The sequence below is a fragment of the Lichenostomus cassidix genome, chromosome 2 (genome assembly GCF_008360975.1).
Source record: "Lichenostomus cassidix isolate B80296 chromosome 2, HeHo_3.0, whole genome shotgun sequence".
In the NCBI taxonomy this organism is placed as follows: Eukaryota; Metazoa; Chordata; class Aves; order Passeriformes; family Meliphagidae; genus Lichenostomus; species Lichenostomus cassidix.
In genome coordinates this window covers 110,134,357-110,278,535 of record NC_139482.1, presented here as the reverse complement: position 1 = coordinate 110,278,535, position 144,179 = coordinate 110,134,357, and the positions used below count along the sequence as shown (strand labels likewise).

General features: G+C 40.6%; 1 non-coding gene and 1 pseudogene across 1 annotated transcript; one reads left to right on the top strand and one right to left on the bottom strand.

Annotated features, from left to right (window-relative positions):
* Nucleotides 1-66,866: 66,866 nt before the first annotated feature.
* On the bottom strand, nucleotides 66,867-143,032 carry LOC146441980 (chloride channel protein B-like; annotated as a pseudogene).
* TRNAA-AGC (transfer RNA alanine (anticodon AGC)) lies at nucleotides 116,565-116,637 on the top strand. The gene has a single exon. It is a non-coding gene; the product is annotated as a tRNA-Ala (tRNA).
* Nucleotides 143,033-144,179: the final 1,147 nt, after the last annotated feature.

Here is a 144,179-nt window from a genome sequence, read left to right as displayed (position 1 = left end):
GAGTCATGTTTGAACTTGCTCAGAGAAGTGTCATTGTCTTGTCTTTAGAAAAGATATTCAAGATACCTCAGATAATGTTCACATGCATTTAGCCTCCCTGACTGGAAAATTAATGTCTGGCAGAAGTTGTTATGTAAGGGAGAGGGCAAATGACAACAGGTTATCCCATTATTAATGCAAAACTGGCAATTTTAATCAGCCTTCAAAAACTAATGTGTCATTTCTGAGTTGTGCTCACCACTGTGAATCAAGCTAGAAAGTTGCCTGTGACATAGATTTCTCCACTGTACATTTCCTATTGCTTAGAGCCCTCATAGATGCACAAACGTAGCATAGGCATAATCACCTCTTGGTCTTTTCTCTGTCAGATACATTTCACTTCTTTTATACTGTACTGTCAGATGAATCCCAGCTCCACCTACTGCAATTAGGAAAAAGGGCTTGTCAAGGCTTTAGGCAATCACTCAGCTCAAATCTGACCACCTGACTTGGGCTTTTGCTCTCAATCATACTCTGGAAGAACCTCCTAGATACACACCTGTCTGGTGACTCCAGAGGGAACCAAATCTAAAGGCCAGTCAGCTAACCCAGCCACCTAAGTCAGAAACTGGATTGTGAATGTTAAATAAACCTGGTCACAGTTTTAGGGGGGTAAAAAGTTAAAAGCAGAAAAAGTTCTGTGCTACATTTGTAAGAGTGAGTATTTTTGAGCTCTTTCCTCTCACTAAGGCTAGTTTTTTAAGTGGGAGGAGAAATTCATAAAAGGAATTGGTTTTGCACTATGATGCAAAGGTGCACTAGTCACAATCCAGACACTTGTTCCATTGAGCGTTGCGAGTTTGCTGTGTCTGCATTCACTGTATGAAGCAAGGAAGTCAGAAATAGGGATCCCCAGTTTGGTTCTTATCTACATCACTGATTCAGTTTGTAATATTAAGCAAGTCAAGTAAGTGGTGTCAGGTAGGCATCACAGGTTTTCCCACATCAGAGAAATGCTGTTTGGCTGAATTAATTTATGCTTATGAAGCACTTAAACTTTTCTTGAGAAGTCAGTGTAGTAGTATGAAAAGGAGTTTCTCACAGGTTCCAGGGGCGCTGGGATCCAGAGGAACTGTGGCAATTAATCAGCAGCCCTACAGAGTGAGAGCACTGTGCCTCTCTGAAAGACAAGCTTACACAAAAGTTAAGAAATTGTTTATTCCAGCCGTAATAGGAAACTTTTGTATATAATTTCCCTGCTTACTCAGAGGCACTTTAACATCTGTCAGGCTAGGCCTAGCACTTAGCACACAGATCTGAGGACAGAAACACATGCCCCATTTCCTGATAGCAGCTCGCCTGCCACTGCTGCCAGCCTCAGGGACCATGCAAAAGACACCAGGCTCAGTTCCACCAGTGTGTAGTTGGGCTTCGTGGACCAAATTTAATTTGTGCAGGTGTAAATGAGAGCCACACAATCTGTTGCATGCCTTTAATGAAATTTCAGTTCTGGTTACATGGCACTCTCTTCCTTTTTAACATTCAAGAAGGGATAAGGACTGAAGGCAAAAGGTAGTCACAGAGTTACTGTGGCCTCATGTTTGCATTCTGTGCCTCATCACCAGGAGCAGCTGAAGTACTTTAAATTCTCAAAAGCAATAAGAAATTCACTAGAGACAATAGAATTTCACTAGACAATGGAACAGAAATTCACTAGAGACAATGGCATTCACCTTCCATTCCCTGCTCCTTTGAAGCGTGCAGCATTTCAATCAGCATCCTTATCAACCGCTCTAAACATCATTCCTGTCCCCTTCCCATTCAGTGCCAGTCAGGTCAAACAGCAACCACCACAACATTAAGAGTCATTCAAGGAAAGAGTGTTTAAGGGGATCCACACTTTTCTTTTAGATGCCTGATTTCAGTCAAAATCTCTTCAAGCTCTGCAATAGAAAAACTGCATCTTTCACCCAAACACCACCAACTCACTCTTCTTTCTTGTATTTAATCATAATTCCTATTCATTGAGTTGTTCTTTCTCCTGGGTTTATACACCTGTGCTCCTCTCCACTTTTAGTCAAAATCTTTGAGCATCTGGTAACATCCAGTGCAGCCAAGTTTTCCTATGAGAGCAAGCACAGTCAGAGGCCAATAGTGACAGTAATCATTGTAACAGACTATTTAAAATACTGTATGTTTCTCTTACACAACAGGGACTGTTTTCCCAGCCCAAAGGGGGAAAAAATAAAAACTAAAGAAGCTTAGAACTATCCAAAAATATGTATTTTAAGCTAGTCAGGAAAGCTAATGCAGTGGTTTTAGTTTTTATTCTTTAAACCTACAAACACCTACACGCTTTCACACATCTATACTTCAGAGCACTTTATCACTTCAGTCATAATTTAGAATTTTTAAAAGGTGTGCAATGCAAGGCATTGCAACTGATTGCAGTCTGTTTCTATCACCCAAAGAGACTGGAAGCATAAGCAATGTTGTATTCCTTATCTGCTGTATTTCCTTGTCTCCTTTTGCACCCTGACAAAGGATTAATCACCTGATGGGAATACCACAGACTGCGGAGATCTGGTGGTAAATATATTTCTGAATGACTTCACACTAGTCAGAAGTTCATGTTGTCTATGATTTATTGTCTCTAGTGAATTTCTCATTGCTTTTGAGAATTTAAACTAGTTCAGCTGCTCCTAGTGATGAGGCACAGAATGCAAATACAAGGCCATAGTTACTCTGTGAAGCTTGTATTTGGAAAGCAGCTTTTCCAAAATAGGCAGAGAAATTATGACTTTAGACCTAAGTAGAAGAGCAACTTACTTTTCAGCTGTTTCCACATTCTTTTCTGGCTGTGCTGTAAGGACTTTTACATAGCAAAGGAAAAAAAAAAGAGAGAGAACAACTGTGGCCAAAATCTGAAGTCCTCTTTCAATTTTCATCACGTTTTTACATGGCAAACTAACTCTCAGCATACTTCCATGTAATAAGATACACACATGGAAGAGCAGAAAGAAAAACAAGGCCAAGATGTCAGGACTGGTCTTTGGCATGTTCAGGATGTACCAACTGGAAGCTGAAAATGAGAGCAGCTCAGGTAATAGAGACTGTTGGACAGATGGGGTTTATATACCCCAGGAGGGTAGAAATGCTCAGTAGGATCATTCAAAAGCAAAGGCAGATGGCAACATCATAAAAATTCTACCCTGAATAAGGATTTCAGGTACAGACCCCTGATCAGAAGGAGCAAATACAGCTTGGCTGATATCACTCAATGTTTCAACTAATTTTTAAAGCATTTTTATTTCTCAATATCTTGCTCAGTCTTCAGTTTTGGTATTCAGTACTATGCCTCCTCTTCAGCCTTTTATATGGTTAATAATTTCTTTGGGATCACAGAACTATAAAAGCAATGTTTATTCATACAAAAGAAACACTTAACATTTTGCAATCTCTAAACATACTTGTGAAAACATACAATATCTTCTTCAGCCCCAAAAAGAATTTAAAGGTTGACTTCACTGAGCAATGTGATAAAAAGGACTAAAAATATTCAAGATACTTGCAGTGTTTTAAGTGTTAAAAAGTAAAAGACATTTGAGCATACATGTGAGCAAGGATTTGACTCCTGACTGGTCTGCCCCTGTGTAAAGGGGCATAAAGTCCTACTGTTCTGATATGAACAACTGTAAGTGACAATGCCAAGCAAAAGTAGTGGTAAACTAAGGTTATCAAGAAGTCAGTAAGCTACAACCAAGCTAGTAAGTCCAGCAGCTATTTATCCATAGTCACATTTATATAAATACCAGAGACTTACAAGTTTGAGGGCACAAAAAAATAAAAAAACAACAGAGAATTGTCCTCAGGCTTTACTTAGGAGAAAAGAGACACTGTGAGATGAATAACTGGTTAGCCTTTCTTCCCTCTGTCATTCTCCTAACAGTCTGGATGTGCCTGCGCTCCGTTTTGAGAATCTGTGCTCTCTGCAATGAAGAGAGGTTTCATCTCCTTTCAGCTATCACATTCACCTCTTTCAGAAAGTTTGCTTTGCCCAAATTCTTTGACAAGGAGTGAGTGAAATCTCAACCCCACTGAAGTCAGTGGGAAATTTGCCATTCACTATAACAGAGCCAGGGTTTCAACAGAAAGTTTACATCCGTAGAAGACCAGACTGAATCTAGTCCAGTGTTTGTGAAGTGCTTTGAAGTAGAGAGTGTTGCAGCACTGAAAGTATTGGTATTATTACTATTGCTATTGAGTGCATGACAGAGAAGGTAGAAACCTCAGAGTGAACTGGAAGGAAACACTGATTCTGCAGATCTTTCTTAGAGGTCAGTACATGGCATTTTTCTAAACAGTTCCCTTTAAAAGTCTAGTGTCTAGTAAAATTCTCTTTCAACTTAAGTACTTTCTTGGCATGTTAATCAGAAGCAGATCTTCTTACCAAGTACAGCCATCCTGATGGAAGGCGGCCTATCTGTACCTTTGCATACTTTTCCTGGAATTTTATTACTGGTCTCTAAAGAATACTCTACAGAGAGTTTGATTTTTTTTTTTCCCAGAAACACTGGAAAAGCCCACGCTGGAAGGGAGAAACTATGTTTTGCTTTCAGCCTGTCTGTTCTTCCTCTGAACTACAGTGTGGCCTGTGCACTTCACTGTCCCATGGAAAAGAAAGCCTGGGATCCAGAACTGTTGGCAATGATAAACTCTTCCATTACTTGTGGTTGTCATGTATTTATTACCACCAGACAAGACAACGGTTGGTCATCAAGGAAAAAAAAGCCCTCTCCCATGATCTCATTAGCTAGTTTATTCTGCCACAGACTCATTCAGAATTCTTTTCAAGTTACATGGACGACACTGCAGTCAGGAAATGTGTTAGCTGCTACCAAAGGAACTAACATTTGGATCTTGGCTTTTGTTTCCCCCCAGTATTCTCAGATCACAGTCCCTGCAGTTCCCTCAAACATCTTGCTCATTAGAAAAGAACGCTCCCTGTAGGGTTCAGACACCCAGGGAATGATCTTCAACTGGTGCAGACTGTCAGGGCTCCGTTAACCTCAGGCAACCCAAGGTTTTAGGCTTCAGAGGATTTATCAGCCACTCAGCAGCTGTGAGAAGAGCACAGCGTTAGGTCAGAGAAGGAACAGGCCAGCAGTTGTGAATCAGCCATTGGCACTCTCAGCTCAGCTGAGAATTCCCAACCACAGCCTACAGAAGGGAGTTGTTACATCTTGATTAATTTCAAATCACACTGTCTTCTTTCAGTCTCTACCTTTTTTGGTTATCTCAGTGCACGGCAATGGTCCCAGTGGTTGAGATCTGTACAGTTGTGTCCTTGACTCTGATCTTAATCATGTGGCCTGCGCTGGAAACAGTGACAAATTACTTCTATCAGTCAACTAAAAAGAAAGGACAAGCTTGTATAGTCTTCTAAATTTAATCAACTACACTACAATCCAATTAAAGGTGGTGATACAAAATATGCTAATAAATACTTCACTATTTAGTTGGTATAATTGCAGCTACAAATAAATTTGAAATACCATAACCTAGGAATCTTCCAAAAACTGTTTCTTCTTCTGTTTTTAACCCAGATGTCACTTACTAAAAAGCTATTGCTGCTGAGACACAGCACATTAACACTGAATTAATGCACCTATACATTTTCTGAAATGGAATCTCGAATGGATCTGGTTTCTATATGAACAACTGTGATCAGATCTATCTACATGGAATTGTGTCAACACCTCACTTGATGCTCATACAATTATTTTTAAGAAGTCTCTTAGTCTCTCCGTACTTTGAAAAATGAGGCCACTTCTTTGTAAACTGATATATGGATCTAAATGCCCACGTTTACACAGATAGATCTTAAAACATTGGCAACAGTGCATAACTGCATTAACAAGACCAAAGCCAAATGTAATCATCTATTTAAGTACTTGCTACAAGTATATATGTATTCCCTATTTAAACTTACCAGTAAAAAATGGTATGTTCGGATGTAACATTTCAACCAATAAACACATTCCTAGGGGAAGATATGGCATGCTTTTCCACCACTTATCACAGTCAAGCACACCAGCTGCATCTGTTCAGGGCAGTTCATATCTCACTTGGTGCTACTTTTCATGGCCTGTGACATAAAAAAGAAGGTACCTGGGCTCACTGTCCGTTCTTAGGAAGATCCACAACACTCTGCAACTCAGTATTTCCTTCATGCTGCACTGCTCTTAAGTGTCCATGGGTGATTTCAACAACACAGATTGGTTTTTGACTCCAACAGAGCAGGCAAGGTGAGAATTTAGAAAAGGAGAAAGATGGACAATGAAGTATTGATCCTTTCTGTGCCTTCAAAAACCACACAGGCAGCTTGGGCTAGAGAGACATAGCAAAAAGGATAGATTAGTATTTTACCACTCCCTGAAATCAGCTGTAATATCCTTATGGATTGTAGGGGGTCAGGACTTCACTCACTCCACTTTTTCCTGACAGAGAAAGTCTAGTGCTTTGCTAAATTAACTTTTAATGGGGCTACTTCTTCCTTTTCTGGTGTTTGGGGCAGCAGAAGGCCTGGTGCTGCAAAAGCCCTTTGACGTGCCAGCCCTGTACAGCTTGTGGGGTCACACCTGTTCCCAGCCCCATGGCTGAGCAGTACCTGACAGCACATCTTCCCTGCCTTCCCTACGCCTGGAAACACACAGGCACCCCCTAGCACTGCATCTTGCCTTCTCAGCAGCTCTGTAGGCCTGTGGTGGGTCGGCTCCACTGATCAGCTGGAAATTTTGTTTAGAAGGCTTCTTTATGCTGTTTATGCTGCTGTCAACACCACAAACCTAACACTGCCACCTCGTTGTTTACATACCTCCACTCCAGGACACCCTCTGCTAACACTGCCCAGTGTGTGAGGGTGCAGCTTCTCCTTTTTTATTTTTATAAGGTTTGTTAACCACATCGCTATAAGATATTCATTCAGATTTCACCCAAACAGACCTCTTGCTGTCAGCATTTAATTATGCTTGCATTCCTATGTAAATAGAGTGTTAGCCAAAATAGAGCTTTTTATAGAAGATAAGGTCAGGCACATCTTTACAAGAAAAGGAGGCTTTGGAAGCTTCTTTACTTTTGACAAGAATAAATTTCTAAATGCAAGGGAAAAATGCAGAGAATTGAGTATGTTCTCTTGGTGATAAATCACACTATTGAAAGGAGTACGCTTTATATATCTTTCTTTGGAAGCTTAAGAGTGCGTATTTAATGTGCGTATATAAATTATGTCCTTGTAAAAATACAAAGTCTTTTCAGAGTTCCATTGAAAAATACTGTGCACTTAAGATCACTCTTTTTAAAGATTCACACTTCAGAAAATATTTCAACCAAGTTTTTCTCCCAAGCTGGGTATCAAATTATTTGACAATCTTTTTCTCAGTTTGGCTCATGTATGTAAACATCTGGAGAAACATTATGTTCTAAGCTTAACCACAGATTTTATATCATAAGTATACATTTTAAATACTAATTTAAAGCTTAAAATACTGAAATCTCCTAAATTCAAATAGGTCCCTAGTCTTCCAAGTATAAATGTCCATTACCCTTTCAAAAAGGTTTAGAAGAATAACACAATCTTTTGAACAAAAATACCAGATCCCACTGTGTTTAGATTGATGGGAACTGCAGCAAGCCTCATACAATTTTTCCTCACCAACACGAGTTTTAACTCAGTTGTCAGATTTGCTGTCACCTCCAATCTAGATTCCTGTGAAAGGTCATGCAGATCTAATGCATTGGCTCAACTTTTATTGTACCAGGACATTGTGGTTAACTTCAGATTCCCAGCTAGCATTCTCAGTAACCACACTGAGAGCTAGAACTGAAATCACACTGAACAGAGCTATTTCCATGCTAACAGCTTTAGAAGAACTTGTGCAAGTTTCTGGGTGATAAGAAACTGCATCAGCTATTTTGGCACTTGATTCAGTCACATTCGATGCAGCTGAACAGAAATTAAGTATCAGTTAACCTGCAGCTGCTCCAGAAATCTATATAGAACACAATCTAGTGTTCTCAAAATGAGACTTGACAAGTTATTTTCTTGTGGCACATTTGTCTCAGCAATACAATTCTGATTTGTACAAAGCTTCCTACATTTCTAGGAGTGCCAGAAGTAAGTGTAATAATTTGGGGGCTGATAGTTCATATGGATCACCTAAGTTCTTCTTTCTGAGACACCATTAGGAAATCAGAGCAGAATTTGGCTCACCATATTTTCACTTGCAAACCTTTAGGTACCCTAAAAATGCTTCATGAGGAAGTTAATAATGAAGCATTTGCAATTAACTTCTTTTATTACTGAGTACCTCCCCAGTACTGTGATGTAATTCACCTGTGCTGTTTGACCTAAAGGGGAATTTGGCAGCTGAAGTCGAGATGTTCTCACGGATCTGCCCTATTACCTAACTTTACCTACTGCTTCATTAGAGAAGTGTAAAATAATTTACATATAAATATAAAATCAATTTTATACAAAGCATTCTGAACAAATGTCTTCCACTATATGCATTCTAAAAAAAAAAGACATTTTATTTGGCGGGAAATGCTTTGATAAACAACAGGTCTCATTGACTACATCATTGAAATGCTCTAATGAATTTTTAATGCCTTTAGTTGTTTAACTGGATCTTATTACCAAGAAGCTGAAGACACAGGAGCATGATGTTTCCTCCACTGGCACATTTAAGAAATCAGTAAGAGGCATGCCAAGAAAATGTTCTGTTTTCAAAACAAGCCTCCAAAACTGAACTCAGGGGAAAAAATAAAAAGCATTTTGTCGTAGTTTCTAGAACTGAACTACTGCTGTTGATTTGGAATGTATATCACCATTTCCTCAAACTGACTACACCTGGTTCTGTCCTTTACCTCCCTACTGGTGTGATATTGCATCTGTGGCTGGCTGACAGGTGGCAGAAACTGATCACATTTGAAAACAAATTAAAGGTCAGAGATCTCTGACTGCACAGACAGTAGAAGTGAAATTCTGCTATTATAATCTATGTGCAATTTCCCCATGAAGTTAAAACATGATTTCCAAGATGATGACGTGCTTCACTTATAGCTACTATCGCACAGGCCTGCCAGCTGCAGAGATCCTCCCTCTCGGCTTAGTAACCCTGTACTGATTAACAAGATTGAACTGAGTAAGTTCACCTTACACATTTTTGTCAGGTCTTTCACTTACTACCAAAGTCCCCATGTCTGCTGCAGCTTTTAAATCTCACATGCAGTCCCAAGCCATAGGAACTCCACCACATTAATACAATAAATCACTATAGACTCCTCAAGCATTCTGCTGTTTGTCTGGTGAGTGACCCGCTGTGCCTTGAGAAGCCCCACAGCTTGCATGGAAGCTTTTTTTGCTGGAAAAACCTATATATTATCATCACCAACAGAACAATGGAGTTGGCTGCACATGCAGGGGTAACCCAGTGCAGCAGTGAAGAGAAGTGCCCCTTGCAGAGCTTGCAGAGCAGGGATCGTGAGGACTGTAACACAATGAGGCCGTGGAGTGCTAATGCACAGAGGGGTTGGTGTGCCAGGGCTCCACTCAACAGGCTGCATCTGCTGGCAAAGGGACAGGGTAGGATTAGTGCTGATCAGAAAGACAAGCTACTTGCTCAGTTTCCTCATGTAGGAAGGAGTAATACAGTTGGGACAGGAAGAGCTTCAAAGCCTGCAAGGACATAAGAACTGTTTCCACACTAGGAGAAAAAAAATAGAGGTGCATCTTCCAGCATTTTTTCTGAGCACAGTGAAGAAGGTCCCAAAGTTCACTTGCCCATAGATTTCCCTGAATGAGAAATAACATGTAGAAAGTGGGTGTCTTCTTCCCAGAACACACTCCAGAGTGTTTGAGTATGTACCTCATCCTCCCCCACATTTGTTTGTTTTATCCATCTGTTATTGCCCCATATTTGATTATGAATTGAAAGCATTCTCCTGGAGCTGCACTCTGAGCTTTTTAAACTGAAGTGTTTGAATAAGGCTTGTCACTACAGGAAGGATATAGAGGGCATCACATTCCCCAGCTGCCTCCCATCACCCTTTCCCCCTCCCTGCACCTCAGGGCCAGCAAGCAGCTTGGATGCAAAAGGGGAGAGCTCTAAGCAGCTGCTACCTTTTCCCTGTTTCTCCTGCTGAGCAGCTTCCATGCAGGAAAGTGGCTCTGTTGCTTGATTTCAAGTAACTTGAAGGAGCCTGAGGGCAAACAGAATGGTTCATTGGGCTGTCAAAGCCTGCAGTGGCACATTAGTAGAGGATGGATTCCCCCCATCCTACACAGCCACAAAGGACAGGCATATGAGAGAGAGGTCATGTGGCTCCCCAATTCTCCCTACCCCAACCACAATGCCTGATTAAAGAAATTATCCTAATTTTTCCCAGATGAGTGTCCCAAGGAAATGTACAGTCCTACAAAGCATTTCTTCTGGAAGAGACTTCAGAAATAGGGTGTTTTGGCAGTACTCTAAAGTTGGGAAGTTCCCCTGCCTTCCAGAGAGCTTTCCAAGAAGGAGCATTTGAGGGTGATTTTCACTCCCTCTGCACTGGCTGAACTGACATATGAAATAACCTGTTGAATTCTTGGGCTATGGAGAAATTTTTTGCTCCAGCAAAGTGTCCTGCAGAACAAGCTAAAAGTCTTCTACTCAGCCTATAGGAGATCTCTCTGACACTGTCTGAGTGTGACAAAAACCATGGCAGCCAGCAGAGCTGGGAACATCCATATTGCTTGTGCACTGTTCTTGAGTGAGAAGAATCTAAATCTTTTAAATGCATAGCCTGTTTCTTAAGAAGTCATTTGGGTTTTTTCCTGAATAAGCCATTTGCATTTGATAATTTAACTGATACAGGGACTGTTTCAGGTAGCAAATTTGCTGCTTTGTTCTTCACAACATGAGGAAATTTGTTTTAAAAACAAGTTTTCAACTTCAAAGCTTTATAACCTGACACAAAACACAGCATGCACACACCACCCATGCTTCACATTTCAGCCATTTGCAGAGCCTAAAAGCGGTGTGGAGACGGTGGGCAGTACGAGGATTGAAAGAGCTTTTCTGTGTGGGCTCCTGCTGCAGCCAGATTAGATGAGGGAATTAGAGACAGGGTGCGGTTCCCACCTCGAATGCCTCTCCTCAGTTCACAGACCTTCACACTGCCTTATTAACACGCACTTCCCTCTCTCCTTCCAAACATGCAAACTGCACCCTCTCCCAGGTCCCTCCTTAGCTTAAGGGCGCTGGCATGCTCGCTGCTGACTTTCTGGAACCCAGGGATTTCCAATTATTTCCACATCCTCCTCCTGTTTCTCTTCTGGCTGTGGTGCCTTTGGGCTGCCTGCTTAACTTCCCACTCCACAGGTCTGCAAGGCAAGGGCAGAAACGCCAAAATGAAGAGAGCAGAGTAATATTTGCACAAGGCAGAAGGGAAGAGGAACAAATATAAATTGCCTGGGGCCAAATCTGCTTATTCTTTCTATCTTGCCCCTTTCTAAAGAGGCAGTCTTTGCATCTCTTTGGGTTCTTGTTAAGCTTCCCAGAGCATCTGGCTTTGTCTCTCTCAGTTCTTAGGAAGCAATGAGGAGTGTCTTCTTTGCTTTTAGGCACGAAAGGCTGCATCAAGGTGACATACAGGCAGCATGTTTTATTAGAGCATGTGGCACCCCCCTGCAGCACATCTGAGAAGTCTTGAACATACTATTGCAGCATTTTAAATTCTTGCATTAGGTGACATCTTCCCAGAGCAAAAGTTGATCCCAATCTGATAAGCAGTTGTTGCAGAGCCAGCACCTAAGGCCTGTCCATCACTCAGTCTAGCAATACCCTCACTGAGGTACCAGTTTGGCTCATCTCACAACACACTCTCTTGGCTTTCCAGTGCTTGTTTAACTGCTTGTCTGCTTTGCTGTGGATCAGACACTCCTCACTCCATTCCTTCCAGACTAGCCCTTCCCTGGCCAAGGCTGCAAAGGGCCTCCACCCTGTTGCTTGCTGTGGGTACTACTACAAATAACCCCCTTCACCCCGTTCCCAGGCCAAGTATTGCAGGGAGGGAAGGAAGAAAAAGGAGATAGCAAATGGACTTATTGTTCACAAGAAGGGTGGGGGAAACATAGAGAAAAGCTGACCTGAGATGCAAGGCTCCTTTACTTTCCTCCTTCTCCTGTAAGGACTATTTCTGCTGTTCCCACTCTTCCCCCTCCACTCCCCCACTCTAATCCAACTCTTACCCCTAAAGGGAGAGGAAAAACTGCCTGTAGAAGTCCTGGCTTGATGCTCTTCTCTAGAAAGTCAGTCAGTCAAACCATCACTCCACACTGGGAGAGCTGGGTATGTGGTAAAGGCGTAGGGTCAAGTTATAAACAGCATTGCAGGTCTTCATATGCCCATCTGTTAGACTGCAAAAGTAAAACAGACAGCAAGCATTTATCTGGTTAATTACTCCTTTTATTTGCTACATTATTCCCATTTCAAAATCTGTATGCATGCACTTGCAGCGCCTAACAATAGCATGTTTGTGTGATTCCAGCTGACCAAACAACTGAAGTTATTTATAACTGATCGGACTCTGCTCTATTTTCATTTATGTGATTTTCCTTAGATCATCCATTGGAAAGGGGTCATACTTTCATGTTTCTCACACGCAGAGGCCCCGTAGGTTAGCTCACAGGAGATGAACCTTGGCAGCCTGCACTGCTGGACTGCCTGAAGAAGAATTCTCACTGCAGCTGCCTGAACCAAGAACCCACAGGGGCTGAGTGTGAGGTAGTTGTTCTCAGTGCCACACCAGGCAGCAGGTGGCTGAAATGGCAGGACCGGTGATTCTCAGATACAAAGCTTTGTAAAACTGCAACTCATTTGTGGTTTTTTTTTTTTTGTCAAGGCTCACTGGCATTTCAGAGGAACAGTCAATGCATGAGGAATTCCAAAATGAGTGAGTGGAATATTGAGAAGTGGCATGAAGTAAACAGGATAAATTACCATAAGGTGAAACCTCTTATTCTTTGATGGGAAGCAGAGCCACAGCATGTCCACCCATGCTAACAGAGCATAATTCCCAATTCACATCAATGCACTGAATTAAAAAAACACTTTTAATATTTTAGGTGCTTCTCTCTGTACAAGCTTAAGTGGGGACAGTCTTGAATCTACTTTGGTAGTTGGGACATCAAAGGCTACCTCTTTGAGGCCCTTCTGACTACAACCTTTTCTCATTATTTGGAAGGCTTACAGTAGATCAAGCACTTTTTGTAGTCCCATCACCATGCAATAATACTATCCATGACTAATCAATTCAAACAAACCTACTATAACCAAAAAGCCACAATTTGCAAACTCCCTTGTTTGTGTCTAGTATGTAGGGCAGCTCTCCACAAGGCTTCTAGAGGGTGACTGAAGTTCAGAAGAGGCAAGAGACACAAAGGGAACTGTTATGTCCAAGGTCTCCTTTTAGGGTTGCACATCAAGATTCAGAGCAGCCAGATGGAGACAGCAGCATATTTTACAATATACTGATGTATGAATAGGCCTCACAACTAATCCTAGCAGATACATATCCAGCCAGAGCATATCTACAAAATAAAGCCACAAAATCTTTCCCTTAAAATAGAGAGTCATAAGGAATTTGGTGTTTGAAAGTACACAATAAAACTCATAGATGGCTGTAAACAGAACAGAAATTACTCACTGGGGTTTCATTCCTTTACATTAAAGCACCATAGGCCTTTTTTATTTGTCCAGCCCAAATAACAAAGAAAAATGTATCCAAAGAAAAAGCAGGGGTCTTCTTTGGTATCCTTAAATATTGACCTACACTGAGGAGGCTGTGTCCACACAACTGAATAGTGGTGCTGTTCTTTAGTACAAAAACTTTTCCTACTTATGAGGGTTATCTTTCCCATTTGGTTTTCTTCTTTATCTGTGGGAAATTTAGGCATTTGCTGAAGATTTCGGAAAAGGGAAGTCACCTGGTATTGGGAATTCTGATATCACAGCCATGGAATGCCACACACTTATTAGCCAAGTGTTTCCATCTCTCTGTATACATGACTCCTTCCTCAAGCCAATAATTTTCATAACCTTTTGCCCTTTCCATGGCATCGTAGCTATTTAGTAATATTTACTTTTTTCCCATCTTGTAAAATGTATGACGCCATTGCCTTGCTAGTTCGTGACTGATCCCCACATAGATCAACTCAAACTCAATGAGTAGTTCACAGAGTTTGTGTTCCCAAGTATGTTAGTCAATAACCCCTAATTTATCTCAGGAAAAAGACATACAAATGATTAAGGAGGAGGTACCATAGCTTTTTTTAAGCTGCTGTCTGGTGCCATTAGTCTCAGGCACCAGTCTCGCAACTGAATTTACTGGAAGAGCTTTTATCTTTTGGAAACCAGTGCCTTCTGGGCTAATACTGAGAATATGTACTTGGCACTATATCCAACATAGGGTTGTAATTAGCAGACAGTATAGCACTTCTGTTCAGCAAATAACCAGTTTATTACTAAGGACCTATTTGTAATATTACTATCTACTAAAACTAGACATTATCATAATTGCTACATGGTGTAGGCCATATAAAGTTCAGTTCTCATCCTTATGCCCCCTTGAAAGACCATGAACACTAGCCAAAGTGCCAGTTTGTCAGCAAGTTGCAGGCTTTCTTTAGAGAAAAGCAGGAAAGATCCAACTGGTGAATTTACATCAGAAAGAAGACTGAAGTTGCTTTTATCTTAATCCCCAATGTAGAATGGATTGTGAGTGGTTTTTCTCAACGTGTGTATTAAAATGGATGAGTGTCCTGAAGGACATTCAATTAATCAAATTAGGTGGCTACATTTTCAGTAAAAGAAAACTCTGTCACCCACTGGCTGTTGAGAAATCATCTAGAGAACAGTGAGAATTTAAGAATATAGTTGTAGATCTTTGCATCCTGGCAAGTCTGTACTGAAAGAAAAAAAATATTTTAAATATGCACACCTAATTTTTACAGAGTCCAGAACATGTCTGTAATAATGTGCTTCAAAATGTTTAATTTGCTAGGAAACTCCAGGAATATAGACCTTCTATATTGCAAATCAAAACAGAAGTGTCACAAACCTGCCAAGTTCCACGTGGTGTCCCATGGGTACCTCAGAGCTTTGTGCTTTGCATCCTGTCTCCTGCATGAGGTCATCTGCAATCTCTGCCTCTGAGAAAGGTCTTTTCCTCTTACTGCCTCTAGCAGTCTCTTATAAGGACCTGAAATACAAAAGCACAGTGTGTGAATAGAGTAAACCAGAAGTAGAACTATTATCTCTCTGGTGTACTGGTTGTTCAAAGGTGTGAAAACTTTCTTAGAAATCTTACAAACTAAAAAAAATATATAGAATGAAGTGTAAGACTGACCCTTAGTCCTTCTTTTAACCTTGAGCAAAAAAAAATAAAGCAACAGTCATCTATGGGGAGGAAGCTGTAGAGAGCAGGACCTGCGTTTTCCGCCAGGATGCTCACACTGGGTGACACATTGCCTACAGACATTGCTGCTAGAGACATTCCTGAGAAGCCTGAAAGAACACAGCAGTGTCTGGTGAAATATGCAGGGATCTCTGCAAGATTCAGGCCAAGCACTGACCATTTTCTTCCTGCAACATTGCTGCCCTTTTTTTAATTTGCTTGATAAAAACTGTAGTCACTCTTCTCTGTATGGTCAAACAATAGAATCATAAAATCATAGAACCATTTAGATTTGAAATGACCTATAAGATCATTGAGTCCAACTGTTAACCCAGCACTGCCAAGTCCACCACTAAACCAACAAAGACTTTTAGGCTGCCCATCACATATGGGAAGCCTTGGGTAGGAAATCTGTCATACAGGTTTGTGTAGCACCTCTCCCCCAGCTCCAGATGTTGGAGGGGAAGCTATACAAGACAGAGTTACAAACCTCAGAAGTATGCTTGGTCTTGTCTATCCCTCATCCACCACCAGTACTAACACTGCAGATCTGTCCAGTGTGGAAATATGAGTTCAAAAGCCTTTCCACTCTCTCTGCTGACTTCTATACAGCTGCTAAGCTTATGCATGATATGTTTATGTTAAGGGTTTGGTGTAAACGGGGCTTATTTTGCATAGCTGTCTGAAAATGTCCCATCCCCTCCTTTTCAAAAATGGGCAAAAGACCAAGTATTTCTGTAAAGCTTTTAAAATCCTATAGTCTACAGAAGACTTAATCTTCTAAAGCAAAATTGAACATTTGCAGAGAGAGCGGACATTTTTTTCTGGGAGCATATTACATTGTAAAAAATGCTGAGTTTAAAAGCTTTCAGATAGTCCTAATCACCAAACTACCCTGAAAAATAGAGAGGGCAATTCTGCATGAATTCTGCACATTCAAAGTGGTTATAGATTCCTTTAAAGATTTGACTAACACAGGCAGCATAGTGTAAATTCTTAGTAAAAATGAGGAATGCTAACAGCATTTCACATAGTGATGGGTTTGTAATGTACCTCCTATTTATTTTGGTCTCAGACTCATCATGAGAAGAGAAAGAGCTTGTAATTTCTTGATGAAGTAATTTAGTGAATGGGGGGCAAAGAAAGTAATTTAATTACTGGCTTAAATAATTTATGTGACAGCCATGCAGTTCTTTTATCTTCTCTTAGGCAATGTGTTCATTTTTTTATGTCTAAAGCTTTAACACAGTGTCACAGTGCTAAACTCAGAATGTGTGGAAAGCCCAGGGTCTCTGGGACAGAGGATCTGACTGCAAATTAATTAATTCCTCTTCGCTGCTTGGAATCAAGACTGGAAGGAACAGCTTTTCCAAAGTTTGTTTCACCCTGAACTATATAAGTGTACTTAAGACATTTTCCAGTGGGCAATGCAGTATCACAGCAACTTTGCACTGAACAGTGCTGAGGAACTGCAGAGACACAGTGAGAGCTGGGCTCAGCACAACACTCTCGTGCCTTTCTCTGGGCCAGTGAAAAGTCTGATGAAGAAGAGCCACATGCACAGCTCAATGAGACCTCATAAAAGGAAGCTAGATCACTGTAAGAAAATACCACAGGCTAATCCAAGACCACAGGTGCCTGGAATCTCAGTTGGACTATACCCATTGATGTCATTAGGAATACTCATCTCCAGCATCAGTGAATCTGATTGCTTTAGCTCCAAGACTTGCAGACCCCTCTGCAGAAACAACTAATACCAATTTAGGTAGCTCTGGCCCATGGTTACTCTTACTCTGAAGTACAGATTGTATTCAGGAGGTCTTGTTTCTCAGGTGTTGCAAATCAAGGACGAATATTCCAGTTTTTTACCTCTGTATTTATCTTCTAGGCAGAAAAAAATGAAGCATGAGACATCCGTGAACCAAGCCCCGTTACCTCTCAGAAAAGATTACATGGGAATTCAAATGTCCTGGTATAATTCACAGATTCCTGAGTTCACATGAACAGCAGCAAAAGAGGAAAATTGCTCCATATCCTGTAGAGAGGAAATGAAAGGTATCTGGAAGGGAAGAATGTGCTGTGTGGTGCAAAAATGCTGTTTTGATTCCTGATGCTAAACATCTGCCATTTTTTGTGTGGAATCACTTGACTTGGTGAGAGAATAGCATCTTCAGGATTGTGCAAAGTCTATTCCAGACTCGAGCTGTCTGAATTGGCAGCTGTGAGAACACCCACAGGAAGCATGGGACCCTGGAAGAAAAAGTGTAGGAGTACATCCTGTGGGGATAGATAAAAGTCAGAGCCAGGCTATGGGAACCTCTTCAGAACAAACATGCAAATACAGTTTCGCAAGTCAAAGTCCCAACTGTTTATTTAGGGATTTTTCAGTTATTTGTTGCTTTTATTTGGCTTTCACAGAACAGAAACAGAGAAAGGATCTCAGGAATAAAAAAAAATAAGAAAGAAAAAAAAAAAAGATGAATGAAATCAAAACCTTACATGTTTCAATGTTTTCTTTATTGTTTGGTGTGAGTTCATGTGCTTCATGTGCAGCACCACAGCTTGCTTCTTTTGCATTGTGATAAGAGATTGCTATAATATACCTGTTTCTGGTCCACTGAGTTTGGTAGTTTGTCTGCACAAAAAGCCAGTAAGAGCACTGCTAGTGCAGAGCTGCCTGTAATTCCTCATTGTCGCTGTTTCATGGACAAATGCCTCTTCTTATCCTCATGAAATCTTACAGCTCGAGTGGAATAGTAAAAATGGGAAATAATTTAATCCATTTCTTGATTAGTAAGTGCTCCCAGTCATCAAAATCAAATAGCAATCAGTGTCATGGAAACAGACAGCGTCCCATGAATACCAACAGGTGACAGAGAGACTCCCTGACCTAAGAACCCTCCCTGCCATAAGCTCCTTGTGCTCCCATCATTGTGGTAATGTGCTCATTTTCTTCATACCTTTATATACCCTCCTGAATAAAGCTAGATGGATTTGGGTTTATCTTGCCTACATGACATTTTGATTTAATGTTTGTACACAGTATTTTTCTCAGTCTTTCAGGCAACTTTCTGCTGTTTGTACAAATGATACCCTGCAAAATTGATGCCCACAATCGATGCCTATTGATTGGACATTGTATCAATTAATATTTCCTTTTGTTTCTGAACATTCCTAATTCCTATATCACTGAGAAAGTTGAGAAGGAGGTTTAAATTGCCTTTCTGCATACTATCTATAATTCTTTTGTAACACATGCTATATGTTCTCTTGTTCTTTTTATTTACCTGCATAAATAAAATCTTAATCTTTTCCATTTCTTCCTGGAAGGAATATGTTCTCTGTAGTTCTCTACTACAGAGAGAGTTCTCTCTACACCTAGAAGAGATATTGCCTGTGTTGTCCATGCTAACTCCTTAAGCCTTCTTGTTTCCCAGGAGGTTACTTCTACATTCAGAACCCATTCATATGAAAAATAATTTAAAGTGTATTTTCATGTCCTTCTGTTATTAGTTTCTTAAAAAAAAAAAAAAAAAAAAAAAAGGAAAGAAACAACCACCAGCTCAGAAGTTGAAAGAAGTAAACATTTTACAAGTTATCATGCAGTGTAGAGAATTGGTGACCATCTCTCAAAGTGCCTTTTGATTCCCCAAATGCTGATGGGAAATATTCTGGAGGCACAAATAGACTGCAGATGTTGGAGAATACATCTTAGAATTCTGCTGAACATATTACCCTACTGGGAGGCTGTTTCAAGTCTCCAGGGACATTCCTCTGAGAGCCCAGCTGATTGTCTCATATTGAAACAACATGTCCAAGATACATTCCAAGTAAAAGAAAATAGAACAGGGGTACTCTGACCAAATATAAATCATGGGGCTAAAGGGCAGTTTATCTTCCGCCCTTCTACCATTTCTTTTCTCCCCCAATGAATATTCCCCCCAGGGAAACAGACCAGTGGGTAAAGGACTGCCAAACATGATGACTCAGACATTAGGCACTGTCCCCAAGTGCTTCACAGATGGTGTCTGGATGGGAAACCCAGATCTTTCGGCACCATGAGCCTTGCTACTTTTTTTTTCTTTTTTTTTTTTTTAAATTCACTGCAGTTTTACTTCTGATCTCATGTCAAGCCCTTATAGCACTGTTGCCCCCCACAATGAATCCTGATCCTGACCTTGTAACAACCAATGTCATTGGCACATGAAAAAGATAGCAGAGAAATCCTAGCAGACCTTTGGGAGTGGGAAAAACAAAGCTAAAATAAACACATTACTTAAAAGATTATCCTGTGTCCAATGGAAAAAAAAAAAAAGCAAAGAGTCTGCTGCAAAATACAGGCATATTTTGAAGTACAGTGCATTAGCACAATTGCATAATTGTAGGTACTATGAAAGAAGATGTTCTTTGAACAGATTTTATTGGTCTGTTTCTTTTTGTAGAATCCTGCTTGTTTCAGTAAAATCCTGTTCCTTTCAGTTTGCTTTTTGTTCCCCAAAGCTAGCACATCTTGGGATGCACATCTGGTCATGGGCAAGCCTGAAAGCAATGGCATATTTCTGTGCTTCTCCAGTACTCTATGTTCACACTAGACACTGGAAAAGTCCTCTGTGAGGAAAAAAAGAAAGCACCAGCAATTTTTCGTCCCATGAAGACAAGCTCAAGAAATGCTCTGTAAAGCCTTGTAGATTATGCACAATGAATCCAGCTATCACAACCCCAAACAAAACATTTCATGGGAAATGTGAAATACCCCTTCCTCTCTGTGTCCCCCTGTCTCTCTCTCTCTCTTTCACACACACACACATGCACAAACACAGTTGCTAAGGATAAAAGAGGAGGAATTGCACATTGAGAAGAACCAGGTCCATCAAGTATTTTTTTCTTCCTCTTCTTCCTCTCCTTTTGTTTTTAAGGTTTACCACCAGTATCATCCATAAGAAGCAAAAGAATTGTTCACTCCAACTGGAGGAGATAACTAATTAGGCACTTTTGTGGGCTTCATTATGTTCCAAAGGTTATGTAGTGATTCACTGGACTTATCCAATTTACACAAATTCAGGCGAGCAGTAATTCTGTTTAAATCAATGGAGTTATTTTAGCATGTATTAAAAAAAATTAAATGCAGACATTTTGTTTCTAGATTCAAATTAAAAAGTCCCAGAATTGAAAGCAGCAACTCTTAGATCAGTTGATTTCTCTGCTTTTTGAAAAGCAGCATCTGATAAAAGTTGATAGCACTCTGCAGAGCCAATGTCCCTGAACCACGGGTTTTACAAGCAGCAGGAACAGGGTCACAGACACTGACCACCATGGGATTCTTTGCTTGGAGACAGTCACTTCAGAGTTGCACCTGGAAAGACACACTTCTTAACAGCCAGTTAGTGAACTGCTAAGGAACCAACAGCATAAATCAGCATAAAACCAGCCAGGTTTCCAAAATGTGCCTAGCAGGCAGTTTTCAAGCCCTGCCTGGTTTTGGAAGCAACTTTGTCAAAATTGGACCCTCTCCACAAAGTGCTTTGATGTTGATGAATCGGTAAATTCCAACAAAAACTTGTTTAGTCAGAATTTTTCTGACCAGCTCTACTTCCTCCTTCTGCCAAGCCTATTTACTCATTCTCAAACGTTCTGTGTGGCTTCAGGCAAAGGTTTTCTGCCATGGCCATCGCAGCTGCAGAGTTCAGGCACAGCTGAACACAAGCTCTTGCCCGCTGGGGTCCTCCTCTTCCATGTCCCTGTGGGAGAGAAGCTCCATGCAGCAGCACAGTTCCCAGCCTCCCTCTCCATTTATAGCACAGCTCCATCCAGGCCCGTGTAGCTCAGGGGGTTTTGTTGTGGAGACTAAAGCACCATCACCCCCATTTTACCCCATCATCACCCTAGAGAAAGTGAAGCACAGAGAAATAACCTGTTCACAGCAGCATTAAAACTATGGCCTGGCCAATATGATGCCTGGCTTCACATTGAGCCCAGTGGTCCAGAACATCTATTTGCATGTGTAAAGTCACACGGGGACTTGAGTCACTTGTGAACTTGAGTCTGCCATGGATGTGGATGAACCTGTGTGTGAAAGGGGGTGGGAGGCTGAGAGAGAATAGGCCAAGATTATATTAAAGCATTTCTGTCCTGGGCTTGCAAAAACAATGCACTGCATTGAGACGAGGTGTTATTGTCTGTTTTTAAGTGTACCCTCCCTTTCAAGTTTTTCTTTTTTAATAAAGTATCTGAGGTCATGCTATTGTCATTAGAGTTTGGCGAGAGCTCAGCAGCTGTCACCGTGGCAGCAGGAGTGTGCCTGGTGCCAGTCCCCTTTGTCACGACAGCCACAGCAATGTAAGGAGAAGGGCCTTGCAGGATGCAGGACAATACTGGGAAGGAAAAGGAGGGAATCCTCGACCTTGGGCCAGGGCCTGGTGGCAGACTATTGAACCCCGCACATCTCAGCAAACCACAAGGAGTCAAAATTCTTGGAAGCTGCAAAGGTTGCAAGTGAAAACAAAAGATTCTATCATGTAGGAAATAGAACAAAACACAGAGAAATTTGTTTTGTTTTCAGAGATAAAATAAGCAAATGGCACTCTGCAAGGGTCAGGAGCACTGCACCCTGCATGCAGCACTCACGGAAGGGAGGAGGACAGAAAAGCTGGAGGGAATCTGGAAGCAGGTAGGAAAGTGTTCTCTCTGGAACTTTCCAAATCTTGTGCTGTAAGCAAGGGACTCCCTCATGAAAAAAACACTGATGATGCTCTCCCCTAGAATCTAAAATATAAAATCATCTATCCGAACAAAACCCTGATTATGTAATACAATCAAATAATTGTCTTTTGAGCCCATAGCTGAAGCAAGTGATAGAAGCAAATAAATTACCACTACTGAGTTTTGCCTGTTGGGTGATTGGAAAAGACAAGAGCAGGATAACTAGCACCAACTTCCTCATGCTTCTGTTAAACCAAGACTAAAGCCTGTGCCCATAAGTGGCTGCAGGAACAGACAGCGAGGATGGTGTTATTGGTCCTTGTAGACTTGTTAACTTAATAAATGTTTCAGAACTGACATGTTGGAGCATTTTGTCCTCTTTTCTATTTGTGCTTGCATATCAGCAACACCCTAGGACTAGGAGCTGCTTGGCTATTTCTTTCCTGCTTACTTCTGCTTTGAAGAACCACTCCAGAAATGCCAGCAATTACTAAGCCAACCCTCACCTAGCAATCAGTGCAGCCTCCTTTGCACTGTGTATACTGTGCACAATTTCCACAACTTGGTGGGTGTTCCTTTAGGACAGGAAGTGAAGAAATAAATCACATCCCAGTGGAATCACCGGTGTAGCTCTGAACTGGTGGGATGCTACCCAAGCTGCAATTTGGCTGGGATGCCTAGGCCAGCACCCCTGTATTTTGAAAAATACCTTGGCATTCTGAATGACCACAAGTGGTCAGAACCTCAGCTTTATTCCTTATCCAAAAGAAAAACACCTTTTGAAGCAGAAAAGCCCCACAGTGGGTGAGCAGGACTCACAGTGCCACCTGCTGAAGCACCCGGGCTGCTCAGAGCCACAGCCAATGTCCCTCCAAGAGGCCGAGGAAGGCCTGGCCCCATGGCCATTGCAGTCAGCCTGGTCTTAGCACCAGCTCGTCCTGCGCAATTTCCTCCATGTATAAATCTCCTCTTGGAAACAAAAAAAATGCACCTCAACACATGAAGGGGCCAGAGGGGTGGCACACACAGGGTGCTGTGGCACTGTGGGAAGGCAGCAAAGGTCTGGGTTTTGTGACATGAGAAAGATGCTCGCCTTTGGGTCGCTGCAGTCTCTGTGCCAGCAGCCAGGCTCGTCATTACCCTGAGACAATACAAGTTGTTCTTTCTCAGTAATTTCACAGCTTCCAGCCCCTGCTGGAGTCCTTCACTCCCATGCTCCCTGCACTCTGCTCTGTGGATCCATTGAAAAAAGATGATGGTAAAACTCCCTCAGACTTAAAAAGGGACAGTTAATTTAAACAGACTAAGGACATATCTTTTAACCAGATCCTTCTGCGTTTTTCCCGTCCTCGCTCTTGTCAGTATGGGACTGCAAGTAGCTAAGACCTGAAACAAGGGCACTTGATAGAGTGCTCTCCCTCTCCCAACAGTGTTGTGTAGCCAATCACCAGCTCCTCGGAGCTCACATCCAGCAGCAGCAGTAGGACTGACCCATATATTCCCCAACAGCAGGTGCATTATTCCCCTGAGCTATTTACTCCTAACAGCCCTCATGTAGACTGTCCCTCTCCAGTGTGATACCACTATCTGAAATGATACAAAGCATCTGAAGAAGGGGAGAATGTCCTTGGTGCAGTCAATAACAGAGAGGAATGGATACCAGGACATGAATAAACAGGGTAGGTTTTGTCTAGACTCAGGTATTGTCAGCCTCTCAAGACAGCATGATAAAACTTCAAAAATGAAGCAGGAAAGTAAACACACAGTATCTTCCCTTTGAGGGTAAGCAAATTGCATGGATGATCTACAGAATTAAATGGTGCAGGGAAAAGGGGGTCCAGTTGGTGGGTGATACAGACAATGTGCTGTCTGCAAATGACACAGGAAACATGAGTGTGGCATGTATTTTTCCAGGCATGCTTACAGCAAAAAAGTTCACATGATACTCACAAATCAGCTATCATTCCCCTTGCACCCTGCTTAACCTTGTTTTTGCTCACCATCTTTTCCACTTTTTTTTAACATTGCTAGTAAAAACAAAAAGAAAAAAATTCAATTTCTTGGCAGCTCATAAACTCTTCTACAACCTTTCTGTAGAGAAGAAACAGAAGGGGGAAGGGACGAGCAAATGTGGCATGGGCTCTGTGACTGTGGTTTTTGTTTCCATAAACCTTAGAGCACAAGAATGCATGAGATATTTACACAAATCTTTCCACAATTCCTGTGGCCTTTGGTAGCATTGCATTTGCATGACTTCACCACTGTGGCTGGTTTGTGCTTTCTCAGCAGCATTGCCTGCAACAGGGAGAAATCCTGCTATTCCCAGTAGTTCTCTGTCTCCCACCCTCAGATACAGTCACACCAGTGCATGTTTAATACAAGCTGTGTTAATGCAGCAGTTCCTGTCCTGCTTGTCCAGTTTCCCAGGGATGGTACAGGAAGTTTCCCAATTCATCTCATAAATGCAAAAAGAAAAAAATGTTACACTTGAAGAAAATATTGGTCATTTAAACCTTGAGGGAATATTAAGGGATATGACATGGAAGAGGATGCTTCTGAAAGGTTACTGAAGTTAGGCAAACACATAAGGAAAAGTGCAAAACAAAGCCTTTGCATCAAGAACGCATTTTATACTTGCCTGCCCTGCTGCCATCACAGGATGGTGGGAAGCTGAGTGAATGGAGAGAGTGTCTCCAAGTGAATAGGCTTCTGAACAAGAACTTGGCTACTGGGGCTCCGTCCTCTGCTGCCCTCACTGGGGACTTCCAGCAATCACTCTGGTCTGGCTGTACCTCATTTTCTCAATCTAATAAAGGGATGTTGCTCAACCTTTGCAAAATGCTTTGAGTCAGTGCACAAAGAGTGTTGTGTTAGGACCAAGGAATTTTTTCACTGAATGGGAGTATCAGGTCACTTAACACACAGGCTGCCAGTTGAGGAGACAAAGCCTCGATGTCTTACAAGGCAAGGTGGTCTTGTCCCTTCTCACTGTTGCAGCTGTGGCAGCCCTGGCTTCTCCAGTGTTAAAAGATGTCTTTAAAAGGGAGGTTGCATCCTGGATGTTTGTTATATATAATTTGAGGAGGAAGTCTAGTGAAGGAGAGCACAATGTATAAGTCTCAGCTCTGTTGCTGTGGACTTTGCAGGGCAGGTAGAGATTGCTTTAAATTTTATTCAAAGCTATGCCACATCTCTCTTCCCTACTCTGGCTGAGCCTGAGGGAGATACAGCCCAGAGGCAGAACAGCAGATTCATTTGCAGGAGTTTAACACGATATCAGAACCAGTGTGCAATGACATAAGGCAGAAGCATAACCACAGACGGCTTGTAAAAATTCAGCTTTGTCCCTCACAAGTGAATCCACAATTAAAACTGCAACCCTAGTCTGTAGTATTTACCCAGCAGAAGGACTCACCCCCACTACCACTTGAGTCAGCAAGTTTCTCTATTTGCAGTAATCCTTTACTTTGACTTTCCTTCATTATTAATAAAACTATTTTAAACTCTTTAATGTCAGCCAAATGTTGTTTCAAATTATATTTTCCAGGGGAAAAAAATAAAAAGATAGTTGAGTGTTCAGGTGGGAACACTTAGTTATGTTATAGTTCAGTCTGAGAGACTCTGGTGACTCTTGGAAAGTGTTGAAATTACAGGTTCATGACGTACACAGTGTTGAAACACCATGTTTCTGCAACACTTGGTCCAAAGTGAACTTGCAATTTCAACACTTCCTAGGTCTTTTGTAAAACCTCGTAACTGACCAGAACAAATGTAAATTCCCAAAAAGTCTAAAGCAATGTGCTGCACAATAGACAGACTGGAAAACCCATTTAATTTCCAGTGCTTCTACCCTTACACAGGATAATCATTCTCAAAGTATGTTTCATTTGTAAAAAACCTGTCATCCAGGATTAGCTACTCTCACAGCAAAATAGTGGTTTCAAGGCACAACTGGTCTGATCTGAAATGGTAATATCTGTATTCCTCCAACTTGTTAACTTTTCCCTTGGTGTCACAAAAGAAATCCATCAGGAAAGTACCTGTCTCAGCTTAAGCAAAGGATATTCACCAGCGACCTCCAAAATGTGCTGTCCTGGAGCTTAGTAGAGACCATAATAACAAAATGTTAAACACAGGGATAAAACCTTCTCAGCCAAAGGGAATCTGCAATTTCAAAACACAGCAAAATTTGATATTTAAAAATACACTATGGCATTATTTCAAAATACCATTTGTTAAACAAGCAGGAGGCAGGAGAGCAGGCAGAATCAGGGCTCACATGGTGCTTGTTTGGAAGATGAGAAGAGTACAGGATTTGTCCTCAACCGGTTACACTTAGCTCATTAGATTTCATTTAAAAAAGGAAAAGAATTGTCACTCAGGGGAGACACTGAGAAACAGCTTTATGCCCCAGTTCCTGTAAGCAGCTCAGATCAGGAGACTGCTGCACCTGAAGCCATCAGAGATGAAGCCACCTGGAGTGCTTGGCAGGATGGGGACACCCCAGTTCCTGCTCCTGTAAGCAGACAGGGGACCATCCATGTGTGTCACCACTCAGGCATGGGAAAGAGGTCAAGTAAAATAAACCCTCAGGCTGAAAGTCCACACAAAAGCCAGGTCTCATGTGGAAGCCAAGTGGGGCTGGATGTGATGTGTGCCTGCTGGAGGAGCCCAGGAGGAGTCCCAACACCAGCACATACCCTCTTGAGGACTTATGCAAAGCACCCTCCAATAATGAAGATTAAATGGGAGTTTAACAATACACTTCTTTTTGTTCATCTGGCTGTGTTTTGAATATTTAATGCTAATTTTAATACTCGGGCACTTGAAAAAGGGTAACACAGAATAAATATATTGTGTATATTGGGTTGTAAATATAAAGCCCCTTACATACCAGGTTGGGTGTTTCTGCATCAATCAAAGCTGGAATGACAACAGAAACAGCAGTTTTGATGTTATATGCAACTAAAGTTCTCATTTATTTTTAGAGAACATAATTTCTCAAGATAGCAGAGAGCTTACTTGGAAAATCATGATAAATGATTACAACAGTCTCTCTTCTCCACAACTTCTTACAGAAGCTGCTCTTTTTTTGGACCATTGCAGTGTGCTGCATACTACGAAGAAGGTACTTACGACAGGATTTATTTGTAGCTGTGAGCCAAAATACATATTGCCTTAGACGAGAGTCAGTATTATCACAAAGAACCATGCCGACTGGGGTTTAATGAAATTGGACCTGGGTGTCAGATTTTAGCTTGGTGAAGTTAGCAGCTGGGATGAATTGGACCAGAAATGTGCTGTGTAATGGGATTTTGCTGGAATTCTTGTGAAAAAGAAAAAAAAAAGACAAAAAAAAGTATGTGGAATATGTCATGCAAACAGTTGACAGTGTAGCTGCAACACCAAACATTAAATAAATAAATTCCATACGTAACACAGGCACAGAAAAACTTTTCAGGAAAGCGCCTCAGAGCTGCATAGCCTCGCGTCTATAAATCTCCATTAAATCAGTTTGAGTGGGGCGAGTGTTAGAGACAGAACTGCCAGAAATAGCTCTTTTCCTGCAAGATGTAGAAAAGATTACAGCTGAGATTGAGACGGTGGGGTGGGGAGGGAAAGCAGGGGAGGGGTGGGGGAGAAAAGAGGCAAATGAGTTGAGCTGGAGGAGGCGGGGGAGCTGTGAAAGGCATCTCATAAAAGTCCCATTTGTTGGAAGGCTGCAGGAAGTGGAGGCAGCTTTGGCACACGTGTCCATGGTGCTAAATTAACTGTTAACACAAATAATCAAAGTGCAAGGCCCATCAAGCCGCTGGCGCCAGCGAAATGAGGGAGCGGCCAGGTCAGCGCTGCCTCTGGAGTGAGCCGGCTAGCAGGTGGAGACCAACCAGGGACCCGACAGGATGGAAGTGCTTACAGAACACACTGACCCACTGACAGAGGAAAACATGGCTGCACTCCTGCTTTCCAGCTATTGTGTGCACTGTGTCCTCTTTGTGTATTTTTATTTTGTATCTATTTATTATATTTTATGTCATTTTTTTCCCTATTTAAAAAAAAAAAAAAAAAAAAAACGAAAATTCTTTCTTTCACAGCATTTTAGTGCTTGGACACCCCAGGCTGAGTTGTAGTACAGTTCAGCCTTTATTTGGAAGAGCTGAACAGGACAAAGGAAGACTTCAGGCACAAAAGCACTGATTGCCCTCCAGCACTACCCTTCAGAAGGAAAAACTGCTCTTTAGAAAAAGATGCTGAAAAACAACGTGGGCAGGGGTATTTCTACCTGGTTTGTTCTCTCTCACTGTAAGAGAGTCCACAGCCGTATTCTGTGCTGCAAGTATGATGCAGATACTTCAAGAGATGTCATGGCATTCAGCCACCCCAGCAGTGAAGCACACAAACCCACCACAGCCCATGCTGCTCTATGCAGAGCAGAGAGACACAGTGTGGTGGTACTTGCTCCCTCTAGGTAGGATTAGACTTCTAAGCAAGCAGGACTTCTCCCACAATCAAATTTGGACATGCTGAGGCTCACAGAAAGTCTCAGAGGATCTCACTGTTTTGTGCTGTGAAAACACAAGTTGTTCCAACTATCACCAGTGAGATGCTCTCTGGAAAGGATGCTTGGGCAGCAGCTTCCACCACACTGAAACAGCAGGAATTCTGTGCTGAATTCATTGGCTGCTTCATTCAGCTCCCCGACACAAGACAGCTGTAAACCCACTTTAACTGCCCAGTAGAGCCAGGTTTACAATTACTTTGCACGACCAAAGTAATCACAGTGTGGTGGTGAATCAGGCCCTGGAATTACTGGGATCTTTTGCCTCCTTGCCCAGGTACAATGCACACAGCTACACACTATAATGAACCACATGTGTATCACATACATGTGCTATGTACATACATTTTTACATCACACACTTTGGTTTGGTGTGGCTTTTGTTGCATATACATGTATTTTTTACAGATACAGTTGTGGGCACTTATATTTACCAAAAAAAAAACCAAAACAAAACTATTTGCAGTTATAAGGTGTTACAACAGAAAACATGGATCATTGCTTAGCATAAAATTTGCTCCAGAAAACAAAACACAGAAATGAATACTCATGCTGAATCAAATTACTTGTAATTATAATTATTTATGACACATAATAAATAATATGATACAAAAAAGGTACCATTTCATAGAATCATAGAATGGTTTGGTTTTGGCTTAAAGATCATTTTGTTCCAACCCCACCACCATGGACAAGAGCACTTTCCACTTGACCAGGTTACTCAAAGGCCCATCCATCCTGACCTTGAACACTCCCAGGGATGAGGCATCCACAGCTTCTCTGGCCTGTTCCAGAGTTGGAACTTCACCCTCACAGTGAAGAATTTTTTCTTACTATCCAATCTAAATTGATCCTCTTTCAGTTTAAAGCCATTCTCCCTTGTTGTATCACTTGTAAAAGTCCCACTCCAGCTCTCTTGAAAGGCTCCTTTAGGTACTGAAAGACCTCAATAAGGTCTCCCAGGCATCTTCTCTTCTTCAGGCTGATCAACCCCAATTCTTTCAGCCTTTTCTCATAGCAAAGGTGCTTTAGCCCTCTGATCATCTTCATGGCCTTCCTCTGGACTCACTTTTTAAAAATCTCATTAATTTTATCTCAGCCAACAGAGAGCAAAATGCCCAATGAAAATATGGAGAAGGTGGGTATATAATAATCATAGGGTATAGTCACTGCTTTTAGTGAAGAATTTGCTAATAACTAAAATTAAAAACAAAAATCATCATTAAGTGTGGCAGAAATATTCACACATCTCATAGACACAATGTTTTAATGAAGTCTAACTCTAAAGAAATGATATGTAATCTTCCCTGTATTCCATAGGGTCACTTTGACATCAGATATGAATTCTCTGGTAAATCCAAAGATGTATCATAGCTCTAAAAGTAATTTAGACCAGCACCTTCAAATAGGAACTCATTCTTAGTTAATGCTGTAAACTTTAATTGATCCATGGCCAGCTGCATGAGCTGCATGAAGACATTGTGGAACGTTAGCAGCAGATGTTTGATATGATCCAAGGAGCAGGTATAAAGATAATTTGCTCATAAGTCAGATTTGAGTAGACTTTTACAGGACAGGAAAATGTAAGATCTCTCAGGAGAAGAACTGGTTAGAGACACAGAGACAGCAAAACAGACACAGAGAAAGAAATAAAGCAAGAAGAAATAATACTGTCATAGGCCAAAATTACTTATTACCCTCTGGCGCCTTCTTGATAAGGGTTAAACCAACTTCACTGAAACCTTCCATGTGTAAAAGTCAACTTGACACAGAAGTTTTCTGCAAGGGGAATGGACAAAGTTACAAAAACCTGAGAGCTGTGAATTACCCCAGAGGTTAGGTGGCCTCTGTTGTAAGTGGTTTATCAGATTTACCTCTATGGACACACTATGGGCCCCTTAAAGATCCCATCATAAGTGAGTGGGGGTTGACAGTTGGGCGGGTGAGTGTGTCATGGCAGATGGCAAGTGCTATCACAGCTACCAAATTAATGGAAAAGTTAAAATTGCTTTAAAAAATGGAAGCCAAGTACTTCCTGAGTAGGCAGGGAAAGGGTAATTGAAAATTTTAAAGATTAGAGAATCTCTGTTGATTGAATAAGAAATTAAAAGAAAAGGCCATTAAACAAAACATGTACGTTTAAGAGCCCCTTTTCTGACCCTAAGCCAAATTAGAGAAAGAATGTCATTGTTACAGTTTGATAAAAACTATTGGAGATATGATGAAACCAAGTCAGAAAAACAAAGTTGCAGACATATAAAGATGAGATCGCTCCAAACACATCGAGACTGAGTAAGAGCTAACTTGGCTCCTGTCCTACAACTCATAAATCCAGTCAAAATTTGGTTTTGGAGTTTTCAGGGTATATTATAGATAGTGCTAGCTGTATAATGTTAGACATTGCCAGCTGAATGGTTATCTCTTTTCCAGTACTTCCATTTGTAAGACACCACGGCCTTTTTCCCAGTGGTCAAACCTCAGGGCAGGGCTCTCCACAGCACTTGTCTCTCTTCTATGTCTCCTGCTGCTTGTGCGACCTGCTGAAGCATGACACTGCTTCACTTTGGCCCAGGTTTTCTTCCAAAGAATGCTCTGACATGAGAAGACCAGTCCAGCAAGAATTTGGGACATAACTGGGCTAAAATCCTGTGAGAAGAGATGGGCATGGAGGCAAGTAGATTTCCCATTAAGTAATGTGATGTATATTCCTTTGATCCTGCTGCTGATTTACACCAGTGTGGAATAAGAATGACACCCCTTCCCTCCTTTAATGTTTATATTTCTGAATGATTTGTCCTTTCAACTGTCAGGAAGGAATTCTTCCTCCCCACTGCTCAAAGCAAAGACAACAACAAGAACTAGACCTTCACTTTCTATGTGAGAGAAGGGGAACAAAAATTCTTGTTTCTCTTTACAAGGACCTTAGACAAAATAACTCAGGAGATTGCTGTATATTCAGACTGGGAAGAAAACAAATCATTCCTTAACACACAGGAAAGAATGTCTTCTAGTCTGAAAGAATAAAGGTTGGATAGAAGGGGAAGGTGAGCCTGGGCCCATTTGAAAACCTTAGCCTGGGATGCAGAGGGTGTTTTAATAACTATTAAAGATCAGGAACCCTCCACCAACATCTGTACAGGAAATAATCAAAATTGTCATTCAACCATTTCTTCTGGTCTTAATAAGACTCAAAATATCCAGAATAGGAAATATCAATGCAGAAAGGCAAGCAAAACTATAACAAACAAGGAAGAAAGAAGCAGTAAGAGTTTCCCAGACATAAAGATGTGGGTGGGAAGGCACAAAGTATTCTGGGCAGAAGTACATTCTTCCCATCTATTCCTTGTTGATTTAAATAATTTCTGTGTACCTTTTGCAAGATCAGCTCCAAATTCTCAAGAACCCAGAGCTGTAACTGGAGAACACACAGTGTAATGTGGCCAGTTCATTTGGGAATGAGCTGTGATTTGGCCCTTATCTTGTAATGAATACCTGGTCTGTGCCAGAAGAGTGTCACAAGTCCCATATGATACCAACACTGTGTAATGTCCATCCCTTATGAAAGCTCTTAGGTCACTGGCAACCAAGTTCCTGAAGCACAAGGGTGCATGGGCTGCAGAACTAGCACAATTTGGGATGAAGGCCATTTACTAACACACTTGCTGTAGAATAAACAAAAAGTGGTAGTTTTCTCCTGATTATTTCTGTGTTTAATTTCCTTTAGTTATTCTCCAGACAGTATCACTGAAGTTTCTTCCTCTACAGGGTACTACAAGACCTCTGGCCTCCTATTACAAATGAGTGGATTCACTACCACACCTCCCAGAATTGATGTATGTTGAAATTGGAAGGTCTCACACTTACATTAAATCCTTTCACTCAATTCCTCCAAACAAATGTCAGTTCATGCAACACACCGTCCAAGGCAAGGAGATTTCTAGATCTAGTTCCAAGCAAATTTTTGCCAGCACTTCAGAACTGTGAAGCACAGCAGTCAGAACCTTTAGCTGATACAGAGAGAAGCAAAAGCCAAAGTGAGATGGCTGCTCAAAAGGCAGCTCCTGTCCCAGCACAGAGAGAGATGGATACACCACACAGTACACTCACTTGAGTTCTTACTTTCCCAGGTTCTGACAGACTGTGAATTGCATTTCCCAGCTAAGGCTTGAAAACTGTTTACATTTGACTCACAGGAAAACACTGCAGAATGGATTTGATGAAGAAAGCTTTCCCCTTGTTCTGAAAAGGGTTGACAAGGACAGGCTACAGCTTTCAAAAAATTACCATTTCCAGCTCAGCCCCATATCAGTACACATATGAATAGTGAACTTGATTTAACTTTGACTTCTTGTATCTTCACCAGAAATCCAAATAAAAAAAGATCACTGAGAATGGTCACTAAGACTGTTTTTGGAGTTGAGTAACATAGCTATTCCTCTGGGAATTTCAGAAAGGCTGACTGCAAACCACCATTTTTTAAATTTCTTTCTTCAGAACTGGCAATTCACTAACTACTGACAAGCAAATCCAAGAACTGCCTGTTTCATAACCTAGGTGTCCACCTACACTAACCTAATGTGGTTTGCTGTCTTTGGTTTCCAGGCTACATGTGATCCTAGACTAACACAATAGGCAGTACTTAATATTGCCCAAGTGGCCTTAAATAATCCTTTCATTTTCAGTTGCCATTAATCCATGAAAGAAAAGAAGAGGCTGCCTGAACTAGCACTTTCTCAGTTTGTTCTGTCATGAACTGGTTTTCCTCAATGGAATTGTACACAAGCAGTAAAGATAACTATGCCAGGAGACGAGGAGGGGGAAAAGAAACAGGCTTTTTTCTCTAGAGGGCTTTTCCTCTTTCCTCATCATTTTCTGCATGATATAGCTCCCCTTTTCATTGCCCAGCAGGGAATCCCAGAGGCCAGAGACAAATTTTCCCTTTGGTCTTGGAGCATTCATGATGAATTCTTGTTTTAAGAAGAGGTTATTAGTTGTTTGCTCTTGAGTATTATATCATCACCATTACAGCAAAGCTGGTCTCATTCTAAATTTCGTTTATTCTTTGGCACTCACAAGATATCTTGGGTTACACAGCTAACATCCCTTTATGTGCCAAAGTCAATGAAACCCTTTCCATTGGCTCCAATGGTGGCAGATGAAAAGTTGCGAAGGTGCTGAAAAAATGATCTCTTTGGGGCTTAATTCTGTTTCCACTGGTAAAATTCCCTGAATTTGACAGGAGTAACTTTAAGTCCACTGACTTACACAGCTTTTTATAAATCATTAAACTATTCAGCTATCATATAAACTTCTGCTTGATAAGGAATGCTCATACACCTTGAAGTTCTGTTTATGTTGTATCTTGTTAATAGAAGCTGTCACTTAAAAATGTCTTGGCTACTGTTTATGTTTTCACTATTTATACCATAGTTCATGTAAGTTTCTGTAGAAATAGCTAAAGATGTAATATTTAAAAGAGGTCTCCAGTTAGGAACAATATCTAGTTCAATTTTTTTTTTCCATGTTCTTCATAAATAATGGAACATTGTTAATCCTGATCAGAAATTTAATCAGTGAGGGTTTGTACCTATATATCGTATTCTATAGCCATCTTTAGCCCCATTTTTATCTGTTTCACCATTTGGGAAAGTATAACCTAGTCTCCTCTAAGTACTTAACTTCCCAAGGCTCATACAGCAAGCAGAATATTCCTTTGATGCTTCTCCAGCTTTGTAATAACATTGATGTTCAGAAAAAGATCCATTATTCGAAAAGACAGTGTAGTAGCCATATGCATGGATTGACATCATTTTCCATTTTTCAGTAAGTCTTTGCCTGATAAATTATGACATTTAATCACACACACAGAAAATCAATCTTTGATATACTTAAGGTCTGGAGAGGAGGAGCTTTCCTCTTTGTTTTGTTTTTTTGTTGTTGTTGTTGTTGTGCCTAAAGGATTATTCTCCCCATCCCAAAATAGTTTGTGTTATCTTGTATTAACTTCAACAAGTTCAAGAAACTATAACCAGAAAACGCTGCATGTTCAAAGAAGAAAGGCACATTTTATCTTATCTGTTCTACACATACTTTTAATTCTGAGTCTGACATCATTGCTAAACCTTCATAGCTGCCAGAGAACTAGCAAGTTCACTACGATAATGAGCTTCAAAAAGTAAGTTAACACATCTCTGCTTACAGATGTCAGTATTGAAGAGTTTGAAAATACAGTGTTACCTGATGTTTCTCAGAATACCAGCTTTAACATTTTCACTCTCCATTGCTTTGTCATCTCTATTAGCTCTTAAAATGGACTGTAAGAACTCCTATTCAAATGATCAGGTTTAATTTGTGAAGAGTTTCAGATCCAAACACAGTTAAAACCAACCTATCTGATTTCAAATTGTTTCAAAATTGCTCTGTATACCTGATAAAATTAACCTCCCTTCAGTTCTGGTCCCACCACCACCCTCTGGGACTGGAGATTCTCACATTCCAATACTTTAATTCATAGTTCAAAAAAGAAGAGAAATTTAAAATATAACTTTACACAAATATTTCAACAGCTATTTTTAAGATGTTCTACACATCTCTAGTTTGACCACTTGCAGCATGGATGACCTAGCTATGCCAGTTACTTTGATAGATTGTCTAAATTTATTAACCACCTAATTTTGCAGGGAATGTCAAGTGTTGATGCCTGATAGTTGGGAATAAGTGCTTCCACTGAGATAGGGTTTGCAGTACCTTTGAATTTTCTTTTCAAGGTTAGCAGGATGAGGTCATTAAGGGAAATCTGTGTCCCGTTATGCATAACAGAGCAGTCCCATCTGCTTTCTCTGCTTTTGCACAGTATTCCTGTTCTTACATAGGTAATGCATACTGCAGGAGCCACCAGCCAAATATGCCTTGTGTGTTCATATCCCAGAGGATCTCTGGACAAAATTTTAAAATGTGAGCACCTGCCATTACACACACATACACACCAAAAAAAAAAAAAAATCAGCTTTTGAACACCTACTGAAGTGCTGGGATCATCAGAGCTGCCAGCAAGCAATCACAAGGTTGCATCTTACACTCCTCCTTGGGGTGTGAAACAACCCCATGCTCCTGTGCTGTCTTCTACCAAGTGCTAAGGCAAAGCAGAAACTCTGGCACAAAGGCCTGCAAAGGCAGAACTAACAGCAGCCTCCAGGGCAATTGGGATGGCACCACAGCAGAACAGCAGGTGTTCAGCTTTTCTTCTCCCAGCCCACCACAAAAGCTCAATTTCTGTCTCCATTAAGTTTTTTTTTTTTTTTTCTGAGTTAGCCATGCTACATCTTGACTTTGTGTTTGTTTGTTTTGAGGAAGAACAAGGCAATAGCCTAGTCAGGGCTTCACATGCTGCTGTTATATGCCACAAGTGGGAAGGATTTGGTTAGCCAGTTGGAGAGGGAGCCGCCTGGGAGGAGGGGAGGCAAGAGGGAATACAGACAGGAGGGAGAAGCAGGATGGTTGCCTCTGGGCCCCTCGAGGCTATTACACAAGCTCCTCTGCTCTCTCTAAGCACCATGACCTTCTCTGGGTATTAAATAGGGTTGTTTTGTTTTCTTCGAGCTAGGATGATTCCTGCCACGTATTTGATATTAGAATTTCTCTCTAGTGGTTTGCAAGTATTTGATCCCCTAGGGCTTGTGATGCTGGATCCACTAATGATTCACACAATGGCATTAATGTCATTCATGGATGAAACCACATTTCCTTACCCTACAGGGTGAGAGCAAGATGGGAAGACTGTGGCTAACATTAGGAAGGGACTGGGTGGGAAAGAAAACTTGAAGTATTCAGGTCAAAAGACAGTGGGTGGCTAAGTAAAAATCCATGATTTCTGATCATTCTGGAGGTGGGGTGAACAATAGGGATTTCACCCTCGAATGCCTGAGGACCCAGCACTAAAAAAAAAAAGTAGACAATAAATGACCCCCCAAGTGAGCAATTTAAAACCATTCTCTTTGAAAACAGTTCTTGAAAACAAGTTGGCAGAACAGTTAGATCTCCCCACAGCAATGCATCATGAGATCACGTACAAGGAAACAGCAGAAGTATCAAAGCATGCTTTACTCGAGCATGCCCTTAGTTGCTCTGCTCTCTTGAGCTGGGCAGCCCAGACTAGTGCCTAACAGCAGAGGCTGCATGAGGAGCTGGGTAAGCACTGCCAGCTAAATGGTGGCCTAAATCCTTCTTTCCTTTGAGTGGGAAATGGGGCTTTTAATTTTTATTTATTTAAAATTATCACTGCAGACTGAAGGTAGGAACTTATATTTCATTGTTAATGTGCATGCATAATTTCAAAGGAACATTTCTCACACTCCTTTCCAGTGGAGCTTCCACCAATAAATGGTAAGGGAAGGTGAGAAATAACACAGGAATGTAGGAAACAACTTCCAGGAGGACAGAGGGACTGAGCCAGTCAATTGAGGCTGGCATGCCAAATCACCTTCACCCAAAACAGAAAAAGAAAGTTTAAACAAAAGCAGAAGGCAGGAAAAAAAGGGTCCCTGAATAAGAAGTACGTCAATTATCTGCGTGTGGATGGATGCTGAGAGCACCAGAGGGATCAGCTTGGAAAAACATGGCAGAGAAATTTCCATCAGAAAGGCCCATTCCAAGGCTGGGACAGAACTAGGTGACTCAGAGAGCTTTCCCAGCTCCAGGGTGGAAGAAAGAGGAAAGATTTCCAGTTCTTCACAAGAGGAGAAACAACACTTGGATCAGATACTAGCCTAATAACCAAGGTGCACTTTTCATAATCTCAAAACCTCCAGACTAAGAAAATGTACATTGTTCACTGGTTAACAAAACACAGTAACTGTCAGAAAAGAGGTTTGCATCTTGACTTGTGGATATAATTTATATGCAGGAGAGACTCAGCTCTAGCTTCAGTTTTGTTGGTGCCAACCCTACCATTTAAGGATTTGATCTTGGAGACAGCTACTCCTCCAAGCCACGTCACTGACGTCATTTCCCAGTGAAGTCCCCTTACACCCACAAATCAGGTGCTGAAATCCCTTTGTGGGATAGTAAAAATGCTGGCACAACTAGCTGCCAATGTAAAATTATTTCTGAAAATGAGAGGGACAGGTCAAAGCCCCTTAAAAAAAACAAGCCTTGGTGGCTATGCAGAAAAGGATTATATTATGCTTAGCTAGTGCGTGGGTGTGGAGAACAAGGGACAGAGACAGTGTTCCTCAGTACACTCTCTCCGCAGCCCCTTGCGAGGCAAAATATATAGGCAACATTTCAACCTCAAATCCACAAACAGATCAGGATACACTTGGAGGAGAGAGAGACGGATTTCTTGTTTTTTAATAAAAGGTAGGATTAGGAAAAGACGTAGGTGGGGAAGGTGTAAAACAAGCAGGCAAGCAGTCCTTACTCAGCTTCCCTCTTACATTCATTACTCTGAGAAGTGGACAAGCTTTAGGAAGAAATAAGACACATGGCTGTGGGTAAAGGGGGGGAGGAATTAGAAACTGTAATTCAATCTAATATTTGAGGCTTGGCAAATGCACCTATGGGATTTCATGAAAACCCCCGAATCTTTTTCATTTCGGAGCAATTAACCAGATCCCAGCATCCCTGGCTCCAGTGAGCCGCTTAGCTCTCTGTTTTATTACCCATTTCCTTTCCCCCTCGCCAGCACTAGCTCCCATCCTCACACTTGGGAAAAAAAAAAGGGGGGGGTGGGTAAAAACTCCACACACTGTTACAATGCCACAAAGGGGCCACCACAAACAAGTGCCAGCCAGTGCATTTCAGAGCAAACACAGAACACACATAAATGAGGCTCACATTTGGATTAAAACGCTGTTGTGTTCAGGCATTTATGTGTGGCATAATTAAAAACATCCAGCTGTAATTTAATAGTTCCCACCAAGCACAGACATAAAGTCTAGCAATTTTTTCCCTCTGCATATTTAACCCTTAGAGACAGAAGGAAGAGGAGGCAGGGGGCAGGGGGAGGGAGCAGGAAGCTGGGGAGAGACAGAGGTCTTTTGAACACATTTTTTTCCCCTTCCTTTGTGTTACTCTAGTTTGCTTTTTACCTCCTCTGATCTTTTGCTTCTACAAAGAGAAAGCAACTATCTTCTGGATGTCGTAGAAACAGGAATCACATTCAGAGAGCATTTCTGTAGTTCAGCAGCAGTATGGCTGGGTACAGGATCCTCAGTTTCCAGAGGATAACATCTGTAGCTGGATGCACTGATTCACAGTTTGTGAATATGCCAGATTTTTCAGGCTTAAAAATCAACTACTAAAAAGACGAATTTCACCACCATTACTCACCCTGAGTACAGTCTTTCTATTCAGAGGAGCCCTTCTAAATCAAAGGCAGCAGTGACAGGACTAAGCACAGCATTAGGACAGGAAGGATAAGCCAGCATTTGCTGCTCTAGCAAAGCATCTGGGACACCAGGGCGGGTTCAGTCCCTGCTCTGCCACGTCGCTCATTTTCAGAAAGACATCTCTAGGGGCATTTTTTAAGATGCTCAGTTACCTGAGTAAGGGCCCAACTGTACCACCAAAAACCTGAATGTTTTAAAGTTTTTCAGTTCTCCCCATGTCAAGTCCCTATAGGCAGACTTGGGCAGATAACACTTTCTTCCATCCAAACGTATGTTACAAAGAGAGATGTATTCAAGATTGGGATGTGCTGAAATCCCACAGCAAGGAAGAAAGCTAATAAAGAAAAGAAAATCTGCTTGGCCCTCTATTTCTAAATGAATTCAGGCAACTGTCCATTACACTGACTCAGCTGAACAGCAGGACTTTACTACAGCAAGGAACACAGAATTCCACCCTAATTCTGGAAGAGTGAAAATTGAAGTAAATGCACTGCATTAAGTTCATAGTCATGGCCAACTGTGTCCTAATTTTCCAACAGTTGTGTATATAACAATTAGCCTAGGACTTTATCAGTCTCCAGAGACAGAAGACTACCTTTGCATATTAAAAACCTATAGGATTTCTATTGCTAGCTGTTCAGCTCTACCCTTTAAACATGTTCCTGCCCCACAGAAGATATGTGCAAAACTACAGAGAGAGGAAATGGAAAGGACTTTCAGAGAAGTACTAGAAGTTCCTAGGAGGGTCAGTTAACCCGGTACAATGTGGCAGTGATGGAAATGCATTGCTCCTGGCTACTGAGTCATTACTGCTGTCTCTGTACTCCATATCTGCAGTACCCATATACCCTTACCTCTCTGCACTTACCCTTCCCAACAATGAAGTCTTCCAGACTGCTCTAAGAACTAAATTTAACCTTTTGACAGCCTCAAGCCCTCCAAAGAGACGACTCCTGTAGGTGCCTAAGACAGATAGATGTGTGGGAGAGGGTTAGGTAAATAAGTTCCAAATGAAATCCCACAAACTGTGGCTCAGGACTACTGAAGCATTGTTTTTGATTGCCACTTTATTACCTCCTTTATTGCCTCTCAAATAGATTGCAGAGAGCATGGCATGCCAAGAGAGAAGAATGAGCCTCCCTGTCCTAGTAAAACTGTGGGTTTCTTCCAACTAGAAATCCTAACCTTGATCTCTTTTTATATAAATAATAGTCAGAGCAGGTCTTGCACTGTAGCAATTTCTTACAATGTCATTTTGAAAGTGCTCTGCTGCAAACTTGCCTGCAAATGAAAACAATCCATCTTCCCAAGGCATCCTGCAGAGTATGTGACTTTTCAGGCAAGGTGGGAGTGGGTGATGTTGAAATGAAGATGGAACAGGGTGACACAGAACACCACGACTTCATGAGATCTGTTTTCTGCATACAGACCCTTACAAATGAGAAAAAAGCTCCACTGTGTCTTAAACATCATGAAATCACAGACAAAAACAACTAGCTGGTGATGGTTGCCAACAGCACTTCTGTTTCTGTAGCTCAACACTTAGCAGTGAGTGCTGGGCTTCAGCAGCACATGTAACAGGGACTAATGACATGGAGCACCCAGGAAGCTCAGCAGCCTATCAGCCAACCTGCTGCTTTTGGTGTTCTGCTATCATGGTAAATCCCAAGCACACAGCATAGGACAATAATGTTTTATGTTGCAAGATATTGCTGTCATAAAGTTTCCTAGGTAAAAAATACTTGAAGGGCACTAAAAGTGGGGAGAGTCACAGGATGAACAGTTTTCATGCTTGCCTGAGTCAGAGCTGATACCAAGGCTCTAGTCAGTCCTAGTGAAAAAAAAAAAAAATTTCCTGGTTTTAATAATACAGACAAACTGGAAAGCTGCTACCTTTGCACCATAGCTATTCTGCTTTATATTTCACCCACCTTCACCATTCACCATCATTTTAATGCAATATATTGAATTCATATATAGTACTATAAAGGTGCCAAGAATGTTACAAACAAAATAAAGTTTTAAAAAACACACCAAACCCATCATCTTATACATCTTATGTCACCTCCACATGACAGTGATGAGAAGCATTTCTATCACACAAGCTGAACCAGTGAGCCCTAATGACATCAGTGTCAGGGCTTCACTATGTAACTCACCCAGTGCCCCAGAAATGTCCATGACCACCAAAACACAACCACCGCTACACTGGAAGTCAAAGACTGACTCTTGTCAGTCATAATGGACATATTTACATATTTGTATATACATTTTTTTATTATTGTATGTGTTTGTATGTATGTATTGTATGTAATATATTGTATGTAAATTTTGTATGAAAAAATTGTATGTAAAAAAATAATTACGTATTACAGGGCATAATTACAGCCATGAACTCTGCAACTACTCCTAGGAAAGAGCATAGTGGTATCTTCACACTTAACTTGGAAGGCCCCATCCCTTTGCCAAACTGGTAACAGTATAAATAGGACTCAGGATACAGGGCTTGAAAGAATGAACCATTGTTTTTCCTAAGGCCATGTTAAAAAAAAAAAATCCCCCTAAGTTTTTCTTCTGCACTTTGCATGCTAGTCAGAATGCACTTTCCTGGGAAATGCATTATAATAACAGGCAATGTTTAGCATCATATTTGAAGTGAGCACATCCCAGTGATTAAAATCCAGGCAACGGAAATAAACACATCAGCAGGACATGCTGCATAGTACTGAATTGGGACTTCTTTGTTTTATTACTTTCTTGAGCGTTAAATACTGTGTGAGAAAAACATTGTTCAAACTTAACCATCTGTATTTCGTTTCTTCTGAGTGCATTACAATCATCAATAAACATTTTAAGCCTAAAATCAGAAAACCTGCTTGTACTTGTGGGAGAATAATTGTGACAGTAAGAGGTGTCTTTGTAGCAATAAAATTGTTTTATTTCTTTTTAAGTGAATTTATTAGAAATTTGTTGTTTTAAAATGAGGCTACTTCATGTTAAAGTGGCACAGTCCATTATGTTAAGCTGAGAGAGAAGCAATTTCCCTGTAAACAATTTTCTTCATATCAATATCCTACTTCAAAGAGGGAAGAAAGTTTTAAATTATTGCAATTTTCAAAGCTAAAGACCTGGAGTGAAGAAAAAAAACCCCTGGAGTTCAAGGTCAGCATTTTGCTTTGACAATTTCAAAACATATCTTTTCAATGCAACTTCTTAAATACGTTATTAGTTTTAATTTTCAAAACAAAAACTATTTTTAAATGAGAAAGCCATTCAGTTAGAAACAACCAAAACATTCTGACAGTTCCAAAGTTTTATTTCCACAAGAGTTTTCAAGTCAAGATATTTGTGAAAGCCAATCCTTTCCCACAAACAGTCTCAAATTCTGTGAATCAGCATGTTCTGTCTCTGAAGACTTTATTACCAGCATGACACAAAGGCTCCCACCTCACAAGACCTCTTCTCCAAGAGCCTGTTACTCTCCACCCTCCTGGGAGCTGCCACTGCAGCAAGAGCGCTGGGTTTGGCTTCTGCCCCTCGCTGAGAGACAACATCCTGCTGCCAGCTGTGGTTCTCAGCACAAGTCTTATGTCTCTGCTGAAGTCTGCTATGTCTCCAGCCAAATGCCAGAAGGTAACTGGAAGAACACAGGGTAAGAGAAACACTGCACCTGCAAGCATCTCCTCATACCTACCTCTTGGATAAAGCTTTAGATCCTTAAAAGGTCACTTGGAAAAGATGAGCATGAAGAGGAGAAGCTGGCCACCCCACTCACAGCTCCTTGAAATCTCTCAGCCCCCTCTACAGAAGTACAACAGTAGCCATCAGGACACGGGGTATTATCAGACATTTTATGTATCAGTGTATTTTAATGATCCATGTTGGAAAGCACTGAAATGTTCTCACTCATTATTTGCTCCACCTCACAGGAAAATGCAGCTCCGGTTCCAACTCATCCTCTGGGCCACTCTGGCCAAGCCCATGGTCACACAATGTCTGTCACCCCAGATACATCAGCTCAAGGCTCCCCAGCCTCAGCCTCAGCACAGGCCCCTCAGCAGTCCAGCTTACAACATCTCAGGGATCCTCTCATTCCCCCAGTTCCTTGTTCTCCATACCAGAGTTAGCAGCTGCTCTCATTGCTCTTGAGCTCTACTCATATGGAAATCCCAGCCCAGGCACAGGGGCTGGAAAAAACTGCCTTGATCCAGGGTAAAATTTTCTGCTCCACTCATCAGATGTACTCATTAGATGTTGAACTAGCTGGTTGGATGTGCCAGCATCATTCCGCAGTCTTAGTAGGTTAACCAGTTGAGGCTGCAAAAGGCATGCAGGAGATACAGACAATTCCATACCGAAACAGGATAAAATCAAACTTGGTTTCTAAACTGCAGAAAGACTGTCCACATGATCCCACTCTTCCTTTCTCTAGCACTGTCAGCATCAGGGGCTTTCTGTGCCTCTTGGATGATTAAAGCCATCCAACCTTTGGCCTCATGCCTTTTAACTCCACCCAAGGCATGCTGTAATTCCCTAGAAACGCACTGTTTGTCATGTTTTATTATTTAATTACACTCTGGCTTTATTTGATTTGATGCATGTCTGTTTCTTGACTAGCTACATGTGAATTTTAAGCCCTTGAAGGCCAGACTGTGAGCACAGATGCCCTGCAAACCTTGCTGATACCAGAACTGCTGTGCTCAGCACCTGCCCTCTTCCATTTGCCAGCCTTGTTCACATTCCCACTAGAAGCACAGCCCTCCCAACTAGCACAGTGCCAGCAGCAAAGTCTACATTGTTCATATTTCAGAATAGATGATGCCGTCATGTCACATTTTACATCCCCAGACTTCCAGTTAGGAGTTATCCTTTACAACACCTTGGTAATTCCTTAAACAAACAGAAGTGAGCGAAGGGAGCAAATGATCGCTTATGGGGAAAAGTATCAGGTAGGGAGGTTATTTTTCTTCATAGATATTTATCCCAAGAAGTGACACCAGCAGATGCCAAAAAGAACTAATGAACACACCTAGGACGTTAATCAGAAAACGAAGAGGTGAAAAAAAGAAGAAGAAAGGTGACTGATTTGGTCATTCCCAGGTCTAAGCACAAATTCTGTGCTTTGTAGAAGTATACAGTCCTTAGGATGGAGGAAAAGTGAAGCACCTTGATATAGCTTCATTTCTCAAGGCTTGGCCTAGCTTAGCACATGCAGAAATTTGTGTCAATCTGATAGCTGACAAGCTATCCATTACAACAATAATTATTTCCATATAATGAAACTCCAGGTCATTATTCATATGAATTCCCATGAAAGTTAGTTGAGCAAAAGTTCGGAGAATTTCCCCCAACATATGAAAATACCATAAGGGTATTTACAGTAAATTGCAAAATATAATTAAAGTTGGAAGGTATGTTCTAGAATCCCTCATTCTCACTAGCCACACTTATCTTATTCCTCTCTTTTTTTTCTTCTGCTTTAAACACTTGCTAGAAATATAAGTCCTACCTAGCTAAGAAATCCTTCCAAATAGGAAACTGCATATTTAGAAGTGCGTAAGGAAGAAGGAATAACAAGCACTGTCTGTAAACATCCCTTACCTCCTTTCATTTTGCCCTTTCAGAGAAGGGAATTTGCTATTTGGAAAGAGCAAAGTCTTTCTGATGCCTGTTTCTGGGTCCCAGTTGTTCACTATTTCCCAAAACACAGTACTGCTGTTTGAGAGCTGCATGTTAGGCATCTAGAGTTCAACAATAACAGAATTCTTTCTTTTCTGGCACAGCTTGTCTCAGCTTGGAAACTTTCTGCCTGAGTTTGATGTCAGTTAGAGAAGTCAATATGGCCATCCAAAAAAGTAATGCTAAGTAAATAGAGTTACTGCAACTTCTGCTAAGGCAACAGACACCATTATGTGTTTCCAAATTTTTTTGTAGTCCAGAGTTAACAAACAAGAGGTACAGATTTCATTATATCTATGTGCATATATAGCTGTATTATATATTTTATTTCATTTAATTTATGGATACTCCTAAATTTGTGTAACAGTCAGATCAGAAGCACAAGGCAGGCCAATTTTCCTTATCATTTCTGCCAGAGCCGATGGAATCTATGCTGACCTTAAGGAAGTGGTAATAATATCCTAATCCTTCTGGCTAACTCAAATCCATCAGGTCTGAAACAGCCAAATATCAATCAGGATACTTTTGTGAGTCTGCAGAAGGAGATGATGAAGCAATAATTGACACAACGTCCCTCCTATGCTAATTGTTAACTCAAAGGACTGCCCCAGGATACTGAAAATGCCCATGTTCTTAACTCTTTATTGCACAGGAAGGAGGGGGAGACATGACCCTCCATCTTCAAATCACAAAAAGCATGGGAATGAGAAAGAAAACTAAGGTAACTGTTAACAAAATTCTGGCCAATATGCATGACATTTGCATGACTATATGCCTCTGATCCCTCACAAGAAAACCTTACTGCCGTTTTTCACCTTGCATCTTCTTTATCTTTCATCCCTAATAAAAATTAACATTGAAATTCACTCTTTAAGCTAATGATTTGCACATGAGGTGTCATTTGTCACAAACTGATTTCAAGAATTAGCTTGTAACCTGCAACATAAACCATTATTAAATATCACTCCATACATGTCAAAAAATCCAAGGATGTTTGCCTGTGTGGTGGATCACAGACAATTTTACATGCTAAGAGATATTGAAATGGCTCTGTCAGATTGTGGGCTCTACAATCTCTCTGTGTGTCACTAGACTATTTTCCCAAAAGCTTGATGTTTCTTCGTAATTATGGTATGACACATCAATAACAATTCTTTTGAAGTAGGACGCCATGAATCCCACAGCTGCAAGGGCTTGGAGAAGCAACTTGCAATGTGACTTCAAAAAGCTTAATTTTTGAGGGGGAAAAGTTCCATTTAGACATTTTGACATTTTTGTCATTCTTTGGGTCTATTGTTTTTAAATTGGATTGGCTTCCTGTGAAATCAGTCAATACTTAACTATATAGTAACACTTCCTACACTTGTTAGGAATACTAACATCTATTTACTTGCCCTATTAACAAAGAACAAGAACTCTGCCCTGTATCTAAGCAAAGTCAGGGTGGTTTTCTGTTTAATTGTCTGCCCCCTTTCTATTCATTCCTAAAATTTACTTTGTTTTTTGACTAGCTGTGAGCTAAGGTCTGCATAGACCTGCCTGCAACTATTTCAAGGTATCTTCCCTGAACAGCAACTGCTTAGGTGGAGTCTAGCACTGCATTACAGTCACAGCTGGCTTTCTTCCCTAAATGGATTATTTTGCATTTATTAACATAGAATTTCATCTGCCACTTTATAGTTCAGTCTTTGAGTGTTTTTTTTCTTTTTTTTTAAGAGGTTTTTTTTTTCTGCTGACCTGTAAAGGACCTTCCTTCTTGAACAGGCATACCTTGTACTTCATCCTCTCATAAAATATAGCAATAGGCCCATGTATGCAGACTAAACTAGTAAGACTTCAGTGGAAAAATTCCTTTACTCTGCAAAGTTAAATTTTTACTTCACACATCATCCTGAGAAGGGAGCTTTCCCACTTACTAAACAACACCATAATTTTATAAGACAAATGGTGATGACTTTGGATCATGTTTCTTGGAGCAGCACAGAGCATCCAACCACCCTATATTAACTCCTTCAGAAAAACTGGTAGAATAGTAAGGCAGGGCTACAAAACCACAATGTCCATTTTTCATAATGCATATCCCTGTTCCTTCTCACCTAATCTTTATTACTTAGCTTCTAAAAGTCTGTCTACCACAAAGCCAAAGACTCTAGACTGGCAGCACAACAGCCACTTTTCACCCCTAAACAGCTAGGATGCATATTCCAGTTAACAACTTGGCAATTTCATATTTGTGTTATTTAAGCTACTCAGTAAGCAGTGCTTTTCCTTAGAATTACATAAAAATTATGCTATACTTAGCCTAAAACTCTTCTGCCTCAATTTGAATATATTTTCTTCCCTCCTGAAAAGAAACATTAACAATAGCTGTAAGCTCCTCCATAGTATATAACAGTACACTGCTATCACACTTTTATCATATTCTATAGATTTAGCAGTAGAGTTTCAACTTCTAATGTGTTTGAGATTGACAAGTTTTCTTTACTTTTCTATCTTCCATCATTTTCTTCAAAACCTTTTTGGTGTACCTTACTGTGTTTTGGCATGTATCTTCTGAAAGTTAATTCTCCTTTGTACGTTCCTGATTTGTAATGACTGCCACATATTCAATTATGTCTTTTCATTTCTTTTGTTCTATTTTGGTCTATTTAGAAACTCATTTTCAGGAAAAAAAGCACATTACATCTCAAAAAGACCCTAAACCTACACCTTATACTTCATGACATTTCAAGGAATTTAATATTTTGGCTGTTTCAATTTCCTTTCAGAGAGATTTCCTCAGTTTTACCTAACATCTCTATGGCTCTTTCACTCCCACAAGAATGTTAAGCTTCAGTACATGACAATCACTATTGCGTTGAGTGTTTGATAGTTACCTTTTGAGCCATGTCTGGCACAGGAACTCAGGCATAAATTGCAAGTAGTTCCTCTTCTTGCTTCTTCTGTGGCCATTTATCCTAAAATTTCATTCACAGTGTAACAAAAAAAAAAGTTCTGTGTTATACACCCATATGATGTTTGCACTCCCTATACAGAAACAAAGTTTTCATTATTATTGTAATTTTTTACCCTCTCTTATCATGTCACATTCGTTATTAGTTGTCCAAGTGATCAATATTGTAACCACAATACTATAATATTTCTTTTAACTGGAATTCCCACCGCAGGCACATTTGGGTACTGTTAATTTATTTTGTTTGTTTGAACATGAATTTTAATGTATCAAGCCACTTATCCACCAGCAAGCTATTTTGTCACTCCTGTAAATTTTCTATTCTAATATTATAGCTATTTTTGTTCCTTGGACCTATTGACATACATCTATTAATAAAATTTCTGAGCTTCTAAGTATGCCCAACACTAACAGGATGCTTCCAGAGGGCTAAATAAATTTAGGGCACTTCACTGTAGCTGATGAAAGCCAGTGTGTCTGCTAAGTAGCCCATTTTAACAACTGGAAGTCATTAAAATGGCTGTTTTTCCTGAAGAGAGCCTACTCTTCAGTTAAGAAAGAATTACAGCAAAAAAAAACCATAGAATTTAAACATTTCTTATTCTTGTCAAGTTACAACCCATATTTGGCCTATTTGACAGAAAAGTCAGGATGTATTTGTCACTTAAAAAGGAAGCAACTTCCCTTTTTTCCTTACTGCTTTCCTGTGGTACAACCTAGAATTTCGACAGAAATCACTACCTCTGTTTGGACCAGCCTCCTGATCACACAGACTGTAATTTCTGGTTGATTTACTCCTCATATCTTTTAGATACCTTGTTTTAACAGCATCCTTATAGACAGTCTACTACCTTAGCAATTTTCCACTTACTATCGCATAACTTTTTTCAGTTTATTACCAGGTCAAACCTGATTACCTTTAAACGTCCAGTACTTAGATTTCGTAGAACCACTTTGCCAAAGACCCCTAAAGTATCACCTATTTTTGCTCAGATGCATATTTTAAAAATTGAGGTCATTCTAATTGTTTCTTTTTTTCTGCACATACTGAATTACCATGGTCTCCTGCTGTTGCATTAAGGAAAAGAAGTGAGAAGCTAAAAGAAACCAGAGCAGAATCGAAGTGGGAATGAAGATGAACATTGATGATTCCAGTGATGATTTTCTCTTGCTTCCCTGAAGCAACTACTGTCCCAGGGTCCCACGACACTGTGAGATGTGGAACACAACCAAACCCTCAAGCTGCTTCACTAAGTCCTTTAGGTATCAAAGCCAAAAACAACATCATGGGTGTGTCAACTTCATTAGCGATGATTAAAATGATCACACAATTGAAGCGTTTTGCATGGCTCAGCAAAGGACTCTTTGACGACTTAAATTCAAATCAAAAACATCTTGTTTTACTGTTAACTGTTTGGCTATTAATAATTGCTTATGTGATTGCACCAGTGAATGTAGGATTTTAAAAATACAAACAGGATAAGACCTGTTCTTTACATAATTTTAGCAAAATACCTGCAAAACAGAAATGCTTCTACATTCAAGGAAACTGCAAATGTACCTGGCAACTTAGCTAGCAGATTCTGGATATAAAAGCAAACACAGGATCTCACTTCCCCCAACCCTACAGCACATGCATTATGTGTACATGTGAAAAGGACATCTCCACATTCCATCATTTGAATAAAAAAGGCACCATTCATGTGCTGAAGCAACACAAAGGGAAAAAACCAATAGTGGACTTTTTTGACTCTGTCCCAAATTACTTTCCTATGCCTCCTTCTTAGGGCTCTGAAAGGAGGGCATGGACTTCGCAGTCTCCCTTTACTGCTCTTCTCATCATGCAAGTAGTTCAATAAGACTTCAGCAGAAGAACAAACTCAAAAGAGCAGTTCTTGGGGTCCTGATTAAAAAATAAAGTGGGAGAAAGTGTTGAAAAGATAAGCAAAATGACAGAAATGTACCACAATAAACAAAACAACCTTACACATGTTCCCAGTAGCAAAAGCGTGTTTCCTTCTCTTTCAGTCATGCTACTGGAACCAAGAAAACAAAGCAGATAAAATGTCATATTAGATCTGCATTGATTTACTTCTCTGATTTGTTGTTTTTTAGAAAATAGGCATCCACAAATAAACCCAAATCAAGTCTGTTATTGCTCTTCAGCAGCAGGAGGGCAGACTGTAGGATTGGGAACTTTTCAGATGTTATTTCCCTGCAATGCCGGTGGTCTTAGGTTCCTGGCTTTTTAAACTCTTTGCGCAAGCCAGACCAGCAAAACAGAGACTGGGAAGAATTAACACCATTACAATAGTAAGAGTCCAGAGCATTATTAGCTACACTTCAAGAAATGGATCATATTTCCAAGTTACATTGACATATAAGAATATTTCAAAACAATGTGTAGAATAAGTTTAAAAAAAATCACCAATTACCATAAAGCATGCTGGTGTTTTCAAAAACTATAAACTCAGTTAAAAAAAATAACATAAGAACATGAAATTTGGCTACGCCAGAAAAAAAAAAAAAAAAAAAAAAGACCAGGGCTTCTGAAACCACTCTAATAACAACATCTAATATTTACAGAGTACAGAGGTGATACGTTTATCTGTTAATTATCTACTCATGAAAGCTTAATTCTGCTTGACCTCTGCACATACAATTCCCAACAACAACAGTAGAGAGCTGTGAAAATCTATTGGGAGGACAGTATTGTAAATAAAATATTGAAACAAATGCTCAGATTTCTACTAATTTCTGCCTTCTAGAAACTAAGTTTTATGCAATTCTTTAATTGACTATATTCATTCTTGGATATATGGCAGATTTTAAGGACTGCAAAAATATAAAACCAAGGAAAATAAATTCTTGAGCATAAACCATGTGTGCCAAGGTTGTAAGAATGATATAAATGATAACCTCGATATGCCACTGACTCACAATATCACCATAACTTCAGGGCTGTCATTTGCTTTCTAAGTACATACCACTTTCTAACAATACATGCAAGTTGTGCTGAAGCAGCGCTGCTTATCTTGTTATGCGCACTCTGCGACTTTAAAACTGTCATTTTATCCTTATTAAAATGCGACATAAGAAAAATTTATTTTCACACACTGCACTCCTAGACCTAAAACGATGTGCACTGAAATAAGGACATATCATATTACTTCTACATGCACCAATGTCTTTGAAAAAAATGAACAAATATTGAAATTATATCTCAAATTCCTGGTGCCTTACACTGTAGTTTCCTTCTCTGCACTGAACAGGTTTATGTTTTAGGCAGATGGGATTCTGGCTTTTCTATTTTACTTCATGAAAACGGCATATTTCACCAGATCTTCGGGTCTTAGGCAAAGATTTGATAAAATTACAGTGATTTAGTTTTATGAATTATTCAAAAGTACTTTAATGAAGTTTCGTATAGGTGGTTACTGTAAAGAACTAATAATCTGACATTTCTTTCATTTAAGATGTAGTTCAAAAAACTACGATTCACTAAATACCAGTTCACTAATAATAACCATAATTTACCTCGTGCTCATGTTTTCAAAGGCTGTTTAGAGCATATGGCCCAAACAGATATGATTTGGTTTTCCCACCTTCTTCAGAGAGTACCATTAACTGATTCACATTTGGGGTTGGACCACTCAGAAGTGTACCAGCAAGCCTTCTCAGAATTTTTCTGCTATCTTTATCCTACATAAACATCCTAATCATGATATATTACCACTAAAAGCTAGACAATACTGAATTATTTTCTGCTCAACATGCAAAAAATAGATGACAGACTAATCGTTAAGGCACTCTTAAGTCCTCTCTAAATCAATGCCTGTTTTAAACACAGATTTCCAAAGTCAAACTGGGGATCATTTTTTATGTCTGTGGAAAGCTTCTGTCCATCCACTGTAGGGAGAGTCCAGACAACTGAGATAAAATAGAAAATAGTGAACTCCCCTGTGGAAGCTGGGAGAATAAAAACTGTGTTTTGCCATATTGGCCAGAAAACATTGCTGAATCTGGATCTGTGTACGCTACTTTCTCCAAATAAGGTAGTTTCCTCAAAAGGGAGGTTAAGCAGCAAATGCAGAAAGTTGATAGAGGAATTGGAATCCTCTGGTCTTCTCTGACATCATCAGTGCAAGAAAAAGGGCTTCACAATTGTCCAGTCAGGAATACGAATGAACTGTATCTATACAGTCACTAGAAGTGAGACTAGCCACAAAAGTGTCAGCATAGTAAGACAGATTCAGTGCAAAGCTTTATTTTCATCATTTTCCTCAAAAGATTTGGGTTTTTTTGAAGTTTCTTGGGTTTTGCTTCTTTTAAATACAAAGAGAAACATGCATCTCTTAGAACTGCCTGTTTCTCTGATAATAAGAAACCACTGAATTCAGACAACTTCAAATACATTATTTTAGTGATCACCTGCATCTAAGCAGGTAGTATCACAGAATCATAGAATATCCTGAGTTGGGGGGGTCATGGAAGTTCAATTCCTGCCCTTGCACAGGACAAGCCCAAGAATCCCATCATGCGCCTAAGGGTGTTTCCCAAATGCTTCTTGAACTGTCAGGCTTGGTGCTGAGACCACTTCCCTGGGGAGCCTGTTCCAGTGCCCAGCCCTCCTCTGGCTGAAAAACCTTTTCCTGATACCCAGCCTAAATCTCCCTGACTCAGCTTAATGCCATCTCCTCAACTCCTGTCACTGGTCACAAGTGTGAAGAGATCAGCGTCTGCCCCTCTGCTTCCTCTCATGAGGAAGTTGCAGACTGCAATGAGGTCTCCCCTCCTCAAGGCTGAGCTTAAGTGACCTCAGCTGCTCCTTATACAGCTCCCTCTCCAGACCCTTCACCATCATGATAGCCCTCCTATAGATGTCTCAAATAACTTTAAATCTTTTCTTCTATTGTGGTGCCCAAAACTGCCCCCAGCACTTGAAGTGAGTCCTCTGCCCCAGTGCAGAGCAGAGCAGGACAATCCCCTCCCTTGTCTGGCTGGCAATGCTGTGCCTGATGCACCCCAGGGCAGGTTTGGCCCTCCTGGCTGCCAGGGCACTGCTGACTCATGTTCAACTTGCCATTGACCAGGACCCCCAGGTCCCTTTCCATGGCTCTGCTCTCCAGCATCTCATTTCCCAGTCTGTGTGTACATCCAGGGTTGCCCTGTCCCAGGTACATAATCTGGCACTTGTCTTTGTTAAACTTCATACAGTTGTTACTCTTATCTTGTCCTCATTTCTTGGTCACATGACTAACACCAGACTCCAGTCCCACAAGGGATGGGACTGCCTTTGAGTTTTTCCTTCAGTCAGTGTTTACAGCACAGAAAATTCACTAGAACTGTCAATAAAAATTTCATTAAAATCATCTTCTGTACTTCTAAGACACCTCAAGGGGGAAAATACTAAAAATATTGAAATTCACCATCAGACAAATGGCATGCTTTCTTGTTCACATGCAAAGGCTCTCTAGCTCTCTAAAATAAAGTGCATCTGCCAGAGGTCCTAAGCAACAGCAGAACCACCAAAAAACACACCAGTCTTCCAAAGTCCTTGTAGAAGACATGAAAGCAAGAATCTCCCTGTTCTGCTTTTCATAGTCAAACTTTCTCCTCCTCTCTCGTCTGGATACCCAGAGCTTTTTTCCTGCATTACATCTGGTGAGACAGAGCAGATCTCCCTGGGCTGCCCTGCTCACTGCAGCTGGGGAGCAGCCCTGTGACTCCGTGGTGGGCTGGTGGAGGGCTCACCCAGGGACCAAGGTCTCCTGGGCTGCTGGCCCTGCCAGTTCTCCAGACAGGCTGCTAAGGCCAGCAGGGCAGACCACACAGGCTGCTGCAAGAACTGCCACAGAAAACGTCGCCACTCTTGCAACACACAAGATTCCCATGCCTGGGGAGTTGCTGGTGTAAACAGGCAGTTGCTTTTCATCCCTAGACCCTACCTCAGCGAAACATTTATTATACATAAAGAAATGCACACTTAAATGCACTGCTATGCTGCGAAGCAACACATTAAAGACTTGCTCAATCAAAGATTTACTTAGAAGTAGGTTAAATGTTCAAGCTTTTTGATTTTTATTTTTTTCTGGAAAGATTAAAACTCAGCAAACAGTGAAAACACCACAGGGAAAAAAATCCATAAAACTACACAGCCAGAATCCTGCAGTAATGATTTCAATACTGATTGAAATATTTCACTGGATACTGGGAATTGGTGTGACTATGCAGTTGGTCCCAGAAGCATGTCCACCTAAACTAAGCTTTAATTTGTGAAAAATTTGGCCTTTAGGATAAATATACTAAAAAGCTCTGTTTGGTTTGCAGTTTCAAAATAAATTAGCTCTTCATCTGCCCCAAGTACTCCTTCAACACCTTGGGTGAGCTGAAGGCATGCCTGTTACTTGTTTTTTACTCTGGCAATTATGAAAGGATGCAAAAATCAAAGTACTGATATAACTTAGCACTTCATGGTTTTAGTTATCAGGGACTTGAAAGTATCTCATATTCGCTATGTGAACTCTTTCATTCTCATATATTTGTCTTATCATACACCACACATTATTTCATGCCTACAACTGCACATGGAATCCACAAGTATCATAAACCATTGTTTTTTGTCTGCAAACTGATGTGTGCCAACTACAGTGTATAAGATAATGAAACACTTCACATATTATTGGCAAAGTATATGAGCTGTTAAATATGGGACCTCACAGTCTTACAGCCAAACACCTGGCAAAGTTGAAATTAATTCCACAGGTTTGGTAAAACCTCATTTTTTGTCACTTATTCCGTGTCTACTCAGAGGAATTTTGGTTGTATAAAAGTCAAATATTTATGGTTCGGTGCCTGGGGAGGAGCATCTTTCCCATCAGCCTCCCCAAATAAAAAGCAGTCCAAAAAGCATTGCTTAACATTCTGCCAAAATAAGCCTTCCTAGGAGGCTGAAAAGGTTTGGCAAGAATGGCATCCCACAACCAGCATTTTCTCTCCTGTTTTTGCTCAGTCATTGAACTCAACTTGGACCAGCAGAAAATTAAAAAAGGTCTTTCTAAACTCCTTCTGTTTGAGGCAAGACAGGAAGCTCTGTCATATTTAAACCTGCTCATTGCTTCCTTTCTTCAGTCTGAGAAGTTCAGACAGCCTGGATGAGTCACAGAGAAGTTAATGATGCCTTCTGGGGTATAAAGCCAAATAAATCCCAAATTTCAAGTCCTGAAGCCTAACCATCTGCATGAGCATCTCTTCAATGAGGCTGTTTCTCTAACTTCAGAGTGAACATTCCTAGCCTCCTTCATATTACATGGAGAGCCTGATTTGCAGGATCAAGTGTTTTGAAATTCTCGCTTAATTTCAGAAGGCCTGGTGAGTGCTGAAAGTATACTAAGTTTGTGAAAAGCACTCTTTTCCAAATGAAACATTTCTAAGTCTATAGCAAATTTTATTGCACAGGTATTCTCACTCATACTCTACTGTCACCTTGAAAGCAACACACATGTCCATGCTGACAGAACGTAATTCTCAGCGATCTCAGCTCATCTGCTACTACAGTTGTCTGTACTGCCATCCTGAAAATCCCCTTTTCACAGTTTTATGGTTTTCAGACATAACTTTGAACAGCATAATGTCTCCTCTCAAAACTAATATCACAAAGTCTCCTGGACACTAACGGTTAGAAGACGCCTAGACGAACTGAGTGGATCCATAGCGATCCAATGAACTCAATGCTCCTGTCTAATCTACTTGAGCTCTGCAGGAGGATGACATCCAGCACATTCTTGGGGATTATTTAAAGGCCTACTATGCAGCTGAAAACATACAACTCAGAAGGATCCAGTCAAAAAACAGGTAAGTCAGGGAAGGATAAAGGCATTCAGAACCTCTTGAATCTAGAATGTTGGTTAAGACATATGATAACCCACGTTATTCCCGTCTGACAGCTGTTCAGTAGCCCACACAAAATGAAACAGTGGCTTCAGTCAGTTGGCAGACAGATGTTTACAGTATAGCTGGAACTACGTGACAAGCTCAGCCAAGAAGCCAAGCAGTTTTGCTAGGTTAACACACCAGCAATAATGGAAGAAAGCATCCAAGTCCAATACGGTTCACCGCGACTTGCCGTTCATGGGGTCAGTCCAGGTCGCAGCCAAGAAGCTGTGCAGGAAGTGCTTGTGCTTCTGCTATCTGGGCTGATTGCAAATACAGCAGTCCAGACAATACAGCATTCCACGCACATGCTAAATTAGCAATTGTAAGCAATTTTTAAGTAATACAAACCTCTCTCATAAAAAAATCCCCAACAACTACACGTGACAATTGTTTACATTCCTTTAGCCCCTAAACAATTTTGTATTGCAAACTGGCTTTGAAAGATGAATAATCCCAAAATCTCAGTGTCCTTGGCCTCCTTGAGAGCCAGTCTGGAAGTACGGTCTAACTGCTCTCGACTTATTCCCCAGTGAATATACACAGTCAGCCGGCTGTTACAGCACAGGCTGTGTTCTTCAGATGGTTTTGCTCCCAAAAATCATACAGTCAATGTATTTGCTCTTTTAAGGAGAATGCTCAGTGAGGGAAAACCAAAACACACAAGGTTCAAAAGGGCAACACGGTCAATTGCTACTGAAATTCAACATCCAAATTATTTGCTGTTTGGTTTTGGTTTGTCTTTAAGACAGATCGTTTAGGAACACCTGTAATGAACAGAGTGCTTGCTTTCAGTCACGGGCACCTATCCCTCTGTCACCATAAGACAGCCCCAGTGCTGGTGGCTCTGCTCTCCCTGAAGAAGTTTGATGAACACTGACCAATGCCAGGGCCCTGAGTGCTTGAATTTAGTGGCTCACCCAGCCTCGCTAGCAGCCACCCCCAACCCTGCCTATAGCCCAGGAGACCGAGCTCATAAGATGATGAGGGGTCTGGAGCATCTCTCTTACGAGGCAAGACTGTGGGAGCTGAGATTGTTCAGTCTAGAGAAGACTGCGAGTGAATCTCATTAATGCATACAAATATCTCAAAGGCAAGTGTCAAGAGGATTGTGCCAGATTCTTTTTGGCGGTGCCCAGTGACAGGATGAGGAACAATAACCATAAACTGCAACAGTGAGGTTGGGCATTGGAATAGGCTCCCCAGGGATGTGGTCACAGGACCAGCTTGACAGAGTTCATGGAGCATTTGGATAACACTTTCAGGTACATGGTGTGACTCTTGGGGATAGTGCTGTGCAACGCCAAGGGTTAGACTCGATGGTCCTTGTGGGTCTCTTCCAATTCAGCTTATTCTGTGATTCTGTGAACTTCTTTCCACTGAGGGTGGCAGAGCACTGGAGCAGGCTGCCCAGGGAGGTCATGGAGTCTCCATTTCTGGAGACATTCCAAACCCACCTGGACGCCATCCCGTGTCACTTACTCTACGGGACACTGCCTTGGCAAGGGGGATAGGACTGGATGCTGTCCAGAGACCCCTTCCAACCCTAACAACTCTGAGGTTCTGTGAGAGGAGCCGGCCGCGGTGCCTCCTCCGGAAAGCAGCGGGAGGCCGCGCGGCCCGCTGCGCTGCGCGCCGGGAAGGCGGCACGGCGGCGGGGCCCGGCCAGGCGGCGGGGAGGGCGCTCGGCGGGCGGCCGCGCAGGGCTCGGGGCGGCAGCCGCGGCCGCCAAGGCGTTGGGCAGGGCGGCATCTTGCGGCCGCTGCCGGCGCTGCCGCTGCCGCCCCCGCCGGAGGGGCCCGCCCGGCGCCGCCGCGGGCGGCCGGCGGCAGCTCCGGGCCCGGCGGGGGCCGCGGCCCAGGCGCCGGGAGGCGGCGGGCGGGCGTCTGCCGGGAGCGGGGGCGGGAGCAGGTGGCGCCTTTCCGCCCCGGCGGCGCGCTTCGCTCGGGGGTCTCCCGCCGGCCCGGCTGCTATCAGGCTCCTCGGGGCCGTAATTCGGCACAAAGCGTAACCCCGTCCTGTCAGTTAACAGCGGCGAGTTAAGCGGTGCGAGTGCGGCTCGCGTTCCAGCTGAGGTGCCTGTTCGCAGCTGTGATCTGACCGGCAGCCTCAGCCTTGCTGCTGCCTGCCCGCCCAGTCACAGCATCACAGTCACAGATCCACAGAATCACAGCATGGATCAAGTCGGATGGAGCCACAGCAGGTCCAAACTCCCTGCTCAAGCAGAGTCATCCTAGAACCAATGGCACAGAGTTATATCCGGATGGTTCTGGAGGATCTCCAGTGAAGGAAACTCCACAACCTGTCTGTGTAATCTGTTCCAGGGCTGGGTGACTGCACATTAAAGATATTAGTCCTCACATTCAGAGGGAACTTTTCTGTGCCTCAGTTTCTGTCCCTTATGTCTTGTCTTACTGCTTGGCACCACCGAAAAGAGCCTGGCTGCATCTTCTTGGCACCCCCTCTGTAGATACTTACAGCCACTGACTAAGGAAATTACCTATGTATCCTCCTAGTGAGCATCCCTGCAACCACCAAATACTGCCATTGGCTCCCTAACAGATCACTCTTCTGCTTCTGGTAAGCCAGTCAAGCATTACAGAGTAATGTGTATTTGACAGGAAAATACAGCTATTTAGCAGCCGTGCAAGATACCTCTGGGTCACCAACCATGCAGTGAATGTGATGAGAAGCAAGGTGGGTGCATAACAGGGCTCACAGCACCAGGGTGGAGAGCCCAGCCAGGAGGGAGGCCTGGAACATCTGCCACTGCAGAGAGGGGCAGCTACAGAGAACAGGCAGCCACCCCCACTAGGGATCAGAGCAGATGCAGGATTTGAAATCCATGCTCTCAAGGAGAAACTGCACGTAACTAACACTTGACAACATCAAATGGTCACGACCCACGTTTGAAATCTCTTCTGAAGGAACAGCATCTCTACTGATCCAATTCCCACTCTGAGCATACCAGGGCAGTGGTTCAAGGATGACTCGGAGGGAAGGCTGCCATTTCCTGACTCACCATCCCCATTTCCTGTAGCCTGGCCTTTCAAGTCTCTGTCCCGTTACCAGCTCCTGAAGTGAACCCTCTTATCGTGTGAAGTGTGATGAAGTCACATCCCCCCCCAGACTATGTCTATACATACTCTCCCTCCTCCATGTTTTTGTCTGGAAATTTGTTGCTCATACTGTTAATAAGAACATTTTTCTCACCAAGATCCAAGTAAAATTATTCATAAAATGAATCAGGTTTGCCAGTAACTGCATGGACCGTGAGAGCTGATTAAATTATTTTGTACCTATTGATGCACTGATGCTGTGAAAAGGCTTCCTATTAGGCTTTAATCATAAAAAGTTGAAAAGTCACCTGATAGTGCTTCTCCTGTCAAAAATACAAGTAGAATGAAGACAGAGGTATTCAGTAAAGAAACTTCCCATTAACAGTGGATTTGAGATAGGGATGATACTCCCCAAAGTATTCCTCACTATCTCAGTGATACGGTGCATGCTTTATCTGCCTCCTCCAAAAAAAACACAGAAGAACAGACCTAAACAAGAACATACAATAAGAGATTTCACAGTGAGAGGTCACAGTCTTATAGCTATAATCTTAACCAATTAGATGTGCCTGTTTTGGTCTGTTCAGGCAAATCTAATTAACAACTTAAAATAGCATTTTGCAAAATGCCAGACCTAATCTTAAAATATATAAATCACATGGGAAAACTGCACTTAGCCCCTGATCTGCTCTGTTTATTTCTGCAGAGACCTTTTATGCAGCTCTACTCAACTTCATTCAAGTCTGCAAAACTCTAATAAAAGAGGTGACATTCGCTGAGGTACATCTCACCCCCAGGAAGCTTGAGTTTGTCTTGGGTAGCCTTAAGGAGGTGTATTCTGAGCCCAGTGTAAGGAAAGGCAACCACTCTGACCATATCTGAAGTGTCAGGCAATGGAAATTGAGAGCCGTCTGCTTCAAAAACAAAAACAGGAGCACTCAAAGCTTTGCACAAGTCTGGAAAAATTATCTTGGGACAAATCAGAACAAGGGGAGATAAAAAGGAATTAATTTTCAATGCCAATATTCTGGCTGTGAAGTAAAGCAAGGAAAATTTCCTGAATTTCTGCAAAGGTGTTCTTATGCAAAACAGTCAGCAGCAAAGGTGAAGAAATAATGTCCAACAGAAAACAAAATAGAAGGGGAAGGGAAGGGAAGGGAAGGGAAGGGAAGGGAAGGGAAGGGAAGGGAAGGGAAGGGAAGGGAAGGGAAGGGAAGGGAAGGGAAGGGAAGGGAAGGGAAGGGAAGGGAAGGGAAGGGAAGGGAAGGGAAGGAAAGGGAAGGAAAGGGAAGGAAAGGGAAGGAAAGGGAAGGAAAGGGAAGGGAAGGGAATATGGAGAGGAAAATAACACAGGGAAATTCATTGTGGAAAAATGCTGCTAATACAACTGCATTACAACTAATACACAACTAACAGAAAATAAAAAGGTGCTGTGTGAATGAGAAAGTGCAAATGCTCTCAATACTGAAGAGAGAGCCACAAAGGAATTATGAACTGATGGGACATTAAAGGCGTCTGGCTTGCAGTACGAAAGAATAGTTTTAGCAGCCTGATCCATACACCTATCTTAGCAATATCCCAAATCCATGCCATAGGAAACTTTAGTGGCCACAAACTCTACATAATAATTTGGATTCATAGGAAGGAAATGCAGATGCAGGGACCAAAAAGACCCCTTGACTTGGCCTCCATCTATGCCAATAGCTTGCTTTTCAGGGAAAGGGCCTTACAAAATGCAGATGGAGCCATAGGTCTGCTTCCTCTTGAAGTGCTCTGTAAACTCTTTTTCTGGCTTGCAGTGCTGTGGTCACCCCACTGGAGATCTCCCTAGTGGTGCTTGCAGCCTTATTTTTTATGCCGCACACTGGATGGACCCCATTTTCAACATTTGCTGTGGATCTCTGCTTTATTTTCTTTGGTCTTCCATCTTTGTTGCCACCAACATGCAAACAATTTAAGAAGAATTCTTTCTGGGTGAGGGAAGCAACATAACAAAGCCGAGAATAATAGATACAAAATGAGCTTCTGTGGCTGAGAAGGGTTCCATGTTGGGCAGACATAATAACAGCAGCAAGCAAATACAAAATCAATTAACCCATACCAAAAAAATTACCAGGGACTGCATGAGAAACAAGTTGCCGAGGTACAAAGCTCAGTCTGTCCTAAAAAAGCCAGAAAGGCTGTTGACAAGTAAGTTTATCATTCTGTGTCCTGCCAACCTCCTATTACAGCATCCAGCAACCATTGGCCCACCCAAGTCCTACTGTCAAAAGGGCTGTATGTTCTCGCTGACAAATGTACAGAGTTGTGGAAAAATATGTCCAAACCCCAAAGCCTCACACACAGCACCTTAAGGTTTTTAACTGTTATAAAACCACCCTGAGTAATTTCCAAAATCACAGCCAGACCCTAATGAATAACTTTTCATAACAATGTTGTGGATGTTTCTGTTAACATGTTGAGTGTATAATTTTTAATTTCTTCGTTTGGAGCTACTCTGTGCTAGTAGACATTATGTTCCTTTCAGGAGACAGCAGACAACAATGTGGCTACAGGGGGCATCTTCTGGAAGGAGGAGGAAATTGTGCTTTTCCAAGAGCCATTGAGCAACTTTTCGGGGAAAAAGTTTCTGGAGTGCAGAACAAATCTTGACAGAGTTGTGAAACGCACAAGGAGTAGGAGCCTGCAGCAGAAGCAGAAAGAAGAGCTCTGAGAGGCAGAGAAGACATCACAACCAAAGGCCCAAGCTGATGTAAATACTTCTCTCATGATGCTGAGAGGGGATTGGGAAGATTTCCTTACAGTGCAGGAAACCACTGAAAATTGTGGGCTGAGAAAAAGACCAGAACATAAGGACACATTGCTTAATAGATGGGGAAGGTAGAAATGGGTTAAAAGTTTAAATTTCCATTGTCTCCAAGTTTCTCCCTTTAAAAAAATAAATGTTCATCTTCTAATGAAATCATGTTTTTGTTGGCAGCATGTATGCTAAAACTTAAGTGGTAGAGTAGATTAGTATGATGCATGCACAAATAGGTTTGGGGATGAAGAGAAATCTCCACAGTGCAGCAAAAATACTGACATGCTAGAGCAAATCCAGGAGCAGGCCACCAGACTGGTCAGGGGGCTGGAGCACAGGCATATGAGAAGATGCTTAGAGAGATAAATCCATTCAGCTTGGAGAAGAGGAAGCTCAGAGAAGATCTGACTGCTGAAACTACCTGTCCTTAGGCTACAGATAAGACAGAGCCAGATTCTCTTGTATGTGTCCAATGATAGGCAATGGACTTAAGATGGAGCATGGGAAACTCTAATTAAGAAAAATGTTTTACCCTAAAGGTAAAATACTGGAGTAGGGGGATGCAGGCTTTCCGTCTTTGAGGGTGTGAAGGGCTTGACTAGGCACGGCACTGAGCTGTCTGATCTAGTCGGACTTCCTTGGAGCAGGGGGATGGACTAGATGACCTCCAGAGGACCCTTCTAATGTAAATTCTTCTGTGAAACTCAGCTTTCTAGGTTCAAAGAGCTGATGTTTTCAATGTTCTTCACCTTAAAAACAATATGCAAAAAAGATCCCTGTCAGAGATACAACCTGCCTAGGCTGATTAAAAAAAATCATGTCATTTTTCTGAACAATATTTACATTCTGTGTTGTGGTTGTCATATTAGAAAAGCAATACTTCTTATTTGTATGTCCTGCAAGGCACAGCTGTCTTGAGCACTTGATTCTGTCTGTTTTACCTCTGTGCCTTAACTTGCAGCAACACTAATCCCTATCCTATTGCTTGCCCCCTAAGGATTAAAAAGATTTCCATAGGTAGTAGTCTGTATGATTGTAGGGTAAGGAAGGTCCAGATACACACAATTTGTTTCCCCCTCCATTTTTTGTTCCTCAAAGGAAATATGTATCCTCATCCAGTGCTTTGCCAGTCTTATAAATTACAATGGATAGTTACAAAAGAGTTAGGTTTCTTGCTTGCATATATGTACATGTTTATGTCTATATGTATGCACACAAACCAGAGAGATCAAGCCTTGATTTTTTTTTTTTTTCCATTTCATGCTTTCACAGAAAGCCATACCTTCTGCATGTACAATACAATGACAGCAATGGTCCCATCCTTCACTGTGCTGGCCCAATGAATCTCAAAGGAGGCTTCCAGGATGTGTTGTCAATGAGAGAGAGAGCACTTATACAGGACCAGAGTGCCTCCTCCACAGGTGCAGTCCTTACAGTCTTCCCTCTTGCATGGCTGGCTTTGCTCTGTATAGCAGGGACAGCCCTATCACACTAGAAACAATTCTGTGTGGCTAAACTGACAAAATGTGAGAGGACATGCGAGTCATACAGCTTGCCATGCCTTCCCTTGGTGTTAGCTTTTGGGTTCACTTTGCAAGAAAGGGATTGAGAAGGAAAGAAGTCAGGAGTCTGAAATTCTTGCAGCTCTGCCACAGACTCACTTTCCAATCCTCACTAGGCTATTTCATGTCCACATCTCAGCTCCAGCACAGATGAGAAGGACACTTACAGCAGCACCATGGCAGAAGCTGTGGGACTTCACATCTACAGACCTCTTTGCTAATATAAACTGCACAAAAATACAAATTCCTTTCTATGACCCTTCAAAATAAAATATGCAGAAGCTGGTAATTCCTCACCATTTCTGGGCTGGCATGGAGTAAGGAGTAACTTCAGTGGCAGAATGTTGAGTCTATGATCTGTGATCTCAGACAAGCAAAATTCACCAGTTTAATGAGATACTGCAAGTTAGTGAACCATTTCATTGCTTTGGCTCCTCAGAACTGTCTAGGCATTGATTACAATCACAGAGTGTAAATAATTCTGGTTTGTTCAGTACCTCAAGTAAGCAGCAGTAACTCCTCGAGTGTTTGAACTCTGATGCTGGCATTCCCATGGCATAGCATGTTAGACATTCAGACAACTGTGTTGATCACATATTTCCTCTTACTTTAATAGGCCTTTCAGGAATGAACAAGCATGCCCTTGTATACTACTATGGTTCCCATCACTTGATGGTCACACTTAATTAAGCACTATTTTAGTAGAAAGCTGGTTACACTTCATTTCGTTAAGTGATTTCATGATCACCAGAGGTACACTGACAGCTCTGTTAGCTGAAGCTATGTGAAAAGGGGCAGCAGAGACAACTAACATTTTGCAGCACTTCCTCATCAGTGATTTTCCAGGCACTGCTCTTGCAGAGCACAGCTACATTTCCATTAGCATTTAGATTTTTGGCTCAAGGCTATCTGAGCCTTGAGGTATGATAGACCATATCGTATTACCAGTGCCTTTTGCAATGTTGGTCCCTGAATGCTTAAAGTCATCATTTTTATATAAAGTAGATACAAAGAATTTCTTCATCTGTCTTCTCTCCTTTAGGTTTTTCTGTTCATAGTCAGCAAATAAATGTGATTAAAGGACAAGACCCCATTTAAAAAATGTAAGAAGGAATCAATTGTGAAGCAATATTGAAAGGTTCTCCAGTGTGATAAACCAGGCAGTTTAAAAACACTGGGCAATTAACTCTTCAGTCTGTAAGTATCACATGACAGGAACAACACGACCAATGTTACATAATGGACATTGCAAGATACTTGTAAAACCACATATTAAAGCTGCATGCTACAAAAAATTCCTCACAACAGTTTATGTTCACTCATATGGATATGTAATGCATATATGGTTTAGTGTTTCTAATGTGAAGGCAATTTTCCTAATTCAATTGGGAATTTTGCACAACTGTACTTCAATCCTACATCTAAAGTTCAGTCCACCTGTGCTTTAAGACACATTTCAGTTTGAGAGAAAAGTGCTAGGAAAACATCATCATAAAGGAGGGCTAGATGAAAGAGGTATAGATATGTAGTAAAAGCCAAAAATAATGCCAAAGACTTGAATATTGTTGGAAAGCCCTTTGTCACTTAGGTTTGTGTTCAAAAATTGTGAAAATTGATAAACTGTATCTCATAAAAATAGCATCTTTGTTCTATCTAGCCTTTAGTTCAAATTATATTAAGAAATAGCAGACCATTTACCATACACTAAAGCAGACAATAAGAAAAACAAAAGTATCTTGTGCCTAAGAGTCAAATGATATGACTACTTGTTACTGGCATTCCTTAGAGACCTGTTCTATATAAAGACCATGAGAATGACATATTAATGAAAAACTTCCTACAAATTTCATCTGTTTTCACTTCCCTGTATGAATTAGGGTATTATCGTTTGTGATGAGATGTGTTTGTCACTGGAGTCCAGAATATAAAGAAGCCGATCCTTTCCATCTTGGGAGGAATTCTCTTTAGTGTGTCTTCACAAACACAAATACATTACAAAAGACAAAACAAAACACAAAACCCACCCAAGCAAACAATGAAACTAGATACATAATAATGTGTGGGAAAATGCAGCATGTCATGCCCCAGCCATTTCACAACACAGTTATGAGAAGTTCCATGTAAATTGTGTGAACTTTTGCTTAGAAATTACACTTATACTAAAGTGGGGGGGAGAGGGGGAAGGCAACCCCGCATTGATTTTTACAACCAGACAGTACAAAATATTCTTATAAATAGTTTATATTCCTATAATATCTTTCACATGTATACTCTTCACAGTAGCTATCAGGGATTCATACCACTGTTCCAAATTTAAAGGCAGAGTAAATGATATGCCAAACATTTAAGTGACCAGTTCAGAGTTGTGTAATGAGTTACTGTTATCCTGGCTGTCTCAGGCTCTCATACTCTGCAAACTACACCCCAACTACAGTTTGTACTGAGTCATTTAGCCACAGACAGTGTAAGCAAAAAAAAATTACATTACTCAGGTCTTAGAAAGGTGATACTCTGTGTACTCAATAAATCAAGGAAAAGGAAATCAGTAATGGGCTTTGAACCAAAAATGGAAATTCATGGCAAGGTTATTCAGATTTCAGAATCATGGAATAACACAGAAAAAGCTGAGTTGGAAGGGAAGCAAAAGGACCATCAAGTCCAGCTCCCAGCCCTGCACAACACCATCCCCAAGGGCCACACCATGTTCCAAAGAGTAGATTTGGTTATCAAGAGAAGAGATTCTCAGTGCCCTAGGAGAAAATCACTAGGGGTTTCTAGATAGTTCTGCTATCACGCAAATCCTAATTCCTTCAAGAAAAACTTGGCATTTTTCAGGTGGGTGAGGCATAGCTCAGTAGTGACAATGACCCTACCAGTGTACTAATGAGCAAAAGATTATGAGCTGTATCAGGATCTAAAACATCCACCTCCATATCTCTGGGATGGATGATTTGCAGAGCATTTCTCACCCTGCATATGATATATTTTAACTGACCATTTAAAGAGCCTGTCTCATGTACCTTTGAGCATTTCTGGACTGCCAGTTATATGCATTGACAAGACTCTTCAGTTTTAAAATGCTGTGCATTCACTGTGGTGCTACAAAAACAACATTATTAATAATAAAGACAAATTCCAAAAGGGAAAACCAGATAACATCCAACAAGTCTTTGATTTATAGGAGAGTCAGAGCTGCATGATTCAAATACCAGAAATTCACTTTCAGGAATTTTGGCAAGTTTTTATAACCAATAAATTACTACTAGTTTTCCTTGGTATTCATTATAACATTAATAGTGGTGGATTCTTTCATACATGTTTGATTTTAATGTCCAAATCTGTGGGAATTCCTCTGGTATTTAACAGAACAAAATTAAACAATTACAATGTCATAGAAGGAAATCTAAAACATTTGCATTTTTAATAGTCAGATTTAGTCTCACTGAAAGTCTTTGCCAACATAACTGCTACTGATGGCTATGATATTTTTTCTTTGAGAGGCACAGATACAGCATGACAAAAGCATTCTTGACATCCATCTTTCACATCTGATTTTATATGTCTTCCATAAGCACGTGAATTCTTATTTTGTCTCACAAGCATTTAAATTATTACTTTTTCAATCACCAAGCAGCTGAAGGGACACAGCTCTGGGCTACAATTCCACATGTCAAGATACCACACCTTTTAAGCATCTCTTCTCTGGAAGGACCAAGTGGAAAAGTTCTTATTATTTTTTCCAGAAGAAGAACATGAGCTCAAAAAGGAGTGACAAAGCCTAAAAATGCATGCACGGCCTTGAATCCATCGGCATCAGGGCTTTGTGGAACCAGCTAGAGCCTGAGCCTCTCCTCTAGTGGGAAAGGCATCAGGTCCCTCTTGGTGATCAACTCAAACACTTTGTTTTGCAGGTTCTACAGGAGCCAGTAAGAACATGGATTCTTCTCTCCCTGCTCCCCAATCCCAATTATACCTAAAACCAACAGGAAATACCATAGTAAAAGAAAAACACTTTATTTTTTGGTAAACCATCAGGTTCAATCTAAATAAACTATTATGACTGGAATGTACTCAAATTTCACAGACTGGAAAAGCAAAGTTGAGGTCCACTTTCTAAGTCTAAGACTTTTCTGGTCTAAGATTTTACTTGAGAATAGTCAGTGACCCCAATGTCTATTAAGTTTTTATTTTTTTTTTATTGCTGCTATCTCATTACACAATCATTTATGACATTCTATAATATTTTGTAGTACACGATTATAAAAATCAATAGAAACATAGGCTGCAAGGAAGAGGAACAATCATGGGGGTGTGAAGAGGGCCTACCAGTACTAAACTCTGGTCACTGAAAACTATGAGGGCTTTAATGGTTTCTTGATAGGAACAGAGCTAAAGACCATTTTATTGTCAACCAAGCTGGTCTTTAAAGAGCATGTAATTGTTCACCAAGATTTTATTTTTCCCATAATTTAACAGTATTTTTCCTGTGACTTGGCCAGTTCTGTCAAAGAAGGTGTATTATTCTTCCCAACTGTATGCTTCCCCAGACAGAGAAAGATTGAAACAAAGACATGATAAAATAATATAAATAAATGCTCAGCATGGAAGGGCAAATCTCTTCTCCCTCCTTCGTCTACAGGATAGATGAGGCATTTAAAGACAAAAGGAGGAAAACAAACTAAAGGTAAAGAGGTTTCCTCTTTCTATACCACATGTAATTTTGCTGTGAAACTCACTGCCACAGGAAAAAATTGCACCCAGGAAATTCACAATGGATATTTATGTGGTTGTCAGAAACAGAACTTTCATGAGTGATAACAGCAAGTTGTTGAAAGGGACACTAAACTTTGTGCTTCAGGGATCACATCAGGTACCAGTAAGAAACGTAATTAGGTTTCCCATAATAAAAAAGTTGTGTTGCCCAATGGCGCAAGCACTGGACTGGACCTCAGCTTTAGCTGGCTTCTACTTCCATGTAGGACCTCCTCTTGAACTTTGGAAGGCCATGTGTCCTCTCTCCACCTCAGTTTCCCCATCTATTAAAAAGAAACTCTTAAACCAAACTAGATTATGCATATTAGGAGCATTGTAGGTTTCGTAAATTTTCTCTCCTTCTAGCTATTCTCAAAGCAAGGAATTTAGACCAGATGGCTCTCAAATGCAATCTCATCATCTTTACACATGAATAAACAGGAGCAGATTTTATATCTTTTTAAAGAAAACCCATCTGAATTAGGCCTCTGACCTGGATTTCTCAGTGTCTGCCATCTCAGTTTCAATGACTGCAAATTCACTGAGGCAGAAACTGCATTTATTTTGTTTATAATATATTTATTTTAAGCCTTAGTATACCAAACTTATTATTGCTTTTGGACCCAGTATTTTAGTACAGTATTTAGGAAATAAATGTGGCAATGTCATAGCAAGGATTTAAAAAAAAAAAAGGAAAGGAAAAAGAAATATAGTTTTATTTATAAGTTGATGTATAGGCACTGTACTGTAATGGAGTCTAAATCTCAAAAGCGTTGCTTTATATTTGCTTTATAGGACTATAAGAGCCAAATAATGACATTTAAATGATCTATTCCATTAACATTGTATCATTTTGTCAATCTGGAATGTATTTTAATCAAAAGCCCCCTTGAAATGGTCTCCTTTGTTGTATTTTCTTTTTGGCTCATTTTATCAACATCTGTTATGTTTATACAATATGAATTAAAACTTTGGAATGCTGTTTGTACTCAGCTACTTTTTTTGAGAATGTAACGTCCCAGGATTGGCAGTGTTTATGTAAATCAGTGCGGCTGACACAGCCATCATAAACAAATGAGAAAATATAACAAACACATTGTTCATGGAGGAAATGTTTGTTTTTAGAGTTGGCCTCAGTCTTACCAGATTGATGAAGAGTTGCTGATACCAGGGATCTGTAGTGTAGTGATTCAGCAGCATGGCTGGGCACGACAGATTGGGCAGCTTCTCCACGGTTATCTGGAACAGGCAAGAACTCATTTCTCTTTCCTTCTGTGCAGCACATCAGAACCCAAGGTTCAAAAGATTCCCAGTCTGACTCCTAATAAAAAGATTTCTAGCAGAGCTACACCAGCAGATCTTGTCCAAACTTTATAAATTCTTTTGCCAATAAGACTTAAATTAGCAATTTAAATTAAAACACTCTTTCACTACATTTTTTTTCCTTTTTTACAACTGTATCTCTATTAAGACAATGTAAGTTGTATGGCTTAGGGGTGAGAATTTTCGTGCTGTTAAAATTCACGCACTAAATGGTAATTACATGATAGCATAGTGCAGAAAAATGCAGCAAAACTGGTATCAGCCATCAGCTGAATTTGAACCATTTTCCATGGGAATGCCTATTTGTGTTCTTGCACCTCATCATATATAACTGCCCTGCTCCTTGTTAACATTATTTTGCCAGCCACATGCCCATGTGCAGACCAAGTTTCAGTAATATTTGGTGACTTTCCAGTTGGGCCTCTGTAAATTCCCAAAACTACATTACTACTCTTGCCTTAGTAACACATGATTTTCTTCCTATTCGCTTCATGTTTACTATTCCTAAAAATCTTTTGGTCATCTATCAAAGGGAAGAGTGCTACATGCTTTTCAAGTTTGAAAGCTTTTATAAGCACTCATCATTCAGAGAGGTGCTATACCATACCGAATTAAATATTATAACTATTCTGCGATCCATAGAGAAGTTGAGAAAGAGAAGGCTGGAATGGCCTATCTGAGCAAAGAAATTCTTTATCAGCAGTCTTGCACAACTTCCAGACTGAGTGGCATTATAGTTTATGAGGTCTGTCCCTGGAAGGCCTCTGGTCATTCTTAAATTTAAATTGTACCTGATCACTTCCTTATCTCCATCACATATATTACATAACTTCTTCACTCATGGAGTACTAATCCTAAATCACCCAAATATGCATGTTTATTAAACAAGGAAGGAACTGAAATAAAAGAGGTTACCTTCTCATAGGAGAGAGGATGAGAGTGGGAGAAAGACTCAGTATTTGTCTCCAATTTGGAGATGTGCTTATTCTCCAGCAGTGTGCACAGCCCTAACCTAGAGAAGACAAGTACATTCATTATAATGGGCAAATTTTAAACAGCAAGTACACAATACTTAAGCATCAGAGATACAATAAAACCATGAGTACTGTGTGTAGTTTTGGGTTCTTGATATAAGAAGGACATCAAATTATTATAATGTGTCCATGGGAGAGCAACGAATATGGTAAAATGCCTCAAGGACAAGAGGTAGGAGCAGCGGTTGAGGCTGCTTGTTTTGTTCATCTTGGAGAAGAGAAGGCTGAGGGGGGGACCATCACAGTCTACAACTTCCCAAAGGATGGGAGCAGAGGCAGAGGTGCTGATCTGCTCTCTGGTGACCAGCAGTAGGGCACGAGGAAATAGAATGAAGCTGTGTCAGGAGAGTTCAGGTTGGATGTTGGGAAAAGATTCTTCACTGAGAGAAGTTGGTCAATGGAACAGGCCCCCAAGGGAAGTGGTCATGGCAGAGTTCAAGAGCATCTGGATGATGAACTTAGCCGTATGGTTTCGTTTTAGGCAGTCCTGTGAGGAGCAGGGAGTTGGACTTGATAATCCCTTTGAGCGCCTTCCAACTTGAGATATTCTCTTATTCTAAAGTATTAGTGGGCTGACCACACATTTGACTTTCCTAAACATCTATCGGCAATAGCCCTGTCACACAGGTGTTTTCTGATTTACGTTTGGTTTATTAGATTAAAAAACATCACCTGTCCTACATGTTCTTCTTGACCTCTCCTTGACCTCAGCAGGACCAGCTCATGCACTGTCTATTTTGCACCCAAAAAGACCATACCTGTAATAAGCAAGTACAGTTCTCTGCATATAAGTAGGTAGACTGGTTTTGTTTCCCTCATCCTTCTTAAGTAACATCTACATTAAAACAAGATCTGCCAAAAAGTCCCATTTTAAATCATCAGTGAAACCTTCCTGCACAGTACTGCACTCCAGAGCTCATTGACTACTAATATTGTTGCTGACATAGTAATGTTAAAATGGGTATTTTTGTAAATTATTGCATAATTTCAAACCTTTCTTCAGAGTTCTACCCCTCTGCATTACATATATGAAGCCTTGATGAGCAATATACTTAAAATTATCATTTTTATCTTAGTATTTGTTTGCTACACTGACACACATATACACGCATTCCATTCATACTATCCACTTCTCAACTTTTAACGAACATTTTGATAACAGACACCTTGGGAACCACCACAAATCTGTTTAGCTTGTAACATACTTAACATCGTGTTAGCCCTATTCCGTGATAACAACTAGGAGCTAGGAGCTATTACAGTAGTACAAAGCTGTGCAACACACTGCTAAATTATGTGCTTGATGAAGTCAGAGGAGAGCAGACACCTAATCTACATTAGGGCATCAGAAAAAATATAAACGGCATGCCAAGTGGCTTTTGTGACTGGAACACCAAGTATAAGTTGGGAATTTTTCAACTCAATATTCCTGTATCCAAAAATATTGCTTTATTTAAACCAAATCATGTTATAGGAATTTACTAGTTGTAACATAAATGTCTCCTAGAAAAGATTAGTCTGCTTCAAGGTGTTATTAGCACTTCACACCACTCACACTGAGGTCTTCAGCAATTTTAATGATTCTGTGACTCTGTGATTCTAAGACAACATGCTTGCCTGATCCAAAATATCCTAGGCACTGGATATGGAAGAACTAGGTTCAAGTCCTTCATTATGAAATACCATTTAAAGCAAGATATTCTGCTTGAATCTACCCCCAGCATTTTAGTACAGATCCTGGAACACACATTTGAAGAAAACTATCCTATCACCTCCACCTCCCACAAGTTAATATTGGAGAGAAGTCCCCTTTCTCCTGAAATGGTCAGTATGTAGTCTTGAAATCTGCATTTTTTTTCAATGGTTTTGGTCTGTCATCTAAGGCTCTTGATGGGATTTTTATAAATAAGTCTGCCTGTGCGAGTGTAACTTGTGGAAAACATCAGTTCTGAAGGAAATTAGTGGCACAGCCAGAAATACTAGGAGTCTGTCACTCTCTCCCACCTTTAAAGCACATCCCATTCACAGTACAAAGAAGGAATTGGGTATTCTTCCTAACGATTTAAACTTTATTTGTCTCAATTTAATATCTGACTAGCTTTGGTTTTCTTAAAACCTCTTTCAGATTACTAAAGTGAGTGCAACACTGCAGCAGAGCTAATGGCTGAGGAAACACTTTGCCCTGGGCTCACATCTCCCCTCCCAGGAAAGTCGCTGATCTTCCCCTAAGCCACATGCATGCCAGCATATGTACATGTGGCATAGACAATTAATGGACTTGATTTTGAGGACAGTGATGAGAACACATTAAAAAGGCATGCTACAACAGGCAAAACCTATTCCTCTCAGGCTACATTTGGAGGAGGAAATGGAGGAAAACACAGTATACTCACAATATATTCAGTGCAGCAGAGGATATAAAGAAACTAATCGAGTCATTCCCTATGAATTACCTTTTGTGCATTACACACTTTGTTCTGCAGGACCCTCGAAAGGTTCACATTCTACAGTCTTTCACAAAAAGGGTCTGTAGTCATTCCAAGTGAGACATAAATACACAGATCTAAATTCTGCTCCGAGACCATCATGCACAGCTCCAAGAAGTCTACTTCAAGAATGATCGCTGGACCAGGAATATTCCCAAGACTTTAATCCTAACATATATAGACATCTAGTGTGAAAGTTATGATCCACCCTGATCCTCAGCCAGCTTCTGTATGCTCGGGTCCAAAATACTGTTCAGGTCTGTCTGTAGTCCAGACTGCACCATTTTCCACTTGAACATGACGCTGAAATTAAGAAAACAGCAACATTCACCATGAGCTGAAAGAGCAGAAACATTTGCTCATCACCAGTGGTTTGTTGGCTGGTTTTTGGCAGCTTGCAATTTGCTCGGCACCGCTCTTAACTAAACCCAGCAGGGAGTCACTTAACAGAACTTTGAAAAGTGTGAGAGAAATTTGGATAGTCAAAAAAAGCACACACAAACACAATGAAGGAAATCGTTGGAACATTTCTGATAAGAATCCAAGCCTATTAAAAACTGCTATATTCAGGAGAAAAATGAGCATACATTATTTCACTTGGACTTCCAGAAGTCAGGCTTCAGAGGTATAACAACATCATTCTTTGATGTTACATACAACATCCTTCCTATCACATCATCAAGCCTTAGAAAGCAGACCAAACATGTTTCTTGCACTATTTTGTGAGGTTTAACAGGAAGTGCTAGGATTCAGACTTGGACTCTGCAATTGTTCGTTTACTCTTTATTTATTTAAGAAGGAAGAAAACTCTTAAGTAGGGAATCTCATTTCAAAGATACCCTGGCAAAGCATTGCAGTAGTTTCATATGCTCTATCTGTTATAAAGCATGTATCATGAAGATACACCTAATTAAGATAACACATTATTATCCCAATATCCACATGTCAGTTTTGGCATGGAAGTCAGGAATGAAAAGTATCTGACAGCTGATTGTGTCACTCTTCTTGTCAAGATGGCCAATTATCTGAGGAAACTACAAATTCTAAATATTGGGTGAGTGACATAAAAGGAACTGCAGCTCCAAAGTAGCTGCAAATGAACAGAAGGAAGATTGAAAGGTGATGCAACTGGCAAAAGCATTCAGGGCAAGACTTTCCTAAACTGAATGGATAAAATTGCTAGAAAATGGGACAGGGGGAGGAGGCAGGATTAAAGAACCTGAAGTATCATTTTTATAATACCTTAGAAAGCTTCTCTTTTTTTCCTCTTTTTTTATCTATTTATTTAGCTGTTTATATCTGTTGCTTTGGCCAATATGCAATCATTTCCTTGACTTCAAATAGTGTTGTGCTTTTTAAACATGTAAAGAAGTGTTCTGCATATGGTGAGCTAGACAGTAGATAAGGACTAGGTCAGGACATATCAGGAACTGTTTTAAATCAACCAAGTCTTCATCTTACACAATAAAATTTCAGGGTTACAGGGTTGCTTCAGGTTAGGCAGACTAAATCATTACTGTTTACTTAATATTTCATTCTTCAAATGAAGAGGGAGCGTTGCATGAATTTTTGGCATTTTACCTAAAAGATGATAAAAAGGTCACTATCAAGTACTAGGCTGAGGTTTTCCAGAGCAAAGATCAAATCCTGTCTATGCCACAGCTTTTCCAAGGACACTGAGTAAATATTTAATCTCTGTACCTCAGTTTTCAAATCTACAAAACAGGGATTTCTTCTACCTCAGAGCTATGTTTTGAAGTTAATATTCATTATTTAAGTTGCCAGCTGTCAGGTTTTGTAGGCAACACCATCAAGGTGAATGAGCAGACAGCAAGTCTGCAGCTTCAACATGAAAATGCAAAGGCAGCTGTTAATAAATTGCAAATGCAAACTTCATTTTTCAAACCTGCAGAAAGGCTAGATTTTAGAAAAGGATGAAGACTTAAAGTCAGATTTCAATTTCCCTACAAGCTGGCTTGCTACTAGGCAAGCTTTCAATTTCAGAGGAGCCTACCACACATTTAAACGGCAGGACAAGTATGCGATCAGTCTTTCCATTCACACAGTTTTCCCCATGCCTATATTTGATTTCGACATTTAACAACACTCTGCACTTGCCTAGAAGCCACCCACATGCTGCAGTGTGGCTGCATACGTTTTTAATTTGGCTTTTTGGGTTAGCACACAGCCTCTGCAACACTCCAGTTCTCCCTGCAAAGGGCTCCATCACAAAGTCCTACAGCACAGCACCTGCACAATTATTTGCAAGGCCAAACAGGCCTACTTATTTTAAAAGTATCATGTAATGTTGTTCTTTGGAAGGAACTTTTCGCACTTCGGATATGAAATAAAACCACTGCCACAGACTCTATAAACCTTCTTCCATCTGTGTTACTCATGTGCTGCAGTTCCCCAGGACCCTGACAATGCATGGGAGGATCATAATGTCCAGAGCTTTTGTTGAAAGTACTGAATTCCATTTATTTTAATAGGCAAGATTACTGTGTAGTGTATCATTGAAATTAACTAGAGCAGCTCTTCAAAAGCAGGAGGCCGGACAGTAAAAACAATCAGCGTGCTGACAGGCTCTACCCTCTAACATGAAAACCAAGTAATCACAAAGGCCCTTTGGTATTGCCATCAGATATTGCTGTCAGCTCCCTAGTCTGCACACCTAAAAAAAGTTTTCAAGTCCTTAATGTGCTTCCCCTCCCCTTTTTTCTTCTTTGCTGGCTGAGTTCACATGAAGCCTTCAAACCACTGCCAAAGGTGTTTCTAGCTTTGATCAGACCTGGCAGAATCACCATTGCCCAGAACTTTGAGCAAAGGTATGGTAAGAAGGAAGGGACAAAGATGACCATGATCCTCTGGTAAGAAACAAAACCCCATTTTTTATCTCCATTTATTGCATGAACTTTGCAGACTTCTGTATTTGATTGAGTAACTTTGCATTCTTGTGATCTAAACTTAGCAATCTCTCCACAACAGTGCCAGAAGGAAAAGGCTCTCCAAGAATCTTTCAAACCTGTATCAGTTATTTTGAGAGTGCCAGCAGCAAGGCTGTCACAATATTAAGGTAGATATCAGTAGCTCAGTAATTAATTTATGAATTAAATGTTTCAGGTCTCCATTCATCTTTAACTTCCTGTAAGATGTTGCACCATATCACTACTGAAGGTGTCTCTCCCCTTAAGGAAAATAGAAGTATTACCTTATTGAAACAGTGTGTGAGGACTCTCTGAACACATGCACGTGCACACGCCTTGAGAGCAGTGTTTCATTAGTCCCAACTGGGAGTGCAGATTAAAGAAAAATGCCAGAAACCATACCTACAGTCTGACATATCTATGATATGCTGCAATGCCTGATATGTTCTGTGGGAAAGGAGATCTATATGCTTTGCTCAGTTTCACTGAAGTGCTTGGCAGAAAGCATTCCTGACTCACAACAGTGTCTGTTCACTGGACTGACCAGAGGCAAGTCATACCTAATAAACTGCCATAAAATACACATACACACACCACTCTGGATCATTGATTTCACTGCTAAAGGATGTTACTGTGTATTACAGCTTTAAGTTTTCAACTTTGTCATATTTTCTAAACTCTGATCTCTTCAATTTACTTTCAGTTATGTGACATTCCCCTTCAGCAGAGTGAAAGCATGCATTAGCTAAACAATGTGGTTTGGATTTAGCCTTCCCATGCATCATTGTGAAAATGTTTGTCTCAGCAATAGTGTCATTATTTTTACTGGGAACAGCTGCTCTACTATGTCTTCTGACTGAAGGGAGCAGAGTATCTCCCTTCCCATACCCACTCACAAGCGGGGAATCCAAAGCAGGACCATTGAGTAGAAGTAGCTCATGAGCACACACTGTTCTGTACCTGGCTTCCTCCTGCCACAAAGGAAGCAAGAAAGTACAGGAGAAGAGCAAAGAATAGCAGCAAAATAAATATTGCAAACAGAAATGAAGTTTGGCTCCCTCCTCTGGCAGTTCTTCTGGATCTGGACCCGGGACTAACCTGAGGCAGAAATCCTCCTCACTCAGGTGCGGCTTTCTGGCAGTTCAGCTTCATTAGACATGACATCCTTTGAGTGAGAATTGGAGCAGGGAATTTGCTGCTGATCAAGCGGATGTTTAATAGCTCCCTTGAGTTTCTGAAGTGGAAAGATGTAACTCTCCGCGTTCTTGCCAGCACTCCCAGCCCCACTGAAGTCAGTTTCCACATCCAGCTCGACGAGAGCGCTGGAGTCCCGCCGGGTTTGCTGGGAGCATCCCAGCAGCAATGCCGTGCTCTGCAGGCCTGTGCAGCTTGGCTCAGGACAGCTGGACATTTTTTTAAAAAGCTTGCAAAACACATTTGTGTGATTACACAGAGCAGCAAGCTTTAACTCACCTTTCAGAACAATATCTTCAGAAGTAATGAGGTTTTATTAGATCTTTTGGAATGTCTTTGGATGAGAAGCCATGCTTTCAGTCAGTAGGTGTTTCTGCAAGTCCAGCCTCTAGTAACATTTCAGCTACATGAAGACCACAGATTTTGGATATATTTTATCTTTTGAAAGGATCTTAAATTCCCAACTTTGTTCTGAAAATGCAAATTAAGTACTATGAACACTTCACTTGTATCACACAAACTTGACTAAGACAATTACATAGTCACTACACTCTCACGTAGCATATCCATCATGAGCAATCGTAAAACCGTAGAATGGTTTGGATTGGAAGGAACCTTAAAGACAATCTAATTCCAACCCTGCTCGTATAGGCATTGACATCTTCCATAGACCAAGTTTCTCAAAGCCCCATCCAGCCTGGCTTTAAATGCTTCCAGGGATGGGGCATCCACAGCCTCTTCGGGCAACCTGTTCCAACTGTAATAAAACTGCGCTAACAAACATGGTAAACTACAAGGATTTTTGAAAACTTTACCTAAAGTATTTTTATTTAAATTTCTTTTTGGCCTCAAAGTACCAATTTCAGTCAACCACAAATGCTGAAGTTTCAGTAAACTTGATGGGTGGGAAGAGATGGGGTTTCCTAGGTGAAAAAATACACACAAAAATGAAGGCATAATGCCAAAACTGTCACATCCCTTACAGAAGTAGCATAAAACCAAGTTTTACCCATTTCTGCTTAGATAGTTACATTCTGTACAGTCTGCTTACCATCAGAGATATCGTGGCTTCTGCATAATTACTTTATCCCAGTCAAATTAAATAAAGCAAAAAAAAAAAATTTCCCTCAGCTAAAAGACAAACAGAATGCAGAGTAATGGCTAACAGCTGTGTAGGTAAAAGTAGAGAGACAAACACAGGGAATCCAGTCCTCAGCCTTACGTATTGTACAGATCTGAGAGTCTCCAGCATGAACAAAATGGCTTATTTGTTATAGTAAAATTCCCAAACAGGCTACTCAGTGGTATTTGTCAACCTAGTAGTTTCTCCAGGAAAGTTGTCTCACATCTGTGTTCAAGGCAGAAATTAAGATTGCTGGGCAGTACTCCAGCTTTTGACACTCTGCACCATTTTTTCTCAAAGGACAACAAGGGGACAGATCCTGGTCTAACAAGACACCAGCATGCACCTGCTTGTCTTTGATGAACACCAGGAGGATTCAACCACAGCACAGAAAAGCCGTTCCTTAATTTTCCTTGGGAAAACTGAAGGGAAAGGCAAAAAAAGCCACCAACACCAGAACAGTCCCTGAGAGGAACATGGTATTCATCAATCACAAATAAGCAGGAAACCTACATAAAACAAGGAATAAACAGCATCTCAGAAAAAAAAGCACTTTGGTGGAGAGCACATTGTCATCCATTACACATGCCTGGGGAGGGAAGCAATCAGAGGATGCAAAGCATGGCAGCAAAGGTACTGCTGCTGACCGTGGAGTATCATCACCCTCAATGTTATATCCCCGACGTGTCCACAGACAGGCAAAAGAAATTAATTCATTACCTACAGCTTTTCTCCTCAAATCCGCCATGTCTTCTGGTTTTATTGTGCTTTACATTATAAAGTAACCTCTGGTAAAGAAGATGGAGCAGCAAAACACAAGTGATGATATGTCTGATCTCTTCATCATGTCACAGAACCACTTCATTGCCCCACAATGGCCCTGCACCAGTACATTGTAACATATGTAGAAATTAAAATATAGCTCTTTTTCAGATTTGGTCACACACAAATTAGGCAGAAGCATAACTCTGTCTTTTCCCACTGGAGGAGGATCTGGAGTCACAGTCTAGAGCAGCCAAGAAAAAAGAGAGCCAAGGGACCTCCCAACAACTCCTCAATATGCATTTACAGCCTCATGCTGTTTCTCTGGCAGAAACATCCTGGGAAGGAAGGCAGTGGTCCTATCCTCAGGTCACTCTGAAGAATGAATTCCACCTAGCCAGGAGGGCATGTCATTCAGGGCATGACATTTATAGCTCTCAGTGGACTCAGGGCTAACACATTCATAGCAGCCCAGCTCTCTTCTGCAGTCACTGGGGGGCAACAAGGGAGGCATTTCAGCTGCAGTGCAAAAGAATAGCCTGTTTTATTCTGATGTGCAAGTATCATCACTACTGTGGGATAAATGAAGGGGGCCAGCCAGTCCCTCAGCCCTCTGCACTAAGTTATTGACAGTAAGTCCATCACCCCCATCAATTCATCAGGTTCACCAGCCTCACGTTCCTCAAACTGAACCCTGCGAGGATTTCCCAGGCATGCACAGAGCTCCGACTATGGCAAAGTGTCAAATGTGTTTCTCTAAGGAGATCTTTGTTTTGGAAACTTGCTTCTCAGCTACAGCTTGCTTCCTCTTTAACAATTTTAAAGCCAAGAAGTTTTCTTTAGTAGTTGCTTTTGTTTTTATTTTCTACTGCTTGCTCAGCTGGGGAAGATAACAACTTCAGATTTAGGTCACCCATGGAAAAATGTGTTTGGTGATCTCATCTTGATCCCCAGTGGGTAACCATCCAGATCACAAATAGAAGAAAAATCTATCCCCGCTAAGCAGATCTGGAAGATTTGGGGGAGTGGGGGAGAGGGGGAGGCATGTCTGTGTTCTTCTTTAATAAAATTTGAATATCTATGTGTTTGGTACAGGCCAACACTTAGGTGTGTTTGTAGGCCCATGCAAGTTCCAGCCAACATTGCTTGGCCACAGTCCTTGCTTTTTTAAGAACTGGCATTGACCTTTTCTCTTCAAAGGGTCAAAATTTTTCGTATGTGTTGTGAAACATAACAACACTTCATCCGTGTACAGCAACTCTCATTGCTACAGTTTCCAAGTGTGGGCAGGTACTGAATAACTTTTACATTTGGACCAAATTTACAGTGTTTAATCCATGCTTATTTCATGAGAAAAAAAATGGTACAAAAAACATATAAATGAGAAACAGTATTAAAAAATTATGAGCTGCTGCTGCTGCCTTCATGCAAGCTTAGCAAATTGTTTGTTTCTTTCCCTTCATTAGCTTGTTACTCCATTCTTTTTAATCTAATAACAACATTTTTTCCCTGGGCGGGGTGGGGGGGGGGGAACAACCACATTTGAGAATCAATAATTACATCCAAGGCAACTCTCAAAAAAAAATCATGGCAATTATTTTTTACATCTTCCCCAAACCACCTTTTGAAGATACGTAAGGCAAGCTACATATCCTCCACTTCAACATTATTGATGTACAATATGGATAAATAACTTATAATTTTCCTGCCTGTGGCCATGTTACCTCCATATGGGATTTCATTGGATCTCATAGGGTAAGAGGTTGAACAGCACCCTTCTCTTTTAAGGAGTTCACAGCATCTGTCATCTTGGTCTTAAGAGTTACGTGCTGCAAGGGCTGTAATTTTATGAGTAAGACGGAAAACCTAAACCCTAACTGCTTCTGGTTATGAATACACTAATTCCATGACACATCACATTTCTGGAAGTTGTTTCAGAGGATGACTGCAGAGCATTCCCTCCCCAGTGTTGGTGAGAACAGCAAACCAGCAAAGTCACCTGTGGTCCCTGCTGGGGACAAGGCACTCAGAATTCATCATGCAGGTGCTGAAGCCACTGGACACATGCTGGGGCAATAAGGGGTGTTCTCAGAGCACCCCAGAAGACAGTGCTTGCCCCCAGGCAACCTCTCGGTATGGATTTCACTGGAGTGAGCTACCGAACAGCCAAAAAAGCTGTTTGATGCTTCTTTGTCAACCATTTTTAATGTTATCTTGGTTTTATTCAAAACAGTCTAACAGCTCATTTATGCTGAAAGTGACAGGGAAACAAACTTCTTCCTTCATCCCTTTTAAAAGGCTCTAACAGAATGTATCATGAAAGAGCTCTGAGGATTAAGAAAAACACAAGCCTACCAGACTTTTCAGGGAGCATCAGCTTTTCTTCACAGGCACCTCTCTTTGGGGTGTCCTAGTGATCAGCCTTCCTTTCCCCCTTTTTGCTTCCTCCAAAACCACTTTGCCCTGCATTATAAACCATGACAATATTTACATGAACTCTGCATATGCCTCAGCAGCCTGGGCCTGTAAACTGAATTTTAAAGGAACTTTGGCTATAGCTGTTGTTAGCATGCTTTCTAGTTTTATTGCCATGCACAGCTGAGAACTAAAAAAGCAAAAAGCACAGTAGTTCATGCTCTATAATATCTTCAGATTGGTACACACTGCAGACAATCACTCAGAAATTTAGGTTTTAGGGCCTTAGCACATTTTGTATTAATTATGTTTATGATAGCATCACCATGAGGAAACCAGTATATATATCATATACAAGTATACGATACTGCACTTATTGATGTCATTACTCCTGCAGGCTACTGAAACCCAAACAATTCCCACTGTACAATTCTCATCAAGCAGATATTTTTCTTCCTAAAAGGTTTAAACAAACTGTTTCGCTTGTCACTGAAGCAATTTCACAATTTTTATTAAAAATTCACTCAGCTGACAGTAGTTCATCCTTGAAAATTTGTTATAAAGCAGTCAAGCGGGCAAGTCCTAACCAAATATCCACCAATGGTGCACAGATAATTTTTCCACCATCTAGATTAACAGAAGAAAATACTTTTATCCTTGTTTGTTCACAGAATAAGCTCCAGCTTCCATGCACTTAAGGTATTAAAGCAGAAGCAAATGAAATCATCTACATCAAGATGTAGAATTCCACAGCCATTCAGGACAAAAGACACCATGAAAATTATGAAAAATTATAATATTACAAAACAAAACTGGCCATGTGGTTTTTTATTACATGTGTCCAGTTTTATTGTTCTTGGAAGCAGAAATCATAGGGCATTGCTGTGTGAACTCCAATGCAGTAGGAGGTGCATATGCATCTTCTCCTCTCCTCTAGGATACTCAAGGTGGAAATTAAGTCATTGCCTCTCCCACTCATGACCCATTATTCAAAGGACAGTCTTAATATCCCTTCCTAAAAGGATGAATTCACTCTTGCTGTCATATGAAATACAGTACCATAAATACTTCATTTATCAGGAGATTTTATATGCCTTTTGAGAGTGCCCCATATGGCAAGGATTCCTTTAGTCTGATTCTTGTTTACCCTAGCATGTTACTTTCAGTGACTTTGTTGCTTATCTTGTCTGTGATATGATTTATGTTAACTCATTTCCTGTAAAAGCATACAGTAATAAAATGAAAAAAAATATGGAGAGCTGGCCAGCTTTGAATTGGCATGGGAAATGTCATGAGTAACTGGATTCAAATCCTTTTAAATTACTGTTTCAGTGAACCTTTAAGGCTCCAAAGGGCATTTTTCCCTTTTTCTGCTGTTCCCATAAGATCATTTCATTGTTGCTGTTTCCATAAATTCCTGATGCAATAGATGGCTTTGTACTAGAATGGATCTGGGTCCTTTCTTTCAAGGACACCTGCTGTTCCTGCTAAAGTCAGAACAAGTTTCATATGCATCCCAAATAATCTTCACAAACAGATGCTTAAACAAAAAAAATCTGATAAATAGCCAGAAACATTGCATGACATCAGTTTGATAGCATTTTTACCTTTTAATAGTTCCCTGGAACACCTCTGCATGCTCTGGCTTGTGCCTGCACACCACTGGGAATCCGCCATGGCTTGCATTTGCAAGAAGTCAAGCCAAGGAGGCAATGCTTTCCTTCAGGTGGAGGGCTCTGACGCCAGGCTCCATGACGTCCCTGGCAGAGAACAGCTCCAGGTTCAACCTGAAAGACACAAAGCAGGCAGCCAAAGGATTACTTAGTAAACAGGAAATGGCGTACTGTACCACGTTAGCGTTTGACGAGTTTATAATGTGTTAGTAAATTACTTCAAGATGGAAATCAATCTGCTTTATTTGCAAATGCAAAAAAAAAAAAAAAAAAAGAATGTAATTACCCAATAAAAGTGCTTATCAAGCATTGCCTTGCTTTGTGTGAGATACGTGATAAACTCTACCATATGCATGACTTGGTCATCCTAAGCAGGATGTCATAAGACCCATTTATCAATCTGCATGACTTTTCACGTTAAAAAAAGATTTTTAATCTGAGCTGAAATCCTCTGGAATTCTGGATGATATCAAATAGATGAAAGTTAAGCACTTTGGAGGAATTCAGGCTTATGCTTATCATTGCAATAAGGGTTGGGTTTTGCAGTGGTAGCAGCTAGAAAAATTGCCCTTTTAAAGATAGCTCACAAATCATACGCAGATTCTTCCAGTATTTTCTAACACTTTTCAGGTTTTAGGCAAAGTTTCAGGAAATATGAACATACAGCGTTGAAAAACATGTGTACCCACTGTTTCTGACATTTGAGTGAAATGAAAAATAAAGATACTTTCTACAAAATTCAAGAGTAATTTCTATGGAATTATAGTAGGCCAGAATCTTACAACTGAAATCAATGAACTGCTCTGGTTATAAGCTTGTTTTATGGTTTCTATTTTCAAAAAAACCCATTAGTTATTCTGACTATCATCTGGACACACCGTAAGCCAGAACCTCCTGGTCAGACACAGGCTGACACAAACCACAGGCAGAGACAACTGGAGCATACATTTGCCCACATCCTGTTTTACCATGGTACCTTTCATCCCTGTGGTAAAAGCAACTCTTTCCATATGTTGTTAATTACTGTCCTCCCTCCTGACAGACACGAGGTTGTTTTTTCAAGCCAATTACTCTGATGGTTTGTTATGTGACCACCTGCCGGAAAGTAAATGAGCTGAGAAGACAATGTGCTTCATGCATGTCACCTACAAAGCTGTGAGACAAGTTTCTTCTAAACTGGGATGGATTTAAATGAATCCCAAAAAAGAATAGTCTTATGTGCATCAAAACACGTCATACCCATCCCCAATTATATGAAACAGACTGCAGGCAATGAAAATTTGGAACATCTTTGTATTACAGATGCACATTTCAAGGGACCAAGAACACCAATTCATGGAAAAATGAAACTCTCTGAACTGCATTTTGTTTCTGAATTAAAATGAGCAGTAATCTACCTTGCAAATCAAAGTGGCTAGGTGCAGAATTCAGTATCAACTAGTGAAAACAATATTTAAAAATCCCTAAGAGATGGGGGTTTTTCATTCTTAATCTCACTGAGTGCTACCGATTAATGAAGTACAAGCGATGGAAGTCAAAGGGAGCCATAGATGCTGCTCAGGACAAGTTGCTGTCAGAACTGTGCCACTGTGGCTGTTTGTTTTGTAAAACACACTACCAAAGGAATTTCATTGTTCCTAAATTAGTAGATTCCTCCTCATCTTCTGCCTCTTTTCCATTTCCATAGACCAGATAAAAATCTGTATTTGCCTACCTTAAGCTTTGTCTAGAAATACAATAAACTGTATTACTATTAAAAGTACTGCACCTCACACAGTGAGCACAATGTGAAAACATGATTAATGATAATAGCTACATCCTTATACATGTGAAATGTGTACAAAGCCCAAATGGTTTTTAAATAAGAGTAATGTGAATACTGTTTCGTACCAGCAATTTCTAGAGTGTATTTCTTAGCAGTATGTGGATTTTCAGTCTTCACAATTTCAAAGTTTTGCTCTGTTGCACAGAAAGCAAATATTCCACATTATTGCAGAAACCTATGAAATATCCTTATGTTTTGCGAAATCAGCCATTTGTAAAAATGTGAGGGATAGGTCATTATATGCCTCTGTGATCTTGGTTTTGTCTGGGATTATGAAGTGTGTGTACTGCCTGCATCCAGTATGCACCTTGAATTATCATCAGTGGGCTTTTTCTGAGGTAAGAACACACTAAGGACTGTGCTGATTCCCTGCTCATCATCAGTGATGTTTCTTTCATTAGGTCTTCTGTCTGTTGCTGTAAAGAATAACCTTGCTTTGGGGGTGTAGGAGACAACCAGGGAAAAGAGCTGTTTTACGAAAAATTGTTACAAGGCCAAGGCATCTTTAAAAAGAATTGGCTAAAGAAAGCCTTTACCAGTATATTGCTTCTCAGGAAAACACCAAGCCAAACTGTAGTCACACCTATAGGATCATATCCAGGATTTTTCAACCCAGAAGGGATCTCAGCAGTTCTCTGGACCAGCCTCCTGCTGAAGGTGGACTCGGCCATGAGCTCCAACCATGTGCTTGGGCATTTCTCCTGTCAGGTCTTAAAAACTTCTGAGGGATGGAGGCTGTGCAACCACCCTGGGAAGTCTGTGCCATGTAGCAAAGGTCTTGGTTTCAAAATGTAATTTCAAGCAAGGACATTTCATTTACCATGCTGAAAATGCCTTTTGTTGTGGATAACATAGGGTACTTATATTTAAATTTTATCAAATAGATCTTTCTACTTTAATAAAATTACCTCAACACAGAGCTGTAGCCACACTACAGAAATAGCTCTAGTGTAAATTTTTCTTTCATAGGACATTTGAGAACAATTGCTCCCAAACATAATTCACTATGGTGGCATAATGTGTCACAGTATTAAGGCTATTTCACCAAAGTTATGATATCCAAGTTTCAGGTTGCTTTCAAGACCACATCCACGAGACTGAATATAACACAGAACAAAGACAATCTGCCTTATGATCTAACTAAGAAAGTCATTTGGTAAGAAGCCAATATCCCTGAATGGCAAGCTGTCTTGAAATGATTCACGAAAATGTAGCTCAGGCCCTGTTACTATTAAATCCAGTGGAAGTTTTCCCACTGAAATAAATTGTTACGGATCTAACCATAACAGATCTAATCATAACATGGAGGTTTCCTCAGAAAACATGCAGTACAGGAGGACTTTTCTTCAAATAGATTTATCCCATATTTTATGTAAGTTTCAAATTATTAAAAGGACTTAGAGGTGGGTGGGAGAGAAGCATAATCCTAATTCAAACACATGACAAGGATTAACGTGTGTGAGAACTCAGGCAATGCTGCTTGCTTGGATTTATTCACAGATTTGCCATCATCTGTTTTAGGCTGTTGCTCCCATTTTTCTCTTTCTGCACTGAGAATGTTTACCCATTGACTTGCCACAGGCCATCCTGCTCAGGACAGCCCTAGGGTTTATTTGGGCTTCTTGTAAACCACTGTTTTACTGCCCCGACTGACCACTGCATTTTGTGTAAATAGTTCTCAGGAAGATGTTTTGGGGGTTGCTTAATGCTTGTGGTGGTTTTTTTGTCTGAGCATAGTCAGAAGTCTGAGCCATAGAGAGGAATGGGCTCGTTAGCTAAGGAGAATATCTCAGCTTGGAGGATGTAAAAATTACTTACCTGTGTTATAAACATTGGCAAGTATTTGAGTTATTCAGTTCAAGTCTCTACTATCCACGCATTTTCTGAGACTAGAATGTTTTTTATCTTTTTTAATACATTTCATTTTGCTGGAAAAACTGAACAGATTTATTTCATAATAGTCATTCTAATACTAAACAAACCACACTGCTATGGTAACCTGTAGCTGCTAATACATTATAAATACAGTTTATTTATATTAGCTTTCTTGCTATCTATCACATTTAAGGTTAGTACATTGCGAACAAACTCACAACATCACAGGAAGTTGCTTACATTTAAATAACAATATTTTTTTCCCCTTGCCTTAAAACATCATAAAAAAGATTTCTACATACTTGTCACAGGCCCACCAATTTTCTTTTCAACAAGACATTTAGTGAAAACAAACTATGAAAAAGCTTATCCAAAAATTACATGCCAATATGGATCTCACTATGTAACAGAATAGTCCATATGTACTGCAGAAATGTTAATCATGTGCAGATGACTGAATTCAGTAGTTTTGCAAGTAAGTTCTGTGAAGAAAAGGGGTTTTTTAGTATATTCATAGAATACCATTGAGATCAATAAAGGGAAACAGAGAGGCCTGTAAGACGTCCTTAGACTGGTAAAGAACACCACTTAAATTAAATTTAAAATTTATTTGCTCCACTCTGTGCCAGCCCATGAAATAGACACATTTAAACTGATTTAAAGTTAAATTAAACCTATAAAATCACTGTGTGCTTTGATGTAAGCACATGCATGCTAGTGATGTGCTTTTGTTTAATTAGGTCTATTGAAAATCACTCTTCAGTGGAACTTTGCACGGCAGACCAGGACTACAACTTCTTGCTGTCTCTATTTTAGTTGAACACTAAACTGAGTGAGAAATCCTTATGGTTAATTCAGGAGCCAGAAGTTTTGCAGGGTTCAGACTCCCTTCAGAATATCTACAAATATTTACATTCACTGTAAGACAACAAGCTTCCCAGCATCCCCCATTATGGTTCCCTCAAAATCCTTAAACCAGGGGACATTAAGCTATTCAGTCTAAAGGCCTTTTGGTAGAAGAGTACTTACTGTGAAATGTGTTGTTTGGGTTAGCTGAATGTCTCCCTGTCACTTACTGTCCAGAGAGGATTTGAAAGTTACATGTGTTTAGAAACTACTGAACACTAAAGAAAAATGGATTTCCACAAGGTTTCGAAATCTGCTGGTAAATTCTCTCTCTCTAATATTTGAAAAATTGCAGAACAAAAAAGAAATAAAGGTCAGAGATAAGAAATCCTTTATGTTTTGGAAAATAGATGGATTGGGACAAGGTGGGCAAGGGGCAGGAAAGATAGGCAAAATGTTGAATGTTTGGGGGTTTTCTTCCAACAGTTTTGCTTTTCTGTCCTTTACCTTTCTTTTCCTTTGTTCTTATGCAGTTTTTCCCACCAGCACTATCAGTATAAAATATTACTAAGTTATGAAAACAGCAGGTTCTACCCACTTTGTATAGATGCAGTTGTTTATGCAAGGTCATTTAGCTAGAAATAAATGAATTAGATTGTGCATGTGACCTTGGGATAAAGAAGTAAAGGGTTGTGGAAGTGGATCCACATGCTTGAACTATACAAACAGCAACTTCAATACTATAGCCTCAACTCACCACATGCAAAGCCATAGGTAAAAACATAAAAGTCATAGTTCTTGACTTAGTTTTCACACTGCAAATACAAAAACAAATTACAAATCGTAATTAGCAGCCTTTGTTAGCCCTGTCAGTATTAAGGGGACTACAGGCATCTAAATATTGAAAACTATTGAAAACCCTCTCACTGCTTCCACCCAAACCCAAAGGCATCTAAACTCAGGTGGTGTTTCTGTCCAGAACTGTGCATTTCCCCACATGATTAGCAGCAGGTGTGGAAATGTCTCATTTCCAGCAAGCAGCTGGCTGGCACACACCTGCTCTCAGCCCTTACTCATGTATCTCCAGCACTGCAAGTCCAACACAGGGTGCTGCACCATGGCTGTTGAAGAGTGGCATCCAGCAGACATGACCTGTAAAAGCCCACATGTGGTAGAAACATGAGAGAATCCAAAATGGGTTCTCACCTCAGATGTGGGGATTATGAGCCATCACCTGGGATCTCCCAGACCTGGGGGGTGCTGCAGCACCCAGGCTCTCAGGGGGCCAGGAGAAAACACCTTCCTGCCAAGGCTGCTGAGTGAATGGTCAGGAGAGAAGGAATGCTGCAAGCAATGCAGAGCCAGCTCTAGAGAGAGCATATATGAATGTGTGTAAATGTACACAGAGAGAAGGATCCAATGTCAGATTAGCTATCTCAATGTCTGATGAGCTAATCCTGGAACACATTACTGATTATTACTGTATTAAGAATGGCAATGATTAAGCTATCCTTATATCTTCCAAATTGTTATCTAAGCCTTTACTAATCTTTTCCAAAAACAAAAGGGTTAAGCTTGTGTGAAATCCATCTGCCCTGGCATTATAACCAGCCAGAGGCAAAGAAAGACATTGCTCAAAATGACACCAGTACAAGCTATCTAAATTCAAGGAAACATTTCAAACAAACTTCCATAGGAATGGAGAAGAGAGGAGCAAGAGAAGTGAGTAAATTGAGCACTAAAATTAATGCCTCATGATCTTGCTTATAACCAAACAAACAGGGAAATGCATCTTCTCTGGATGGAGAATTGCAGAGCAATTTCCAAGGGAAATTCACAAAGTACTAAGCTGGCTCTTGCAGTTTGAATGCAATGACATGATGAGTTTCTTGCAAAAGTATGCCAGAAAACCTAATCCAAACTGGAAAGAAGAGAGGAAATCTCCTGTGAGACAGTTTTTATAAAAGCTTCATTCAGGGCCTCCACCCTCATGTACTGCACAAGCCACCTTAGCTTTTCCACTCTCCCTGGTCCAAGAAAGCACAGACTAGTATATTAAAAATTGTGGCTTTAAAATGTTTGGGAATGAACAGATACAGCTGTATATGTTTTAATAATCAGGCACAGATTATCAGATGATGTTTTAGTCAAAATGTGTATCAAGATTTACATCTAATAGATTACAAAACAAGTAAACTAAAGTAATACAGATGGAAAAAAAATATGACAAATATTTCGAATTTCTCAGCCCCTCCAAGAATCAGGCACTTTATAGTGGAAAAGTGTGGTCAGGTTATTAAAACACAACATTAGTTACCTAGAGATACAGATCACACCCTGTTCCTAGTTCAGTAAATGAGGATTTTGACATTTTTAACAAGAATTTCAAGCAAAAGCACTTCTCCTTCCAGCCGTACAATCAACTTCCTTGGGAAAGGCATTTAACCCCTCAAACTTCAGCATTCCACTTTCTAAAACAAATATATCATGCTTCCTGTACTGCAGGCACATTTGGAACCATAATTAATTTTTCATAACCATACTTTCAGCTACAAATTTCTACAAACTTTCATAATTTTTGTTTTAAATTCTTTAACTAACCCCCTGGCTTTCTACATACCATTCATGTGCAGCACATGTTTCTTCCTCAGTTATGACTTCTGGCAAAGAGCCTCCACTACAAGTGCAGAATGTGTTAAAAATAAGACTCTGGATGCTGGTGTTACTTTCTGCTCTTCCAGGAAATAAGTGGCTGTCTCTCTGCACCTGACAGTGTATTTATAGTGAAATGTGGTCAATATATGCACCCAATTTTCTGGGAACACATTTTCTCTGTGTGTGACTTGCTTTCTCTTTCTCCTTTCTTCTTTCTCCCCAACACCAGGACTCAGCTTCCCCAGGCTTTTTCTGTCTGACGTGGCTTTCATGTCCCATTTGCCTACTGTCAGAACTCCATGCATTGAATGGCTGCAGCTAATAAAACTGTGCTCATCTCTTTATGACTTTTCATAAAACTACTCCACTCTGTGCCTTTTTTCTTTTTTTTTTTTGCCTGACTTCTGCTGTGGCTCTGTGTACACACAGTGTACTGAATAAAAAACCTTCCTTGTGATTGTGTGAAATAGCATTTAGCAGCTTCATAAAACTGATATTTCTAAAAAAGGTATTTCATTTCTCAAACATGGTGAAATTCATTGAAGTATTTTGTGCCATCTGTTTCTCCATTTTAAATAAATAACTCTTTTCATTGTGGCAACCATTATGACAAGCTACCAATATTTATGAGGACATAGCAACACCCATAGGAACAGAAAAAGTGACATGTATGTGAACAGCAAAGAGAATCCATTTCACCTTAAGGTGAACTTGGAAGGAGTCCCCAGTGCCAGAGTGAAGATGATATCCTTACATGTAACTCAGGAACACTGAGGTGTAGCTATTACGTCAATGGCTGTCTATATTCCCACATCCAGCAAAGACCCCCAGGGGATTCCAGCCTGCTTTGAGTCAGACCCACCATTTCTTGAATGAGTTCAAACAGTTGTTCAATGACATCTTCATGAGATCAGCCGCACAGCTGGCTCTCTGGTGAGGTTGGCTGGCTTTAAGTGGAAACTGTCAGTATCTGCCAAATGGTGGCCAGACACCAGAACAGACTTTCCAATTAGTGGAATACCCCATTTGATGGCTGGATGTGATTTTCCTCTGTGTGTACGGGCAGGCTCCACCTGCGTGCGACCACATCTGAAGGCTGTGGTGATGCCCTTGCAGGGCGCCTGTCGTCCCAGGTGGACCAAAAGGGAGTCAGGCAGTCTCCTCCTCGCTGGGCCAGCAGAAGCTGTTTCAAGTTTCCCACAGCTGAAAATCACTGTGTGCAGGTTTTACGTAAGGGCCTGTCGGAGCCGGAGCGGCTCCCTTGCTGCCCACCAGTGAGCTGTGAAACACAGGTTATTAGTTCCAGATGCTGCTTCAGCGCCTTTCCTTCTGCACAAAGTGTGCAGAAGTCACTTCTTTTGGTTTCACAGGACTCCCCAGAAATAGAAAACACCACCAAAAGTCACTGTGGATTTTTTATCCCTCGCTCAACATCAGACAGAAAGCCTTGTCCACGAGCCAAAAGGGATCTGTGTTACACTCACTGTGGACCTTACAGCCAATTCACAATGGACCTCACAGCAAGAACCAGAGCCTCATATTAAGTACCAATTCATTGTCACTGCATGTCTAATACATGCAGCAGGTGTGCCAGCTCCATGACAGTGCCATTCACACTCTAACAGCAACCTTGTTCTGGACAGAAAAGAGAAGCGCCTTGTGACAGAAACCAGAGGAGCACGTCAGCTGCTTCAAAAGTCATTATACTTGATCTATGTCTTCATGCCTCCAAACTTTCACCCTAAGGTTTTAAAGGACTGCATCAAACCTTTCAAACGTCTCATTGGTTTGGTTTCTCTCAAAAATCTCAGTACAGGAAAGTCATTTTTCTTATAATTTCCTAATTATAATAGAAGCAAATCCTGTAGATACATCTTTTTACCAATTTATGTACACATGTACAACATCCCTTGTAAATTCAAACCATTTTCTTCTTACCACCCTGGGATCATGATAAAATACATAAGTTTGGTATAACTCACCATTTACATTATGCATATTTGGGGGTAAAAAGGAATCCAGCTTTAATTGTTCGTGAGAAAAAATGGGCCAATAGAGAAGCTGAGCCTGCAGTTTTCAGACACATCAGAAAATATAACTTCTTAAAGCCTGAAAACATTCCAGTGTAAAACATTTTGGGCTCATGGAAAGGTAATTGTGAAAATATACAGGCCCTGTGTAAACATTAAAGTATTTACGAGGTCCTTCAAGGATTTCAATCCGACAGATTGTTGGCTCGTCTTCACTGTCCCTGTATTCGTAACTTCCATTGTTCATCCTTGGTAATGAGGACTGCAATAACTCCCAATGCACTTCCATTGGGGAATTAGGGCAACAGTGTGCTATTGCTCAGCCTTCAGCCCTTCCTATTAAAGGAGGATGCTGCCAGCGAGGGCACTGGAGAGCACAGTGCCAGCTCTCATCCTGGGCATTTTAGGAAAGGGAATGGCTAAGATTGGGAAAGGTTTTTAGGCTGTAGGAAGGGTTATGTCTGTTGGTATTTACTGTAGCATGGGAAAGGCAATTTGTTTTATTTGTTCAGAGTCTACTCTAAAAATAAACAGTAATGCAATTGGAATCTTGGGCTTCTTTTTATGGTTTCACCAATCTAAATAAATAAAATCCTTTTGATTCATGTAGTACTTTTAGGTAGTAACTTCATTAAATAGTCAAAATGAGACAGGTAAAAAAATCATCTTCTAGGGCTCACAAGAAATTTTGCCTTTACATAAGGCCTTTTGTTTAAGAAATTCATAGTACTTGGCAAAGACAACAGACACTGACAGCTACATGAGGTATGGATGCACTGTTTTCCCCTCTGTAGCTGGGAAGATTGGAAAATGAATTGGTTTGGCCAAAGCAATGTGAGGAAATGGGGCAGGCCTGAAAGCAGGACTCCTCCTGCTTCCCTCCATATAGCCTTCTTCTTCCGGTCTCCTCCGAATATTCACAATAATATGATTATCACTGTTTGCATGTGACTTTTTTCTAATAGATTTGGACACTGAAATCGCTTCATGCTATATTTGAAATTTTGGGTGAAATTTACCAGTAGAAAGCAGGGTCTCTGCTCTCTGAGGATTAAGGTTGAAAAGGCCCATTAGTTCCTCTTTGTAGATCATTCAGTGTCACTGAGTATTTTTTTTCCAAAATATGCTATAAAGAGAGAATCAAGTCTCCTGAAAACTACAAAGCTGGAATAGCCTTGTTTACCACCTGTCAGAAAAGCATGCCTCCATAATATAAATATTTGGATTAGTGTACAGCAGTAACTCTGCCTAGCTGGATATTTGCCTTCCATTCATGTTCGGATTAACTTTCTTCACACAGATTCATGTGCACCAACCCTTCACTTTGTTTTGTTGTGTTCAGGAGCAGATCTGGATAACCTGGTTGCAAGTACAGTCTGAAAGCTGGCATATAGTGAAGCAAGCTGGCATCAGTCCCTGGCCAGGTTAAGAGGATCATGAAGGGAGACATGCTGGGCTGTCCCACAGAGAGCTGCAGGAGCTGCTGTAGGGCCAGGAGGGAGCAAAGGATCCTTTCACCCATCCCACATGGGCACCACCAACACCACACTGAAACAGAGGCAAGGCTCTGCTGCTGCTCTTCCATGCACATAAAGCAGCACCTGGCTCTGCCGCAGTATTTTTGTCAGGGCATCAATTCCACTGTTTGTGGCTCATACAGCTGCTTCTCAGGTAATGGGATCACACCAAACTCAAAACCCAGCAGAGAGGAATAGGCAAAAAAAGGAACTAAAAATGGTTCTTTTCTATGTTTTCTTAAACCTGACATGGGCATAAAGCCCAAACATAATTTTAATAAATCTCAGCCCCATCTCAACACCTTTCCTCCACCTTTTCTGTGGTAGCCAGGATTCTCCCCAGACAAAGCATGGCCTTGTTACAGCAGCTCCCTTTTTCCTTTGTGCAGCAAGAAAAGGATCCAGCTTCCACCACAAACACTCTAGAAAAGATGGGCTGGATGCCCTCTGATACAAAAACATTGCCAAGTCCACCACCTAGTGATGTCTCTCAGTATGAAAGCAGCCAAGCAGCCATAAAACACACAGCTTCTCAAAGAGGCAGGACAGGATGCACCACATGTTGCACCATGCTGGTGAGCTGTCTTTGAGTGAATCCTTGTGTCAGCAAGATGAGAAAGGAATCTTTTAGTGTAGTAGTTGCTAGAGTAGGCCCAAACCAAAAGCACCCTCCCAAAAGTCTGGTGATTGTCAAGATCCAAGGCATCATCTAAAAAAAAATCACTAATTACCCCAAATTTTATTACAGGCCAAACCAGGACCTTGGATCCCAAATAACCCTTAAACTTGGGTTGGCTCAAATTCTGGATCCAATATCTGTGGTGTGGGCTAAGGCAAAACTCTAAGGGAGAAAGAAAAAAAAAATCAGCTTTGCTCCATGGATCTTTAATATAGGGCCACCTTTGATACACTTTAGAAAAATATAATGAGACCACTATAATATATATTCCAGCCAAAATTCTTGGCTCCCAAAACCAGCTTTATATGGTATGCAATACAGAAACACCCAGGAGACGCTATAAGAACTTTGACAAGGCTAATATTAAGCTAGAACAAAACAGAACTACTGGCACCAGCTCCACTCAGCTCTTAAGTAAACTTGTCCCATTAAAAAGTAGCCTCTAAGATATTTTCTCTCTGAAGTGTATAGTAGCTTATAAAAAGCAGGAAGGTTTGCCAAGTCATAGATGTGTTCAAGTACTCCTTACCCTCATTAAGGAACATTCCCTGGCAGTCAGCAGCTTTGAGTGTTCCAGTGAACCAGATTTTATAGGGGGGGTGTTTACAGTGGTGTGCAATGTAGCTGGAAATCATAGTGCACTGCAGCAGCCCTGTACTAGATACAGCTGTGTTTGGAGCCTTATCACCCAGAGCACAGAATAAAACAGGCAGGGTGATCAATGAGGTTCCAAAAATATAATGAGTATTAAGAAAACAAATCTTAAGCCTCCCTGCTCCATAGGAAGCAGAGCATCCAGAGATGACAGTGTCTAATACAAATTAGGCAGTGAAATGCCACTGAAGATCCAGGTCTCACTTCCACCAGTTTTGTACATAACAGTATTTACAGACATGTCTTCATAGTCAGCATGTACAGAATGTAGCTTCTCAATGTACCCACTGACCTCTGCAGCAGTTAGGAGTTACATTCCTTTGTGGAGCTGGACCTTAGTGCTGTCCCCCACCTTGTTCATCTAAAGGTTGTTTTCGCTTCTCCATTCAGTGTCTAACATATCTTCTGCCTAGGGATGTTATCCAGACATGTAAGAGGAATCAACAAAATTATCAAATACAGAAGGTCTTTCCACCCTTAACACTGATGAAGAGCTGGGAAAGAGAAGATCCATACTTTCTCTCTAACAGTACCAGTGCTGAGGACCTAAAATCAGGTGTTCTCTCGAGTCTCTCACTTTTCCTCTGCTATCAACCAGACACTGTTTCCCAAAGGTTTTTCAGTTTCTGTTGAAGAAGGATCCAAATTCATGTGGCATTTGAGCAAGCTGTTAGTTATCTGAATCTTTCACTCTGCATACACAAATGTAATTTATCACCTGTTTATAAATACATGCTAGCTACCAGTTCCTAAACAGCTGACCCTGTCCCTGTTTTGATTTGGGGAATCCAGCAATGCACAGTTTATACATGTTGTGATCTTTCAGAATAATACTAAACAAAGAAGATGCAGAACCTGGCACAAATGTAACTGTGTCACCCACGCTTTCCCAGAGCAGGAAACCCTCAACCAAGCTGACACAATCAGAGAAAGAGGACAGTCTCTGCAAAATGACATAGCTGTAGGCATTTGAAGATAAAAATACCCCCAAAGTGTAGCAAATAAGTGGAACTTAAAAACAGCAGTGCCTTACATACATTGGGTGGTCACTGAGATAAAAGAAGGACTAAAGAAACAAATAGGCAGGCTCCCACAGCATCATGTTAGCTGCAGGATCAGTCAGAGAGAAAAAGGAAAGAGAAACTTTGGTCCACAGGGAAAACACATGGAAAGAAAAGTTTATGGCCAGACACCTTTCTGTAGAATTTCTGCTCAAGAGCTTCTGGTCAAGTTTCAAGGATGCTCAGAAGTGATGAGGAAAGAGAGATAATCTAACACATAAAGAGACTAATTTTTTTTAACCGTCTTGTCTTAATCTGTGTATTTCCCATGATAGGTGTAGTAACAGGATCTTGGGCTTGGAATTCTTACAAAGGCTGCATGTTAGGTCTCATAATTTGTTTCAGTTATGACATTTTTTTACTTTAGGAGGCAGACCAGAAATCCAGAGTTCCCTTGAGTCACTATTCAGGGTTTGGGATGCCCAAGGTATAACAGATATGGGGTTCAGTCCAAATCCCAGAGGTCTAAGATGACTGAATGGTGAAGCTTCATTTGTTTGAGAGGATGACAAGGTAACAGGGCATCCAAGAAGTATGCTGGAGAGATCAGGAACATAGAATTATATACTCAGAGAATGGTTTGGGCTAGAAGGACCCTTGAAGATAATCTAGTTCCAACCCCTCTGCCATGGGCAGAGACACATTCCACTAGACCAGGTTGCTCAAAGCTCCATCCAACCTGGCCTTGAACACTTCCAGGGACGAGGCACTCTCATCATAATAAATGTTTTCCATATGTCCAGTCTAAACGTATTCTCTTTTAGTTTTAAACCATTGACCCTTACCATATCACTGCAGACCCTGATAAAAAGCTGCTCTCAATCTTTCCTATAAGCCCTTTTAAGAATTGAAAAGCTGCAAAAATGTCTCCCCAGAGCCTTCTTTTTTCCAGGTGGAATAACCACAACTCTTTCAGCCTTTCTTCACAGGAGAGTGTTCCAGCCATTTGAACATTTTTGTGGACCTTCTCTGGACCTGCTCCAAGAGATACACATACTGAGGATTCCAGAGGATGCAGCGTCCAGGTGGCACCTCACAAGAGCAGAATAAACCTGCTGGTCACACTTATTTTTATGCAGCCCAGGATACAATTGGCTGCAATTACACATTGCCAGCTCACATCTAATTTTTTTTCAACCAATATCCCCAAGTCTGCAGGGCTGCTCTCAGTCCATTCATTGCCTTGTCTGTACTGGTGCCAGAAATTGCCCCAGTGCAGGTGCAGGACCTTATTGAATTCATGAGGTTCACAATGCCTAACTCCTCAAGCCTGTCAAGGTCACTAGGGATGGCATCCTTTCCTTCATGCAGAAGAACAGCACTACTCAGCTTTTTGTCAGCCACAAACTTGCTGAGGTTACAAACCCACTATCTATGATTGTTGGTGGGATCTGCCTTTTTATCCTTCTAAAAAAATGGGAGTGAAGTTTCCCTTTTGCCAGTCACTGAAGACTTCACCTGACTGTCATGACTTCTTAAATATGATGGAGAGCAGCTTAGCAACTACATCTGCTATTTCAGATATATATCAGCATATTCAGACTATGTCTAAGAGGATTTAGGCTAGAACTTGGCAGTGTGTAAAGTGTCTAGCTATAAAATCCTTACCAAGTTGTGATACTATGTATTTTGCTTTAGAGTACTGTTATAGTCTTTGATCAGGTTATCCAGAAATGTTCTTTAATGTGCTTGGAGAGAAAAAAAGAAGGAGTGGGAGGAAAATGAAGTTTTATATATATATAAATGTGTATATATATGTCCTTCAAGTAAATAGGACCTCACTCTGAACCAGGAAAGAAGATATAATTCTTTCCATGGGCTTGTCATGTAATTGGAATACCATGGGAAACTTTATGGCTTCTTCCCCTCTGTTTTATCTGCCATGGTACATATAGAAGTCATCCATAATGTCACAGATTGTTTTTATTTCCTCCTACTGCATTGCTGGCAACTTTTCCTCTCATGATAAATACAGTTAGATTATACCCAGCATTCAATGTGCTTGTTAAAACCTTTCAGACATGGCTACATTTGGAAGAAAGTGTGGACAGAGTGAGTCGCCAACATTTCATTCTTATTGAAGGTCATTTGAAGCGAAGAGATTGTCCAGGAGATCTCAATGCCAGGAGAAAAGTGAAATGTCCTGCAAATAGCTTTGCCTGTGGATCTATGCTACCCCAATGTGTCTTAAGAAAAACAAGAAGCCTTTCTACAGAAAATAAATTAATTAATTTTTCTTTCTATTTCTTCACCATGTTACCTACTTAATTCCTAGAGAACATCTCAAAGAATCAGCATTTCTGCTAATTGTTTTTTAGAAGAGAGTAATACAGAGTTCTCACTACCTGGAGAAAAAATATAGACCCAGCACCTACAATAAGGAGAGGAAATGGGTCTTATTACCTGTCATAAATGCCATGAAAAAGTTTTTGATACTTATTCACACACTGAAAGATACATAGGACAGGTTGGATCAATGTAGATTAAAATATAAAGGATGTAATTTTTTTCCAAGCTATTCATTTAGTCTTTAGTTAATACAGGCACTTCCAGAAAATAATTCTTAGCTGCCTTAAATTGCTTTTCTTGGATGGCAGGAATCACCACCCGAAAGTGTACATCTTACAGTACCCAACATACATGGTGAACAGACCAGTCATTCTGAAGTTAAACCACACTCCACCATACTCTGTCGATGTTCCTCTGTTCTATGGCTTTTGCTCACAAGAGACAGTGACAACTGTCTGTGAAAACCACCACTGGATGCACGATTGGACCACTAATAAACAGCATCCAACTGCGCATTATGGAGCACTTACTGCTCTCAGGACTCCAATGGCAGGGGTGATTCAGATCCTACCATAAACCTGAAGAGAAAGGGAGTATCTTTTGGTGTATTTGCAGAGCACATCACACCATGGGACTTTGTTCAGGATCTGGGTCTCCATTTTCCCCTTTTCCTCTCTAAGCTCCAGGACTCAGAGAATCCACACAGCCTCAGCAAAGAACATGACACAGAAAATGTACAGACCAGCAACATGAGAGACCTCACCATTTTCTCCTGTAATGAATAAAAGGTTCTGCATCCAAGTAGGGAATGCATTTCAGCTCCATGAGGGAATTGTACAGGGATACACTGAACAAGTCACCAACAATCTTGGCCACCACAACAGCCAGCACTACCAGTGAGGAAGACTGGACATCATTTGTGATCTCTACCTAAGGAAAAAATAGAACAAAGGATTTGGCACTTTATTCATGTATCTGAAGACAAAGGCAATGGTTGCACCCGACTTCCTACTTCTTTCACAAGGGAATGGAAAGTAATTCAGTCCACTGAAAGGGGAAGGGTGCTCCCCCTCCTTTCCCAGGGATAGGTTATCAATCAACACTTCCACCAGAGAGTCTTGGCTGGTGCAGTGACAGTTCCCTCTCCCGTCCCTGTCAGCTTGAAGCACGACACTTACATTAAAATTCCCATCTGATTCCCATATTTCAGGTGGCTTGTGATAATTCTGATGTAGAAGAGGTCAGTAAGCAGAGATGAAGTAGGCAGATTGCTTAAAATAGCTTGGCAGTGTGACAAATATTAAAAAATGCAAACAAATCCAAATATTTTTTTCTTTATTGCTGAGCTCAGGAGATATAAAATTGTTTTCCCATACTTCTGCTTCCTGACAGAACAAGCTCCTTGTACAAACATTGTCTTGAAGGATGCCAGAAAAGGGATGAAGCAGCTTCCAAAAGACACCCAGCTCGAGAGATCAAGCAGCAGGAATATCAGTTACCATGCAGAGCAATGTTGGGCAGTACAAGGCATGGTGCAGGCATCCCTGTACCCACTATCACAAACCTATGAACTGGCACTGAAGTGCTGTTTGTAGAAAATCATATGCACAAATTGTGGTATCTCACCTAAAACATCTTTCCTAAGTATTTTTGTCCTTTCTCCCTATGCAGTGAGGGTATAGTCAGATCAGGTGAAGTATGTAGTATGTTTTAATACTTTATTGTCCTCGAGCTAATTGTTTTTACTTCCATGGTTGCATAGAACCACTATAACTAAGCACAAAGGTAGACCAAGTTCACCTGACCTACTACTACAAATGTCTAGCACCTGTGGTGGAAGTGAATTAAAGCACACCAGTTCAGCTGCCTTTGAGTAAAGAAAATAGAGTGAATCCTCCTACATAAAATAGAGAGTAATGTGAATGTAATTAATGTTCTTTAGACCCAACTCACAATAAAGCCAAATATTTTTCATGGTGAAAATCACTGCACAGAAATGTTCCCCTTATGATACCTTACTAAGGCTTTTTGGTAAAAATTGCTATCTCCTTTCACATCCCACTATTTCCCCTATCATAGCATCCTGTTAAACAGGTATATTTGTTAGTAATTACCCTGGGACTAAATATGCAATCTTTCCTCATAACACTAAGAAGTTTTTGCCCAGAAACTTTTCTCCAATTAAGACATAGTGAATTGCAGCACATGGCCATTTAATAGACCTCATTAGTTAGAGATTGTTAAGTACTCCAAATATCTACATTCAAAGAATGCCAATAAACACATTTCTGTGTGATAAACTGTCGGAAATTTATCCAGACTTATATTTTCACCCTCCTTCTGTCTCTATTCTGGGTTTGAAAAGATAACATTCAGGATGATTTATAGCATATCCCAACAAGGACTCATATGGCATAGTCAGCCATGCACGACAGAGTCATGCAACTGTCCTTTCTGCTTGGACATAGGCAGGGATTTCTAATAACATCACAGCATTCTTTGAATTTTTCTTTAAACCTAGTATTCAACTGTTTTATTTAAAAACAGGAACATGTCAGTTGAAAGGAAAACAGCAACTGTGGGATTTTAAGAATTGCTTCATCATATCTGCTGCAACTCATTCACACAGATGGATACTCCTTTTTTGTGGATCCTTTTAAGGTTTTTAAAAGTATCTTGCTACAGGGAACTCTTCTGGAGTAAAACCAACAGTTAAAATTAATATAAAAATATTATAAAAAACTATAAATGCACTCTGAAACTCTAAACATAAAAGCTCTTGAAACTTAATCTCTAAAAAATACTTTCAAGTGATTGTTTTAACCTATACAGAATATCTTCAGAACAGCAAGAACCAGAGCCTGGCCTTCCAGTTGCCTCTTCTTGTTTTTCATCCCATTTTATTTCTCTCTCCTACACTTCTATCCTCTAGGAGGAACAATCAAGCTGACCTGGCCCAGACCCTCATCCTGTCGGAAACATTCAGCAGCATTTTACATCTCCAGTTGAGAAACCCTGAGGCTTATGCTGACTTTCCTCAGCCCTGCAGCCTTCCTGAGTGCTGGGATCTGGGGGGAGGAAGGCTCCTCTCTGCAGCAGCACACTGAATGCTCCCAGCAAGTGCCTCTGCCTTCAGTGTTGGACTGACTTCACTTCCTCCAAGGGTTAACGCCTGTCGAGCAGAAATGCTGTTTATCTTTGGCAGGCTAGGATGGCTGAGGTCATTTTCAAAAAGACATGTTAAAAGCATTTTGAGCAATATCTTTTGTATGTAAGTAAATTTAAACTTCGGCCAAAATAGAGCTGGTGGGTTTGTGCTGAACTCTCAGTACAGATGGAAACTGGAGAGGCAATATCTGTGACACAAAATTTTCTTGGAAATAGGTAATACTGGAGCAAAAACATAAAGAAAATGTGCAGATGGCTTAGAAATCAATTATATATTTGAAGCATAAGCATAAAAAACAGATAAAATTTTATAAAATTTCAAGAAAACTTTGCAAGAAAATTTAACCCATTATGTGATCTTAAGATAAAGTGAAGTTGTATACTCATTATAGATCAAGTTATTTATGAACCCCATCCTAAAGCAAAAGTCTTATCTAAAAATTAACTTGATTTCACATCCAAGCACTTAGAGACCTAGAGGAAACCATTAATTGAGAGTTCAAATAAGATATGTTGGGAAAGGGAATCACAACAAAAATAGATTCACACACAAAAGATGCAGTCATTCATATAATAAAAAGTATGCTGTCTTAGAGCTGCAGAAGAAGGAAGAAATCATCAAAACCTGCAGCTAAAACCCCAGTCTATTAATGACAAGGATGACGGCAATTCAGCAGCGAAGTTCTCCTTAGGGTATCTTAACAAAAAGCACGGAAGCAGAAGTTACTCCAAGAACTGTGATAAATTCAAGTCATCTCATATAAACACATGGACAGGCATGAACCTACAGGCACACATATATGTGCTCTTCACAAGGCTTTATTGGTATTCCCTGTTTAGAGAAGGGCCATCTGCTCCCTGCTGAGACAGACAAAGTGCAGAGCCTCGGGATTCGCTGCATGAGGAAGTTCATGCTCGGTGAGCTTGGGTGTGAATTTACTGCATATTAGCTTCTCTGCACTAACTGCCCATTTGGGTCTCCTTTGTGCTTTGGGAAGTGAACAACAGCGTATTTCACCTTCAGAAAGGAGCCTGGCTAACTCACACAAAAGCACCCTTGAAGCTAACCTGCACAAAAGCACTCTTAGTAGGTACTAGAATCATCCACCCAAGGGAATTAGTGCCAAGTGACTAGCAGGCTGTAAATCCATACTGGAGCTCCCTGCATGCTAATTCTCCCGGCAGACAGACCCTTGTGAGCCCAGAGAGCAGCAGCCAAGCAAGCACAGCCACAGCCCAGCACCATCAGGAGCCCATGTGGTCCAGGGCTGGAAGCTCATGCAGCCTCTCCTTTAAAAATACCTATGTGTACGAACCCGTTCCTAAGGATTCTCAGAAAGGAACAAGTTATACAGAGTATTGCAGGGAGAGAGAGAAAATGTAGGTGACCAAAGCAGAGAAAAGAGGAAGGGAAGTTGGGGGCAGTCACCAAACACCTACAACTCTTCAGCCATAAAACGTGATGTTTCGTTTATCAATATTCATTCCAAGACTGCATTCTAGGGGCTGCTCTTTAGGATGCAATTTACTCTCTGTGCATATTGCCAGATTATTTTTTTTTGTTCCTTTTGATCCTACGGGTGAGGCAGGCTATGCCAAAAATGTCTTTGCCTAGGGCACCCATCTATGCAAAGCCAGCAGCTCTAATAGGCACTGGAAGCACTCAGCGCTGACACTTCATACATCAGCAGCCTAGTAAATTCTTCCTATTTTTTTTTCAATAATCTCTCTATATACAAAATCCTGAAGAATGTCATTCACACACAGAGAGGCCACAATTAATTTATCAGCACAGTTATTCAAACCTCTTTAGACATCTTCTTTGTCACCAGAGGAACTTTTCAACAACCCCCAATAGTCTCAGGCCTCCACATCATTATAATCTATTAGGCACCTTCATGTTAGCTCTGTTTTATTATATAACACATAATTATGCATTTCATTAACAACATCACCAGGCACAGTACATCAAAGAGAGAAAGGCAGCTGCCCAGGAAATTCAAAAAGATGCCGTTTACTTAAAGCTCACTGTTAAAAACCTCCCCCCTTTCAGTTAAATTGTGACTAACATGTTTCAAAGATTTTACTCTGGCTCAGAGAGCAGGGCCCAAACAACCTCATTAGACACAAGGCTGCTGACACAATGAATATTCCCCAAAACCTTGATATTTCAAATAATATAAAAGAAAAAATCATCAGCCAGCTACATGGTGCAAATCAATTTTCTTTCTTCTACTGAAAACCCACTTAGCCAGAGAGCTCTCTTGCTACTTGGAGCCTACAAGGACAAATGTAGAAGTGAGGGCCTATCAAAATGAGGCAAAAAATTAATTGCTTTGCATTTTAATTATTTTTTCAATATTTGTTCAAATAGAAGAGCTGTCTGGCCAACTGAACAAAGAAAAGACAAAATCTTCTTCCTTCAGATGATACAAAAATCATGATCCTTGGAAGAAGCGAACTCCTCAGAAGAAATAATTTTGTCATTTTTCACAAGGTTAAGCTAAATTAAAAGCTTAAGCTAAACTAACCTGGAATTAAGAAAATATTTAGGAAAAAACCAAGTGGCCACTGGACAAAGATACAAGACAGTACGTCTGGGAGCAAGTTTAAAAAGGAGATGGATGGGAAGGGACATGAAGTCTTGGTGCTACCAGCCAAATCAAATAGTTTTGGTGTTGAAGCTGCAGCTGGCACAATACACCAGCTCTGGGCACAGCTTCCCAGTCTTCTCCCAGATTTTGTGGAAGAGTACACACTGCCCCTGGAAAGCACCTTTCAGTTCTCAAGCATACAACCAGAACTTCCCTCACTGGAAATTTTTGCTACTATTTATAAAAGACACCAAGAAAAAATTGTTCACGGTCAAGAGAACATTTCCAAAGGGTGGAGGGCTTGTAGCCAGCAGAAAACTTTTGATCATTCTTCCCTTGAAGCAAATATGAACAAGGTTGCAGGCTAATCATTTGATGTAAAGAATGGAAAGAGACTACAATTCCCTATTCACAGCAGTAAAAGAGCTGTTCATGCAGCTTTCTTGAGAATAGGAGTTTATGGAAGTAACATCTCCCAGGATTAAGTTACTGGTATTGTCACAGCCATTTCATAGACAATGCAGATCTGCATTTCAATTTCTTAAATCTTGGGCTTATCATCTGCTGGCCCTCAGCAACCTGTGTGTTGGAACACTTGAGTCACTTTAATTGCCACTTAATAATGTCCTGACAAACTATGAATTGAAGTGCCGTTATCAGGATCCACTATTTCCATCTGGGATTATGCCAAAAGAGGCACCTTCTTCACATATCGATCCAACAGAACACTCCCTTCCTGAACTTGCATTAATCTCTCTCTTTAAAACAAAGTGAAAAATATTCCTTTCCTGTGCACTTCACCTTTAAAGAAATCCTTTATAGTCTTAAGACTACATTCATTAACTGAGCTCGCTTTACTGTCTCCTTATCACTCACCACCATCACCGTTGAAAATTTTTGGAAAAGTGGGATGCTGCATTACAGTAAACATAAATCTCCTAAAAAGGCACGATTGTCATGCTAGCCCTGAAAAGTTATGCAGTAAAGTTCCCTCACCCTGCTGAAAATTATTATTTCTTGCAGCCTGAGGCATACGAAGCCGTGCATCACACTCTACAAAGGGCGGCACACCCAGCGTAGGTTCACTGTGAGGATGTCCTGCCAAACCCTAGTGCCAGGAGGATTGCACAATTAGTGGGATTCTTCCCGTTCCAGAACTCAACACCATTAACTATTCCAAGCCATTACAAGGAGTAGGCAGCCTCTAGTACCCTAGAGCTTAATTGCTGCCAAGACAGAGCACGAAAAAATATCTTAGCGCAAGGCACATACTTTTTAAGCAAAGTAGTTCTAATGAATCACAATTTCTTAATTTAACTTAATTCATTGTGTTAAGTGAGCTCTCATCCCAGTTTTCTCTAATGTGAATTTAAATATTTTTGTGAGTTTTTCTGAAGCCAACCAGCATTTTATAGATGATTTCCTTGGTAGAAGAGAGAATTTTTTTCTAAGACCTAGTAGAGAAGCAGGACATGGATGCTAAAGAGAACATATAAGTACCCAGCACAACTAAGTAATCCCTGGAAACATAAAAATCCTTTGAGCCTCAGTCCTTGGGAACTTGATGAAAAATGCTATGCAAATGTTTGATTTCTTGTTTCAGTCCCTCAAGGCCTATAAATACACCTGTCTTGACAGGTTGTGGCAGTGGATGCAAGTGGTATCAGAAACAGTATTGGTGATAGTGACTCTTGCCAAGATCCCCTGGAAAGATATCTATCAGTGATTTTTTCTGTAATCCAGCTCTTCGTCTTACATACACAGCAGACACAAAACCCTGAAAGGAGGTTTCAAAGCCATCTGTGTAGGAAAGGTAACACTGGTGCATGTTGTGTCAAGTGAACTTTCTATTAATAAAAATAGCAGCTTTGTGTATGTGTGCTGCTGAATATGCCCAAACATTCAGCAGGCTCACATATGAAATCTTTTCAGAACAAGCACTATACTGTATAATAACCCAGCTAAGCAGCATCATACTTCTTTAAGTCACAGTATTGCAGAATGCTTTTAATTATGATTTCATGACATTTTTTTAAAAATAAGATAGATAACTGCAGTGAATATTGGTCATATTTAAGTGACACTAAAACCAATATCTCCAGAATGCCATAATTCTTATGTCCCCAGCTCCTGAGGTCTAGAAAAATCTGGAGGAGAAAGACACACTTGACTACAGACAGCTTCAGACTACACAAAGTTTTTACTAAGGCTATTTGATAAACACTCTATGCTACAGGCTGAGAGCTTCATTTCAACTTTAACTTCAGTAGGAGATTAGACCTTCAATAATTGAAAACTTACAAAATCTTGCTGTTCTCAAAACAAGCATAGATATTCATTCACTGCCAGTTTCTTTAAAAACTGCATTACAAAATCTGAGGTTCTGAAACCATTCCCCATCCCCTTCTCTGTGAGAATAGTTTCACTTATTTCATTTTCCAGACAAGCTACTGCCAAAAAACACACAGCGCTCTTCCCCTAGTTGGAGTAAATTCAGCAGAAAATAGTAGGACCTAGTGTATTTAACAGTTTGCTCATTATGCATTGTTACTCCAATTATTTTAGGATTAATTTGAATAAGACTAGAATCAGTACAATACTCTCAGCACAACACAACCGCTTCTTTGTAAAAAGGTTGAAATCTGAAATAGTGTTAAACATACCATTTGAACACACTGGGCTCCTCCCAACAGGCAGTGGAAGGAGAGCAAATGTTAGGACTATCTGCAGGCTTGAAGATTTTGAAAAATTGTTTTACTAGGGTTTAATCTCTTCATTAGAAAAAAAAATCAGGCAGCTTAGTAAGAGAAAGCTAGACCCTGTCAAAACAACTTCTTTGAACCCTCTCAGGTGTAATCAAAAACAGTAAGTGAGTCCTAAACTGTTTAAGTGTGATGGCTGATGCATTAGACAGCCTAGCACTGGGAAAAACCTGCCAAATTAATTTCCAAATAATTATACACTTCCTCTGCCTTCTTTGAAGGAAACATGATGTGAAAAAGTCTTGAATACTACACATTTGTCCCAGCTTCTGCAAAAGATTTTCTTTCCCCCACCAAAATCAGATGGAAAAGCAGCAATGTGGCATTCTATCCCAAGGATTTAAAACGAAGACTGTGGCCATGGAGAGAATCCAAAAGCTAAATTCACTATTGAGAAATCCTGCAGGAGTAACAATATTTAAGGCATCTATTTTTGAACTATTTTTAAGCACGTAGGGAGGAGAGAATTTGAACTTGCCTGCTGGGTGGGCACATATGCCTCCCTGCCCTTTCAGTAAGGACTCTGTAGCACATGCCTTGTGGGCCAGCAATGCAAAAAAAGTGCTGCCTGATCCAGAGCATGCACATGTGTACTCATTCTAAAGTAAGGGTCAAAATATTCTCTCATCTACACCTATGTAACACAACATGACCTGTCATGAGCCAATACTGCACTCTCACACAGCAGTGGCTCTCCGGACAGTGTGCTCCTTATCATTTTCTCTCCATGTTTGCCCCAGGAACCCAATGTCCCTTTCACACCCTTCCATCTTGAGTGAGTCAGAGGAAGGCATGATCAGAGATCTCCCAAGGTCTGTGCTGCCAAAGTGTGCCGTGAGGATGTAGTCATTTGTTACAGCCAGTTCTCTCCCTTGTCTTCGTCTGTTCCCTCCCAAGTATTGCATACTCTCTGCTAAACAAGTGGGAGAAAAGCACAAGTATGACTCAAACCTTCCAAATAAATTATCTTTTCTTAAACAAGGGTCACACTGAGGAACAGGGTGAAATGGGAGCAGCAGAACCAGAGTGACCTGAGGTCAACCATTAGCTGTGTGATGTGAAGCAGCAGACAACACAATTCCAACTATCTCCACAGTCTGTGCAACTTCATCCTTTCTGTAGTCAGGCACTGCTATTCTACAAGTTGCACCAGCAACTACAGAAATCACCTGCTGCTGCACTGCAGCATTAAACACATGATCTCCACTATGGTATGGCAAAGGCATTTTATGGCACAAATCCAGGGTTCTTAAACTGTTAGTTTGTAATCAGTTTGCATTCTTGTGAGGCAAAACAAATGTGCTTAACCAACCACCATAGACACCCATAGAAACAGACATCAGGTACAACCAACCACAAGCCCCATGGTGTGAGCACTGATTGGTTCTAATGATTGTTTGACAATTATGTAACTTGTTTGTCACCTCTAGTTTAGCTGAGTTATTATCAGAATGCTTTTTTAGTTAGCCAAAGTAACAGAAGTGAGCAAGGATTTTACAAGGGCAGCAAGGCCCTCACTTTGCAAGGCCTTTCTACTTCACAACACTGCACAACTCACAGATGGACAAAAACCTGGCTGGCCACTGCCAGTTTGGGGTGCTAGGAGGGTTTTACTTTAGAGATGCAAAAAAAGAGCTCAGGTCTGGCTCTGCATGCTTGCCTGAGACACATCCATCAGGAACTCAAGAGTTTTGCCATCATCACTCTTTCATATTTCAGAATGAGAGAAGAGCCATTACTAGGACAGGTCCCATTGGATGCCATTCACGCTCCTCTTTCCCTCAATGCTTCTACTTTCCCCCAGGCTTTCACAGCTTCCCCTCAGTGCCCATCTCCTTTCGGTCTTGTTCAAGCATCCTGAACCCAGCCTTATTCCATGTCCAAAAAAACCAGAGAACATGGGGAAACTGTAGCAACAAAAGATGCTTCCCTCAGGAAGTTGTTCTTCCCGAGGGCAGACCATGGTCCTTCCTGAGGGATTTAGCTCTCTCAGGAGTCATAGTAGGAGCCTCCATCCCACCAAAAGGCCGTGTCCAGCCCAGCAGCTGCTGTGTTGTGTAACCACTTGCTCCTGTTTCAGCAGGGTCCAATAATCAAAGGGGGATCTCTGGCCACAAGCCCCCAGTCATTAGAGCATCCGGTCACACGGGGAGTTTAATTCAAAATTATTATAAACACCTTAGGCCAGGAAAAAAAAAAAGAAAGAGAAAAGAGAAAATAAAAAGATAGGTTTGTTGTTGTAGCTTTTGTCCCAGAGATAAATAATTTTCTCAAAATTTGGAAAAAACACTATTGGCAGCATTTTGAAGGTTTAAAGTTAAAAAGATGACAAAATTTAATGGTTTCAGATGCTTTTCATGTCAATGTAACTGGAAAAGGCCTTTAATATGGAAACAAATTAAATTTGGCAAAGAATTAGTATGTAAGACATCCCAATTGCATTTTGTAATTCAAAAAACTGAAAACAGATAAGATATTGTGAATTAAAAATAACTTCTGCACATTATATTCTCGTGAACTTTCATTAAGCTTTGTGTTACATGTCCCAAATGTATTATTGTGTGTTGTAATACACTACATCCCTTTATTTATAAAATACTTTTAAAGCTACCGATAGCTAGAGCCAGAAAAATGACTATATAAAAATGTTATCTTCTCACATTACAACTTCATTTCCAATGTGTGTATTTAAAACAGAGATGCAATCTCATTTTCAATATTTCAGATGCACAACTGAACTTTCTAAAAGTTCAGTGCCAATTGAATCCATGTACAATTCAGTCATGTCTGTTTATTTTACTGATAAAACCTGGTACCAAAGCTGACACAGCTATATTAGAGATAGAGCTGCATTCTCCTCTAGTTTGGGAATTACGTGCAGGCTAACCAACTGTCTCATAGTTTCAGTTCTTCTTTACAGATGATGAATGAAGGAATCACAGGGGACCTGTTCTGATTTTCTTGGGCTGGGTTCACAAGGATACCTTCCAGAAAGAGAAAAGGGTTTTGTTTTTTTTCATTTTCCCTGCAAGTGTACATCTTTTATTGAAGGTTCCAGCAACCTGACAAATTGTTTATCATCCCTATAGAGCAGTAATCTTTAGGTTAGAATCCAAGAAGCTTTCATTTGAAATGCTATATTGTCATCTCTTGAGAATTTTAAAATTGGATTTGGCTTGGCCCCTCAGATTAAACTACGTCTCCCACGATGCACCATGCACTGGGCCTCCTTCTTGAACATACCAAGAAATTTTCTTTGCTGTTTCATGGTAAATATTTCATTCCTTAAAGAAAAATGTTAATATGGAACAACAAATTTTGTAGCAAGACAAGTAATTTTTTAATTATTTTTTGGTTTTCATATGTTCAGCTTTCTGATGAAATGCCCAAGGTTTTTGTAAAAAAAATCTGAAGTCCTCACTTTCATTCAAAAATAGAGGAGCAAATTTTTTTAAATCAGTGGTGGTGAAAAAAGCAACTCTTTACAGACTTCAATGTTTACCATCACTCCAGGCACAAAGTTGTTTTACTATATTTGACCATAAGATCATATTAATCTTATTTGATCATAAGATCTTTCACATGAACAAGAAATTCATATATTTCCAATCAGTCTGTTCTCCTGCTTCCTGGTATGCCAAAAGCATATTCAGTTCTCAGAGAATTTTTCTCCTCACACCTCAGCAAACTATAATCCTTATCAAGGAAAGGATCGTGCTTTGGATGTCACTACGAGTTTGGAAAGGATGTCCCTTCCCTTCAACTAGCCAGATGTAACACCATGTTTTATGTGCTGAAAACAAGACTGGTTTCTTTTAAAACAAAAAGGACCAAATAAATAACTTAATTTGACATCTTGCAAAATATCCTGCTTCCTGTAATTACTCATGCCATAAGACCTATCCTGGAAACCTGTCATGGACCAAAATCCAATAGTCTCCCTTTTCTGAATCTATATATCTGAATAACTATGCTGCAGCCCTTGAGTCCCGTCACTTCAGAGTCAGCTGCTAATCTGTTTGCAAGGGCATAAGGGCACTGGTACAGAAGACCAGCTTTGTGCCAGTGGTCACTTTGAATATTTAATAATTTACCAAAAAAAAATAAACTTAAGACAAACTAGGTGGAAACTGTACGTTACAGAAAGGCACTGGCACTCCTGTTTTAAGGTGTTTTGAGGCCAGCCATTTAAAGAGTATTTTTACCATTTCCTTCATGGAATCATAGAATGGTTTGGGTTAGATGGGGTCTTAAAGATCATCCAGTTCCAAACCCCTTCCCATGGGCAGGGATACCTTCCACTAGACCAGGTTGCTCAAAGCCCCATCCAACCTGACCTTGGCCTTTCTCTTACTATAGCAACTTCTAAGGCAGCAAGTGCACAAGCAAGTCTCACATAAGACATAGTTTGCACTGAAAACCCTTTGCATCTCTAAGTCCAGCCAGCTCTGCCAGAGCACCTCCTGGAGTAACACCCAGCTCTCGTTGCAGGCTCTTCTCGTTGCCTACATGACACAGCAAGTGCCAGCAGGCACTTATAAACCAGGGAGGGACAAACCGTTTCATGCTGTGAGCTGCTTTCATCCTCACTTTCCAGCTCAAGGAGCAGAAGGGAAGAGGGAAAAACAGGAGGTCAAGGTGGCAGAAACAGCTCCCACCCAAATGGAGGTAGGGGTTGCTCAAGGCAAACAGGCACTACTGTTTCACATAACAAAGAATCACAGAATATCCTGAATCAGAAGGGACCCACAAGGATGCTCAAAGGCACAGCTGTTCAGAATTTTTCTAGCATCCCATTAGTCAAGAAGAAACCTTGAATTTTCAGCCATTAACATTCACGTTTAATGCAAGCCTGATACATATCACTGTTTTGTTGCCCAGTTAATGTACAATTCATTCATCTTCATCTGTAGAATTGAGCTCTTATCCATTCGTTCTGGACTCCCTCAAGAGAAATTTAAGTCAATGAGGTTTCCTGGCCCCCTGATGGTCTCTTTAGCAGCCAGAGATTGTTTTCCCTGTTTGGTCTTCAAACACTAGCTATGCACTATTACCTGACTCAGCTCAAGAAGGGAAGACTCAGAATTTACACTCATGTTAGCATTTTCAAACACATCCTTCCTGCTTGCATCATCATTACTGCAAAGGGTTTCAAATGCAGCATCTCACATCCTACAACCACTGAGCAATGCAGCTCTCTGGTGAAAAACCTGGACTGGTACCAGGCAGATTTGACATGCATTTTAGAAGTCTTGTGCTTATTTTTCTAACATCTTATATTATCATTCTGATTTTGTTATAACTTCTCTGTAGTTACCTGGATTGTGTGGTTGTCTGTGCTATGTCCTTGCATCACATCTGTAAAACAATGCTCTACCTAAATTTCTTGTGAAAGGACTTGGACTTCTTGAGAGTCTCTCTCAGAGGAACTGAGAAGGGTAACCCCAGAATTTGCAGCCATGCATCCTACCTATAATTTCAGGTAAGTAGATTTTGCCTGAATTAGAAGTACTGAAGCAATATGCAGAGAGAGGAGAGGTTAGGATTTAGTTGTTACCTCGTGCTGTTACAGCCATTTTATCACATTTACTCCAGATGACCTGGAACACTGCTGTGAAGCATGTCAGAAGTATACATTACAAGAGGTATTCAAATTATGGGGAAAAAATGTTCATTTTTGTTACTTAATGGAGCATATATAGGAAATATATATCAAATTTCCTAACCATGGGACAGTGGTCACTTCCAGCAGCATAATTTGTTATGTACAGTGCTCTGCCAGTGTCTTGATATAGGCACCAAACAACAGAAAGAACAAACATCATCTCTGAGTCTTCATTACTGTCTTGAGAACCAGATGATTTTACATTCAGCTTTTTATTTCTGCCATATTGCAGACTCAGACAGAAATTAGCAAGCAACTTTTCATGATGCTCTGGACCCCTACCAGATGGGCATATTTCAGTACCAACATCATGCCCATTAGCACAACCCATTCCTTCACAGCAGCCACACCCAGCATGAGCAGGAGACTCTGGGACAGACTTTGGGAGATTTAATCCCTTAAGATTTCCCTTTGGTTTATTTAATGATATTGCATTTCCACTTCCAAATCCTAAGGAATACTCTATTTTCTCCTTTAGTCTACATCTGTCAAAAGACTGATATTCCAGTGTTTCACACTCAGAGAAGGGTTTAAAGTCTTAACCTTTTTGGAATTAATTGCATTCCCCATATCCATCAGAAGAGATTTCTTGGAGAAAGAAATTTGGCCAATAAACTGATATGTTGCTTTAATTCTGTTTGAACAGAATAGGCAAGAAAGGGGTGAGAATCAGGGTTACTTTCTATCATGTGTAGTAGAAAGAAAGACAACTCATGGGACAAAGGATCCAAATTGGTGCAAATGAAACTTTTTTCAGCTTGCACACAGGTTCATCAACAGTACTGGACACAGACACTAATACTAGTCTAGCCCAGAGCCACCTTTCCTCTTTAACACTTATGAAGCATCATTATTGAGAAGTAAAAATAAAAGGAATATTAAAAATACAGAATTAGCCAGAGAGCAAACACACTGTAGAAAGATGCTATTCCTCTTCCACATCCAGAGCACCCTGAGGCCTGCAAGCTCAGGACACATGACACTTAAAAAGACATGGGAAACAGAAGGCTGTGGGAAGGCAAGTCATAAGGCTATTCCTTGTACTTGCCAAAAAAAATGTCACCACATCTACCCTTTGCCACAAAAAGCTGAGGATGAGGGTCAAGTGTCAGCATGGGGGGTAGAAACAGGCAGCCAAGAAAGAAGAGGTGGGCAGATGCCTGTGGGGTCTGCCATGAGGAAAAAAAAAAGCATCTTACAAACCTGTTCGCTACAAGTCCCACATTCATAACTGTTTCCAAATGGAAGGCTGTGAAAAGCCAAAACAAACATTCCCAATTCTTTTTGAACCCATCAGACAATATAGGAAAAATATGTGCATTTTATGGTTTGAGGGCACAACCTTTTAATTATGTGTTTGCATTGTCATGTCCAAGACCTTTTTTCTCCTCAAAAATTAATATTTCCTCAAGCAATGCAGCTATTTGTCTTGGATGAACATAAATTGAAACAGAATCTGCCTGTGCAGAGAGAGGCACAGAAGGGTTAGAACATGACACCTAGGGGAATTCAGTACACACTGCAATGCAATCCTCCTCATTTTTCTAGGGCCTTTTCAACTCGGTTTCCTACAGTTCTTGAGATTTTCCAGTTATTGTTTTGTATATGCTTTATGTGCATGTGCAGAGGCCCTCAGAAAACAAAGAACAAGTACAGGTAGTGGGGAAGGTAGGGAGAAACTGAAGAAAATAAAATGTAGGAATTTCCCCTGTGGTGGAGCTTACTGAAAAGCAGTTCTGGCATCCAAGAGCAGCAAGTGCTCTGGCATATAATCACCCCTCACTTCTCTGTGATAAAGCACAGCCTTGTGAGCTGAGGAAAATGTCAATCAACTGCTTCTGCCACTGAAGAATTATACCTGCAGAAAGACTGTAAAGTAATGGTTTACGAATTATACTTAAAATATATTGAGCCATTACAAGAAAATCCAGGCCTACTTTGGAAAAGACATTATATTTAGTCATAACTGGGGCTCTCAAAAAACTTACATCTAGTGTTCAGGCATCAACATTCCCCCCTTCAAGTCTTACAGACTTAGCAGTTGGCCAACAATTCACAGTAACTTCCAAAAGATGCATAACAGCATTAACAGAAGCAGAAATACCAGAGTCGATTTCTGCTTAATCACTTAATGGATAAGTAAGTGCTAAGGCACCAAGAGGACACTGAAGGATGACTTTTTCCATAATCAATCTAATTATTATTTCACAATAGAGAAGTTTTTTTGCACACACGCCACCTTTCAAGCTAGACCATTAAAAAAAATTCCTAGACAATTTACACAACCCATCACTAACATGGACCCAGCTTGGTGTGAGTGCCAATAAACAGCTACTTTATCAAACACTGCGCAACAGTGTACTAGGAGGGAAAATCCAGGCTTAGTCACTCCGTGTGAATTCTGACATCTGCAAAGATTTTAATGAGATCCTTTTGGGCAAAGCCAGTTGGGCAACCAAGTCTGGGTTTAGTCATGGGTGAAATTTCCACACACACTAATACTCACAGGCCTTGAATGTCCTGCCGTGGAAGGGTGAAAACCTCCCCCTTGTGACCTCAACTTCACTTCTCTGTTGATTAAGCTGAATTTCAGCTGTGCCTTACAACTCACTGTCCCAAGGTGTTGCAATTGAGGAGAGCAAAGAACACCCTCTCTATGTATAAGAATATTGTTTGCAAATACTTTAGCTTTCAGAAGCTTGCCTGGCAAGTATTGTAGTGCAGACTCAAGATGTTACATTGCAAAAGAGGGGGCCAGGAAACAGAAATATGAAATGCATTCCAAATGAATCCGGAGAAACCTGTGAGGTTTCCCATTAGATCACTTGCCTATACTCTAAATCCTTCACTTACTCCATATTAAACCCCAACATTAAAAGGTGAATTGTACAAGGCCCTCATTCCCCACAGAAGTGAATTCCCAATGAAGCAGCATGACCTACCACTGTTTTGTAACCCAGCAGAAACATCCATGTTCTTGCCTCTAAATCTCACTGATGGCATTATCATTTCTGTAGCCTCCAAAAATTTAAAAATAGGAAAAGAGACAGTCATATTTCTCAGTCAAAGTGTTATTTCTAAACTTACACTTCACAAGTAAAAGTTCCCAGATAAAACAAAACAAAAAACCCTCTTCAGGCAAACTAGAAATAGCCAGGCCAATAATTTATTTCTCTCTGGTTCAGTGTTCATGGGACACCAGTGCTTTATTTAGCTGCAGCAGCAAAAGCTCAAATCAACCTTGGCCACAAAAATACTTGAAAACTCAACATATTTACCATTATCACAGTGAGGGGGATGGTAAGTCTTAAAACACCACTGAAAAATGAGGCAGCTCTGATGGCAGCAGAGATCTGTATCAATCCATACTCCATATTCATTAGTTTGAGCACCAAAAAAGGAAACAAGGATCAGCCCCATTATCCTGCCTACTTTTCCTCTGTATACAAGAAGAAAAAGAGCTATCCTTTTCCCAGTGATGGTGCTGTCTGGAAATGCTCTAATATTCTGTTTATCTCAAATGAATTTAGTAAAATTCTGTAGAGACTCCTTTCCCACAAAAAGCTCTAGCAACCTTCCTTAATATGACCATTGACTTAATGCCAATCATGAGCATGAAGCTACCAGATTTACCACACTTTGAAGAAACAGGACTGACAGCATGTCTGTCTTCATGTCTTTCAAAGCAAAATGAGAATTAACCTTACAGCAAAAGTCAAAAGTATAGGTCACAGAAATACACACTGGGATATTTCAGATTAAAAGGCCACACTTCTGGAACTCCAGCCTTGTACAATTTCTCAAAATTCAGTCTGCATTCGCCCCATAAACCTGGCAAGAAAATTTTACAGTCATATAACAAATGGGCAGAAAGGAGTAATAGGTATTTATGACCTGCCCAAAATCAACCAGGAATGAAGCTGTGAAGAGCTAAACCAAAATGTAGCACAGTTGTGCAGTTAATTGCTGATTTGAAACACAACATTTCATTCCATATGCAAGGAATTAGATATACAGACTTGATTGTCAGACAATGAAATGGATTTGTACATTTGCTTCCAGAAATTGTGAATTATTATTATTATTCATACAATAGCCATTTTTATGGTATATATTATATGGCTATTTCTTTTCTGACTGTGCATGGGGGGAATTAGCTCAAATGGTAGAGCGCTCGCTTAGCATGCGAGAGGTAGCGGGATCGATGCCCGCATTCTCCACTGTCAGTTTTGCTGAACAAGGGGCTGGAGAGCAGCTCTGCAGAAAGGGACCCAGGGGTGGATGGCAAGTTGAACATGAGTCAGCAGTGCCCTGGCAGCCAGGAGGGCCAACCATGCCCTGGGGTGCATCAGGCACAGCATCGGCAGCTGGGCAAAGGAGGGGATTGTCCTGTTCTGCTCTGCCCCGGGGCAGAGGGCTCACCTCGAGTGCTGGGGGCACCACAGCATAAAAAAGACATTAAGCTTTTAGAGAGCATTCAAAGGAGGGCCACGAGGATGGTGAAGGGTCTGAAGAGGAAGCCTTATGAGGAGTGGCTGAGGTCACTTGCTCTGCTCAGCCTTGAGAAGAGACTGAGGGGAGACCTCAGTGCAGTCAACAACTTCCTCGTGATGGGGGGAGGCAGACATTGATCTCTTCTCCCTCATGACCAGTGACAGGAGTCAAGGGAATGGCCTGAAGCTGTGGCAAGGGAGGTTTAGGTCGGATATCAGGCAATGGTTTTTCTTACAGAGCTGGGCACAGGAACAGGCTCCCGGGGCAGTGGTCACAGCGCCAAACCTGGCAGAGTCCAAGAAGTATTTGGAAAATGCTCTCAGGCACATGGTGTGATTCTTGGGGTGTCCTGTCCAGGGCCAGGAGGTGAGCTTTCATGATCTTAGTGGGTCCTTTCCAGCTCAGGGTATTCTAAGATTCTGTGATTTGAGAAACATCGTCTTACAGCATTACACAACTTTTTCCCATTTATTCATACAATTGGTCTATTTGATTGATGGATGCAGTTCTGGAATGGGTTTTTAAACTATTAGTAGTTCTAGAATAGTTATAAAAATTAGATTATTGGGTCAAAAACATGAGTGCTGACTGATAGACTTAACTATCTATATCCTTTCAGCCAAGTACACCATGTTTCAACAAACACTATATATTAAAAATTGATTTAGACACTTTGGGGAGGGCAGGAGGTGAATACACAGGGGTAGAGCAAAGGCAGAAGGTTGTGCACACAACTAACTCTTTTTAGATTTTTTTTCAGTATTTGAATTGCATTGTGCACTCTCCAGCCACGACTCCTTGCTTGCTGAACGTTAAGCCTCTCAGCATTACTGCAAGAACCTTGATCTAGTCTATACCACAGCTTTCTAAAAACTACAACAAAAGACCCAACTGCAGTTTTCTCCAAAGTTCAGGGTGTTATGTCCAAGATTAAGGTTCAGGCTATCATGTACATAAGAAACAGATGAAAAGTCTGGATCTGAACCCATATTCCTACAGTTACAGAGATGGAGCCAGAAGCCGAGACTCTTTCTGGATCCCCAAAGGATTCAAATGATCCGCACTTGGAAAGTCCGCAGTTTTGGCTATGGTCCTTCCACAGCTATTCTCAGATGATATTTCTTCATTTTTTCCCACAGTTTTAGCATGTCTTTCCAAGCAAACCATCCTGTTCTACCTATACAGCCTCTTTTAAGCACTTAGTGTTTCGCTACTGCCAAGCTTTCGACCTACAATTCAGATTGTTGCTACTTGGCACAAGCCTTTTGTACAGGAAGCACAAACCAGGACAAAGTGAAGCATAGGAATAACCAGGCCACTGGCAACCCCAGAGCCTGCTGTTCAACAGATAAGAATGAAATAAAATGCCAAAGCAATGCAGAGGGATATGTATCTGGATTCTTCATGACTCCCACATCTAAAAAGATACGTGATCCCTTGCTTTACTTTTTCAACTGTAAATGCAGCATCTGCAACACAGAGGAAGAGATGTGCAGAGATGCAAAACATTAAAAGGTCCCTTTACAAAAATGCAGTTTGTAGCAGTTCTCTTTTGCCTAAACCTTATGAACAAAAAGCCATGAGTTTACATGACAGCTTCAGCATCTGGGACACTTCCAGGAAAACAAGGAATATATGTTCTCTCCAGCCTGGTCTGTATGATGTTAATCCCGATCTAAATAAGGAGAAATTGCAGCAATTTAAGCCAAAGAAAGGCAACTGTACTACTTCAACAAGGCTCTTTCCCCATTCTTTTCAGAGGTAGCAACTCAGGGTCTTCCCAGCATATTTGTCTCAATTAGTTCTGATACATCAGAAGGGAGCATTGCATTACTTTAAAGAAAACCTGCGTCATGAGTAAATATACTTCAATATACCCTCAAGTTATTTCAGTTTCTCAATCATGTAACTCCCCTTACCTTGACTGAAGGCTTGATTAGAATATCTTGCTCCATCTGGACCAATCCATGTACTTGATAAACAGCTTGTTTCTGAAATTTCCCTCTTAAGCTGATTTATGCTTAAATATTAAAAACAAAACACAAAATAAAAATTAAATGGATGAATATAACTTACCTTGCTGCCTGTATAGAATGTGTCTATTAGATATAAATTTTACACAGAAAGCCAACTTTCCCTTATATCTCCCAATTAACTTGTCTTGTTAACGAATAAATCTAGTTTACTAGATCAATTTTTTATTCTACTAATCTATCTGCTTAATTAATGCTTATATCCCTCTACATAAAATTCTGACTGCTGAAACCCATCTTCCCAAAACCAGGAATTACTTTATGCTGTCTAAACCCAGAAAACAGGAAAAAAATTTAAAATGCATAGCCTGGCCTTGACCTCTTTGCCCACACATCATTGCAACTCCATAAAATGGAATTAGCTGACCAAGCATGTATCATTCCTGAGGAGTACTTCGGTGGGTAAGCACAGCACTCTGAGCTGAAGGATGCATTTGCAATTAGAAAGCTTTTCACTGGAGAGCGCCATGGAGAGCTGGAAGGAGTTAAGACGTTTCCTCTTCCACAGCAGCACAGGCTCTACTCAAACCACACCTAAAAGATGCTTGTCCCACACATTCTCAAAGCTCTCCTTTGGTAAATACTGGCACCAGTTATTTCAACATTTTGCAGCCTAGACTGCCAATTATCATGCTGACCACAATCAGCCTTTCTGTACAGCTCCACTGTTCCTGGACACTTTCTCAATCTCTGTCATCCGGAACAACTGAACTCTCCAAACAGGTACAGCTTCCTTCTTCCAGTCTGGAAAGCATCCGGCATGTTTTGGACATCACCACAACCTAAACAGTAACAATATGAACTCTGTTCCTGGAACAAAGAGCAGGAGATCTGTGGTATTTGACCCACCTGATCCTCGCTCAGAACTACAAGGAAAAGTTAAAGTGCAGCCAACATTTAGTGCAAGAAAATTTCTTCCAGACCCCAGATTGGCAACCAAAGGGACACAAGATACTTCCCAATCTTGTATTTGCTTTTTGCATTATTCCAACCTCTCAAACAAGAATATATTCCAAATTCATAATGGTAAATAAAAACAAACCTGATTACTCCTGCTTTGGAAGCCATATGATTGTGTAACTCACTTATATCAAAGCCTCAAGTTCTATGCATATGTCTTTGCTACCAGTAAAGGAATGCACACACAAAAACCATCACATCTGAGAAGCAATTTGAAGCTTACAGCAATGCCAAAATAACAGACAGAAACAACAGAAGAAAGTGGTTTTTTACAACTGAAGTACAAATGGTTGAGCAAGAAGAACAAAGCACAGAGAATGGAGGTGTAGGACTTGTTTGCACAGAGGGTTTTGTACTACCAACTCCTCCTGTTCGAAATCGGTGCATTTAGTAGGGATGGATTTCTCCCTGGAGGCATCAGGAGGACTGCACTGCCACAATGCAGGAATACATGTGCAGTACTGAGACTTGGTGATGGAAGAAACCCATTCCTTCTTTACCTCCTTCTCTTGCCTTCCCATGACCTCCTTCTCCAAGGAATATCACCGCCTGCTGGAAGAGCTACAAAACACTACTGAAAGTACTGTTCATTGTAAATATATGAGGATAGGCTGTGATAGAAGGAAGTGCTGTCATACTGGCATAGCCACATACAGCCCCATCTGAAGCTGCAGTCTTTCACTATCACAGTTTAAATGCAAACCCATACACTTGACTGAGTTGGATCACTACGAAAGACAAAACTCAGCATCTTACAATTTCTTTGTTATTTGGTTTTTATTGGATCTCTTAAAGTGGCAAGGCTACTTATTTATTAATCTGTTGGATCTCAAAAGGTTAATGATATTTATCTGCTTCTAGAGCAGATAAATCTCTGATAATCTCACATTACACTAAGATGAGCCAAATCTAAATGATCCTAACTAAAGTCTTACAGCTGTAATCATAATTCCCTTTTTCAATTCCTAAGAACAAGTGAACAAGCTTCTTTTCCACATTTAATCTTATTACAAGCTTATTAGAGACATCATCACTACCTTCAGCATGTGCATGACCTTACCAAGTCCAGAACAATTTGGTGCTTAATTCCTTTCAGATCTATCCAGTTTCAACATGATGTACTCTTTATAACTTGTAGCCACACCAAATGAAAAATTGGCACTAAGACCATCCAGCCTCCAGGTTGGATCAGCCTGACTATTTTTGAACCAGACACAGACAAAAAAGCCATGAAATTATTGTGGTTTCCGATGTTTTTCCTTAACAGCAAAATATAGGTTTGTTTTGAAAAATAACATTTTGCAAGCATTTAGTCCTTATAACGTTTTTCTAAAAAAAAAAAAAAAAAAAAAAAGTATGTCAGGGTGAGGAAAAGACTTTTCCTGTAGCAGCCCAAATAGCCATAGATACCCAGTCCTTATGTTGATGCATGTAAGTGACAAAGGCTGCTTTTATGGAGAAAATATAAGTCGATATTATAGTAAACAACACTGAATCAAGTATTGCAAGCAAAATAACAGACTAGAATTGGTGGAAAGCAGGAGAAAGCATGTCTACTTTCTATATATTTAAATAAACTGTTCAGAATTGTCCTGGTTCTGGCCCAGATCAGTGGTGAAGACATTGTGGAATTCAAGACCATTTTACATCAGGGACATCTTAAAGGCCAGGGACAGGGGAAAAGGGGCTCTTTTCCTTCCAAGAAGGAGTAAGCATGGAAGGCATAGGGTCCATTCACCACTATTTTTCACTGTCCTGGGTTTCCTGAGCATTTTGCATGTAAATCACCCTCTCTTTGTACATTTTTGTTATTAGTATTGTTGCTGTTACTATTTGTTTCCTTATCTCAGTGCTGTTTCCAGTAAATTGTTCTCAGCTCAACCTGTGATCTTTGCCTTTTGTCTCCCTCTGGAGGGTGGAGGGGAGCAGCTTGCGGTTCTTCTTTTTACTGAGAGTATTAAATCGGGGAATACCTTTCCTAAACCTAAATTACAAGAGTCCAGTCACTAATGGCAAGCTAGTCTGAATTTACAGTTGGTTTTATGCAATGTGTGTATGATGGTGCCCATGTGAAAGGAGGAATTAATCCATTTTGCAAATTTATGAATTTGTAAAACTAGAAGTTGGCAGTGATCATTTGCACTGGCTGTGAAGTCAAACCATTATTTAACCTCAGTCTGCACAATGCTTTTTCTACTTCCTCTGGATTCTTCATATGTATTTCTCAAGAAAGATACTTGTACTGCAAAGCCTGTATCAGATTCAAGGATCTCTTCAACTGTTTACCCACAAAATTCCCAGCCATTCAGCCACATATTCCCAGCCTGTTTATTAGCACCATACTTGCCATTCTAAGTTCCCTGATTACAGTTTGGGCTGGGTTACCTATTCGTGTCCCCATAGAGAGGACTGATCAAATCATGTCCTTCAGTCAGCTGGAGTTGAGAAAAACAAAGGTTTTTCATCAGTTTCCAGCTCCAGATTTTCAGTTCAAGCACAGCCTGTCTCCTATAGACTTACATACCCATCTATAAGGCCTACATACTTTTTAAAGCAAAATTAGGATTCAAAATTGAAAAAGTGTTTGTGTGATACATACAGCAATACTTCATGCTCTTTTAAATTTTTGGCTCCCTTTTGTTTTTTCTTTCTCCCTTTTTTTCCCTTATTTTGACATGTTGGCAAATGCCTCTCACTGGAAAAGTCTAAGTGTGATTAAGTTTCAGTGATTAAAAGATTAAGTGTGACTTTTGTCTCTACATGAATTCATTTTAAACACTCGGTTGACGCACCTTTGAATTTTTTCCACCCCAAATCCTTATTACAGCTAACTGGAAGAAATGGTTAATAACTGTATTCACATAGATATATATGGTCATGGTGATTCTCCCCACTTACATTTCTGGGTTTTTTCTCATCTGAGAGTTTCTCACACTCAAGACACGTGTGTAAGGAAAGAAATACAGTAAATACACTGTAGCAGTTGTAGTACCTACCTGCAGGTATTAAGTAAACAGTCCATTGTGAGATGTAAGGATGGACCAAAAAAAGAAAGAAAAGTGTCTAAACCCACTAATGCCATCACTTACCACAAGAAAATTGCCCTTTGTCCACCCACGTATACCACATTTGCTCATGAGCAATGAGTAAGGCCTGGATTCCACCAGTCTAACTTCAGGGACATGACTGCTGCAACCAGGTAATTGTCCTCCGACTCTGTGGCCACCAGAGAGCACCGGTACCTCCAGGAAGGCTTGGAGCACATGGAATGCTCTACACACAGCAGAGCTTTGCACACCCACCATGGCAGGTGGTGGAGATGAAGCCAGACTGAGTTCTTTGCAGTCTCCCACTTGTGCACAGCAGGGACCTGGGATCTGTGCTTCTTTCATTAAGGTTTTTTCCATCGGTACTTAAAATTACTGTGTGTCAGAAAGGGCCCACTGTTTCAATTTAAATTCCTCCCTATTTATGCAAATTTGAAGTCCCTGGTCAGCATGAACAGTTAAAGACTTGTTTCTAACTTGCAAACTTATTGCTTCCCTGCTTTCATGAGAATGTTATGAAAGGACTAATACTCAGTTAATGAACAGAAAGAAGTTCCTAGACATCTAGCCATACTAGACACCTATAAAGCCTAAAGCTAATTAGATGCTACCTGGTAGAGACACAGACATGGCAATCCAAATGGCTGAAGACACTTTATCAGGTCCTTCTAATTTTCCATATACCTATTTTGATGTAAGCATGAATGAAACCAAAAATGTTTGAAATAGAGCACAGCAGAAGGTGTTTTCACTGGCTGCTTCGCATTCACCAAAAGCAAAGGGTGTTTTTACTAAGATGACTGCACTGCATTTCAGTGCTGCATATTTTTCGTCATAACATAGTTCAGTATAACAGTTATATTTCACTCAAAACTAATGTTCAGGTTGTTATCTTAATTGAGATTAATTTACATTGCTATAAAAATGAAGATACACCCAAAATAAAAAGATATTCAGAAAGTATTTCAGTAGACATCTGGAGAAAAATTACAGGAACACACAACCAGAGTAATAATATATTTTCCAAGTACAAGGTTTCATCCACTCTGTGGATAACTATTAAACAGCTCAGATAGCACATTTATGGAAACCTTTAAGTTGAGATTCAGCTGTGCGCAGTTGTGACAAGTCGTCAGATGATCATATCTCAAGCCTTTGTTTCCCTATATCTCAAAGATTATAAGCTTATGGGCAGAACACATCTACAACAGCTAGATGAAACTGGGAGTAGTTCAGTCTTCACAAAGCCTAGGTCAGGTTTTGTTTTTGAAAACTTGACTCTGGGACAGTTCAAACCCAGGTCAATTTTTTTGCCAAAACTCCAAAGTCCAAAGAGAAGGACAGCTAGCCTGGAGCCAGTGGCTACACATTTAAAGCAGTAGCCTATCTTCACAGCTAGGTAGAAAGGAAAATAATCCTCTCAAGTGTCCTTTTAAGGTTTTGACAGCTTATATATTAAGTATATATGCATATATCCTTAAATTGTCCACCCTGCCCATGGAAACACTGAGCTTTTGGAATAGAAGCATTAGTCAACATGATTTAAAAAAATAGAAAAAGAACGATAGCTCTGCCAGATTCTTGGCAAAACATTATCTACATTGTGATTTCCTCACAGAGAGAAAGGTGATGAATTGAGGAGAAGCAAATGCAGGCCAAGGGGCAGAAGGGCACTTAGAAGACAGCTTCATCTAATCTATGGGCTGAAGATTAGATATTCAATTCCAGTCAAAGGAATGGTACTCCGGGTTATGTTGTGGGTGTGGAAGATACCGTGATGGGTTCTTTCCAAGTTTAAATGCAAACTGGTTTATACAAGATTATTTTTTGTTAAAGTCACTGTGACATAGTTTCTTTCAGCTGCCTCATTATGTGAGTTTATTAAAAAAAAAAATTGTATGGTTCTCTCTCAGATCAAACAGTTTCTTTCCTGCTTTTTTCTGCCAAGTTATAATAAAATAAGGACTGTGACCTGAGCAGGATCTTCTAGAGCTAACAGAAAAGGAACAACAGTCTGAATAAGAGTTCGTGCTACAAAGTTAAGGTAAAAAAAAAAAAAAAAAAAAAAGTCGAACTTAAAAAAATACAGGATTAAGGTAAAAATATATTTAGAGAAAAGCTCTTTAAGCACCACAGCCCTACAAACACATGCTGTTGTCCCATTTTCAGGTATGAGCTGGCAAGGTGCTAACTACTCCATGAACTTTTGGAGTCAGCAAGGCACCACTCGAAAAACATAAAATAACTCCTAGGAGTTTTCTTAGTGTTTTCTTTATGTCTGGCACTAAATCTTTGCTAGATGATCTTACGTTTAATTCTATAGTGTCTTCTAACATACTGGCTCTTACTGGCTTATGTTGATGCATGTTTTGGTTTTTATTCCAGAGAGTACTAAGCAGTGGTTTTTATGTGCTTAAGCAGTTTGTGCAAGGTTTCTGTAATGTACCATGAGAAAGCCAAAAGTTTCCCAATGGTAGGGGAAATGGCTGTCAAACATAGCACTCTGGCTCCCAATTGTTAAAATAATCGTTGTTACAAACCTGATCTCTTGCAGAGATCCTTTGGAAACCATGGCATTTTCACAGGACTAATGGGAATTACACATGGGACTCTGCTCCTTATCCTGCTAGTTTGAAAACTGGATTTTGGTTAAGATATCTCATTGCAGTGCTCAACATCACAAAGCCACAAACCTTTAGCAAGATGGGGGAACAAAGCTGTAGCACAGTGTGAGAAGGCTGGATGGGGAAAGGCTCTCCCCAAAGCTGAGAAATCCTGCTTTCCCTACAGACCTTACTCACTCCTTCAAACGTGGAAGCAAAAAGTTTGATGCGAGCTTCATCAAGGTGTGTTCCCTCAGAAGATGGTGAGTGAACACAGCTCCCAACAGAAATGCCAGCATCCTGCCACTAAGAGGAGCTGAAATTCAGCTGTCATCAACAGCACAGGCATGCTCCAGCACAGTCCTTTCACCGGGATCCCTCCTCCTCCTTTTTCTCCTACCGAGGTCAGATTTCACCTCTGATGTGCCAACAGAGAACCCAACTAGCAGGTTGCTGCTCGGACCAAGAGCAGGACTAGGCAGAGGAGGAGGTGGACTGCCAGAGCACACACAGAACTTCCAAGGACTAAATGAAATGCTCTCATTCTGACCTTATGGAGAGGTAAACCAATGCGAAATGTGCATCTGTACCACTCTGTGGAGAGCTTGGAGAGACTTGGCAATGTGCCTCAACCTACAGTTATTTATGGTTTTAGCTCCACAAGTTTCCTCTCTCATATTTAAAATATTGTTTTGCTCCCAGTATCAGGCAGGCTGTTGATGCAAGTCAAGGTGATTGCCTTTCCCCAAAACGTATGTATTTTGCTGGCTCTGAGTGGAAGCTGCTGAAGGGATGTCTGGGCTGATGGGAGGAGAGCATTGTTATAGCCAACTCATTGGTCTACAGCTGAGCAACTCCAAGAGGGAGAGAAGAGAAAGTGTACAGCAGGATACATAAAAAACAGATATGGCATACATAAAACATACTGGCAAGTCTGCCTAAAAGAGGGCAGAGGAAAGGGGCTTCAGTGTGCACCAATTTACCTAAAGATAGTCATCTCAATACTTAAAAAGACTGGAAAACTCCTCATAAACAATTCCTAAAAAATAGTGGAAATAAAGAAAACTTAGGACAAGTAGATATTCACTAAAGAAACTTGCAGAGAATCTCAAATTTGCACAATTTACTAAAAGTGCAGTAGAAAATATCTGAAGGTTCTCTCTCTTCACATTTAATCATAGAATGGTTTGCATTGAAAGGGACCTGAAAGATCATCTAGTTCCGATACCCCTGTCATAAGTAGGGACACCTTCCACTAGATCAGGGTGCTCAAAGCCCCATCCAACCTGGCCAACATTTCCAGGGATGGGGAGTACACAACTTCCCACAGCAACCTTGTCCAGTTTCTCACCACCTTCACAGCCAAGAATCTTTCTGTTATGGAATCTAAACCTACCCTCTTTCAGTCTGAAGCCGTTCCCCCCTGTCCTGTCACTACATGCTCTTGTAAAAAGTCATTCTTCAGCCTTTCTGTGGCCCCCATAGGTATTGGAAGCCACTCTAAGGTCTCCCCAGAGCTCTCCCTGCTCCAGGCTGAACAATTCCAACTCTCTCAGCCTATCTTTAGAGGAATATTAAGTTCATAATGTTCTTCATAACAACATGCTTAGGCTATAAGGATAAAACTGAAAAGCATTAAAATGTTCAAAATGTGGGAACCCTTTGCCTATACCCTTTCTTTTCCAATGGCATGGCTTTCCCCAAAGACATATGATACCAAATGGAAACTCCAAAGCCTAGATGTAAAATGGCCCCATCATGTCTTATCAGGACATTTGAGCTCTCCATGGATTGCAAATAAATGCGAAAGCACAGCAACATCACTGCCAGGTGTCACTAAGCTGATAAAGTTTCATCAGAATTCTACACGTAAAGTACTTCAAGCATAAAAACCAAACCAAAAAAGTAAAAAAAAAAAATCTTCTTCATTCTTATATACCTACCAACATTAGATACAAAGATGCATTTTGGAAATCCACATGTTTGCTGTACTCTGTTGCACATTATCAAGTACTAGCAAGTCAGATTCACTTTTCCATCCAGGAATTTGTGACCTGCCCTCATTAGCCACTGTAAATGTTATACAATTAAGAGAAACATATTATTTTCTTACAAAGATAAGCACAGTCTCTTTTAAATAAAAGGTTGCTTTATTTCTAAGGGATTATTTTGGAATTGAATTAAAGAACTGCATATGTAATTGATTAATGTTTAAATTTAGGGAAAAAAAAGAAAGCTCCTACAAGACCTCTAAATGCTCCAAGGAGGATGGTAAAATGAAGGCCAAGATGTTCATGTCCAGCAAGTTCTTAATGTGAGTCAAAGAAAGGAGAAAAAAGTGTTCTGAGCATCCTGCCAGTGACATGAATTATTGCATCCTTTCTCACAAAACCTGATACCTCAAAGTAATTTCCATAGAGGAAATAAATCTTCCTTGTGGTTTAGAGCACTCAGCTAATTAATTTAAAGCTGATCTCTTCTTTCACACCTCACAGGAGTGGAACCAAGCAGGTAGACACTGGTGTTGGCACACATAGCAGAAAACTATGATGTACTGCACTTACCACTGGCACTCAGCACTTCAGGTTACATCTGAAAAACAAGACATAATGGCCTTAATGAACACTTCAAAAGACTTTGCTGAACCAGTGCTTTGCTGAATGTTCATTTCTTAAGTGTCAATCTGCATCTATGTGCACTGAGATAATTTATAAGTAAATTTATTTAAGCAAAACTGTGGAAATTCATGCTGAGCTAGAACAACTCACGAAACAACAAATCACAGGCACAGAACATAATCTGGCAGCTGTAGTAGTAATTGAATTTTCTGCTTGACTCCTCAACAAGCAGCAAGGATGAAAGCAATATCGTGTTTTAATTTTATCTTCCAGGCAACAAAACGGGGTCAACAGGTCGGTAATAATCTATTAAAAGTTGTGAGGGTATTATTTCCCTAGCCCAGGTTTAGAATTACAGAGTTTTTTGTCATGATTAGGATCTGGACAGAGTAAGAGATCATAAAATGCATAAAAAGCTACCTGCCAAGATGCAGGAAGGTCACATGTCAAGAGCTGCCTGCAAAAATCCCTAACCTGGTATAATCCTGGGGTTAGTGGATTAGACAGAACATCAGCTGTCAGCCTGCCTTAAATTGTTTGAGCTTGGGGTTCTCTTATTGTTCAAACTATTTTTTATCCTTGCTTCTCTTCTTCTTGACCCCTGATGTTATTCTCGTTCTTGCTACAAATAGCCTAGAATTTAACAAATTCACCAGGTGGCTGTACTAAAACATGGGTGGTACTTGCTGAGAGGACAAATACCAGGATCAAAATCCAGCCAGGCTTCAAGAGTTGGTCCACAGGGTGCTGCAGACAGAGAAACTGGGTCTGGCAAAGGGAGAATCCCAGCAGCCATTCCTAGGCACCAGAAGCTCAACACCTGCATGTGCACTCACAGAGAGTAGGGACAGACTAAAGATATATTATGCCTTAGAACCAGGATTACAACAATCACCTATGTAGGTACTCTGTGTACTAAGCAAAACTTTAATAATGCTATTTTTACCAATAGCTGTAACAATATCTTTTCCCAAAGGATTTAGAGAGATCTAATATTAAAGGTGTTGGAATTCAGAGGGAAGGAGTTTAATCTGTAGAAAAAAAATCTGGTTTATTTACTGCAGGGTCCAAATATCTTGCATTATATTCTACCTAATTCCAATCCTGCACTAAAAGTAAAATTAGACATACATGATTTTATTGCTTTTTCTCCCTACCTATATTTTTGCTAAGGAAAAGATATACTGAGATATTTGCTTTCAAGTAAAATATGCACTTTACACTAACTGCATGTGTGTGGCAGTAAAGCCAAGAGAGTATTCCACATGCTGGAAATGAAAGGTGGCACAGTATACTCTTTGGGGTTTTTTGTAATATAAACCACAAGCTTTGGCCAGTCATCAAGAAGAAAAACGATACCTACAGAGAAAGTTTCACCTTTAGAATTAGTCCAATGGTCTATGTGAAAATAAAGTAAAGTTTCCTGAAAATCTCATGCTCTGGAGTACAATAAATTCCCCTGGTAACATTACGCTAGGTAGAATGAAACTTAAAATACCATATAAATTCTTGAGAAACATAACCCACAAGCTTTCAACTCAGTTTATCCACTGTAAACTGTGTTTTGTTAATGCCACAAAATATACAAGAAACAAAATTTCCCCTGAGCCTCATGTTCAGTGAAATGAAAATATTTCTGCTTATCTGTATCACACTGAGAGCCAAAACCTCGTTGGACTCTGTCAGAAGTTATGTTGTTAATAATTTTAACTAACTTTTCCCTCAAGCAACACTAAGAGAAGATAGGAGACAGAATCCACTGCTCTTTTCAGAAAACATCCTCAACCGAGTGTTAAAAGAGCAAAGCTTATTGTAAAATAGCAACCAAAGTCAATCTACTTCCCCCTGCGCATGCAGCTGTTCTTTACACAATATTTTGGTTTCAGCAATGACTCTGGCTTCAGAAGGCTTGACCTCTTCCCTGCCCCTGTAGTCTCACCTTTCTGCCACGAATTTTTATCTTCTTGGCCTGTGACTGCAGCTGTCTGGGGACCTGTACTATGAGTTGCTCCCACAAAAGGATTTGGGTGGAAACCCAGTGTCTTCTCCACTTTCCCCAGCTAAATTTGTGGTAAAGCAAATATATCAGGGAGCATGTACACAAGAAATGTTGCCCATTTTCCCAGCCAAGGTACAGCTAAAAGTGAACAATGCCATGATCATTAGTTTCTGCACTGCTAGAGTGATATAAGCCAGAGGAAATTCAGAGATCAATGAAAGTGATTGGGCAATTACTTTAGGAAAAAATTACCTATAGTAAAAAGTAGCAAAAAGTGGATAGGAATTCAGAATACCAGGAGTCTATTTCTAGCTCTCTAATTGATCTCCAAGTCAAATACAAAGAAGGGCATTTAGGCCAGAAGAAGTGAAGATCCTGATATTTTCATATCGCTATTGAATCATCATCATCATGAGCAATGAAAATGGATGAAAGACACGAAAAAAAAAAAACAACTTTTAGGTGGACATAAGGTAAAAGGATGTGTCATGCCAGAAGAAATAAAGCAAAGGTAGCTGAGGCTGAAGGTCACCTCCATTTTGCAACTAGGAACAAACAGTGATTACATCTTTTCAAGTGTTTAATCTGTAAGCACCAAGGAACAAGGGCACAGTACAGCAATGCTTGCAGCAACAATGGCGAGCTCGAGCAACCACAGAAGGAGAGTACAGCCTATTTAAGAGCTTCTCTGCTTTTTCCTTTACTTTGAAGTATCCTCTTCTATCCAGCACCAACAAAGAAAATTATCTTATCAACAGCTAATAAGAAAACAGATGCCTTGTCTGTTCTCTGTAATTTACAACAAAACAGCTCTGTTGTATTTAAGTGATTTCCAGATGTAAAGTGTGAAGGTTTCCATACCCACTCATCTGGTAACTGTACATATCCTAGCTTTCCCCATTCTCAGTCCCCCTTCTTAGATACTCCCTCACCAAAAACACTGAAAGCGACAAGCCTAAACCCCTGCCTCTATTTCCTCCCACACCCACACATACCCATAATAAAATTCTTTTCCCTGCTTCAAAAAATCCAAAATTACCCCTGTAAACAAACGGAGAGGAGAGGAGAGGAGAGGAGAGGAGAGGAGAGGAGAGGAGAGGAGAGGAGAGGAGAGAAGAGAAGAGAAGAGAAGAGAAGAGAAGAGAAGAGAGGAGAGAGAAGAGAAGAGAAGAGAAGAGAAGAGAAGAGAGGAGAAGAGAGGAGAGAAGAGAAGAGAGAGAGAAGAGAAGAGAGGAAGAGAAAGAGAAGAGAAGAGAAAGAAGAAGAGAAGAGAAGAGAAGAGAAGAGAAGAGAAGAGAAGAGAAGAGAAGAGAAGAGAAGAGAAGAGAAGAGAAGAGAAGAGAAGAGAAGAGAAGAAGAGAAGAGAAGAGAGAGAAGAGAAGAGAAGAGAAGAGAAGAGAAGAGAAGAGAAGAGAAGAGAAGAGAAGAGAAGAGAAGAGAAGAGAGAAGAGAAGCCATCAGGTTTGCCAGGCCAGCCTGATGTCCCACTTCTAAGAAGAACAAGAGTCTGCCATTGACAGCATGAAATACCAAACCTGTGCCTGCTCCTGCACCATCTGTAATGAAACAGTGCCTGCCACAGGTGGAAGAGACAAAATGTGAATAACGGGGGAAACAAAAGTGGAAACAAAAACCACCCTAAATGTAATTTCCTCTCAAAGCCTGCTGGTATATTTTGGAGTTAATATTGTGCCTTGCATCTCTACAATGGAGTTCAGACATGTTTCCCTTGACAAAATCCTCAACCCTGTAGCATCCTTTGGGTACCACGGGTATCACGTGACAGTGAGCTGCTGAGCTAGCACCAAACAGCCCAAGAACAAGCAGATGTGCCATTTCCCATCTTGGAACAGTGCACTAATAGGAGTGAAATACTGCAGTGAAAATATGGTAAGAAAGCTTGGGATTCACCAGAAAATAAGAGTACAGCCCTGGAGCCTGCAGGCTAAGCATGCTGCCTCAGCCTGTAAATGTCTGAGAAACCCACGTGGAACATATATGCCTTAAGGATCTCCCTCCCTGTAAAGGTGTGCAGCCCACATATGCCCTAAGGAGCAATTCCATTGCTGTAAGAAGCACTAGGAGCTCAAACAGCAGAGATCTGCACTGTGAGCCAGTTCTGGTAATGAAAAATAAAAAGAGGAAAAAGAGAAAGGAAAATAATTATAGTATTGTAGGAAAAGGCATTAATGGACAGTCTTCCTTTAAACATTTATATTATATATTTTCCCACACACAACGTAATTTTCTTCCCAAAACACCCATTTCATTCTATTAAAACAATATCCTGCATCAGACAAATGTTACATTTTTAAGGGAGGCCACAGCGTAAAAAACAGAGGGAAGAATTTAGAAAAAGGAAATAAAATTATGCTTCAATTCTGCCTTAGAAAATTAGAATAAAGTCCAGCCTTTGTGGGACTACTTGATGCTGATATATCTAATGAACTAATCAATAGTGCTTTAAAGCTTATAAAACTTGCATCCTCTGGATGTGCTACCTGACACCTCAGGGGTAATATGTAAACATGCTGTGCATTCAGTACTAGCTGAAGTCAATGAGTGTAAAAAACACTTGAGTATTTTAAATATTAACAAACAGCAAGTTCTCAGGGAAAAAAAAAAGAACAGATCAGAGTCATCTCTAAATATCTGTAGGCCCTTTTAACTTCTGTGTAGTCTTCATAAGTTTTATCAGTACAAGGACAGGTGGCAGTGAGGATAATGGAGAGAAAATAAGGGAAAAAATTTAAGAGGTCATGTGACAAAGCCCTTAACAAAGCTCACCAGTAAAGTCACACAGGAAACTTCATGTCTGATATTTCCCAGCTCACAAATGTTAAGACATTTTTGTGCATGGATTTTTACTTACATGTGATAATTTCCCAGTGACATTGTTTCCAGTAACAGAGAACTCAAGAGGTTCATGGCTCAGTAAAACCTGGGCAAGCTTTCCTTGGACATCTCCAAGTTCTTGCTCCAGCCAGCTGTGCATGCTGTGTGTCCCATCAGTGGTACCAGCAATGACACTGGATAGTTCCAACACATCCAGTAGAGCTCCCCAAAGGAGAAATGCCTTAAGTGCTTTCAACAGCCTAATTCTTGCTGGGTTTCTGCTCTGTCTGTGACTGTACCTGGGGAGGGTACATCTCTTGAGCCCACTCAGCACCAGAAGGTGCCAGGGGAGGGGGGGTTTGTCCTCTTGGTCTTTGCAAAGAAGTGAGGTCTTATTTAAACTGACATTTGTCTCTGCCCTCTCTGTGAAGGGCACTTCCATACAACCTGCTTCCCCCAGGATGGTTCCTGACTGCAAGCTAGTGCTTCTTTCTAATAATACTGTAACTGGATCCTGCACAGAAAAACAAACATTTTCTCTACTTTTCTTACCACAATTGCTGATTTCTTCCATGAGTAACATTTTGTTTAACCAACACATCTCAGATTTATTTAAATGACTGATCTTAAAAGGCTAAAGGCAAAGGAGATCCCACATCTTCCTTTTGATGCTTTTTGATTTACTTTTAAGCTACACATAGTTCACATGTGACTGTTCATTTGAACTCTATTTTTTTAGGAAATTAACACACAGGATTTTTTGGTTTTTATTCTTACTTAAAAAAAACCCCATGGTTTTGTATGTCAAGATGACCATAAATACCATCCAGAAGATATAAATTGGTTGCAGTTTCTTTTCCTGGAAACTAATCTCATTAATTTCAGTAGAACTGTTCACAAGAAAGAGTTTACCAGCATTATCTCACAGACACACATGAGCAGAGAAGAGCCAGACTATTGTCACAAACAATTCACTTCTTCAAAACTCCAAAAATAAAGCAAGGACCCCCTGTGCATATTGGGCAATCGCCATAACCTCCTTTTTCCTGGGACAGCATCATTAACTTAAGGATGAAGTCCATGTGTAAAAATCCTGCCTTTTTCTCCCTCCTTATATAACCCAGAAAGCAGTGGGAAAAGGTTTTCTGTATTATGTATTAAACAACTTGTGAACTTTCTTTTAATTAAAGAACTTTAAGGTTGTTTAATTAAACAACTTTCTTTTAATTAGAGTGGGTGGCTTTTTCCCCATTCCAAAGTGACAAATGGCAGGAACACTGTAAGATTGCTGGTGCAGCATCTCTGTTTCCTTTCCAGATGCAATGGGCTCACCAGTGACTCACCAGACACCCCTGGGGCATCGAGGGCAGTGGCAAGGTGGCCTCACAAAGCCCCACATCTCTGCCCATCACCTACTTAACGGCTGAATTCCAAAACCTGGTGAAGACTGGGAGGTGGATGCCAACAGTGTCCAACTGCAGCTGGCTCAGGCCATGACCCAGGAGAGCAGTAAAAGTGATGTTGTATAATTGAGAGCACTCTTTGGTAAATAATTCATAAATCAGTTAAAGGCAGAGGAGGACAGAGCCTTAGCTGGCATGCAGCAGCAAACCCAGATTGGTTTCAACATTATTCAACAAAGATTTAAACATGGAAAATGCTGAACACGTCTTTTAAATATGCAAAGTCCCGTTGACATAAAGGAGGAAGCTAGTAAAGACTTTCAGGTTCTTGACGCAGAGACTTAAATGTCTCTTTTGCAAAGAGTGTTATGATGGTAGTCCATGAAATGCATTTGAAGAACTGCATGTTAATGTCTGCCCAAGTGTGGTGACACATCAGACTAGAGCCCATCATTTCAATCATCTGTTCCCAGGTTAACAAGCACGGCAGCCAGAACAGCTCTACTTCTACCAGGAGACGTGTGATGATTTAAATTATTACAGTGTGTTCCCAGGCAGCACTTCAAGTTACATTTAAATGGGAAAAAAAATCCAAACCCTTAGTGGAATGAAAAATATATTCATTGTATAATCTTGGAAGACTTTTCTACAAGACTTAAATTAGGAGCCTTAATAAATCTCTCAGAGGCTTTTAGCAACTTACGTGTGTTTATGTTTAATAAAAATGGTGGAGGTTTCCAACTAAATTAAATTAAACTAGCTCTTAATTCCTATGTTTTGAAAAGGCATCACGTTGATACTGTGATGACTTTATTCATGGAAATATGATTCAACTCTTTGGCTCACAAATCACTGTTACCAACCCAGCACAAAGGAAAAAAAGAAATCACAGCTGCAGTCTCTGAGCTCCTGGAGACAAATGTCTGAAAGCAAAGAAAACAAAAGAAACCAAAAGGGAGAGCTAACCCTTGGGAAGCATTGTCTAGAAGGTTTGTGGCCACCTCTGACTAACCATGTGCTCCTATTTTTGAACATCTGAGTCACCCCCTAGGGTGCTGCACCTCTGTGCAAACAAATAAATAAGTATAAACCCACAGAGCAAGAGAAAATGTGAGTGGTTGGTGGGGAGGAAGATATGCTTGGCCAGGGTGGTGAAGAGGGGAGAACAAACCTCAAGGATGAACACTTTCCAAACCCAAAAAGGATCAGAAATAAAACAGCAAAACAGCCAACAAACAATCTATATCCTATTAGCAGAGACCAATTTTACCATCTCTATTCAAGATATGGTTCCAGATAGATAATGAAGGGCAGCAGGATTCTCCTCTAAATGATGAATAAAGGAAATTATGTCAATTTCCAAAACAAACAAAAAATCCCAAGATCTGGCCTGAAGTTACCAAGTTCACTTGTATTGCAACATAGTAAATTTTAAGATCTGCTCTGCCTACAGAGGAGGACCGAGCAAGCCTCCTCTATCCCCCTCACAGGGCCCAGGAACAGGGTGATGGGGATTCCCTTCCTTTGTACATAAGCAGAAGGCATAAAAACATTGTCCTTCAAAAAGACTATAAAGTCTACTTTTCCCCACCTAGAAACATAGTGTAACACTACTGCACGAACAGCAAGCAGCTTGCAATCTGCCACCTGCAGAGCAGCACCTGGTCCCAAGCTGGAAACACAGACCCCATCAGTCTGTGCCTTGCACAGCCACTTAGAGCACTTCTGCAGGTGGCTGTGACATTACTGTCCCTGTTGTGTGAATCCACTTGAGACTGGCTTTATTTTTATACAGACTTTGCACAGGTAAAAGCAGTTACACGAGATGTAAAGCAGCCAGCAGGCCATGGCTGCATGGCAAGTGGCTTTTGAGAAACAAAACTGACTGCAGTTGTCCAGATAACTGCTTTGCTGAACATCGCTCAAGGAAACATACTAGGGAATAATGCCAGTATTTAAAACACACAGCAAACAAATCCTTTCCTTCACTGCATGGCATGAATGGTTGTGCTAATGCGAAAGGGATGGGAAACAGCACAGGTGAAAAGAGCTCCCAGTGCAGGGTATTTTTAAGCCAGTGCTACCACTGGGACAGATGTTGCAAAGCCATACCCTCAGCCTGATAGCTTTGACATTGTCTGCTATTTCTCACCCCAAATGGATCATGGGACCTTCTGGCTCCCAGAGGAGCCAGTAGGCTACATCCAGCATACATGACAGAAATGTGCCTAAAAATGCCATGATGTTAGAAAGATGGTGAATAGAACTGCAATTCAAATATCCAATGATTGATTTCTGGCTAGGCAGACAGTGAAGCTGCTGGGCAAAAGAACTGCAAAGGGGAAAGGAAAAAAAAAAAGTCAGCAATTATTAGATGTTGATATGTTATATGCATCTTTTGGATGCATTTTTCAGTGTGACCCTCACCTTGCTGTGTTCACAAAAAACAAACTTCTGCAAAATTAACAGACAACATAGATGCACATATAACTTCTGGCAATGTACAAAAATTCCAGCTCCTGACAGTGTTACTATATGGATACTGGGGCTAATGAGAGAGGAAAACAACTGACAAGGGCCCATGTCCCAAACCCCAGCCTCCATCTTGATGCCTGAAGCCCATCAGCCTCTTCTCTTTGCACAGGCTGTCTGTGGGGCAGGCTGTACATGTGAACTCCTGTGATTCATCCAGTCAGTTCAGTCTTTAGAAAGCTTAAACCTGATCGGTTATTGTATGTATAGCAGCAAACTCCCTTTTCCTACTGTTGCTGGATTTCGGGGTAAGTCTAGTAAAACATTCACTTTTTCTCTCACCTATGCTGTTAATTGCCTGTCTATAATTAAATTGAACACAGAAGGATAGTAAATGACAGAAAGGCTCAGTGTTTTAGCTTTGGTGCCTCATAAAAGTACTAACCTGGGCCACATGCAATACCCACACAGAACAGCCAAATGATCAATCTAAAACCAACAGGAACTTTTATATGGACTGATGGTCTTTGGCTTAGGCCCCTGCCAAACACTGAGTTTTCATGAGTTATACCAGCTGCCACTTGTATTTATTTTATAAACACCACATGCTAAGTGTAAATTGCATCGCCACCACCACTGATTTCACCCCAGACACTTTTATACAAGTTACAGGTGGTGGAATCTGGGTTTAGGCTGAAGGCCAAGGAAGGACCTCTCCAATGGGGTTGTATAATCAAAGCTTTTTTTTTTTTAATAAAATACTGAAACAACCAGTATGTGGAAGAGTAAGAGATTTGGTTTATCACAGTGTTACTGACTTGTTGCATAGGAGACCTAAAACTTGCCAGTACAGAACCCAGAGAGAGAACCACCAGCCCAGACAGCAGCACATACAGCCAGGTCATCAGCACCCACAAACCAGGTCCTGCTTTTCAGTCATCTTTTGTACTACAAATCTCTACAGGCAGAACACATACGATAATGAAAAACCGAAACAAGCAGCACAGGCTCTTTAGAAAGAAGAGTGTAAATATGTGTAAGGTGAATGATGAGTTTCAGAGTCAAGTCATGGGGTTTTTCTCCAGGACTTTTTGCCCATCTCTAGAAAACACTATAAAGGAAATGTTGTTACTCATCAAGACCCTTTTCAGGTCAGAGACAGGGTTCAAGGACCACAAGAATATGCACAAAAAAGCACTATCTGGTGTCTCCAGGCATTTTGCCTGAATGAAGCCTTCAAAGACTTAGGTCAGTAATTACCTTCATGAACTTGCAGCTATTATTAGCAGACAGAATATACATGAGCAAGCTGTTTCCTGCTTTATTTTTAACCAGAAGGACATCTCTCATACTAGGCATTCTCACATTCAAAACACATGTTTTTGTCACCCCGGGTTTTTGGTTGGTTTGTTTGTGTTTGGGCTGACCACAGCCATGCTGCCTTCAGAACTCCTCAACTCCCACGTACTTCACTGCCTTCCACAGGGCTCAGCTGTGACACATTGTGGGTGCAGGTCAAGCACATCCCTGGCATTTCTGAGGTCACAGTGTTGCAGCCTTCCCAGCAGCATGGCCCACCAAGGATTTTGTAAATGCATCGTGCAGCCCAGCCAAACAGCAAAGCAAAGTGCACACAGAGAGTTTTGCCCATCCGCAGCTGAAGGAGTATTTAGATAGGAAGATCTGCCAGGGCAGGAATGACATGTTAATACTGATGTCAGAGCTTACCTCCTGTCCTTCTGTGTTAATAATACAATAGGACAGATTTTATAATACAACAGGACCAACAGTGTGTGTAACAGTTGTTGTGATGACCTGGAGTCAAAGTGTGGTTTCTCTCCATGTATTATTTACTTATACTTTAGTGTGTATATATACACACATGCTTGTATATACATACAAATGCATATATACACATATGCATGTGTATTTACCCACTGTTTATATATTTTATAAACATATGCATAGTTTGTATATAAAAAAGAGGGAAGCAATATTCCAAGAGGATTATATATGCTTTCCTCATGGAAAACCTAAACTTGTTCATTTTTTAATATTTCCTCTGATATATTCAGCTTCCATCTGTTCTGCAGAATAACTCTCCCCTTGCATTTCTGTGAAGTGATTGCAATCTGTCCTTCAGCATTTGGCAGTATTATTCCATTATCTGAATTCCATAGAACACCAGAGGACACATCCATGTCTCCATTGCATGGGAGAGCCCAGAATTAGACCCAGTACTCCAGGTGTGGCCTCACCTGGAAGAGAGAAGGATCACTTCCTTCAGCCTGCTGATAACACTCTGAATGCAGCCCAGGAGGCTGTTGGCACCACAGTCACGGTCTATCAAGCACTGCTTCCTTCCATTTTTACTTTTGTCTGCAAGTTTGCTGAGGGTGCACCACAACATTCATCATCCAGGTAATTAGTGAAAATATCCAACAGTATTTGACCCCAGGATTGACCCCTGGGGTACACCCATGAGGAGCAGCCTCTGGCCGGACTTCGTGCCACTGCACCCTCTTCAGCAGCTTGCTCTGGGCTGTGGCCTCTGCTGAGTCAGGGATTCAGGGGTAGTTTCTCTGCCAAGTGCTGGGGACCACCTCTGGCAACTCCCTGCCACTGCTGCTCCACAACAAGCCCTGTCAGCCCAGACCCTGGCCTCCTTCTGCACAAACTGCTGCTGGCTGCATGCAGGGCTTGATGGTTTTAAAGGCTCCCCCCAGCACCAGCTGAAAGGACACCTGACCCTCCCTAGCCAGGATTCAGCTGGAACAATAGTTCAAAAGGCTTTTCACAAGAAGCTCTTCAATATTTATACAATCTACCATAGCTATCACAAGCCAAGTGAAAATTTTACTGCCTGCTTCTTTCTACAGCTGAATCAGGGTCAGAGATGCCTTAACATTTACATTGGTTTTAGTCATTCAGTGATTGTTACCACCACCATTCCAATTATCACAGAAATGATGATAGCCATCAAGGACACATTAATAATTCCACAATAATCTGTTACTGAAAATATAGCTACCCAAGATACAGAAAGAAATAATATCATGTAATCAATAATATCATGTCAGATACCAGGTCCACACTCACTAAATACCTTAATGAAAGTTAATCCCTTCCCTTGGATATCCCCCATACCTAAAGCAGTGCATGCCCCTGGCGGACAAGCAGAAAGAAGAAGGCCACGGTATGTTAAAGATTGCTTTCATTGATCCTGTAACAGGAACAAAATCAGTTATTAAACTGTACTACAGGCTAAGCTGGAGGAAAGGGCACCAGTGCATGTGTACCTAAAGGACTGCAGGGGATCTGATCTCCACACCCACATCGAAGGCAGCACCTTCAGTTAAAACGTGGCACTGTGGATTTTCTAATGAACAAACACAGAAAATGTCACTCCTTCTCTTGCTCACCTGCAGGTAATTTTCCACCAGGTTCCATTTCAGTTTGATGAGAGAGTTAATTATCTGATAAATCAAAACCCCCAGCACCCCCACTGCTGCTCCAATTAGCCCCATCAGCAGCCATCGATCCCACTCTGCTCTAGAAACATAAAGACACATAAAAACTCTCAGACCACAACACAGGATTATTTGCCACGCTCCCTCTCACAAACACACAAATTCCATTTTTAGAGCATTTTGATTATTAACTGTGACTGCCTGAGCAACAGGCTGTTCTTGCCAATCTCTTTTAGAAGTGTACATTCAACAATGGTCTACCTTCAGGTGAAAGCCATTTTCATTTGGGTAAGGAACACAGTTGGATTTTTTGGATTTGGATTTTGGGGTTTTTTTAATATACAAGTAGAATTACAGTCTGCTCTCAGATGCCAACTGCTTGATGCCATATCAAAATAATTTACGTGACCCAGTAATTAAGCATTTGGTACAGCACTCTGAACACATTTCAAAGTAATCCCTGTTTCCTTCAACTGCAAGTAGTGCACTGAGCACCCATCATATAAATGTGCAAACTTCTACCTCCAGTTTCTCTCTTTCCTAAACCTACACTTCTAATAATAACTGTGCACCAATAATAATGACTGATTTATTTCTAGTGTTATCTAGGACTAGAGCAGGCCTGTGGAGATTCAGACACGTGGTTCCTGCAGATTATGCTAAGAGAAAAAAAATCCTAAAAATTAATTACTTTTTAACAGTGATTTCAAAAATTAATTGTATTTTAAAAATTAATCACAATTTATTTCAAGAAGTCTCAGTAAGAGAACATTCCCCCCAAAACTTCTGCCAAGTCTCTCCCTTTTAACTTGTATACATTGAGAAGTTAATAATTCCTTTTTGCGTATTCAATAATTTGTGAGAGCAAAGACATAAGAATTTACAAATTATGGTTTTAATCCCTTGGCCCCCTTCTACGTTCAGAATATTTTCCAGTGTACAGAAACAATAAATAACATTTTCTTAATTCCTTCTGCTGTCAGGCATCTCCCTGAAGTGTCCAAATCACACATAGCTTTAGCAGCAATTTAATGGCAACACTATTTAAGGTAAGTTTACCTGTACGTTTTCTCTTGTAGTCACTTCGTATAAACCTTGCCATGTGAAGGCCAAACTCTCATGGGCTACCAGGTGCTCTCTCCCAAAGGTACTACAGCTTGGATGCTTTACCCAAAGCAGTTTGCAAATTGGCAGCTTAATCAAAGGAGAAAAAGACTCAATGCATGTCAAATATTTACTGTGAATCAAATTCAGCAGCATGCTCATGGTTTGCCACTTCCAAGGGGTGACTTTGGTCACCAAAGAAAGAGTACAAAAGGATTTCTGCTGGTCTCCACTAACTGGAATTTGGACCAATTTGGCAAATAATCTCAAATAATCATAGAATCACAGAACCATAGAATGGTTTGGGTTGGAAGGGACCTTAAAGACCATCTAGTGGCAACTCCTCTATGATGCACAGGGACGCCTTTCACTAGACCAGGTTGCTCAAATCCCCATCCAGCCTGGCCTTGAACACTTCCAGGGATGGGGCATCTACAGCTTCTCTGTGCAACTTGTTCCAGTGCCTCACCACCCTCACAGTGAACAATTTGTTCCTAGTAGCTAATCTCAACCTAGCTTCTGTCAGTTTGATGCCATTCCCCTTTGCCCTGTCACTACATGCTCTTATAAACAGTCTCTCTCCACCTTTCTTGTAGGCTCCCTTCAGGTACTGCAAGGCCACAACTAGGTCACCCCAAAGCCTTCTCTTTGCCAGGCAATGAAGAAACAAATATTTCCTGGTTGTCAGTTAGTGAGTACTAAAGGGCAAGAGAGAAGAAAAGTTCTTTACACAAGCCACATGCAAATTACCCAAAAGAAAGTCTTTTGGATCTATGGTTTTGCAATCCTGGAAGTTTTCTTGTAGCCCACTGCTTGCACTTCTCAAATGTAAAAACACACATCACGAAGGAAATACTGCCCAGGGCAGGGAGCACATCCATGTCAGGATATAGCAATGACCTAAGTCCAATTTCTTACACCATGACTGGGTTTTTTTGCCAACTCTGTCAGGCATTTCATTCTAGAGATTTGAAAAGTACTATGCAAATTGCAGACCTGGCAACCAGCAATCTGTCAAAAAAGAGAATGAGTTAAAGAGAATTGATCTAGGTGGAAACCAAAGACTGCAGAAAATACTTGTTGCTGGAGAGTGCGTGAAAAGCTACAAGCAACAGTTAATGCATTAGAAAAGTTAATGTTACATTTATTTCCCCATATCCGTAAAGAAAGTATCTACCACCAATACATCCATATTGAAGTTATCTGCCAACAAATACACACTGTGTGATCAGTTAAATCCCTCTAGTCAAAGGTGAATTAAGGAACAGCAGGAGTCTTACTTACAGGAGTCTTACTTATGATTATGTATATTTATAATGTAAAATCTGGTAAGTGCTTCGCAAACAGAAGCTCAGACCTTAGTTTTGTGTTTAAGCACAAAAATGTTTTGTTGTTTTGAGATTAAACTGCTAATTTCTGCTTGCACAAAAATTTGGCTTAATAAATCCTATTGCATGTTTAAAATGGAGCAAAAGGAAGCAGAACCCAGGCAAGAAAAGCAGGCACCTGACCAGAGCTCCTGGCTGGGACCCCACCACTGTTTCATTCAGAGATGCCAGGGAAGCCAAGGTCTCCATTTAGCCCATTTATTTCTAGAACATGGGAATTTCCATGATGTCATTTTCTAGTTGTGTTAGACCAAATGGTATATGTGAATAGATCTGGGTATTATAAAGATTGCAGCATAAACAAAAATACAAAACCCACTGAACAATACAGACGGGGGTGGAGGGAAGGAGCACTGAAACTAAAGCTACATTTCTAGGAAAAACATATGCATGCATTCAAATTTTAAAAAACAAGATAGAGTAAGACTGTGTTTTCAGACTTTGATCCCTAATGATTTTTTCCCCGTGGACTCCTCTATAGTCAAATTAAACCCACCAGTAGACTCACTTATCTGAAATATATTTTATCAACATCTGAGAAGCAGTGCACAAATGGCCAGGGTTGAAAAGCTAGATGGTGAAAAACAAAGAAAGATTTGAGGCTGCAGTGGGGACATTGCTGGATCCCTGAGATGCAGGGGTTGAGACAACTCTCTGGAGGACAGACAAGGCCTTATAAAACACATACACCTACAGAGCTTTGTTCATTTACAATGAAACCTGAAGACTAAGAGACATGAAAAAGAAGGCTAATGCAGTCTGGGGTTGTAAAAGCTTCTGCACCAGACATTCCTGTGCTAGGAATACATTCTGCTGAATTATGCTGTAAGAATTTGACCCAAAACCTATGCATTTTGGCTGTCACTGTTACATACACTCCCCCATACACATATACATACCCAAACACCTCCCAGTGCAGAACATGAGTCTTCATCTTTCTGTTGAAAAGTACTTCAGATGGTATATTTTCAGTTCTGTAAAGTCTGCATAAAGATTGCCCTGCTTTCTGCAATGTTTTTATCTCCAAACATCACATTTTATTTTTGCTTATTCAAGAGCAACTTTTGCCACGGATAAAGAAAATCAGAGGTAATGATGAAAAAATACCTTCTCAATACTGGAAGATAAAATGCCCCCACCCACAGGAGGAAACCAGAGAATCCAGGCTGCAAACAGTTCCCAGGTTTTTCGCTAATTTCTGACTTCTGCAAGGCTTGCCACCTGACTTAACAGTGTTCTTCTCTCATCACAGCTTAATTGGGAATGGCTGGTTTAGAGACAAGGAGGGAAAGAAGAAATCTGTGTTCATCACCACTAAAACCTACCTACACACTTC